General features: G+C 41.4%; 1 protein-coding gene and 1 pseudogene across 4 annotated transcripts; one reads left to right on the top strand and one right to left on the bottom strand.

Annotated features, from left to right (window-relative positions):
- Positions 1-9541: 9541 nt before the first annotated feature.
- Positions 9542-10512, bottom strand: LOC102123434 (cold shock domain-containing protein E1 pseudogene; annotated as a pseudogene).
- A 47071-nt stretch (positions 10513-57583) lies between these two features.
- On the top strand, positions 57584-143539 carry ZNF366 (zinc finger protein 366). 4 transcript variants are annotated; one of them, XR_006698740.2, is made up of 8 exons: positions 57584-57709; positions 104032-105377; positions 108615-108806; positions 117676-117850; positions 120837-121617; positions 128631-128783; positions 128930-128971; positions 131336-133317. XR_006698740.2 is itself a non-coding variant. In XM_073993607.1 (6 exons), the coding sequence occupies exons 3-6, from the start codon at positions 104046-104048 to the stop codon at positions 121370-121372; spliced, it is 2235 nt and encodes a 744-aa protein (XP_073849708.1). In that variant the 5' UTR covers positions 57584-57709; positions 76822-76954; positions 104032-104045; the 3' UTR covers positions 121373-124960. The 4 variants fall into 4 exon arrangements, 2 of the variants coding, with proteins under 2 accessions (XP_073849708.1, XP_005557180.3); XR_006698741.2 differs by lacking the exons at positions 128631-128783; positions 128930-128971; positions 131336-133317 and adding an exon at positions 142373-143539; XM_073993607.1 differs by lacking the exons at positions 128631-128783; positions 128930-128971; positions 131336-133317 and adding an exon at positions 76822-76954 and having other exon boundaries at positions 120837-124960.
- Positions 143540-144179: the final 640 nt, after the last annotated feature.

Raw genomic sequence — 144179 nt, 5'->3', positions numbered from 1 at the left:
GGGGCCAATATTCAACATTCTTAAAGAAAAGAATTTTCAACCCAGAACTCCATATCCAGCCAAACTAAGTTTCAAAAGTGAAGGAGAAATAAAATCCTTCACAGACAAGCAAATGCTTAGAGAATTTGTCACCACCAGGCCTGCCCTATGAGAGACCCTGAAGGAAGCACTAAACATGGAAAGGAAAAACCAGTACCAGCCACTGCAAAAACATGCCAAAATGTAAAGACCATCGAGGCTAGGAAGAAACTGCATCAACTAACGAGCAAAATAACCAGCTAATATCATAATGACAGGACCAAGTTCACACATAACAATATTAGCCTTAAATGTAAATGGACTAAATGGTCCAATTAAAAGACACAGACTGGCAAATTGGATAAAGAGTCAAGACCCATCAGTTTGCTGTATTCAGGAGACCCATCTCACATGCAGAGATACACATAGGCTCAAAATAAAGGGATGGAGGAAGATCTACCAAGCAAATGGAGAACAAAAAAAAAAGCAGGGGTTGCAATCCTAGTCTCTGATGAAACAGACTTTAAACCATCAAAGATCAAAAGAGACAAAGAAGGACATTACATAATGGTAAAGGGATCAATTCAACAGAAAGCTAACTATCCTAAATATATGTGCACCCAATATAGGAGCACCCTGTCTCTAAAGCAAGTCCTTAGAGACTTACGAAGAGACTTAGACTCCCACACAATAATAATGGGAGACTTCAACACCCCACTGTCAATATTAGACAGATCAACAAGACAGAGAGTTAACAAGGATATCCAGGAATTGAACTAAACTCTGCACCAAGTGGACCTAATAGACATCTACAGAACTCTCCACCCCAAATCAACAGAATATACATTCTTCTCAGGACCACATCACACTTATTCCAAAATTGACCACATAATTGGAAGTAAAGCACTCCTCAGCAAATGTACAAGAACAGAAATTATAACAAACTGTCTCTCAGACCATAGTGCAATCAAACTAGAACTCAGAACTAAGAAACTCAATCAAAACCACTCAACTACATGGAAACTGAACAACCCGCTCCTGAATGACTACTGGGTACATAACGAAATGAAGGCAGAAATAAAGATGTTATTTGAAACCAATGAGAACAAAGATACAACATACCAGAATCTCTGGGACACGTTTAAAGCAGTATGTAGAGGGAAATTTATAGCACTAAATGCCCACAAGAGAAAGCACGAAAGACCTAAAATTGACACCCTAACATCACAATTAAAAGAACTAGAGAAGCAAGAGCAAACACATTCAAAAGCTAGCAGAAGGCAAGACATAACTAAGATCAGAGCAGAACTGAAGGAGATAGAGACACAAAAAACCCTCCAAAAAATCAGTGAATCCAGGAGCTGGTTTTTTGAAAAGATCAACAAAATTGATAGACCACTAGCAAGACTAATAAAGAAGAAAAGAGAGAAGAATCAAATAGACACAATAAAAAATGATAAAGGGGATATCACCACCAACCTCACAGAAATACAAACTACCATCAGAGAATACTATAAACACCTCTACGCAAATAAACTAGAAAATCTAGAAGAAATGGTTAATTTCCCAGTCACTTACACTCTCCCAAGACTAAACCAGGAAGACGTTGAATCCCTGAATAGACCAATACCAGGCTCTGAAATTGAGGCAATAATTAATGGCCTACCAACCAAAAAAAGTCCAGGACCAGACGGATTCACAGCTGAATTCTACTAGAAGTACAAGGAGGAGCTGGTACCATTCCTTCTGAAACTATTCCAATCAATAGAAAAAGAGGGAATCCTCCCTAACTCATTTTACGAGGCCAACATCATTCTGATACCAAAGCCTGGCAGAGACACAACAAAAAAAGAGAATTTTAGACCAATATCCCTGATGAACATCGATGCAAAAATCCTCAATAAAATACTGGCAAACCAAATCCAGCAGCACATCAGAAAGCTTATCCACCATGATCAAGTGGGCTTCATCCCTGGGATGCAAGGCTGATTCAACATACACAAATCAATAAACGTAATCCAGCATATAAACAGAACCAAAGACAAAAACCACATGATCATCTCAATAGATGCAGAAAAGGCCTTTGACAAAATTCAACAGCCCTTCATGATAAAAATGCTCAATAAATTCGGTATTGATGGAACATATCTCAAAATAATAAGAGCTATTTATGAGAAACCCACAGCCAATATCATACTGAATGGGCAAAAACTGGAAGCATTCCCTTTGAAAACTGGCACAAGACAGGGATGCCCTCTCTCACCACTCCTATTCAACATAGTGTTGGAAGTTCTGGCTAGGGCAATCAGGCAAGAGAAAGAAATCAAGGGTATTCAGTTAGGAAAAGAAGAAGTCAAATTGTCCCTGTTTGCAGATGACATGATTGTATATTTAGAAAACCCCATTTTCTCAGCCCAAAATCTCCTTAAGCTGATAAGCAACTTCAGCAAAATCTCAGAATACAAAATTAATGTGCAAAAATCACAAGCATTCTTATACACCAGTAACAGACAAACAGAGAGCAAAATCAGGAATGAACTTCCATTCACAATTGCTTCAAAGAGAATAAAATACCTAGGAATCCAACTTACAAGGGATGTAAAGGACCTCTTCAAGGAGAACTACAAACCACTGCTCAGTGAAATAAAAGAGGACACAAACAAATGGAAGAACATACCATGCTCATGGATAGGAAGAATCAATATTGTGAAAATGGCCATACTGCCCAAGGTAATTTATAGATTCAATGCCATCCCCATCAAGCTACCAATGAGTTTCTTCACAGAATTGGAAAAAACTGCTTTAAACTTCATATGGAACCAAAAAAGAGCCCGCATTGCCAAGACAATCCTAAGTCAAAAGAACAAAGCTGGAGGCATCACGCTACCTGACTTCAAACTATAGTACAAGGCTACAGTAACCAAAACAGCATGGTACTGGTACCAAAACAGAGATATAGACCAATGGAACAGAACAGAGTCCTCAGAAATAATACCACACATCTACAGCCATCTGATCTTTGACAAACCCGACAAAAACAAGAAATGGGGAAAGGATTCCCTATTTAATAAATGGTGCTGGGAAAATTGGTTAGCCATAAGTAGAAAGCTGAAACTGGATCCTTTCCTTACTCCTTATACGAAAATTAATTCAAGATGGATTAGAGACTTAAATGTTAGACCTAATACCATAAAAACCCTAGAAGAAAACCTAGGTAATACCATTCAGGACATAGGCATGGGCAAGGACTTCATGTCTAAAACACCAAAAGCAATGGCAACAAAAGCCAAAATTGACCAATGGGATCTAAGTAAACTAAAGAGCTTCTGCACAGCAAAAGAAACTACCATCAGAGTGAACAGGCAACCTACAGAATGGGAGAAAATTTTTGTAATCTACTCATCTGACAAAGGGCTAATATCCAGAACCTACAAAGAACTCAAACAAATTTACAAGAAAAAAACAAACGACCCCATCAAAATGGGCAAAGGATATGAACAGACATTTCGCAAAAGAAGACATGCATACAGCCAACAGGCACATGAAAAAATGCTCGTCATCACTGGCCATGAGAGAAATGCAAATCAAAACCACAATGAGATACCATCTCACACCAGTTGGAATGGCAATCATTAAAAAGTCAGGAAACAACAGGTGCTGGAGAGGATGTGGAGAAATAGGAATACTTTTACACTATTGGTGGGATTATAAACTCGGTCAACCACTGTGGAAAACAGTATGGTGATTCCTCAAGGATCTAGAACTAGAAATATCATATGACCCAGTCATCCCATTACTGGGTATATACCCAAAGGATTATAAATCGTGCTGCTATAAAGACACATGCACACGTATGTTTATTGCAGCACTATTCACAATAGCAAAGACTTGGAATCAACCCAAATGTCCATCAGTGACAGACTGGATTAAGAAAATGTGGCACATATACACCATGGAATACCATGCAGCCATAAAAAAGGATGAGTTCGTGTCCTTTGTAGGGACATGGATGCAGCTGAAAACCATCATTCTCAGCAAACTATCGCAAGAACAGAAAACCAAACACCGCATGTTCTCACTCATAGGTGGGAATTGGACAATGAGATCACTTGGACTCAGGAAGGGGAACATCACACACCGGGGCCTATTATGGGGAGGGGGGAGCAGGGAGGGATTGCATTGGGAATTATACCTGATGTAAATGACGAGTTGATGGGTGCTGACGAGTTGATGGGTGCAGCACACCAACATGGCACAAGTATACATATGTAACAAACCTGTACGTTATGCACATGTACCCTAGAACTTAAAGTATAATAAAAAACAACAACAACAACAACAAAAACATTCATTCAACCCAGTGGGATAGAAGATATTATCCCTATTTAATAGAACAGAAATCGAGAATCGGGGAAGTTAAGAAGCTTGTCCGAGCTCAGACAGCCCAAAAACGGCAACACTGGAGTCAGATTCACATGTGAATGATCCTGAAGCCCCTGCTCCTTCTCTGTCCGGCTCCAGGAAAGGGGCCACATACTCAGTGTAGTAGTAGTGAGCCTGTCTTTGGCGCGGCCTCCTTTGTCTTCATGGTTCAGTTGAGGAAAATGACCTGAGCCTCAAGGTTGCCTAAAATTTGTCTGCCAGTGTGTCTGCCTCTTACTAAAGTTCCTCACAAGAATGTGGGCTCTGATTGGATGCTTCCACGGTTTTGTGTTTTTGTACTTCATAATTTCCTAGCAAAATGTCTCTCTGAAAAATGTCCTCCTTTCAGCATTGAACTACAGGAACAGAGATTTTTCCCTTGTCTGAGCCAGTGGCAGGGTGGTCATACATGTGTGGCTCGGAGACCTAGTTTTAGAATAACTGAGGCCGGTGGTGAGTGTCCAGGACAGAAGAAACCCGGGGTCACTGTTGGCCCCTCTTTCTGCGGGCTGCTCACAGATGCCACCTACCCGTGGCCCCCAGAAACAATGCATTCAGACCCCAAACCACTGTACTGGAACAGCTCTATCCAACTTCCAGTTTTCTAGCTGAGGAAAGTCCTTGAATTTAAAAGCTGGAAGAGACCTTACAAATCTCACTTTGCATGAGAAAACTCAGATAGGATTTTCCTGAGGTCACACAATAAGTGGCTGGGCAGGATTATTGTTTACGACAGAAACTACGGAAGCACTTTATAATTAGGAAAAAAAAATTGCTGAAAGCAAAAAAAGCATATAGCTCTTTATGCTTCACAATTTACTTGGGAGACATATACCGAGAGGGGAGACATATACCGAGAGATGAGACATCGTGTGAACTGTAAACTTCCTACAGGAACACGGGCGTCGGGGACCAAGGAGGCCGCCGAGGTTAGAAAAGACTTCAAGGGGAGGTGAGGGGCTAGCGTGGGCCCCTGGAGGACTAACAGGAGAGCCTGGCAGAGAGAGGGCGACGGCGAGGAAAGGACAGAGAGACCGGGGACCTCACTGGCTGGGCCTAAGGAAGGGGAGGGACCCCGCCGCCCCACCTCACCCCACCCCTGCTCAAATCTCTGGATCCTGGAGCAAAAATGGGAAAAAGCGCCCAGACAGCTCTGCAGCGCGGCTCCTCCGTCTCTCAGCGAGTGTAAGCAAGCCCATGTGCTGGGACGCGGCTAAGGGGATCCGGGCATGCTTGGCGGGCGGCCGGGAGGAGGCGCCCGCCCCTGCCCTGGCAGCCCCTCTGGGCCCCTCCCCGCCGCCCTTCGCTCTGTCCTCCGCCTGGGTCCGTGTTGTGGGCTCCCAGTCACCTCTCCACCCGCCTCCCTCGTCGGTCACCTACTGCTGCTTTAGCCGGGAAAGGCCCAGAACACGCTGCCTTTTCCAGTTAACGTAGGGGTTGGAGGGAAGGAGAGAGCTGGTGCTCCCGTCCTTTTCCCTCGTTTGTCCTGACCTCTGCCCTGCTTGTCTAGGCGAAGGAGGCCCCGGAAAGCGGCACTGCCCGCAGCCCTGCCGGCCTCCGCTCGCGCAGTCCACCCTTAGATCTTACAACTGAAGGTGGCGCTTTCAAATCCCAGTTTCGTTATATATTCGTGCTTCCTATTTACCGAATACCGCGAACTGCTCTTCATGCTGCAAGGGGAGAAAAAGATGCATTCAGCCCTTCAGTTTGTTTATTACAGTAATCATGACGCTGGAAGACCGGGCGTGCAGTATAAAACCCAGGAAGGGAGCGATTAAAAGAATAGAAACAAGAGAAGAAGGCCACACAGCCCAGATCCCAGAATGCAGAGGGGGCATTGCTCTCAGGTTGCTGCCTCGGAAAAGGGCTTTTTGGAGCATTTGTTAAGTGCCACAAAGCCCTACCAGGATTGATAAAAAGCGTTTTCCTCTGAGGTTTTCATGTATTCCTTGAACAAATATTTACCAAGTGCCTAATATGTTACAGACATTGTTCTAATTGACAGACATCTTTGCCCTCATAAGAACTCACATTATCATGGAGGAAAGAGAAAATAAAGCACAAACATAATAAATAAGTGAATTACATCTTGGAAGGTAATTTTTAAAAAACAGAGCAGGCTAACAGCAGGAGTGTGTGGGGATTCCAGTTTTAAAGAGAGTGACCTGCGTGGGCCCCAGGGGGAAACCTGCTAGGCACGAAATAGGCAATCCCAGATAAGCCTGCTGTCTCTGTGAGTTGACGGGCCCTTCCTTGTGCTCATACATGTGCATACAGCTGGAGACCCTTGCAGAGGGTGGCTGTCTTTTAGTGCTTGAATAGGATGGGAGGTGGGGCATCAGTTATTCATATTTTAATAGACCATTGCAGCTGTGACTTCCCCTGCTTCCATTCCTAACCTCTGGAGAGCTGCGAAATGGTGCTGATTTCCAAAAACAGGTAGGAAGGTAAGGGAGGAAAAAAATCCTAAAACAAGGAGTTGTGTGCTTTGGAGGAGCACTGGAGTCCCCCGTTTGGCTCCTGAGATAGCTAATGGAAGATGGATCCAGCTTTAGGGTAGGAACTAGCTATTTATCTATTAGTCAAGGGACATATTTTAACCATCCTGAATTAGATTGTGCAATCAGGTTGGTAAGAATGACAATAATAATTAAAATAGCTGGTGTTTATTGAGTACTTATTAGGTAACAGGTATCATGCATAGGTTTCACAGGTAACCTTTTAGTTTTTTCTTCAACTAGAATGTCATGTAAGCTCCATGAGAGCAGACACTTTATTTTGTTCACTGCTGTGTCAGAATCAATGCCTGGCACTTAGATGGCACTCACTGCAGGAATGAATGAATGATTGCATTCTGGAGAAGAGTTTCAAGGCGCTCTTGCTCTGGGCCTTACAGTGAGATGCTGAGGAGGTTTTAGGCCCTTCCTCTTCTTCAGAGTGCAGCAAACATAACACATACCTCTTTCTTGTTATTGCTGACTGCTCTGTAGATACTCCAGGCATTGTTAGAGGGACAGTTTCTTCTCTTTATTGTGTTTTCCACCCTCCCTATCTCCTTGGTGGGCAGGTGGTTAGAGGAGGGGAAAAGGAGGGTGAGGGGAAAAGAAAACTTTATCTTGCCTTTCATCCATGACTTCATTTACATTTAGTTCTTACAACAACCCATTTGACAGAAGAGGAAACTGAGACTCAGGAAGAGTAAGTAGTTGTCAAGGTCTTGTGGCAAGTTAATGCCAAGGAGCCTCAGCCCCCAGAGCTGTGCTCTTACCCATTATACTGGATGGCAGGGCAAAGAATGCACTATCATTACTTTGCATTTTTTCTGTTGTTTCGCTGACCCCATCTCTAGGGGTAGGACAATGTTTAGGGCAGGTTCCCTACTGTCTAGGGGGATATTTAAAAGCATGCCAAATATTTTGACCATGAATTCAAAGCAAAAGATCACATTATTTTCTGTCTTGGAATTAACAGTGAACTGGCTCAAGTTCATTATTACTAACAGTTGGCTCAGTGGTGAGGAATATTGGGCCATGAAGCTTATTTGGGCACAGGGTGTTTGTTATTGTTCAACTGCTTACCTCCTTTGGGGTTGTCAAGGAATAGGGGTTTGTTAGTGCCTATTACATATTCGGTGCTTAAGCAAGTTACTGAGTGGGGAGGGGCAGGAAGGATTAAAATTGCAGCAGAAGTCCTGCTTAATCTGACTGCACTGATGGCTGGCAGCTACTGAAGAGAATGATAATAAAAAAGACTACTACCAGACCATCCTGGCTAATATGGTGAAACCCTGTCTCTATTAAAAATACAAAAAATTAGCCGGGCGTGGTGCCGGGCGCCTCTAGTCCCGGCTACTCGGGAGACTGAGGCAGATTTGTGTACCCAGGAGTCAGAGGTTGCAGTGAGCTGAGATCGCGCCACTGCACTCCAGCCTGGGCAACAGAGCAAGACTTCATCTCAAACAAACAAACAAACAAACAAACAAAAAAACTACCCAAAACATTTTTGTTTTTTTTTTTTTAAGTGTCTCAAAAATCAGTAAAACTTTATTCACTTCCATTATTTCACCATTAACAGAAAACTGGAGAAAGCAAAAATGTTTTGTGTTTACAAAGACAAACGGCCTCTTTACCCAGAGATCAAAACCTCAAACGACAAGGGGGAAGATAAAAGCGCCCTCCCCACATACCCTGAGCTGACCGTTGTCATCTTAGACAAAGCCTTCAGTCCACTGGCCGGGGACCCTGTCTATGGCCAATTCAAGAAGACGGCCAAGAAATCACACCCATCCATTCCCGTGTTATAAAGTTGAACAGAAGCTACACCAAGGGTCAAGTGTCTGTATTTTACAGGACACACTAACCAGGTGGCTACTTATTAAAAAAAAAACAAGATTCATTTCAGGCACAACATTTTTATTTTTTTTGTTTGTTTTGTTTTTAAATCAGTAAAAGAAACAGGGTCCTAGAAGCTGCATTGATCCAAGCAGCAGCAAGTTTGTGCATTCATTTTTTTTGTTTTTGTTTAAATACGTTTAACTTTTCAGACTGCTGGCACTCCTCATTTGCATGAAATTCTGTACCATACTTACTAATTGTAGTAAAGTTACCCCTCAACTCAAGAATAAAACCTACTCTGGAAGATAATTTTCACTGAAATATAAACAAACTTCTTTAAGTGGATTGTGACAAGATTATAAATGATATAAAAAATAACATTTTAAAATTTGGCCATCAACTTTAAGAAATGGTTTGCCTATACAAATTTGTGTAATTTTTAAAAGATAATGTATTCTACCCTCATATGGTCCTCAGAATTAAAGCATAATGAACAGGAAGAAAAAGAAAAAGAATGCAACTGAGTGCTAAGGCAGAACATCTTGCCAGAAGTAATTAATGAAGGTAGAGTATATAATGAAAAGTGCAGAATTTCATAGGGCCAACAAGATAACAGTCTATATTTTTCACTTACACAGGCGAAGTGGATTTTGCAATTACCAGTTGCGTTAAATGCTCCAAATAAAGCTCCTAAAATTGACACTATAAGACACCTCCTTAAGTTTTCCAGGCTGAACTGTGCATTATTTTAAAATGGTTTTCTTAAATTTATTTTTTTTTAAACATAACCCGAAGAAGGTGTTAAAACTGGTGTAATAGCTCAATAGAATAAGTATTCCAGATTCGGGAGGGATGAAGAGGGAGATATCAAGAACCCTTCACCAGATTCTCCCCAACTTGATCATAATGGATTAAAGATATGTTTTGTGGATGTGGTTAGTCAATGACATCAGCTTGATGGATGTTTCTGCACCAAACCCCATTGAGTTATCTGGTCCCCTTGGCTGATGAAGAACCATTAGGTGAGGAGCACTGGCATCATCCAGAGTGATGTTCTTCAAACGATTGACCAACCAATCAGGTCGAGGAGCTGCAACATATGGGGCCCTCATAGACTTGCCAAACATTACAGGCGCTGCACTTGCCAGTGCGCTGATGAAGAATCACGAGAACTCCACCTCATCTCCTGCCTGTAGCTCAATGCCATCCTGAACTTCTTTCACACGGATAAAGAGCTTCTGGCTATCTCCTACTTCATAGTTAATGAAGCCAAACTGATCTTTCACACATTCCACTGTGGCCCTATGCAGGGGTGTGATGTTGTAAGCCATAGTTTGTGCATTTTGGCCCGGGACACACAATTGGAACTTGATGCTTTCCCCTTTCTGCAGGCAATCCCTATTGTTGGCCATCCCAACGACACCAAATGGATAGACATCACCTTTCATATCGCCCTCCTTCACAATCTCAATCATTCCTCGGTACTCAGTCTGTGTTGGATCAACACTCCTCAGGGGCGAATGACTTTGCCAGAGTAAGTGGTGGGATCAACTTCCTCAGTAATGCCATTCACTGAGTGTGTTTTGTTTACTTTTTCTGCACTGACTTTATTGCCTTTGCCTTTGGACAAGCTATACTCGACCATGACCTCCAGTTCCAAGCTATCAACATCACCAGAGAACTCACTGTAATGGAAAAAGTTTTCCTTATCATGATTGGCTGTTTCAGTAAATCCAACGTTTTAATTGTACATATACCTGAAGTTAATATGTAAACATATAAATTCATATAAATACATATACATATAAATTCATTTGCCAGTTTTTCATGGAAAGCTAAGACCTGTGCTTTGGTTCTAGATCAGCTGATAAGAGTTCTGTATGATCTTTCTGGAAAAAATCATATCCAAAGTGAATACTCTATTATTTCCAGTTTTGGTTTCTTTCAAATGACTCAACAACATAAAGATAGTTTTCATGCAAGCTGACTGTGGATGACTTGCAGATTTTTCATACATTTCCCCCTACATTATTTTATTGTCTTTCTCACATCTAATTTGAGAGTGAAGTTTTTGTGTATGTGTGGTTCAATTTTATGTGTCTTTTCACAGCATTCAAATCAGTTTTTGTAGAAACAGTTTTTTAATTCACATGCTCTAAATTTATCTATTAAATTGTTTGTTGCCCTATGTCCTTACACTATTACTGGTGTAAGGACATAGGGCAACAAACATGGCTGATCCTTGGCAAGCTCATAACTCAAGGGAAGAAGTAGACACAGAGCGGCTTCCTAGCTGAGAGACTTCTTTATGCCATGGGCATGGAGCAGTAAGTTTTCTAGAGGAAATGGAGATCATAAGTAAATTTGGAGAGTCAGCTAAGTGGAGGTTGAATAAGGGAGCTTCTACTACACGTGTACCCGAGACATGTCACTATTCTAGCCCTCCAGAATCTCACAACGTATTGGGAATATGTCCTAGAAATGTGTCCACATATGCCTTACTCATAATCCACAGAGGTCTCCTCCCTTCAATCATTGTTGAGAACCAAGGGGTTCTTATCTTGCCTTATCCCCCAGATCACTTGAGGTGAACACCCCACCCACAGATAGCCACCCATGCCTTGGAGTCTTTATGGAAAAGAAAAGTCAAGTCAATTATATTCCCCTAACAAGGAATTTACACTTAGGAAATAGAGAAACTCAACACATTGGTGATGGGTGCTCGAATGAGAGGTCATGAAGTCAGGTTTGGGTAGCTATAATGGGACCATTGGGGTTTTGAGAAAATGGAAGTACAGATGGACCAGGTAAAGAACAGTGGAAATCTAGATGAAATAGTTATGCAAAGAAATAGGCAATCCATAACAGAGAGGGAAATGAAGTGTGGCTGATCTTCAAGATTCCTGGCTTTCTCCCTTCCTGGATCTTATTTGTTTTGCATTTCCTGAATCTCTCTGAGACCTTGCTATAGTCTTGCCATTTGACATCCCTTTTAACTTGAGTTAGTTTGAATAGGTTTCTGGCCCTTGCAATTTAAAAATATTAGATTAAGAGACAAGGTGAGAACAAGCTAGTGTTAAATTGTATGTTTCTATGCATTAAGAATTCCCAAGAGTTCAGAGAAGAGAAAGATCAGTTGATATCTTAATTTTCTGCTCTTCTATTCCTCTAAACTTAGAAGGTAGGCTCAAATAATCCCTGCCATTAGCTCTGCCCAGCCCATTTCAAACATTGAACACTGCATTTACCCATCCTTGCCCCTTGGCCAGGATGACGGCTCAGCATTCCATCCTTCCCTCTGTTGTTCCCACTCTGATTTCGTATTCTAGACAAGTATCTCCTGTCCCTGCCCTGTCCCCAGTGTCCACCAGTTTTAGTGTACTGGAAGTGAGATTTGCCTTTCTTCCTTCTTCGGAGCTTCCAAAACTGGCCCTACCATTGAAGCTGCTCATGTGGCCAGTTCCAGCTACTGGCTGAGGCCTCTTCCCTGACGCCTTTCTCCCTACACTCCCTCTTTATTATTGGCTATAGAAACCTCTCTTAGTCACCCAAGCTATTTCCCAGGATCTTGCCTTTCCCTGTCCTTGTTCTTTTAATCATTATCATCTCAGAAATTTCACAGACAAGGTGGGATTTGGCTGGGCTTGGAAGGATAAGTGGATGTGGTTTGGCAGAGGGGCAGGAGAAATGCGGTCCAATTATAATGGTTTATACCAACTTCATTCTCATTGGCTTTTAGACTACGACCCTGTTTTTAGTAAGAGCATGATATCATTGTCGTGGGAATGAAGAGCTATCTATTTGCCATTTTGCACAGGGACAAATATATACATTTCTTAGCTGTGATACGAAAATTTTTAAAGTCAGTACTTGCACATAATGCCAAAACTTAATTCCATGAAAGGCCCAAGAAATGTATGAGTCATGTTTCCTGTAGTTGTGAGAAGTTGTGGGTTAAATGGATTAAGGAGCATCAGTAAGAATACTCTCAACCATTCCAGTTAAAAAAGGTAGCTATGCCTGTAATCCCAGCACTTTGGGAGGCCAAGGAGGGTGGATCACAAGATCAGGAGATTGAGACCATCCTGGCTAACACAGTGAAACCCCATCACTACTAAAAACATACAAAAAAATTAGCTGGGCGTGCTGGTGGGTGCCTGTAGTCCCAGCTACTCAGGAGGCTGAGGCAGGAGAATGGTGCGAACCCAGGAGGCGGAGCTTGCAGTGAGCCGAGATTGCACCACTGCACTCCAGCCTGGGAGACAGAGCAAGACTCCGTCTAAAAAAAAAAAAAAGTAGCTATACTCAGCAGAAGACTCACTGATGGTAACATTACAACTGCCACTTTAACTCCTCAGGCTAAAGAAAAAATATCTACTGGTCTACTATGTCATCTGAAAGAGAATATCTAGTAACCTCTCTATATGGTATTCAGAATAAGTGAACTTTTTACGTAATTGAAAGTTATTCCTTTAAGAGGTAAAATCTTTGTTGGAAGTTTATCAGATTTTCTTGCTTTTATCAAACAGAGAATGTTAAACTAAATTAATATTCCTAGGTGGCTCAAGGTCTCCCTAGACATTTTGTAACATCTGTTTGCCACAATTTCCACTGATGAGCAGGCCTAGGGTAGCTATGCTTTGAAGCATGTGACTCTCTTCCCAACTGATTGAATAAAAATGGGCACCTGTTTCAAAAGTAGCCAGTCCACAAGCTGGTCAATGATCGTTGACCTACAGTCTGGCTTAAAAAGTTGAGTTGGACAAATAGGATGCTCAGTAATCTAAGCCAAATATGGAAAGAGGTAAAGATTTGCAAGCTGAGCCTAAACAAAACCTCTGTGACATAAAGTCAGGGCTGAAGAGTCCATGATGGTCTATAAGTAAGCAAAGCTGTGAGAAAGCAGTCACTGTGGTGAAGCAGATAAAGTCAATTGAGGGAAGACTAAGAAGCTGATATGCAGAGATCTCTGTTCTTAAAAGCCAGAAGAATCTAGCTAGAATGAGGGCCCTTCCTTCATTACCATGTGTAGGCGTTCAGCCATCCTGAAGTGTTCAGGGCAGGGTAGCTAACATTGAGCGTCTCCAGTTTGCTCTTCTCTTTGGGCTGGGGCTACTTGTCCTTGGTAGTCTTCCAGGTTCCCGTAAGTCCCCTCTCTTCACTCTTGGGACGTCTATTTTTTCCCAAATCAACATTTCTAGGCTTTGCTCTGGCTCCTCTGTTTTGGCCGGTCAGTTGCCATTTTTCATCACTTTTTTCAGTTCCTCCTGTCCTAGGTCTCCTGAGATTCTGGGTTTTGACATTATCGTGGACTGGCTTCTATAGCCTTTAGAGATCCTGTTGTCTTAGGTGTGTGCTGTTGTCTAGAAAAAGAATCAGTTGCCTCACGTCTTCTGTAACCTTCAAGGTTGAATCTTCCCAAAGTGAACCACTGCTCACTCCCAGAGGCCTTTGGGGCTATTTCAAGTTTGCAGCTGTTCTGGAGAATAGGGGTTACCAGATGTCAGAGAAATACCAATTGACTAATAATGTATTATGTTCTTTTCTTTTCTTTCCTCTTTTTTTTTTTTTTTTTGGCAGCAAAAGCTTGCCTTTCAAGTCCCTTGCTTATTTTAAAATTAGTTTGCCTTCCATGAGCTTAAACTGTTTGAGCTGTGGGGGGTAAATGAGCTAAGATGTTTGTTGTGCTAAATTTCAGGGAAAAGTCAACCTGAATTAAAATTCGACCTCAGGTAATGAACAAAATAAATATTGTTAGATAATTAAGAATTGATAATAGTACTGATTCTACCATGATATAGAAAATACCTGATCACAATATTAACAAACAAAATAGAATGATTAAGAGGGATAATTTTGAACTTTCCAAATGCCAGGTGAGCAAACATACTATTAGTAAATCTCTTACTGCCCATTTTCTTGAGAGATTGGAACACCTGAGCTCTGTCTAGCTTCTGGATTCCTGTGGGCCTTTTATATCTGATTATCTGGAGATGAAACTAAGGGTCATAGCTTGGCCTAATAGCATGAGAAAGTAAAGTGACCCAACATCTTTAAAACACCAATCATTTTCCCCTTCATATGCTTTTAGAAAGAAAACATGGGACAAATTGGCTCCAAGCATAATTCCCACCTCCCCTTTCTCTGCCCCCAGTTTAGAAAAGAAGAAAACCAGCTCTCCCTGCAATGCTGCATCTTCCTGTGTAGCATTATTACCCTGAACTGTAAAAGACTTCCGGGTACCAAATAAAGAATTTAGACATGCATCCCTCCTGAGCGAGAGTCACAGGAAAGTAAAGGAAAAGAAGGTTTGGGAGGAAATATTAAAGATGTGGCACTGTTTCATTCAGGTGAGAAAGTCATGGTGAATTTCTGTGTCTCCATCCATCCATCCATCCATCGATCTGTCGATCCATCCATCCATCCATCCATCCATCCATCCATCCATGCATCCATCCATGCAGCTATGTAGCTTAGGATGAGAATTCAGAAGTAATGTTTGCTGAGGGATGTGTATTAACATGTGTATTTGAAATAATTTAGAAAACTTAATAGAAAACTATGGTTATATGAAAGTAAGCCTGATTTGCTAATTAATTTGACAATGACAGCAGCTTTGCCAATTATGTTATATGGTTGACCTTTTCTGTAAATTGTGTGAGCCAAACATGCAGTTTCATTGTTTTTTTTTTTTAATGAAATATTTAAACAATTTATAAGATGGTAGAAATTTCACTCTTTACATTTATTTAAATGAATGGTAAAGATGTCAGCTTGAAAATGTGGATGGGTATAGAGTTTTCAAAAATTATTTTACCCTGGAAATACTAGAACAAAAGAATTGAGTACCATTGCTGTAAGAAATGGTTAAGGGAGCTATGGTATTTTGCTTGGGGAAGATGAAGAGAGGTGGGACTTGTGGAGGTGGTGGAGATGTGGGGGCTTGTTCTTAAACAATTCAACTAAGCAAGTGTTATAAACACTTTCTTTGTGCAAAGCACTGGACAAGGTGCTGTGGTCACACAGAGATGAGTAGATGCTGATGACATTGCCATGCCCTTAAACTAGGTAAATTTGTATCAAGAAAGATTTATGCTATACATCATTTTGGGAGGAGTAGGTGCTCTAATGAAATAAAAATGGGGTATCATAACTCCAAAAATGTTAATCTTGGGAGTGAACCATCTTCCTCGTAAAGGGGGCTAGTCCAATGATGGGAAACCCTGCATTGGTCTTTTAAAATAAGATCTGGCATATGCAAGAATGTTCACAGAAACACTATGCACATGCTCACAAACCAAACCAACCCAAATGTCCTCTTCAGTAGAATGGCTAGATAAATCACATATTTAAACAACAGGTTACTGTAGAACAATAAAACCAAGAGTCAAGAAACTGCAACTACACACAATATGGATGAATCTCACAAACATAATGTTTAGTAACAAAAATGTTATGTAAGGTCACCTACAAAATATAGAAAATTACCTCAAAAGGCCAAATCTAAGAACTATTGGTGTTCAAGAGGGAGCTGAGCAACAGCAAGGGATAGAAAGCTTATTTAGAGATGTAATAACAGAAAAAAAATTCCCAAAACTTGAGGAAGATATACATATCCAGGTACAAGAAGGTCAAAGAACACCAAACAGATTTGATCCAAATAAGACTAACCCAGGGCATATAATAATCAAATTTTCAAAGATCAAGAACAAATAGAAAATTCTAAAAGCAGCATGAGAAAACAAGTAAATAACATATAAAGAAGTGTCAATTCATCTGGCAATAGACTTCTCAACAGAAACCATACGGTCCAGGAGGGAATCCTGAAAGAAACAACAACAACAACAAAAAAAAGGTCATTTAAGAATACTGTATTCAGCAAAGTATCCTTGAAATATAAAGGAGAGATAGGCTTTCCCAGACAAACAAAAACAGAGAATTCATCACCACCAGACCCATCTTACGAGAAATGCTAAAGGAAGTTCTTTAATCTGAAAGAAGAAAACACTAATATTTAAAAAAAAAACCACAAACATTTGAAAATATAAAACCTACTGGTAAAATTAAGTACATGGACAAACCCAGAATAGTCTAATACTGTAATTTTGGTGTATAATACACTCATAACAGTAGTATGAAGTCCCCCATCAATCTATCAAAAACAATAATACCTATAGAAACATGTTAAGAGACAGGTAACATAAAAATATATAAATTGAGGCTGGATGCAGTGGTGTATGCTTGTAATCCTAGCACTTTGGGAGGCTGAGATAGGAGGGTTGTTTGAGGCCAGGTGTTTGAGACCAGCCTGGTCAACATAATGAAACCATATCTCTATAAAAATTAAAATTAGCCAGGCATCCTGGCACACACCTGTAGTCCTAACTACTCTGGAGATTGAGGCAGGAAGATCACTTGAATTGTCTCAATGTGTATATATATATCTGTTCTATTCTTTGTGATCTAAGACCAGTTGTCATCTCTTTAAAATAACTTATTTCGATGAGATGTTTTTTGTAAGCCTCACAGTAACTACAATGCAAAAACCTATAATAGATTCACTAAAATTAAAAAAGAATAAATTAAAACATACTACCAGAGGCAATTACTTAACCCCAAAGGAAGATGATGAGAAAGGACGAAAGGAGTTACAAAGCAACCAGAAAAGAAGCAACAAAATAGCAGTAGTAAGTCCTTACTTATTAATAATAACACTGAATGTAAGTGAACTCAATTCTCCCATTAAAAGGCATAGAGTGGTTGAATGGATAAAGAAACAAGACCCAACCATATGCTGCCTAAAAGAAGCCCATTTCACCTATAAAGACACACATAAACTGAAAGTAAAGGGGTGGAAAATGATATTCCATGCAACTGGAAACAAACAAAAAAAAGAGCAAGAGTAGTTATATTAGGTAAAAAACTACACATTAAAGGCTGTAAAAAGAGACAAAAGAGGTCATTATATGATGATAAAGAGGTCAATTCACCAAGAGAATATAACAATTATAACTATCTATGCACCCAACACTGGAGCTTCTAAGTATATAAAACAAATATAAATAGAACTAAAGGGAGAGATAGACTGCAATACAATAATGGTAGAAGACTTCTACATCTCACTTTCTGTAATAGATCATCGAGACAGAAAGTTAACAAAGAAACATCAGAGTTAAACTATACACTAGACCAAATAGGCTTAACTAACATGTCCTGGACGTTTCACCCAACTGCTGTGGAATACACATTCTGTTCATCAGCACAGGGACATTCTCCAGAATAGATCATATCTCATGCTACAAAACAAGTCTCAACAAATTCCCAAAGGTAGAAATCATACCAAGTATCTTTTCTGGCCACAATGGAATAAAACTACAAATCAATAACAAGAGGAACATTGAAAATGTCATAAACACATAGAAATTAAACAACATGGTCCTGGACAACAAATGGGTCAATGAAGAAATTAAGAAGGAAATTAAATAATTTCTTGAGGCAAATAAAAACAGAAATACAACATACCAAAATCTATGGGACACAGCAAAAGAAGCGCTTTGAGGGCAGTTTATAGCTATAAATGCTTATATCAATTAAGTAGAAAGACTTCAAATAAACAATCTAATGATGCTCCTTAAGGAACTATAAAAGTAAAAACAAACCAAACTCCGAATTACCAGAAGGAAAGAAATAATAAAGATGAGAACAGAAATAAATGAAAATGAGACCAAAAAAAAAAAAAACCAATACAGAAGAAAAATGAAATGAAAGTTATTGTTTGGACAATATAAACAAAGCTGACAAACCTTTGATTGGACTTTGGTTTTCAAGAAAAAAAGGGAGAAGACCCAAATGAATAACATCAGAAATGAAGAAGAAGACATAACAAACGAGACCACAGAAATACAAAGAATCGCTAGAGACTATCATGAACAACTATATGCTAACAAATCGGAAAACCTGGAAGAAATGGATAAATTCCTGATCACATACAACCTACCAAGATTGAACCATGAAGAAATAGAAAACCTCAATAAATAAGTAATAGGTAATGAGATCAAGCCATAAAAAAAGTTTCCCATCAAAGAAAAGTCGAGGACTGGATGGCTTCACTGCTGAATTCTACCAAGCATTCAAAGAACCAATGCCAAATCTACTCAAACTCTTCAAAAAAATTGATAAAGAAGAAATACTTTCAAACTCACCCTACAAGGCTAGAATTACTTTGATGCCAAAACCAGGCAGGGGCACACACACGAAAAGAAAACTACAAGCCAATATCAGTGATGAACATAGATGCAAAAATTCTCAACAAAGTACTATCAAACTGAATTTAACCACACATTAAAAATATAATTCACCATGATCAAGAGGGATTCATCCCAGGGATGCAAGGATGGTTCACTATAAGCAAATTAATAAACATAATATATCACATTAACAGAACCAAGAGCAAAAGCCACATGATTACTTCAATAGATGCCAGAAAACATTTGATAAAATTCAACATTCCTTTATTAAAAGCCATCATCAAATTGGGTATAGATGGAATATATAACAAATTAACAAAGGCTTATATGACAGACTCACAGCTAACAACATTGTACAGAAAGGGGAAAAATGGAAGGCCTTTCCTTACTTTAAAATCTGGAACAAGAAAAAGATGCCCACTTTCACCTCTTTTATTCTATATAATACTGTAAATCCTGGCCAGAGTAATTAGGCAAGAGAAAGAAATAAAGGGCATTCAAATTGGAATGAAGAAGTCAAATTAGCCTTGTTTGCAGATTACATGATCTTATATTTAGGAAAACCTAAAGACTCTAGTAAAACTGTTAGAATTGATAAATGAATCCAGTAAAGTTTCAAGATGCAAAATCAATATTCAAAAATTGGTGGCATTTATAATACACTGAAAGCAAATAATCTGAAAAAGAAATCAAGAGAGCAACCCAGGCTGGGCGTGGTGGCTCATGCCTGTAATCCCAGCACTTTGGGAGGCTGAGGCAGGTGGATCACAAGGTCAGGAGATCAAGACCATCCTGGCTAACACAGTGAAACCCATCTCTACTAAAAACACAAAAAGATAGCCAGGTGTGGTGGCAGATGCCTGTAGTCTCAGCTATTTGGGAGGCTGAGGCAGGAGAATGGCGTGAATCCAGGAGGTGGAGCTTGTAGTGAGCTGAGATAGCACCACTGCACTCCAGCCTGGGGGACTAAGCGAGACTCTGTCTAGTCTCAAAAAAAAAAAAAAAGATAGAGCAACCCCATTTACAATAAAAGAATACAAAATACCTAGAAATCAATCTAATAAAGAAGCGAAAGATCTATATAAGGAAAACTATAAAACAGTGATGAAAGAAACTAAAGAGGATGCAAAATAATAGATATTCCATGCTCATAAATTAAAGGAATTAATATTGTTAAAATGACAACAGTACCCAAGGCAATTTACAGATTCAATGCAATACCTATCAAAATACCAATGGCATCATTCACAAAAATGAAAAAACATTCCTAAAATTGATATAGAACCACAAAAGACCCCAAAAAGCCAAAATAATCCTGAGCAAAAAGAAAGAAGCTGGAGGCATCACACTCTTTGACTTCAGAATTTATACAAAGCTATAGTAACCAAATCAGAATGGTACTGGCATAAAAACAGACACATAGACCAAGGAACGGAACAGAGAACCCAGATACAAATCCATACGTTTACAGCCAACTCATCTTCAACAAAGGCACCATGAACATGTAATGGGGAAAAGACAGTCTCTTCAATAAATGGTGCTGGGAAAACAGGGTGACTATATGCAGAAGAATGAGACTAGGCCCCTGTCTCTCACCATATATAAAAATCAAATCAAACTGGTTTAAAAACTTAAATCTAAGACCTGAAACTAGTCTGAAAGTACTAGAAGAAAACATTGGGAAAATGCGCCGTTACATTGGTCTGGACAAAATTTTCTTGTGCAAGACCCCAAAACCACAGACAGCCAAAGCAAAAATAGACGAATGCGGTTACATCAAGCTATAAAGCTGCTGCACAGCAAATGAAACAACCAAAAGGGTGATGTGACAACCCACAGAGTAGGAGAAAATATTGGCAAACTACCCATCTGACAAGAAATTAAAAACCAGAGTATATAAGGGATACAAACAACTCAATAGCAAAGAAACAAATAATTCAATTTAAAAATGGGCAAAAGATCTGAATAGACATTTCTCAAAAGAAGACATACAAATGGCCAAGAGATATACAAAAAAATGCTCAATAACACTAATCATTGGAAAAATGCGAATTAAAACTACAATGAGATATCTCACTCCAGTGAAAATGGCTATTATCAAAAAGGCAGGCAATAATGGATGCTGGTGAGGATGCAGAGAAAGGAGAACCCTGTGCACTGTTGGTGGGAATGTAAATTAGCACAGCCACTATGGAGAACAGTATGAAGCATCCTCAAAAAACTGAAAATGGAACCACCATATAATCCAGCAATGTCACTACTAGCTATTTACCCAAAAGAAAGGAAATCAATGTATTAAAAAGACATCTGCATTCCCTATATATTGCAGCACTATTCACGATAGCCAAAATATGGAATCAACCTAAGTGTTCATCAGTGGACTAATGGATAAAGAAAATGTGGCATATATACACAATGAAATATTATTTACCCTTGAAAAAGAATGAAATCCTGCCATCTGCAGCAACATGGATGGAACTGGATGTCATTATGTTAAGTAAAATAAGCCAAGCACAGAAAGACAAAAATCATTCTCACTCTTACATGGGAGCTAAAAAGTGAATCTCATAAAGAGAGAGAGTAGATTGGTGGTTACCAGAGGCTGGGAAGGGTAGACAGGAGGGAGAAATGAAGAGAAGTTGAATAATGGGCACAAATGTATGTTTGATAGAATAAATAAGATCTAGTTTTAGATAGATCAGTAGCTTGACTAGACTTTATAATATCTTTTTCATAAAGACACTTCTATAAAGCAATACAATGTCTGTTGTATATTTCAAAATAGCTAGAAGAGAAGTCAAATGATTCCAGCAGAAAGAAAAGGCAAATATTTAAGGTGATGGATATTCCAAGTACACTGATTTAATCTTTGCCAACCATATGAACGTATTAAATTATCACATGTACCCCCAAACTATGTATATTATGCATCAATAAACATTTTTCAATAAAAAAAAATAGAGCTGACTGGCCGCGAGTGGTGGCTCACGCCTGTAATCCCAGCACTTTGGGAGACCGAGGTGGGTGGATCACAAGGTCAGGAGATTGAGACCACCCTGGCTAACACAGTGAAACCCCATCTCTACTAAAAATACAAAAATTTAGCCAGGCGTGGTGGCGGGTGCCTGTGGTCCCAGCTACCTGGGAGGCTGAGGCAGGAGAATGGCATGAATCTGGGAGATGGAGCTTGCAGTGAGCTGAGATCGTACCACTGCACGCCAGCCTGGGCGACAGAGAGAGACTGTCTCAAAAAAAATTAAAAAATAAAATTAATGGAGCTGACTATGATTTGTCTTTTTATGCACATATGTTACACATCAATAACATTTTTTAAAAATAACAAAATCTCATGGTGTTCTGATGTTAAGTTAGTCCTGGGTTGAAAGGATCATCCTGTTGGTCTGGATGACTGCACATGAAGTAGGAATAAAGACACCTTAGAGGTGGAAAGCAATTTTGAATAGAGTTTAGGATTTTGCAGTGCCCATTCAGAGTTCTGCTACTGCTGCTTCTACCTCATCAATCACAGGCCATGGTCCTCCTCCATCTCCCCACCTCATCACTAGAGCTGTCAGAACTCTGGCTCTTATTCAAGCTGTGAAATGGCACACAATTCCAAACTTATTTACTGGGTCTGAGCCAAGGCCATATCCCATTCCTGCTCATGCATCTCAGTTGGCTCAGCACAAACTTCCATTCCCTTCACTTTCAGTCAGGATCCAGATAAGCCAGGACAGAGCTGGAGCTCCAGTGGCCTGATTAGAAATCTTTCCATCCAAGCTTAATGAGAGAGTGGGGAGTTTCAGCTCCTGACACCCAGTGGGTGGTTTCACAAGTTTTAGAGGGTGACTGTTCAGGTGATTGGCAGCGCAGGCAAAGAGGGAAAAGTCTTTTCTGTGAATGTCACAGGCAGGGTTGCAACGCGGTGTGAGCATGGAGCAGCCTGGCACAAAGCAGTGTTGAGTCCCCTGGCTGGATGCCGGGATGATGTCAGATCCTGGATACTGCCCCATTCAGTCAAAGCCATGCAGCCTGAAATGGCGCATGTCCCCGCGGGTCAGCTGGCCTGGAGAAAACAACACGCCCTCAACGTGACAGTCCCCACATTCTGCAGACTTAAAAGGGAAATCCTTTGGATTCTGCCTGGACTCCTGGGGCTCCGCCCTGGCCTTGCCCTGGGGCTGCAAAGGGGAATAAAATATGGGAAGGATTGTGTGTAGCTGCGATGGATTCTTCAACTGATCAGAGGTGGTTTCCTGCCTGCGAGGAGTTGGTACCCTGAGCTTCTTGTTCCTTGGATCCCTCCTTTCCTCTGCTGCTGATGCCCCCGACACCTTGCCCCCTCCCTATTGCTTTTCCTCACCCCACCTCACTCCCCCGGATGTCTGCTTTTTTATTGTGAATTTCAGCTGCCTGCTTCTTTCACCTCCAGTTACTCAAAGGTTTGCCCCAGTGTTGCTCCCCCTTTAAAAGACTCCATTCCTAGGCCTTCCTGCTCCATTCCTTCATGCCCTTCCCTGGCTTTCTCGGATTTTCATTTTCATTTCCCTTTCTATTTCTACAAAAGTAGGATGCAGAGGAAGGCCAGCAGAGGGCAAAGAGCCCGAGAGCCGGGATCAGGAGACAGGAACGTCCTGGCGTGTGGCTATGGACAAACCAAAGAGACTCTCTGGTCATCCGTGTTCCCCACTGTTGGTGAGGCTGGGTCACCTAGTCCAGAACTCCAGCACCGTGGGGTGTGCCAGTGTTGGTGCTGTGGTGGAAGCAAGGAATGGGACTCTGCCCTGGCTTGGGCCCACCTACCGAGCAATAAAATCTTTACGCCTCCCTCCCTCCTTCTCTCTCTCTCTCTCTATCACACACGCACACACACACACACACACACACACACACACACACACACCCTTACCTGGAGGCTGAATCAGAATGTTTCTTAGCCTTGACTCACTTTAGCAGCTCCTTGCTGTCAGGTGTAACTCCACACCCCATTTTCTTTTTCAAAAGTTTGTGAAATGAAGACATTAATTCAAGGCTGATTTTCTTTTGCTGCCACAGATGTCCACATAATTGTCGGATCCTCATAGTGGTGAAGGTGGTCTGCTGTCCTTATCTCAAGGCAGACAAAGGGAATGGCAGTTAGATCCCGAGAGACACGATAAGACAAAGCGAATCAGAGATGTAGAGAGCAGAGCCTGGCGGAATTCGAAATAGAATTGCACTAGGGAAGAGCACTGGGTTACGTTTGGATTTCTGAGAATCCACTTGACCTGCTTCCTTCTTGGTGCCTTGTGGCTACCACTAAGTTCTGTGCTCAAAGGGACAGTGTTTTTCTGATTAGCCAAACCCTGGTTCTGCTTATATTTGTACCCAGATCCTTATATGATGTGATTAGTTCTCAGTTACCCTCCAGCATCAATTAATTAGGATAAGTATTTCTCACTTTCAGAACTATTTACACAGAAATGGGATTTTGTTTCAAAGTAGAAGGGCAAATGTAAATTGGAATATCTGTGTGAATACTCAAACTCCAAGTTAAAGAGAGTTCAAGTTTACTGTGGACTCAGGACTGCAATATGACCTCAGGATTAACTTTTTGTCAGAATATGCAATATGTTGCTTTCTATGAAGAAGAAGAAGAAGAGGAAGAGGAAGAGGAAGAGGAAGAAGAAGAAGAAGAAGAAAAGAAGAAGAAGAAGAAGAAGAAGAAGAAGAAGAAGAAGAAGAAGAAGAAGAAGAAGAAGAAGAAGAAGAAGAAGGAGGAGGAGGAGGAGGAGGAGGAGGAGGAGGAGGAGGAGGAGGAGGAGGAGGAAGGAAGGAGGAAGGAAGGAAGAAAGAAGAAAGAGGAAGGGGAAGGGGAAGGAGAAGAAGAAGAAGAAGAAGAAGAAGAAGAAGAAGAAGAAGAAGAAGAAGAAGAAGAAGAAGAAGAAGAAGAAGAAGAAGAAGAAGAAGAAGAAGAAACATACATGTTAATGGCTGCTATGTGCTAGGCACTTTACATATATTAATTTATTTGATTCTGATCATAACTCTCTAAAGAGATATTTAATTCCCTTTTCACAAATGAGGCAACTTGAAGAGGATACAGAGCAGCCATAGAGCCAAAGCCAGAGTTGTAACCTACATGCTGAAGCTACTAATTCCATGTGACCTCATCAAACCATAACTCTGCCATCTTCTTTCACCACATTTAATTTCATTTTGTTCCTGGTACTATGCTGGTGCTATGGCTATTATAAAAGAATAAGATGCTCCCTCACTTTGAAAGCTTATTCATTTTAGAGAAATTAGAACCACAGACACAAAAGCATTAGAGCACATTTGGTATATAACTGAGATGGAGGAGGATCTTGAGTTAATGAGTGAATCAGATTCAACTAAGTACAAATAGATGGATGTCAGATGAGGTCCAATTAGGGAATCCACCCTAGAACACATGGAAAGGTTTCATGAAGGGGGTGGCACTAGGTCCTGAAAGATAACGTTGGCAAAGTGAGCAAGGAAAGATTGGCTGGCTGTCTTGGGGCAAGAAATTCAATCCTCTGCAGTGGTTAACCCCAATACATTCATTTCCATGGTAGTTGGTAATAAAGAGATTTAAATTATAGCTGAATTTGGTAAGAAACTATTGTTGTAAGTTATCCTTTATTTTTCTGTTCCTTATTTTCTTTTTCTATGTCCTTCTAAAATTCTGCCTTTCATATGGAGGGTTTTTCTTTTTTTCTGCTTATACAAAACTAAGCAAAGGGGCTGTTCACAGAGAAAGCTTCTCTTCTTTTTGGAATTGCCTGTTTAATCCCTGGAAGCCTCAACTGCATTCCCCTATATCTGTGTTGTTTGAAATTTGTGCCAATAATTGACAGAGGTGTAAATATCCTGGCTCTTTCACCTCTCAGGGAGGATGACTCTGTAGCAGGTGTTCTGGATCCCAGAACTTCCTCAATGGAAATTCACTTCAGTTGCCACAGTCATAGCTGGGTTGATCATCCACTTCTAATCATCTTCCCTGTCTCACTTTCTTATCCCACTTGCCCACTTCTTACCTCCCAAATAAACTACTAGCATTCTAATCCTTGCCTCTGATTCTGCTTCTAGGAGAGCCCAAACTAAGACAAACATATAAATAGATCTATAGTCAGAGAATGAAAAACAAAGGGAAATTGTATATATTTATGAACAAATTATCTTCTCCATATGTGACATAGGTTGCAATATTTGTACTGAATATGGGCTATATTGGGACAATAAACTCAAAATTTCAAATGATTAAAAATAATTTTCCTAGTTGATTTTTTAAATGCTTTGTTATTTTCATTTGCTTATGAAAATAGCTAGTGACTTAAGAATTTTTCAGGATTTCAAATAAAATAATGAAGCCACTAATTAAAATCTCTTCCTCAACTGCCTACCTTGTTCCTACAAGCTATTCTATGTTAGAGAAGTTTTACTTTGCCCATTGATGTTAAGCACCAGCTTAAAATGCATGTCTGCTGTAGTTTTTCTTCATATTATTCCTGGTTTTAGAAAAATTATTGTTTTCATTTAGTCTCTTTTCTCCGAGGTGCTTGACTGGATAGGAAAGATGGATGTAAACAATAATATAAGCTGAATAATTTTCAAATCTATCTGCTTAATTACAAGTATTTGCCCACAGAACTCCAAACAAGGTTTGCTGTGGATAATGCATTTTATGTTTTTGAAAAGAAGTTGCATCTTTATCTGCTAAAGATATGGCCACTTTCATAGGAAGCCTGTATGTCCAGATTTCCAAGATGGCTTGAGATGAGAGCATTGGAGACCAGGAAGACACCGGTCTCAGCTCACATCTCATATTCCAAGACATGTATAAGATTCTCCTCTGACCATAAATTTCTTCTGCTGGCATATTTCAGTTTTAAGTAATTGAATTTCTTTATGGACCATGCCAAAGGCTTATTTTCTTCATATTAGTTTTTATCTGTCTTGTCTCTCTAGTTTCTGAAACTTCATCTAGCTCTCTTCCTCTTTGTTATTTCCTTTAGACTTTTCTAAAAACAGTTTGTACCCAAGAGGATTTCATTATCCCCAGAATACACTTCCCAAGGGAATCTTCTAGTCTATGATCAGCTGTAAATTGCACTCCAATTGTTTCGTGCGTAATCTAGTTTTTCCTTCAGCTAGGCTGTAAGCCCTTGAAGGCAGGAATTGAAGCATCTTTTTGTATTTACCATAAAACAGCACTGAACACGTAGTAAGAATCAATACAGACTGACTTGTTGGTTCACTCGTGCACTCTAGGACAATAAATACAAAATCTGCAGGTCCTTTAAATTTAATTGAGAATTCAGACTAGGAAATTGCACATAGAATGGCACCTCCACCAAGGCTATCTTGCTTATCCAAATAATTTTGCAGCTGTTTACGGCTGTATAGCTTACAAAGCACTTTTAAATGTTATGTTTATTTCATCCTCACAGTAGACATTTGAGGTAGAAAAGGCAGGGATTAGATCTCCATTTCACAGTTGAGAAACCAAGGGTAAGGGATTTGCACATGGTTATGAGGCTGGTATATTGTGGAGCTGGAACTAAGGTCCAAGGCTTTTCAAATCAATTTATTCCTTAAAGATCTTACTACCTATAGTGCTGTGTATTAAACTGGAACTAGGCTCAAAGGAAATTTACTACATATTCCTGAGCATTGTATTCACCCAATTTTATGACCAGCCTTAAAGATGCCCCATAAAGTGCTTTCAGTTAATGCTTACGAGCTTAGGTACTGTGTCAGCCTGCCTGAGCTTCACCACTTAATCTGTGTAAGCTTCAGTTTGTTCAGCTCTAAAATGGAGACGATAAGTATACTTACCTCCTAGGCTCTTTGTTAAGATTGGGCCAGACTATATAGCAAGGATTTAGCATAGTGCATCCATATATATTAGCAATTATCCCATTATTCCTTTGTAATCTTTGGACCTTTTTATCTCTGCCTTGAAAATCATAGCCATTGTTTTGAAACTTCATTGGCTTAACTCTTATATTTTTATATTCTAGTCTACATATAATAAAATGTACCCACCAGCAGTGTGTCAGAGTTTTAGTTGCTCTACATTCTTACCAATACATAGTATTTGCAGCCGCCTTCATTTTCGCCATTTTAGTGGGCATATAGTTGTATCTCATTGTGATTTTAATTTACATTTCTCTGACAATCAGTGATACTGAGCACCTTTTCATGTGCTTATTTGCCATTTGTATGTCTATTTTTGTGAAGTGGCTCCTCAAATCTTCCAATTTTTAATTGATTACCTGACTTCTCATTGAGTTCTAAAAGTTCCTTATATATTCTGATTCTTCATCAAATATATGTATTGTATTAGTCAGGGTTCTCTGGAGGGACAGAACTAATGGAATAGATAAATATATATATAAAGGGGAGTTTGTTAAGTATTAACTGACATGATCACAAGGTCCCACAACAGGCTGTCTGCAGGCTGAGGAGCAAGGAGAACCAGTCCCAGTTCCAAAACTGAAGAACTCTGGAGTCCGATGTTCGAAGGCAGGAAGCACCCAGCATTGGAGAAGGGTTTAGGCTGGGAAGCTGGGCTGTTCTCTGCTTTCACATTCCTCTGCCTGCTTTATATCCTAGCTGTGCTGGCAGCTGATTAGATTGTGCCCACCCAGATTAAGGGTGGCTCTTCCTTTCTCAGCTCACTGACTCAAATGTTAATCTTTTGGCAACACCCTCGCCGACACACTTAGGATCAATACTTTGCATCCTTCAATCCAATCAAGTTGACACTCAGTATTAACCATCACAAGTATTATAAATATTTTCTCCCAGTCTATGATTTCTCTCTTTATTTTCTTAGTGGTATTTTTCAAGGAACATAAAACTTTAATTTTGAAAAAGTCTAATTTATCAAAGTTTTTTTTTTTTTTACGACTTGTTTTTGTTTTTGTTTTGCATTCTAAGAAATCTTCGCCAACTCCAAGGATGCAAGTACTTACTCTTGTGTTTTATCCTAGTTTTATATATTAACTTCTTATATTTAAATGTGTGATCCGTTTTGAGTTAATTTTTGTGTATCATGTGACATAAGGGTTGAGGTCCATTTTTTTGCCTAGTAATATCCAATTATTTCAACACCATTTGTTGGAAAGATTATCCTTTTCTCATTGAATTGCCATGGCATCTTTTTAAAAAATTCTATATACCATTGATGTGTGGGCCTATTTCTGATCTCTCCATTAATCTAAATGCCTGTTGTTCTGCTGATACCAGACTCTTCAGTTTCTTTAGCTTTATAGTAAGTCTTGAAATAAGGCAGTGTAAATTCTTCAACTGTGTTCTTCTTTTTCAAAATTGTTCTGGTTCATCTAGGTACTTTGCATTCACATATAGATATATAATTAGCTCATGTATTTCTTACTACACATACATACAAAAACTTACTTGGAGTTTGATTGGAATTGCATTGAATCTATACATCAATTTGGGGAGAATTCACATCTTAACAATATTGAATCTTCTAATTTGGGTATGGCATAACATTCTATTTATTTAGGTATTTTAAATTTTTTCTCAGCAATATTTTCTAGACTTCAGTATACAGGCATTGTACATATTTTGTTAAATTTATCTCAGTGTTCCATGTTTTTAGAAGCTATTATAGTATTCCATATTTTAGAAGCTATTGCACACTGAATGTTAAAATTTTATTATCAAATTATTCATTGTAGTATATGTAAACACAAATGATTTTGGACTTGAATCATGTAAACTTGTTAAATTCACTTCTTAATTTGTAAATGTCTTAGGATTTTCTATGTACAGAACTAAGTTTTCTCCAATGCATTTTTATGTATGTATTAGTTTGTTTTTTATTGTTGAATATTATTTACTTTTATGAATATGCCCCAATTTTTAAACCATCCACTTGTCAATTGACATCTGGGTTATTTTCAGTTTTGAGGCATTACAAATAAAGCTCCTATGAACATTTTTAACAATTTTTTGTGCGGACATGTGTTTTAATTTCTCTTTGGTAAATATCAAGGAATAGAATGTCTGGATCAGAGTACAGGTGTACATTTACCTTTGTAAGAAAACACCAAAATATTTACTCAGGTGGTCATGCTATTTTACATTACCACTAGCAGAAAACTCAGTGCATTTCTTCACACTGCAAGTGAGAAATAAGGAAGAAACACTGTAAGTAGCCTCAGCTCTCATTTTGATGCTTGCCTTAGTGGTCATTTTCTTCCTTTTAACCATCTTCTGGATGACCGTCTATGCTCTAGCCACCTGCTCCCTCTCAGAGGCTTAAGCACACAAAACAGTTCCTGCCTTATGGCCTCCATGCACGTTTCTTTCTCGGCCCGGGACACCTTCCTGTGGCTCCTGACAGGCCACCTCTTTCTTGTTGATCAGCTCTCAGGTTGTCTATCACTTCCTGCGAGGCCTTTTTTAACCACTCTGTCTAGGTAGCTCCCGCCCCCACCCCAGTGTTCTCTGTTGTTTCTTTCCTTTGTAGCACTCATTACTACTTGGAATTTTATTATTATTTGTTTATTTACTTAGTTTTGACTATCTCTCTAGCTAAACAGTAAGTTCGATGAGAGCAGTTTTATCTACCACATAAATGTAAGTGCCAAGGTTAGAGCAGAGTAGATGCTCAATTAATATTTGCTGATCGAATAAATGAGCATCCCCCTCTTGGGGAACTTCAGAGTCATTGCCCTGCCTTGACCCCCTCCTCTACATGTGATTGCCAGGCTTTGTGCCACCTGACCCTGCCACCCTGGGTGACTCACAATGCACATTCCCATGTTGAAGGCTCTAAAAGGCCCTACAGGAAAAAAATATATATATTTTACTCAGTATTTCTCAAAAGTATTTGATAATCGAATCCTTTCTTTGTGGCTTCTTTATTTGCTTTCTACACAAGAGCATCCTGTAGAATCTTTATTTGGGAAATTTTAGTCAAAGCCAAAGCTAGATCCCAGCTCAATTAAGCAGACTGAGTTGAATGCATAAATGATCAACATCCCTTCCTCCCCTTTCTCCTCTTCAGAAAGGATGAGGTGAAGAATATGGCGAAGAACAGTGCTATGTGTTCCACATACTTGATCAATAAAAATACCTTTTTGTATTTGATGCAGTTCAGTTCTTTTACATTTTGATGTCTCCCTCAAAATGAATTTATCAAATCAGCTGATCAAAGTGTCTTGCCTTCATTTGAATAAATTTTTCAATACAAGTAAAACAAGGTTAAATAGGATTGTAAAACAGGAATTGTGAAGTTTCCTATAATTCTTCTATACTTTGAACATCTTCAAACATTTTCCAGTCTATAAATGTTTAGTACATATAGGACTACTAAAGTTGGTTCCTTCTCCTTTTGGGAGCATATTTTCCTTTAAGTCTTTGAGCACAGTTATAGTAGCAGCTTTAAAGTATCTGCCTGCTAAATTCAACTGTGTTATTTCAGGGTTGGTCTCCCTTGCTTGATTGCCTTTTTCTCTTGAATATGAGTCACATTTTTCTTTTTTGTTTTTTTGTTTTTTGTTTTTTGTTTTTTTTTTGTATGTCTAGCAATTTTTTATTGTATCCTTGACATTTGAACACTACATTAAGGAGATTCTCTATTCTGTTATTAGGTTAGTGCAAACGTAATTGCAGTTTTGCCATTACTTTAAATTACTTTTGCACCAACCTAATATGTTCCTTCAAAGAATATTAACTTTTTTAAAGCAAGCAGAACCAAAGTCTTCAATAGAAGTTCAGTGCTTAGCCTTAATTGGATTGCTTGGAGTCTGCCCCACACATGATAATTCTAGAGTCAGCCAGAAATATGAGCAGTTTATGAGCAGATTTGTGGACTCTTCCTCTCTGATCCTGTTCTTTCTTTCTTTCTTTCTCCTTCCTTCCTTCCTTCCTTCCTTCCTTCCTTCCTTCCTTCCTTCCTTCCTTCCTTCCTTCCTTCCTTCTCTTTCTTTCTTTCTTTCTTTCTTTCTTTCTTTCTTTCTTTCTTTCTTTCTTTCTTTCTTTCTTTCTTTCTTTCTTTCTTTCTTTCTTTCTTTCGTGAGACTGAGTCTCACCCTGTCCCTCAGGCTGCCAGCCTGAAGTTCAGTGGTGTGATCTCAGCTCACCGCAATCTCTGCCTCCCAAGTGCAAGCAATTCTCCCACCTCAGCCTCCCAAGTAGCTGGGACAACAGTTGTATACCACCACACCTAGCTAATTTTTGTATTTTTAGTAGAGATGGGGTTTTACCATTTTGGCCAGGCTGATCTCAAACCCCTGACCTCAAGTGATCTGCTTTCCCTGGCCTCCCAAAGTGCTGGGATTACAGGTATGAGCCACCGTGCCCGAGAACCCCTCACTTTCTAGCTGGTATGATTGTCCTGATCTCTGTCTCCTAATTCTTTAAGCAATAAGATTATGGGTTTCTATGTCCTGCAGAGCGTGGACCAGGTCTGCCTTTAGGCTAAAAGCTATAAAACAAAACAAAAGAAAAAATAGGAAACTCATCTAATGTCACTGGTCTCTTCTAGATTTCAAACCCTCTCTAGTACCTTCCTGCTCTTACTTACTCTCCAATACTTTCAGGTGGTGGTTCTAAAATATTTTGTTCAGAGTTTCTCACTATTATTTGCAGTAGGACCTCCTCAGCCATTACTGGAAGTGGAAACTGTCCTTGTGGGAGATGTCCAGTTCCGACCACAATTGAAAGAAGACCTGAGTGGAGACATAACTTTAGGCTTTCTTGCAAATCATATGACAACTTATGAAAATTCGTGTATAAGTGTGACTCTAGAATAGTTTTTTTTGTCTTTTTATTTATTTATTTTTTAGACGGAGTCTCACTCTGTCACCCAGGCTAGAGTGCAGTGGCTTGGTCTCGGCTCACTGAAAGCTCTGACTCCCGGATTCATGCCATTCTCCTGCCTCAGCCTCCCGAGTAGCTGGGATTACAGGAGCCTGCCACCACGCCCGGCTAATTTTTTTTTTTTTTTTTTTTTTGGTATTTTTTAGTAGAGATGGGGTTTCACTGTGTTAGCCAGGATGATCTCGATCTCCTGACCTCGTGATCCGCCTGCCTCGGCCTCCCAAAGTACTGGGACTACAGGCGTGAGCCACCGCGCCTGGTCTTTTGTGTCATTTTTTAGAGTGTCTTACATCTAAACAAGTTAATTTCCTCTCAGAGGCCATTTGCCAGGGCTCCTTGCCTACACGCAGGAGAATGCTGACAGAATCTTCCCACAGGCTAGGGCTGGGCAAGCAGAGCCGGGCTTCCAGGGCAGAAGTCCTTCAGAACTATTTCCCTGGAGGCAAAAGCAGACCCAGAAGCTGCCTCTTCTATGTGTTGGCCTGGACTCTCTAGTGGCTGCTCAGCTTCCCAGAAAACCTCCCTCTGTAGTCATAGCGAGTTTCACTGCCTGGTCATTAGTTCACCTTGGTGGCAGAGGCATCCAAACCCACTTCAAGTGGCAGGAATTCAAAATAGCTCTCCTGCTCAAAGACATCTTGGATATCGGAGAAGGAAAAAAGAAAAAAAAAAAAAAAGAGAGAGAGAGAGAGAGAAAGCTAATAGAGCTGGTCTTTGGGAATGCATTTTCTTCTTGGAAACCTGCATGCAACTTTACGACTGGTTCTTACGTAAAATGTCATTAGACTGGAAATAACCCACTCGGTATGCCCTCTTGGCGTCATTCCACCCACATTGAACAATGTAACACTTTCCTTTCCCAACCCTCTCCATCTGCTTCTGCTACCAGAATATTGCCTGGCCTCAGAAAGTACACAGAGGGATGGCCTCCCTTCCTGATGTGTTATCCCTAATCCTTCCACTCCCACCACAAAGGAAAGGCCAATCATAATTCACTCTTCAAATGCATGGCCACTCAGAGGAGTCTGAAGAAACTTGGGACTCTACTGGAAAAGAGGAAGGGAGAAGAAATTGTTGCGCAGATAGCCAACTATATCTTCACTTGAATATTTTTAGTAAACCTATTTGTATATTAATATGTTTTCAAATATTTGTTAATAATTGACAACATGGATCATAATGCACTTGTTCTCAAACTTGACTGCGTACGGCAATCATTTGGGGAGTTTGAGAAAATGCTGATGCCTGGGTGCTTCCTCCAGAGGTTCTGGTTTAATTGATCTGGGACACAGCCTGGGCAATGGGATTTTAAAAAGCTCTCAGGTGATTCCAATATATAGAAAAATTTGAGAACCATTGTCATAGTCTGAATGTGTCCCCCAAAAAGCGTGTGTTGGGAACTTAATCCTCAGTGCAATGGTGCTAGGAGGCAGGGCCTCATGAAAGATGTTTAGGTCATGGGCACTCCACCCTCATGAATGGATTAATGTTGATTATAAAAGGGCTTGAGACAGTAAGTTTGATCCACCATGGATAACACAGGAAGAAGGTCTTTACTGGATGCCGGCCCCTTGATCTTTGACTTCCCTGCCTCCAGAACTGTGAGCCAATCAATTTCTGTTTAATATAAATTACCCAGTCTGTGGTATTCTGCAATAGAAGCACAAAATAGACTAAGACGTAGTCCATCACTATTTTACACATACCATCTAGAAAACAGAGCCAGAAAGGTATTTGTGGTTAAAAGCTAATGTCAATAAAGCCAGACCATTCATAAATGATATTTTTTTAATCTACTGTAATTGGTATGATCTGCTATGTGTACGAACAAAGTTAAAACTCCATTTTAGTGTTTGAAATAATCATTTGAGTCTCCTCTCTGTGCCCCCCACATGCTAATCCGTAGAAAACCCTGCCTCCTTCTCTAGGAATCCCCCTCATTCTGACCTTGAAATTGTCCAAGAAAATCTTGGCGCTTACTGAGTACCAAGTGCCAGTTCTGATTCTAATCATGGATAAAAAAATGTGGGATGTGTTCACTCCTCCAGCAGGCCCTTTGTCTTCTCCTGCCATTGCTTCTGTGCCTGCCACATGATGCCATTTCATTAAGACAGATGTACATGTGCTGTCTGCTGCTACCAAGATCCCTCTGCCAGAAGCAGCCAGCAATAGTTTTTTGACTATTATAAAAATAATAAAGCTACACTTCACTAGGTACCCACTGTGTGTTTTTATTCACTCTTGCAAGTCCTTAACTCAAAGGAAAAAAAAATTGTTTTGTTTTGTTAGCTGGTGAGATGAAACTTGAGCTAGAAAAGTTCTCTTTTAAAACTTGCTACTGACTTCTTTACCTGCCTGTAATCTAAGTATGCCCTCTTAATTATACAAACATAAGATGAGTAGGCACTTAATATTCTGGAAGTTTAAATGACATTTATAACTTAAAACAAAACTTTACTTTTTGTTGCAGTACCTCTTTTTATGCAGAATTGGCCCATAGAGACTTAAACGTTTTATAGAGATGGAGGTAAAGAAGGCTTCTGGAATGAGAGAGAGAGAAGATCTCTCCTCTTTTGAAGTTCAATATGGTTTTGACTGAAGTATACCAGCAGGACAAGGCCTTGAGGGCCCTATCAGGGTAACCCACAGCAAGGGAAGGTGGGGAAGGGGCTCTGGCCCCTGCCCAGGGCTCACTAGCAGTCTTGGATGTTCCTGTTTGGAGAGCTGGTTCAGCTCACCATGTGTCTGAGACTAGAACACATCCGCAACTCCCCAGGAATAAGGGGATGAGGTGAGTGTGAGCCAAAATGCTTATCTTGGGAACTCCAACAGGGGGCCTCACCCAGTCCATTAACAACCCTGAATGCAGCAGGGAGAGGGGGCAGCTGCAGTCCCAAACACGCATGCTGGGACACTGTCTAGATGGGCAGCCACTAGCCACACATGGCTTTTGAGCCTCTGAAATGTGGCTATTCTGAATGGAGACATGTGCTCTAAGTGTAAAATGCATATTAGATTTTGAGGACTTACTGTAAAACAGTATCATAAAATTTCTCAATTTTTATGTTTATTACCTGTCAAAATAATATTTTGCACATATTGGGTTAAATACGCTATATTATTAGACTTAATTTCATCTTAATGGGGTTATTAAAAATAATTAAGAATCCCATATGTGGCACGTATTTGTGGCTTGCATTACATTCCTATTGGACAGTGCTGGTCTAGAAGATCCCATTGTCACTGCTGGAGCCATTTGGAAGCAGGTACTATCATTAGGATGTCTTAGTTTCAAGGAGTAACAACCCCAACTCAAAGTGGTATTAATAATAAAGAAATGCATTATCTCACAGCAGTTCGAGGCTGGAAAGCACCTCAAACTTTGTTTTGAACACCATGGCTTGCTGGCATCATTAGACCCAGTGCTTCTCACTTTCCTACTTTGCTGTCATCTGGCCCATGCGAGGTCAATGTGTATCTATCGAAGTCCCAAGTGTCCATCTAATGTCCAGAGAAAACCGGGGCGGGGGCGGGGGGTGCGTTTTCTTATCTCTCTTATTAGAAGTGGAGACATCTTTTTAGATGTCTACTTAGCCAAAATTGGGTCACATAAGTTTTGCTGAACCACTCACTGGCAAAGTCGTTGGATGCTGAATGGCTTGGAGTAATCTACAGTGACAAGTCTGTTGGGGAGGAAAGAACCAAGGCCATGATAGGAGGAAAGAACATTTTGGACCAACTAACCCCTGTGTTCTTGGACAATTTAGCGAAAGATCACAGGTCTCACAAGGACTACTACATATTCTGCTACTGAGACAGGGCTTATTTAGTTTGAAACACAAAAGAGATGTTATTGTGTTTGTATTCACAGGCTATTGTAGCTTAACAAACAAATAACTTTATATAAATAGACAAACAAAGCAAATAAAATCCCATAGTTCAATGTGGCAGAATGGAAAGAGCACTGTATCCAAATACGGCAATCTAGAGACTTGGCTTTGCTAATACCTTGACTACTAATTTGCTGTGGCAGCTGTAAAGCTAAGCTAACTTTTCTGTGCTTCTGCTGGTTAACCTCTAACATGAATGTCCAAAGATTATGAGTCCATATGGCAAAATAATCACATGAATCCTTCATTTATTCTCTAATACAAACATATAATGCATGGTGATAGAAATGGAATATAACACATTTTTAAAATACACGTCTTAGAGAAAACAGGAACATCTCTTTAAAAAATAAAAAAATAGCAAATATTTGGAAAGTTGAAGTTATGGGGCACATAGGGAGTAGGTGCTGTCAAATTTCCTTTGGAAATGAGGGTCAAGAGAACTCTATTCATCATGGGAGACCAAGCTCCTTGAATTAAGCAGGGGGCTGGACAGCACCTCCATCCAGGGAACTGGGACTGACATTTTTCTGCTTGACCACATAGCTATGGCTAGAAACATTCTACTTGTGTAGAAAGGAGCCCACGTAATAAAGAGAACCAGGCTAGCACAGGGCACAGGTGTAATGCGTTACCTGCTTGAACTGAATGACTGGAACTTTCATGTAAGACTATCCTGAAGGTGTGAAGTCCGGAAGGCCAGGCTGAGGCAACCATGGGAAGGAACAGGCATTCAGGAAAGTTGCATGCAGGATGAAATCTCAAATAAAATCTACAAAGCACACAGAAAAATTCATTGCAACACAAATCCCTTATGAGATTCAACGAGTGAGAATTCATACCCAAAGAAATTGGAATGACATATAAATTTCAAATAACTTTAAACTTAACATGCTTAGAATTCTTAAAGAGATTAAGGATGTATTAATAGCATTCTTTCGATATTAAATTGGAGGTTATATGGCAAGAACAAGAAGATATAAAATAAGCTTGTTGAAAATTAAATTTTATTCCTTGAATTAGGAAAAATCACACTCAAAAAATAAACCTTAATACTTAGCATAAACAAGAGACTGGGCAGACCTGAAGGCAGAACAAAAGAATTGGAAGATTACACTGAGAGGGGTCATACAGAACTTAGCCTAGACCTAGCCTAGAAAGAAGAGATAGAATAAAAGAGTTCAGGTAAAAGAAAAATAGACAGAGAAATACAGACCACACATCCAATGGGAGTTCCAGAAGGAATGAATCATAAAAATTGGGCAGAAAAACTACTTAAAAGTATAATAACAGAAAAAAAATTAATTGAAAAAATATAAAAATCCTCAGACTGAAAAATCATCCTGAATGCTTAAGAGGACAAAAATAAATAAAAATAAAATTCACATTTAGATAGAGTGATCTAAAATTAAAATGGATGTTAAACAATTAAAAAGGTGTCTTGATTTTATGAAATTATTTTGAGGCTCAAATGAACAATGGGTGGGAAGGTGCCCTGTGGAGAAGAGCAGGTAATGCTATGATGTGCTGCGGTTAGAGGTGATAATCAGTCATATCTCCCCCCAACTCTAAGTTTGAATCCAGTTGAGAAATAGCCACAAAAGATAGAGAATGAAGATACAAATATCAGCTTTATTATGGATAAGCTAGATTGGAGAACACTATCCACCTTCAACCAAGATGATTCTGATACATAATAATATTTGGGGCTGGCCGCAGCGGCTCACGCCTGTAATCTCAACACTTTGGGAGGCCGAGGTGGGAAGATCACTCGAGGTTAGGCGTTTGAGACCAGCCTGGCCAATATGGTAAAACCCTGTCTCTATTAAAAATACAAAATTTAGCTAGGCGTGGTGGCACGCACCCACACAGGAGGCTGATGCAGGAGAATTGCTTGAACCCAGAAGGTGGAGGCTGCAGTGAGCCAAGATCGCACCACTGCACTCCAGCCTGGACAACAGCATGAGAGACAAAGGGAATCACTTGCTGCATTCCTTTTCTTTTTCTTTTTGGGGACAGGGCCTTGCTCTATCACCCAGGCTGGAGTGCAGTGGTGTGATCTCGACTCACTGCAACCTCTGCCTCCCAGGTTCAAACAATTCTCCTGCCTCAGCCTCCCCAGTAGCTGGGATTACACCTGCCACCACACCTGGCTAATTTTTAAATTTTTTTTTCAGAGAAGGGGTCTCACTATGTTGCCCAGGCTGGTCTCAAACTCCTGGACTCAAGCAATCCTTCTATGTTGGCCTCCCAAAGTGCTGGGATTACAAGTATAAACCACCATGCATGTCCGCTGTACTCATTTTATATTGCTGTGTAATACATATTTTACATTTAATAGCTGAAAACACAGATTTATGATGTCACCATTCCCACACATCAGGAATCTAGACATTGCTTAACTGGATCCTTTGCTTGGGGCCTCACAAGATTGTCTGCAAAGAATTGAGCAGGTCTCCTTCCTTCCTGGAGCTCAGAGTCCTCCCCTAAGCCTGGGGGATGTTGAGCAAGAGTTAGTTCCTTGTGGTTACAGGACTGAGGGTGGAAGTTTCTGGAGACTTCCCACAATTCCCTGCTTTGTGACTCTCAACATATGCAGTTGACATGATGGCAACTTGCTTCTTCAAGGCCAGCAGGAAAGTCTTGCTTCTTCAGTCTGCTATAACTTCTATCACAACATAATTATAGGGTGATAGCCCGACATCTTTGTTGTATAATCTAATCTAATCAAGGGAGTGATAGCCCATCACTTTTGCCATATTCTGTTGGATAGAAGGAAGTCACAGGTTCCTCAACACCTATAGGGAGTGGATTACACAGGGCTTGAACATCAGGCAGCAGGAATTATCAGCAGTCACCCTGAGGTCTGTCCAACACACTCACTGTCCTAATTTATAAAATGGGAATATTTCACAAATGGGAATATTTGTTATGATTATCAAACAAAATAATAATATGAGAAAGGGCTTGACACAAAGAAAATGCTCAGTAATGTGAAATACTCTTTTCTGGCCCAAGAAGAGGGTCAGTGACGATCAGACCACAGGGTAGTAATCTAAGTTTTTAGCCAATGCCTCAGTGCTGAAGCAGATTGTCCAAGGACTGTATTTTTAAAAACACAGAGAGGGTATGTCATCTGCCCAAGGTCCTATAATGATAGAGCACAGACAACACGGAGTCTTTGTCTGACTTCACAGTCAGCACATCACAGTGCCCACCTGCTCCTGTCCAAGGACCTGAGGCCTCTCAGTTCCCCTGTAGCCCTACAATTCATGTCACTCTGGAGGTCCACCCCAGGGCTCTGCTTTTTAAACGAAGTCTGGAATCTCTAGATTTCTTTATGTACCCCTTCCTCAAATTTGAACATACATCCCCAAAATGTGTATCTGTGTTTGATTGTTTATAAATTATACATACAAGCTATCATATTAGTTTATTATAAAACATACCCAAAAGAACTTTTCAAAGGATAGAAAACATGTAATAAATCATGCGTTAAAGTTTTCTGCTAATTGCAATGGCTCTCTTCTTCATGAGCTGATTTTAGTTGGGGTTTCCATTAATGATTGATGGTTTAAATCTATACTTCAAATAACCTTCTTGATGGAGTTCAATACCCTTTGGCCTCAGTGTAGGCTTCTTTGTGGATCTGATTCAATTATCATTATTTTTATTTTGTAATATGATTGAAGGAGTAGGAAAAATGTCCGCTCTGCCATTTTCTTATTCTTTGCAGAATTATTAATTGCATTATTATTAATTGCACTATTATTCTATTTAACTTATTATGCTATTTAACGTGTAATTCTATTTAGTTTGTAATTTAGAGGGCAGGAGTCTTTTAAACTGTTTGTTGGCAATATACAAACTGTATTGTGTCACAATACACTAAACACCAGTGAAGGAGTGATAGTATAATCATCAACCTCTTCACAGTGTGAATTCCCACTTTTCCTTCAGGATAGCTCAAGTTCTGTTTGTGATCCATGACCAGCTTGTATATGCACCAAGTGAGAGTACCAGTGCCATTATGTATACTAAATGTTGATCAATCTAGATTGCTTATGGGGGAGGATGAATAAAAATAACTTTGGAAGTTCTGCAAGCCTATCTTTAGAGACCAGTGAATAGGATTTTTCAGTTGTGAATCCAAGTTAATCAATATTGGAGATTCTGGCATCAATATGAATAGTCATTTTGAAAAGGTATTTATAACACCTTTGCCACCTCTAATGTATAACATTTCCGTATGTCACTTAAGAGATCTTGCCAAGTGAGATAAATGAAGCTTAAGAGAATTCAGTTTTATCTCAGCAGAGGGCGTCCCTTCCTTCAACAAGAGGCTGTCTTAAGCCCTAGAACCTAAGCAAAGAGGTCATGAGAATAATCTCTAAGTCTAAAAGGACTAAATTAAGCTCATCCATTATCCAACCTAATGTCCTCATTTCCTGTGTGAGCTGAAGTCCAGGGAACTGCTCGGAATTCCATGGTTAGCTGATGACTAAAGCAGGACTGGAATTCAGGCCTCCTATCCTCAGCTCAGGGCATTCTCCAATATTCCCCACAGCCCTTTAATGCACATTTCTTAGGAAATATTTATTAGGAAGGCTAGCTCATTTACATTTAATGGAATCACTGATAAATGTGGGTTTTCATCTAGCATCTTATTTCATGATTAATATGTTCTACCTCTTCTATGATTCTTTTTCTCATCTCTTGACTTCTTTTGGATCAACTAAGATATTTTAGTCATTAATCTTTCCCCTTACTATTTTGGAAGATTTACAATAACTATCTATTCTTTTAGTGGCTGGCTTAAAATTATTATCATTTTCTGTTTATTATTTTATTTTTAACCTTTCATTGTTATCCAAATATAATATAACTGTTAATCTCTATCATTGGCCTATACAATTCAGAAAGCTTAGAACACTTCAATCCCATCTATCTACATCCCAATTAATTGGCACTTGTCACAATTTAACATTCTACATAATTTTTAAATTCTATATTTTTATTGTTTTTTCGTCTTCATTTCTTCCTGAATCTCACATTTTCCATCTGGATCATTTTACTTGTCCCTTAAATACATCCTTTAAATTTTTCCAAACCCATTTTTTTTAAAAAAAAGTATTTATCTTTACCATATGTAATATAAATGGATATATAACATAATAATATATTAATAAATAGAATATCTCCTGGGAATAGAAATCTAAGTGAGCAATTATTTTCTGTCAACATGTTGACAATATTATTTTACTGTCTTCTGACTTATTAACTTTAAAAAAATCAGTTGTCAACTTAATTTTATTTCTTTAAAGGTAATATGTCCTTTTCTCTATGGCTGCTTTTATCATATGGTGTGCTTACTGTTCAGTTTCTTTGGTTTTCTATGGTTTCACTATAACGCTTCTGGCAGTGCTATTCTTTACATTTATATTGTGTAAGCTCCATTAGGCTTCTTGAATCTATTGATTGATGTCTTTTATTAATCCTTAATATTCTTGGCTATCATATCTTAAAACATTGCCTTTAGCTTATTCTGTCTGTTTTCTCCTTTGAATACAGCAGAATTATTTTATAGTTTGTGACTAATAATTCCAACAGACATTATTTCCAGTGATTATGGGTCTATTTGTGTTGTCTGTTGTTTCTGCTGGTGTTCTTCAATGAACTCTGTTTCCATGTATGACTGGCTGTTTTTGACAATGTGTTGGACATTGTGTTTTAAAGATTATTTGTACTAATTTTCACAATAATTTGAGGCCTAGCATAACATCATCTTCTTCCAAAGAGGATTTTCCTTTGCCTCTGCCAGACACTTGAGGTGCTACCAGTCTGGGTCTATCTCAAACCAAGTTCAAGGCTTGCAGTTTCCTGGACCACCCAAATGACATAAAGCCAAATCAAAAATTCTTTGCAGGGATTAGCTCACTCATGATTTACCTTACCTGGATCCTTTGGGATCCCAATTTAAAATGGTCATGGTTTATTAAAATCCTGACTTCTGGTGGATCACAGGTCTTGCCTTTTGCCTCGTGGTCTCAGGAATTTGCCAAAAATACATTTCTTTAGGATTAGCAAATGTTCCTAGGGCAAAATCAGATTCAGATGTTGGTCTTACTCTCTTGGTTCTCCTCTTCTAGATTTTGTTTTTGTAATTCCTCAATATATTGTTAATACTTTGATTCTTTTGAGAAGATTTTTAATACTTCATTCAGTTATTTATGTTTCCTTAGTGGGAGGATTGGTCCAAATTTTCTAATCATCAATTGTTGTGAGTAGAAGTTTCAGTTTATGTATTTATTAGAAGAAAGAATATTTTTCATAGTTTTCTATTTCTACTTTATGTTTATGAAATTGTTAGTCACTATAGAGCACTTTATATATACCAAGAATATGTGTGTGTGTGTATGTATATATATACATATATATATGTAACATATCCTACATAACCAAAATTGTTATGTAGCATTTATCAAGTCCCTTTAAAGGACTCAATCTGGTGTAATATGAAATTGTTTATAAGATAATTTTAATTTGTGACTACTTCAGGTGTTTGATATTCAGTATGATAAATGTGTGCTTTACCAACTCATAAAAATATAATGGAAGATTCAGGGATCTGTATGTAACATACATACATAATGTCATATCTCACCAAAGGTGCTTACTCTTCCCACTGAATGAAAGTGTCTTCCCCTTCCCTGGTCTCTTTCAGGTCTTTTCTCTATCCTCATTTTCTCAGTGAAGCCTTTCCTATATATCCTATTTAAAATTGCAAACTCCCCCACCCCATTCCTGCATTTCTTAATCTAATCTTGTTTTTTGCTTTTCTCCATCATACATACTTATATACTAAACATTATATATCCTGGCTGTATCTATCACTGCCTCTCCAATCTTGATAAATCTACTTAACCTCTCAATTCCTCATTTTCCCTAGATGTAAAAGAGTGTGAAGAAAAGCATCCCACTCTTTTTCATCTGAATGTCTCACATTGAGTATGGTGATAGATCACAAAGAGGGTTAAATTTTAATAAGATCATTACCATTATTGTTGCATAATAACCTTTTTTTATATTAATGTGCTGGATTGTAAGAAATGACCAAAAATTCCTCCTATCTATATATGCACACATACAGTCTAATCTCCATTCTTTTAAATCTGGATAGCCTTATGACCTGCTTTGTGGTGGAAATGACTGTATGTTTTAACTGCAGGCTTCAAGAGCCTACGTAACATCCATTCTTACCCTCCTAGAACCCTGAGACATTTATGTGAAAAAGTCTGGGTTAGCTTCCTTGAGAATGAGAGACCACATGAGAAGAGAGGCCCAGCCAACTTCTTGCATCAATTACCGGTGAGTGAGAATGTCTTTGACCATATAATCCCAGTCAAGCCACTAGAAGAATGCAGCCACAAGTGTAACAATAAACAAGACCAGCAGAAGAGCTGCCCAGCAGTCCAAGCCCCAACTGCTGACCCATAGAACCATGAGAAAATAAATAGAAAACTGAAACAAAAAGTATTTGCTAAAGAGCAAAATTGGCTATGTCAGAAAATATTTGAATAGTTATTTGTTCAAGAAGCAAAAGAATAAGAGTTATACTCCCTTTTATAGTAATAAACCCCTACCTAACCAACTTTTCTGCAGATAATAATTTAAAACTTTAGAAAAACAGAAAAATATCTGAAGGGAAATAAAAGCAGGTAGATATTACAGAAGAGTCTATACTTGAAGAAGGAAATACCATGAGTTAAGTTTTATGTTTTTCTTTTTTACAGCTTTTATCCTGAGAGCAGGCTATAGCTGGTGTGACATGGGGGTCACTGAAACTCAGATAGAAACCCACAGTCTTCCTGGCTTGCAGAACCAAATGTCAGAGTTCAAGGCAACCACAGCTTCTTGAAAATGAGAGGGAAATTCCATGAAGGAGATAATCACAGAGAGAGAGAGAGACAGAGAGAGAGAGAGAGAGAACACCCAAATGCTGCCTAGAAATTTCTGGTTGAATCCTATGTCTCACATTTGTGGGACAGAGCTCAGGTCTCTCAGCTGAGGCTAAGAAAACAACTTGGATTTGAGCTGCTGCCCAATTCAGGGCATACAGAATTTGCAATTTGAATTCAGCCGAGATAACTACCTGCCTAGAAAAAGCTGCACAATATTCTTCAGAATAGCATAACAGAATACAGAGTCTCTTCAATATATCATTTATAATAGCCAGAATACTTTCCAAAATTGCTCAACATTTGAAGAAGAAAAATGTGACCCATTCTCAAGAGAAAAAAACAATTTAGAGATAATGCAGGTGATATAATTGGCAGACTAGATTTTAAAGTGGTTATTGTAACTATACTCAAGGACATAAAGAAAAACATACTCCTAATAAATGAAAAGATAAGAAAGCTCAATAAAGAACTAAAAACTACTTTTTTTCTTAAAAGAATCAAATAAAAATTCCAGAATTAAAAATTATAATATCTAAAATAAAAAATTTACTGGTTGGCCTTAACAGTAAAATAGAAATAACAGCAAAAAGTTAGTAAGCTTTAAAATCATTCAATAGAAGTTATTCAATATGCAGAGCAGAGAGGAGACATTGAAAAACAATGAGCAGGTCCTCTGGGAACAGTGGACAATATCAATAGGTCTAATACATATGTAACTGGAGTCAGAGAAGGAGAAGAGAAAAAAATAGGTCAGAAAAGTGTAGGTGAAAATTATTCAAATTTAGAGAAAGGCATGAAGTTAAAAATTTGGGAAGGAGAGCAATCCCCAAGCAGAAGAGGATTAAACACACACCTACACACACACCCCACACACACAGGAACATCAGAGTCAAAGTGCTAAAAACCAGAGTTTGGAAGAATTATCTTGAAAGAACACAAAGGATCTTATTGTAGACTCATTCTACACCAAATAAAATACTACATCCAGAGTTTCATGAACTGTTTTTATTCAGGAAATTTTCAGTGTAGGAGAAATTGTGGCTTTTCACTGGAGAAACAAATCCTGGGTGTCAGAAGCTGATCCACACTGTCAGAGACCAAGGAGGTGGGTGGCTGAGGAGGAGACTAGCAGCCTTTCACTTCCATTTCAGCTGGGGAAGAGCTTCTGGAGGAGACAGGATGCTGTGAGCTCTCTGGAAGACAGTAAGATTTTGACATAAATAACTCTAAAATCAGGGAAAGAGAAGTGAGATCCTCATGGTAAACTTGAGAATGACCCAACCAGAGAATCTAGTGCCTTGGAGCCAAGGGAGTTTTTGAAATGGAATTAGTAGAAAGAAATTTGGGGGGAATGGGGAAGGCCCAGAAGATTTTAATCCTTACAGCATGTATTTCCTTATATGCTTTCCCTCCTTTCTCCCACAATTTAGCATAACCCTATTCAGGGTGGATCACTTTGAAATATAAGGAGGTAGATTCTTTCCCTTCCTTTTCACCAATAGATCAGAGATGTCTGGAGGTAGCTGCCCTGGGGAATGTGTGGCCTCGTTTTGACAATGTGGACCTCATAATTCATAGAGAATGATGTTAATAATTGAAAACAAATAAATAAGAAAACCTCCAAATGTAAACCCAAAGTTTGCTGCTTGTTATAATTACGTTTTTCATACTAGACTGGAAATAAGGCTATTGTGTTTTTGTTTGTAGTATAAGCCTCTTTTTCTCTTTTTATTCCCCCTCCTTTACTTCCCCATCCCTCCATCCCACACCATCTTGTGTTAGGGGCAATATTCCCAAGAGAGGGTAGTAGTCCAAGAAATAGCTGGAGGCTGGTTGCCTGAGGTTGAGGCAAGGGCCTGGTGTGATCCCAGGCTGAGCACCAGTGGGGAATAGTGCAACGCAGCAGCATCATGGCCGGTCTTCCAGGCCGTCTGCAGCTCTTCCTGGAACACAGGCCTTTTCCTGTGTTTGAACTCACCGCCAATGGCTGTCCTACCAAAGGTAAACAGCAGCAGTCTAAGCAAACTACTCTGTTTCCAAAAGAAAGCTTTTAACTTTTCTTCTGGAGGAGGCAGGAGGGGGTTGTTTGAGGACTGGGTGGAGGAGAGAGAGGAGGTTAGACCAGAGGAAACACAAGTGACCCTGGAGCCTTGCCCTGCTGTGTTTCTTTCTTTTCTTTTCTTTTTTTTTCTTTTCACTGCTCTCATTATTTTTGGCTGGCTCCTTTGTGCGTGCTGCCTCTATTCACTGACAGCTGCTTTGAACATCAGTCATATCAGGTCATGTGCCAAGCTGTGCGCCTCTGGTCACATCGCTCTGAGGCCTCCGGTTTTTCAGCTTCAAAGCACCTCACAAGCAGCGACTCGCCTCCTTTGGGGAGGGTGTTAAAAAAAGGGGAAGCCTGGGACAGACTCATGAAATCTCTGGTGTTAACGCTGGAAGCTTCGATCTCATTTGGCAGAGGAAGAAATTAGGACCGAAGAAGAGCGACAGAGGCCTACTTCCAGGGTCTTGTGGTCAGTAAATTGAAGGATTGGGGGTAGAAGCCAGATCTGTTCTTGTCTAGTCTGAAGGTATTCTTCTCACTCTTTGGATTTCAAAACATATTTCTTAAGAAGTCTTAGCCTACCTCAAAAGTGCCTCATTGATGATGACGTTTTGAGAGTGAGATGGGTGAAGGGGTGGGGAAAGGAGGATACTCCATGGACAGAACCATCCTCCTCCAAGTGGAGCCTCTTCTCTTTGGCCTCATTTACTCACATATTCATTCATTCAAAGTTGCTTGTTGAACAAACTTCACATGCCAGGTGGCTTCCAGACACTGGAATACAGCAGTGACCCAGCAAAGTCTGATTCCCACGAAATTTACATTCTCTTGTTTGAATTTATTTCCAACAAGGATTATTTTTTGGTGAAAGAGTTCTGTTGATTTTTTTTTTCTCCTTTAAGGAAAATAACATCTTTTCAACATCTAGCCTTCAGAGTATTAACTGGTATTCATTAAGCACTTGCAACACTAAGTATAGTCATCATCTGAAGCAAATTAGCTGGTGAGCTTCTAACCCATGGTAATGTAAAATCTATAAAGAAAAGACACCTAAAAAGAGAATTTGCCTAGACAGCATCACCTCCACTCACTAAAAAATATGGGAAAGAAATAAACAAGTTGATGGCATAGATGGTGAGTTGAACTCCTGTGGCTTGTAGTCTACAAAGGGACTCAATACATTCACTTTTTTGTTATCCCATACATGATATAGGGTGGTGAAAACATATGTGACTATTTTACAACAGACCCCCTTCACTGGTGGTGTGGTGAAGGTGGATGCAGCAGTTAACAGCCTTAGTTAGTTTCAGAGTCAAACTTTGAGAGCCACCCACCTGTGAATATTCCTACCTGGGATTTTTGGTTTGAAAAGTTAGAGCCAAAATTGTAAACTAGCAGCCTCTCAGCTGCTGAGTTTATCACTTATCTTTTGCTGCATAACAAATTATACCAAAACTTACTGGTTTTAAAATAAATGTTTATTATCTCATAGTTTCTGTGGGGCAGGAATTCAGAAACAGCTTATCTGAGTGGTTTGGCTGAGGAGCTCTGATGAGGTTGCATTCACTGTGGCAGGGGCTGCCATGGTCTAAAAGTGTGCCTGGCCTGGATGCTGGATCCATTGCCAAGACAGTGCACTCAGAAGGCTGTTAGTGGGAGCCCTCAATTTCTCTCCATGTGACCCTCTCCAGAGATTACTTGGGTATCCTCATGACGTGGCTGCTAATTTTCCCCCAAAGCAAGCAATCCAAGAAAGTGTAAAAAAGGAGGGAACCCCAATGCCTTCAATGATTGTGTCTTCTAAGTCCCTTACTGTCACTTCTGCCTTATCCTGCTTTTATGTCCAACTCACACTGAAAGAATGGGTAATTAGATGTCATCTCTCAAAGAAAGGAATATCAAAGAATTTAGAGATGTATTTTAAAACCCTAACACTAGGTCCCCTTCACATATATAATTTATTTTTTTCTTAAGTTATTTTATTTTATTTTGAGAGGGTCTTGCTCTGTTGCCAAGGCTTGAGTGCAGCGGAGCAATCACTGCTCACTGCAGCCTTAACCTCCCAGGCTCAAGCAATCCTCCCACCTCAGCCTCCCAAGTAGCTGGGACTACAGGCATGCACCACTCTGCCCAGCTAATTTTCTAGTTTTTCTTCCGTAGAGACGGGTCTTGCTATGTTGCCCAGGCTGGTTTCAAACTCCTGGCCTCAAGCAATTCGGTGGTCTTGGCCGCCCAAAGTGTTGGGATTACAAGCCTGAGCTACCATGCCCGGCCCAATTCTAAAATTTTTAAATTGTAGATTCCACATAAATATTCAGATTTTTTCTTATTTTTTTTCTTAAAAATCTGGTCACACTAGGCCTACATGCTCACAAAGCACTTTAGATTGAACACGAACTCTTCAATTTGCCATACTCCCCACCAAATCCTCTGTATTAAACATGGCACACTTATTTAACACATGTGTGTTACCTGCTTGCATGATTTAAATAGTTGAGTTTAGCTCTAAGTACTCTCTAGATCTAATGAGACTGGAAGACATGGCAATGGAATTGAAGAAGGAAGAAAGCTGACCCCCGGTGTGAGTTGAATCCCAGAAGATTGGGAAATGAGACAGGTTGTAGGTTTTCTTAGAGCGACAGCAACCTTGCATTATACCTGCATAGGGCTATAGAGATGACAGGGGCAACTGTGGCAATCTGGGCATGAGGCAATAGGTCAAACAGACTTGGCAGATGTTCCTGTGATGGAACCTGACACTGAGTGTGTAGAGTCACCAGGGGAACCAGCCCCCTTTGACAGGACCATGAATGACCCAGCATGGATCAAGGCTTGGTGCTGTCTTCCTAAGACTGCCTGAGCCCTAGGTCTGGGACAACCTAAGGAAGGGTGTGGGATCCATGAAAAATAATGATATAGAACTGTTAGCGAACTTTGTCAAGCAGAGGAACTCTAATCATATTTAATTTAATGTATAAAAATAAAGAAAGTTATTTCCTGTCCCTGGTGTGCCACAAACACATAAATAAGCATTTAGAATGCTTAAAGAGAGCCTACAAGCAGAAGAAAAGTCCCTTACAACCTCTCTGGAGGAGACTGTGAAAAGGTGAGCTTCATTGAATTACAGAAATGAAGACTGCAGAATGATTGGCTTAATAATAAACCCACAGTTGACAGTGCAGTCAAAAGGCTGTTAGTAGGAGACCTCCATTTCTCTCCACGTGGCCCTCTCCCTAGGTTACCTGGGTATCCTCAAGACATGGCTGCTAATATCCCCCCAAAGCAAGCAATCCAAGAGAGAGTAAACAAGGTCATGCCTGTAATCCTAGCACTTTGGGAGGCTGAGGCAGGCAGATTATCTGAGGTCAGGAGTTTGAGACCAGCCTGGCCAACATGATGAAACCCCATCTCTACCAAAAATACAAAAATTGGCTGGGCATGGTGGTGCATGCCTGTAATCCCAGCTACTAGTGGCAGCTGAGGCGGGAGGATCACTTGAACCTGACAGGCAGAGGTTGCCGTAAACTGAGATCGTGCCACTGCATTCCAAGCTGGGCAACAGAGCGAGACTCTGTCTCAAAAAAAAAAAAAAAAAAGAGTAAACAAGGAGGACTTGTTTTACTTTTAATATTACTACAACCACTCCCCAACTAAAAATGCCTGTTTGCTCGTATCAGATATTTGGAGTTCAGACTGCATGTTCCTTGGTTAAGTCCACAAGCCAGTTGTGATATGGTGAAATATATATTTGGCCTTGGTCCCTATTTCCTGGCATACAACTCATAAAATCTTTGGAATCTTCAAAACGATGTGTCTTTTGGTATGCTAATGAGTTGACAAGTGGCTGGCAACCCAAGGTAGCCTCAGGATGGGGGCTGGTCACAGGAAAGACCAAGTTGTAATTACAGAGTTGAGACTCTCAGCCTCACCCCCCAACCTCCAGGAAGGGGAGAGGGGCTGAAAGTTAAACTGATCATCAATGGCCAATGATGTAGCCAATCATGCCTGCATAATGAAGCTTTCATAAAAACCCAAAAGGACTGGGTTCGAGAGCTTCCGGATGGCACGCCCAGAGAGGACATGGAAGTTCTTCCCTATTCCTCCATATTTTGCCCTATCCAACTCTTCATCTGGTGTTCATTGGTACCCTTTGTAATATCCTTAGTAATAAACCAGTAAATGTAAGTAAGTCTGTACCTGAGTTCTGTGAGCTACTCTAGCAAATTAACTGAACCTGAGGAGGGAGTCATGGGCACCCTGATTTGTAGCTGATTAGTCAGAAGTACAGGTGAAACAACCTGGGGCTTTTGACTGGCACCTGAAGTGGAGGAAAGTATCATGGGACTGAATCCTCAACCTGTGGGATCTGATACTGTCTCTAGGTTGACAGTGTGGACACTGAATTGAATTAAAACACCCTACTGGTGTCTGCTGCAGAATTGGTTGATTCCTAGGTGTGTGGGGAAAACTCCCATACATCTGGTGTCAGAAGTGTTCTGTGTTGTGAAAGAATAGCAGGAAAAATGGAGTGTTTTTTCCTATATCCTCAGACCAGTTCTTAAAACCATAATGTGCTGGAACTCTGTTATAACACCAGCAATCTACCAAGTGTAACAGTTTTCTTAGAAATTTCAGCCTGGGTTCTCCACGGAATGCCTAGGGTACATTTTCTCCAACGCTAGTAGTTCAAACACTGAGTTCTACTCCATCCCTCCCACTTACCACTCCTGGGCTAGCTTGGAGGATGCCACTAGCTTTTTGGTAACAGCACTGGGTGTGTGTTAAAGGAAAAGGAGCTCTCCGTTGGGTGAGTGTTGAGAAATTCAGACATGGGACAATGACAGCAAGGCAAGCAGACAGGAGGCTGGGGTGGAATAAAGAGGGGTGGGCACTCAGCTTTGGAGGCTCTGGAAATTGGGGGTGGCAGGGGAATGGTAGATATTGCTGTTTGAAAGTAGGAAGCTTTCATAAGCCAGTTATTCTTAGGCTAGGCATTGCCTATATTCATTCTCCAATAGACTCTGTTCATACAACATCCGAGTGCAGCTCTTAAACTTGGTCGTCCTATGACATCTCCAGGCACCAACATTGAAACCGCCTTTGCAAAAATTATAACTGAGGAAATTATGACAGTGAAAGAGATCAGACCTAATCGACTCCATCTTGCTTCTAACCTTTAAGCTATCCTTGTTCATTCCTGGGCATAGGCTGAACTAACTTTGGGAAGGAATTCAGCTCATGGTTTGACTGAAACAAAATTGATAATAGCCCTTTCCGGAAAAGACCCCCTTCTTGCCTGGGGACCAGTCTGCCTTTACAGGACTAACAAATTAGCTACAAGATTAGAAATTACAGTTTAGAGGTCATGTAGCCTCTGGCTCCAAGAGTCTGAACCTCCCCAGATTGCTCCTGGGGACAACATCACTATTGTCAAGTCTAAGATCAGTGTGTGAGGTATTTTGCAAACTCTGCAGTGGATGGATCAGCTGACACCATCCAGACCAGTAATATGGCTCAACCAGTTCTGCCATCCCACCCAGGAACAGAAGACAGCAAGAAGACCTGACTTCCACCTGCTGTGATTCCATCTCCAACCTGACCAATCAGCACTCCCCACTTCCCAAGCCCCTACCCGCCAAATTATATTTAAAAACACTGATCCCCAAATGCTAAGGGAGACTGATTTGAGTAATAATAAAACTCCGGTCTCCCTCACAGCCGGCTCTGCGTGAATTACTCTTTCTCCACTGCAATTCTTCTGTCTTGATAAATGGGTTCTGTCTAGGCATCAGGCAAGGTGAACCCACTGGGCGGTTACAACATGTCCACCTATGTCTCTTGATAGGCCTTACTGGCAGGATCGAACTTAGCCTAGACTTTACAGCGGCTCATCTGCTTCCACTCTTGCCCGCCTTCATTCTTTGCATAGTGACCAAAATAGTCTTTCTGAAATGCAAACCTGATCATTCTATCCCCTTAGTAAAATCTTTAATGCTTTCCCACCCTTCTCAGGATCAAGGTCACAATTTGAACCCAGACCTGTACGACTGGCCCTTGCATGAGCTGCCCCTCACCATCTTCCCTGACTCATGGTCATTCTTGAGGTCTCAGCTGACATGCCATTTTCGCGAGGAGCCTCCTGACCTTCTTGTCCACATTTGGTACCCTGCTATATGCTCTTGTAACTCCCACACTTAATCTTCAGAGCACTAACCGCCATGGTAACTGTTTAGGTATTCAGGTATGGTTTGTTTGATTTTTTTTAATGTATCTCTCCTCTATGAGGCAATAAAATCCAGAAGCACGTTAACCACACCTAGCATGGGGCTTCCTGGTCCTTAAGACATGCTTATTAAAGAGCTGCCCAATGAACCTTTGTGTCTTTTATATTATAAAACATGTGGTTCTCCAATTTTAGGGAGCAGTCATTAGTTTTTACCATGCGCCATGCAGTGTTAGTTTAGAGAAAAAGGTAGGTTAGCTTTGTGGTTAAAAATCCGGGCTCTGAGCCAGAATTCCCTGGGTTTGAAATCTTACTATTTGTGTGGTATCAAGGAGGTAGTATGATGTCTCCTTTGCTCAGTTTCTTCATCTATAAAAAGGGCAAGGGGACAGTGGACGATAATAGCACCTACTGCATAGGACTGTTGTGATGACTAAGTTGGTTTGAAGTGTGAAGTGTTTAGAAGTGTCTGGCACATGGTAAGTATGTGAAAGATGTTAACCTATTCTTATTTACTCCAAATACTGTAAAAAATAGATGTGTTCTTATCCCCACTTGTCATATGAAAAAAACTGTATGCATAAAATAGACTTGCTTCAATAACCTGTCTAAATGAATCCTTCATATCATCTTTTCATGCTAAATAAAACTTAAAAGGAAGAAAGAAATGAACATTCTCACATTTTTGAGAGTTGGGACTTGGAGGCTTTTGGGGTTTGGCAAGTTGAAGACAATAAATCAAAGAAACAAAGGAAGTTTCAAAGCAGTTTCAGTCCGGGGACTGCACCATCCCTCCTGCACTTTGATATAATAACACTTAGCATGTTCGTGAGAAACCCAGAGCGGGGAGGAGAGACATATTTTCCATCAAATCTGTAGTGGAGATGGGGAGCTGCTGGAGCGTGACTCAGAGCAGCAGGAACTAGCATCTCCAGGTTGCTACAGGAAGTGAGAACAGTGGCTCCTAACCAGTGCCCAAGCGCCTCAGGAACTCTGCCAGTGTCTCCAAAGGCATGGCCATGTCCTCAAATCAAAGTCATTTGATTTCTTTTTTTAAATCTATGCTACGCATCCCCTTTGAGAGGAAGTGGGTGCCAAAGGATACCAAACAGAAAGATTGTGAGTCACTGGAGTGGCCAGTCTTCCTGGAGAGAGATGAGTCCTGCATCAGTCTTCTAAAAAGACATCTGGCAGGGACAGGGATATTCCTGGCAGCTCATTTGTAATGGCTCCAAACTAGAAACAATCCCATGTCTGTCTTAAGTAGAACAGACATATAAATGGTTGTATATTCACAGAATGAAACCCTGTCCAGCAATGAGAGTGAATGAACCACGACTATACTCAACAACAGGGACGAATCCCACGAATATACTATCGAGGCAAAGGAACCAAACGAAGTGCAAGCCAATACCATTTTCATGTAGATTCAAAACCAGGTAATGTGCATCCATGTCAGGTGCTGGGAGTCAGGGCACCGGACAGGAGGTAGTGACAGGAGGGGCTTGGGGGCCTCTGTCCTCTTTCTTAATCTGAGCGCTGGCTACTCAGATATGTTCCTTTTGTGAAGTTCCCTGACTGGTACACTTACGTTTTGTGCACTTTTCTGAATAATATGTTCTATTCCAAACCTTTCTCCATTCTCTCCTACCCTGCTACCTCCATGACCTGAAATCAAGTTAGTTTGGGAGTCAACAGATGACCCCAGAGTCTGTGTCATTGGAAACTGGTGCCATACAAATTAGGACACTTCAGAGGCAGGACGCCATTTTGAGTAGAGCTCCTATTTCTGTGGTGCTGGTTCTGAGGGTTGGGGTCACAGCATTGTCCTCACCTTGGTTTCCCTCCTGTCCTCCTATCTAGTCCCAGGGGTGGGCAGCCCCTCTCTCTATTCAAGTGATCTCTATAATACGCTTTGCAACATGGGGCTTTCCTGAGGGGTGAGAGCCAAGGCCATATGCCATTCCTGCTCATGTGTCTCAGTTGGATCCTTCACTTTCAGTCAGGATCCAGATAGGCCAGGACAGAACTAGAGCTCCAGTGGGCTGATCAGAAATCTCTCCTGCCATACCTAATGGGAGGGTTGGGAATTTCTGCTCCTGACACCCAGTGGGTGGTTTCACAAGTTTTAGAGGGTGACTGCTCAGGTGATTGGCAGCATGGGGAAACAGGGAAAAGCCTTTTCTGTGACTCTCACAGGCAGGGTTGCAACGCAGTGTGAGCATGGAGCAGCTTGACACAAGGCAGCGTTGAGAGTCCCCTGGGAGCTGCAGGGATGATGTCTGATCCCGACTGGATGCTACCCCATTCAGTCAAAGCCACGCAGCCTGAAATGGCACATGTCCCCATCCAGGCTGTCTGGGTGGGTCAGCTGGCCTGGAGACAACAACACGGCCTCAACGTGACAGTCCCCACATTCTGCAGACTTAAAAGGGAAATCCTTTGGATTCTGCCTGGACTCCTGGGGCTCAGCCCTGGCCTTCCCCTTGGGGTTGCAAAGAGGAATAAAAATATGGGAAGGCCTGTGTGTAGCTGCGATGGATTCTTCAAATGATCAGAGGCCGTTTCCTGCCTGTGAGGAGTTGGTACCCTGAGCTTCTTGTTCCTTGGATCTCTCCTTTCCTCTGCTGCTGATGCCCCCAACACCTCGCCCCCTCCCTATTGCTTCTCCTCACCCCACCTCACTCCCCCGGATGTCTGCTTTTTTATTGTGAATTTCAGCTGCCTGCTTCTTTCACCTCCAGTTACTCAAAGGTTTGCCCCAGTGTTGCTCCCCCTTTAAAAGACTCCATTCCTAGGCCTTCCTGCTCCATTCTCTCCTGCGCTTCCCTGGCTTTCTCGGATTTTCATTTTCATTTCCCTTCCCATTTCTACAAAGGCAGGATGCAGAGGAAGGCCAGCAGAGGGCAAAGAGCCCGAGAGCCGGGATCAGGAGACAGGAACGTGTTGGCGTGTGGCTATGGGCAAACCATAGAGACTGTCTCTGGTCATCCATGTTCCCCACTGTTGGTGAGGCTGGGTCACCCAGGCCAGAACTCCAGTGCCGTGGGGTGTGCCAGTGTTGGTGCTGTGGTGGATGCAAAGAATGGGACTCTGCCCTGGCTTGTGCACACCTACGGAGTAACAAAATCTTCATGTCTCTCTCTAATACATGCACACATATTCAGGTAGCTAGGTAGACAGAGAGATAGATAGATATGTAGCTAGATTAGATAGATGATGGATGGATAGATAGATAGATGATAGATAGATAGATAGATAGGTAGATAGATAGATGATAGATAGATAGATAGATAATAGAAAAAATGTGTCAGAATAAAAACAATCCTATAGGCCAATAAGGACTCAGTCAAAATCTTACAGGGTCACTGAATCAGAATCATTCTTCCCCTTAACTTACTTTCATGACTCTCTGCAATCAGGTGTATCTGTCCACCCCGTTTTTTTCACAATTGAGTGAAATGAGGAAGTAGTGTAAGGCTGGTTTTTCTTTTGCTGCCACAAAGGTCTACATAGCTGCTGGTTCCTGTTCACAGTGAAAATGGTCCTAACCAGATGAATGAGGGACACAAGAGACATAACACAAATCAGAGAAGTTAAAACCAAGCTTATTCCTAAATGCAACTAAACCTAAGCAGAGCTCATGCCTGCCTGCTGAAGCCCCAAGTCTTCTACCTTGATAAAGGGTGCGCCCTCCATTTTCTCTGCTCCTGCCTCCCCCATCTTTTTTCAAACACCGTGGCTGATTTATCTAAGCCCTATGCTGCCTCGCAGTATTTTGAAAACAAATTAGAAAGCTCCTTCCAGTTTTCCAGAGGTGATTAAATCCAAGAAGCCTTAGGAATGTAGAGGATAGAATAATATAAACAACAGATCTGAGATAACCATGTCCGGCAGCAGTTGCGGTTAGTTGCTTCTTTTCCTTTTTCGTCCATCAGTGATGGAAGCTGGATTGAGTCCACTGCGTAAAGTTCGGTGGGCATAAATCTGCTATTTGATCCTGGAAAAACTCTGAGGATCTAGAGTCAGTGAGGAATTGCAGCAATGCTGGAGTTTCAAAGGGCCTAGGAAAAGCCAGGAGTCCTGGCTGACCAGCCCCGACACTGTCTTACAGGCTGCAGGTTTACCTCGGTTAGCACAACAGGCCAAGCTCTCCCTTGCTCTAAGTCGACATGACATGATTTGTTCCCTTTCGGCTGTGTCAGTTCTGCAAACCAGATAGCAGAGGCTGCGGGCTCAGGAGAGCCTGCCTGTCTGGAACACCGTTTGTTTGGACAGGCCAGGCCACTAAGGCGTTTCATCTCTTTAAAACTCCCAGGGCAGACAGCATATTTGAGGAATTCCTTTTTTCAAAGATTTTTTTTTTTTTTTTTTACCCCTTCCAATATTTTGTTTAAGAGAAAATGAGATGTCTATCTTCTGTTTCCTTATTTTTTTTCAGGAAAGCAAAGGGTTGTTGACTTCCTCCCTCTCCCCTCCCTTCCTTCCTTCTTCCCGAAGGTACTCATCTGAGAAAAAGAGAACGAAGTATTGTTCCTGTTCTCTTTCTTAAGTCATTCGAAACACTGTCCCTGCGAGTTCTTTAAGTTCCCTGCAATCTGTACACAAGAGAAAGAGGGAGAGAGAGAGGGAGAGAGACAGAGAGAGCAGGGATCAGGTAAAGGAGTGGGGCTGCTGCAGCCATTCAGACCTCAGGAGCTGGTAAGTTACCCATGCAATCATTTCTGCTTCCATTTCAAGGTTCCTGGGTGGATACTGCTGTGGGCATCTTCAACAGAAAATACCTTACTGGGTATAGTCCTTAACCAAAGGATATGAGTGACAGATGGCCCAGAATTTAAGCTAATACTTTTTTTTTTGGTAAGAGAATACTGATGCCTTGCAGAGCTAAGGCTTGCAGAACTAGAAATAGAATTACATTGGGACTAAGGAGGACACTGCATTAAATCTGAATTTTGGCACAGATCATGTGGCTGGGTGAACCAGGAGCCACTGGCATGTGAGATGTGTCCCACTGGAGAATTTGCTTTTCCTCAGTACTGTGTCCTGGGAATCTTATCAGGGTATCTGTCAAGGACTGTGGGTTTGCTCTGGGGTTTTTGTTAACACGTTGCCTGGATTGAGGTGCCCTTCTCCTGTTCTTTTCTTTCCATTCAGCATCCCCCTAAAGGAGGACTGTTAATTGTTGTATGATGGGTATTCTGCATCACTGAAGTAGGAGGGAAAGAGAGAAGGGAATGTCACTTGGAAATAGTTCTGCATGTGGGGAGCTTATGTGTTCAGGTTCCCCATGCGCGTTGAGTGTAAATTTATTATTCTGTCAGTGGAAGATGTCATCGGCCACATGACAGAAGGCAAAGGTTTTGGGGCATATAGCTTTAGTTTTGGAAAACGATATGCAGCTAGAATGGGAGGATTAAGATGGATTGTTTATGTCAGTAGGTGGGAAAAACTAAGTTATAGACGCAATTGAAAAACATTCACCCAGTGCCTGGTTTTCCAAGCACCAAAGAGGGCATAGCAAGCTAGTTAAGCTTATATACACAACTTGTTTTTAAAAGTCTAACTTGCTTCGATTAAATTTGTCATAAAGGATAATGTTACCAGGAACCCATCATCACAAGCCATGAGGGAGCCGAAATCATGTTGTCAAAAATAGGTCAGCAAGGTCACTCTGCGAGACTCGTTATGTTTCCCAATATTGATACTTTAATTCAGAGAGATGTCGAATGGATAAAAGCCAATGGCCATGCATACTTTTAAAAAATATTCACTGCTATGAAATTTACTGATTAAAATCATCTGGGATGTGAAGAATAAGATAAAAATAGCTGGACTCTCATTTTTAAAATTAATTTGGCTAGACTATGCTTTAACCACATTCTAGTAATTAATCTTTATTCAAAATTGAACCATCATCTTACTAAGGATGAGAAAACATGATAGAACTAGACTGTGATGTAGCTTTTGTTCCATTAGTCAGACCTCTTTTTTCTTCTCCTTTTTTTAAGAGACTTTGTTTAGGAGCACCATAAAATGAGCAATATAAAGAGACGTGAATAGTGTTTGCCAGCTTGCGGATGCAAAATTATTCTAATAACAATTGAAAATTTTTTACAGCTACCCTACCACCTCCCCTAACTACTTCATTTTCATAGATCTTCAGATCAAAAGGTAGCTGGAATAGATTGTCGAGGGCATTTTTGCATCATTTATCAGCAACTGTGGCCCCAGAAGAAAATGCAGGTCTGCGATCTTGACTTGCTCCTTTCAGTTTCATTTCTCTTGATAATGTATTGAATTTTGTGCTCAACAAAAACAACATCACAGAACACATTCTAGTTTTGTTTATTGAGTAAAAGCATCAGATGCAACACAATAGGAAACAAATGACAGCAGAGTCATTTGTTAAAGACAAGGAAGGCAATTAAATTAAAGACAAGGAAAGCACAAGATGGGTAGGCCAGTGGCTCAGAAAACAGCCCCAATGCTAGCATTAGTATTCACTGTGGCTTGAGATTAAGAAGCTGAGGATATGCAGTTTTCTTTTAAAGAAAAAAGTGTATTCAATATTTCCATTTAAGTTGTTAAGTCATTGCTGTGAAAATATTTCTTGGATACCGGGGGAAAAGAATTTTGGCTACCCGAAAAATAAAAGCCATCAACTAGTTTAGTCTAAGTCACTACCACTCAATCTATCTTTACTCACTCAACTCCAAGGAGTGAGTTGGCATCTGTGGAAACTTCCAGTGTGTGATTCTTTGGGGGTCATCAGAGGGCTCTTTTGTGATATCATTGGGGGAATTCCAGTTTGAAGTGATCCAGAATTTGAGACACACAATATTTTATTCGTTAATTTCTGCCAAAAGTGTACACATAACTAAATTACAATTTCTTATGCACATTTTAAGTTATGTTAGGATGTGTGTCCTGTAGATCTGTGTGCTGGGATGTGAGTCAAATTAGAGTGAGTAGAGCACAGGCTCTGTTGCTATACTAATTTTGGTTTGAATTTCAGCTTCACTGCCTACTGATTATGGCCCTCAGGGCAGGTATTTAACTGTTCTAAGTCTCAGTGCCCCCAAATGTAAAATTGCGTCAACATAATGGAGTTGTGAGGATTAAATACAACTATTGACATAAAACACTTAACATAATGTTTGGCAAGTAGTAGGAGTCAATCAGCGTCAGTTATATACTTTTTAAGAGTCATATAAAACACTTAAGAGTACTGTATTTTGTTAATACAGAGAATAGAATGAGTCTCCTATAATCTGTGTCATTATTCTTGCTTGATACTATATCAAGGATCTGACAGAGCAGATATTATTCCTCACAGCTTTAGAGTTGGGCACACATTGAGTGAAGATATTCTGAACTCTAAATTCTTATAAAATAAAAGAGTGTAGAGTTTAGTGTATTGACATTCATCTTCACTAGTGGCAGAAATGGCAGATTTAACTTCATTGAATGCAGCTATATTCAACACAGCTCAATGCAGGGGCAAGTTTGTCTTGGGATAAAAGTTTTCAACGTAGATGAACGTGCAAAGAGACTTCAGTTATATTGTAGACATTTTATTCTCCCTTTCACCCACTTCCCCAACTGCTTGAGCTCTGTGTTATTGGTGACCTTTTCCCTGGTTGTGGAGGGCTAGAGACACTTTTTTTGGAGACCATCGTGGTTGTACCATGACTCAGCTAAAGAGAAAAGGACTTAAAGTGACACATTCTCCTCCTGCCCAGGGCTGAGCACACTTGGGGTTCTCTCTCCTCAAACATTCTAATAGTGAGCCACTCGCCTTCACACAGAGAAGTAGAACACTGTATCACCATGGGTGTGCGTGGGTGTGCGCGTGTGTGTGTGCGCACGCACACGTGTGTGTGTGGTGCCTGATTGATCCAACTGCTATTTTTCTTTCACTCTAAACTTTAAGACCTGTATGACCATTAGTTTGTCAAGTAACAATGATACTTTTTCTTAGGTCTTAGTTAAATTTCTCTCCACTTTCCAAAAGCAAAACACACAACAGCAAAAACAACAAAAAAACTACCACCAATAACCAAAGCCATTCAGGTCCTTTTGTTAGACTGAGAGCTTGTGATACAACAGATACGTATTTGGACACTTAACCTTAGGGACAAATCAAAGCTGAGTTGTTCTGCACTAACGTGTAAAAGGTGCCCTCTCATGTGGCTTGGTGGAGTAGAAAAAGACCAGATTGGGAGTCAGAATGCTGCTGTTCTCATCCAATCTCTGCATTTCCTAGATGTATGACTCGACAGGTTTCTTTACTTGCTTGGACCTCAATTTTCTCATCTGTGAAATGACAAAATGGGATAAATAAGTACTTTTCGAGGGGTGTGTGTGTGTGTGTGTGTGTGTGTGTGTATTAGAAGTCACCTGGGGGCTTGTTTACAGTCTCCCCCTGCCCTACCCACTTCATGGGATGATCTATGAGACTCTTGCTGACATGCTGTGATTCTCTAAAACAGATGGTCAATGTCTTGCTCCGTCTTCTTCAGGGTGGCATTAACTGTAAATGCTCGTTTGAAGAGCCATGCTTTCAAATGGAATTCCTATTCAGCACTGGATGTTCTCTCTAGAAGGTAGTTCTGAGTATATCAAATGTTATTTTAGAAGCTATTAGTATTATGAAATAAGGAATGTCCTAGCCGGTTGAGCAATCTGATGATAATGATCAATGTTCTAGAACCATATGTAAATCACAAGATCAATTACTTAGATCTGTAAACATTATAAATCAATATAAATAGCACTTTTTTTTTGAGACAGAGTCAGGCTCTGTCACCCAGGCTGGAGTACAGTGGCACAATCTCAGCTCACTGCAACCTCTGCCTCCCAGGTTCAAGCGATTCTCCTGTCTCAGCCTCCCAAGTAGCTGGAATTACCGCTGCCTGCCACCGCGCCTGGCTGATTTTTTGTATTTTAGTAGAAACGGGGATTCACCATGTTGGTCAGGTTAGTCTTGAACTCCTGATCTCAAGTGATCCACCCGCCTCGGCCTCCCAAAATGCTGGATTACAGACATGAGCTACTGCGCCCTGTTGAATAGCACTTTTTGATTTATCCATTCCTATATTATTTGCATCTTAGAGTGAGCATGTATTTGTTAATCAAGAAAAACACAAATACTAAGCTTTTTCTATTCCCTTTAAAAAATATTAGTAGATTCTATTTCATGAAGTTTTGTTTCTTAGTTTTTTACAATGTGTGCTGAGATGAGCCTATTTTACAAGTTAGATCCTTGTCCTTAATTTAATGGTGATATAGAAAGGCAAAAAGATTGATAATAGTGTTTGAAAAACCAGCATTCACACGTCATATTGTATGCTTCAGTTATAAGGAAAATATAAACCTTATAGAAAAAGTTGTTCTAAGTTTCCTGATTTGGTTTTTACCTAAATCACTCATTTTTTTCTTGTATGATTATATGGATAATGAAGTAAAGCAGTAATGGACACAGATCTCCCTCCGACAGTAACATAGAGGCAACAAATAATTTTAATGTGCACCCTCAGAAACAACTAGCCTAATGATGTCTGTTCTTTTTGACTACTCAAAAACCAAATACATTTACATAAAGCAATGGTATTTACATAAAAGAATAAGAACATTTCTTCATCCAGCATTATGTGTAATATAAGGTTCACAAGAAAGTAAGCACCACGAGAACAAGGACTTTATTTTGTCCACTGTTGTTTGCCCAGGGCCTACAATAGCACAGAGCCTGTCATAGATGCACAATAAATATTTGTTAAATAGATGAGTTCATGAATCAGCGGGCTGTAGAGTGAAAGATGCTATCTTTATACAAGGCCAAATGAAGCTGTTAATTTGTAAAAAAAAAAAAAAAAAGAAAGAAAAAGAAAAAGTTAGTCAAACTTTTTTGGAGTCTAGACAATGCCAAACTGCCAGCTTGATGTATTTATCCCTCACCTGAATTGACTGGAATTATATGGGCTTGTTCTGCTGTTGTGTGCATGGGGCTGCTACATGTGTATTAAAATGTCATCTTGGCAAGCACCCCCAACCATTTGTTCATGGGAAATTAACATTTATCAGATAGATACACAGAAAAGACTGTTGTTGCATTTTATTTTCCATTTATTTTCTGGGCAGATGATGGGTTTGCAAATTGTTTTTGGCGAAAGAGAGCACGGTCATTTGTTTTTCCTTGACTAAAAGAGCTGTAAGCCAGGATCCAGCCTTGTAGGAAATGTTCAGCTCTCTGGTTTGTTATAGGCAAAGGCTGTGAACCCAAGCTAAAGGAATGCCACTTGGGCTGAACTGACAAAACACCATGAGGTAAATTCAGGGAGAGAAATGTGATACCCTTGTTGAGCACAATGCCCTTTCCTTTCTTTAATTCAAGGCAATTGAAGAAAGCCAAAACCACTGGATCGAGGCAGTTTTATACTTACTTGGCAAATTTAAAGTGGCAAATCTACATGCCTAATACCAAAAGTTGGGATTTTGGATGATGCTTTTTACATTTAACAACATTGGGGTTCTAGGTGTCTGTTAATTGGAGTAGAAACCGAAAAGGCTCTTTCTATTAACATTGATAAAATCTGTCTTTAGTGTCAAGTACCAGGGCACACAAAGATAATTCTGGACAATTCTCCTATATTCCTTTGATAGATTATGGCCCCACTCTGACCTCATTCTGTGATGGCCACTGATACTAAATGGGAGAGTGATTTACCAACAGCGGCACTACCACCACCAGTGCCAGCAATTATGGAGCAGTCATTACTAGGTTTGGGGCCTCCTCAGAACTTTAGACACTTCATTTCACTTACCCCATTCTCAAGTACGTGCCTTATTCTCCTCATCTTAGAGGTGAAGAAAGGCAACTACCTTGTTTAACAGATAAACTAGAGAAAGTACGTGATTTGCTCAAGGTCAGTAAATTAATGTTGCTTGTTTTCAGTTTCCTTAGTAAGGAAAAAGTGTCATCTGTAGCTAATAATTTCTTTAAGAAAATGTGTATCCTTTAAGGTAGTAGCCTTCAAACGGGGTCTAAGGACCAACAGCATGACACCACCCAGAAGCTTGTTAGAAATGTGGAATCAATCCCAGCTCCACCGCAGATCTACTGAAGCAGAATCAGCATTTTAATAAGATCTCCAAGTGACCAGTTGCACATTCAAGTTTGAGCAGTACTGCCTTATGGTTCTGAACTGTTGCACACAATTTGATCTGGGAATGTAGGTCCCTATTCCAAGGAGTTACAAAGCCATTTGTTAACTTTGACCTTGTCCAAGACAACATACCTCCCTATTAAATAGTGGTATTACTGGACCAGTCTCCCATCTATTCAGCTGTGAGCAACAGTAGGCATGATTTCTGTGATCTCCCCCATGAAGTTAACTCCATTTCATGGGATCCTAGCACTCTCAGAGAGGAAAGGTTGATGGCATTATTTTCAGGTGCTTTCTGAGCACCAATCATCAGAGTTACCTGGGGCAGATTTCTAGGCCCTTCCCCAGATCTAACAAAGCTGAAGAGGGGACCAAGGCTTTGCTTATTATTCAAGCTACTGGCTCAGGGTAAGAAAGCCCCCGGGGAGGGTAGTGATGAGTATTTAAGGGAGATTACCCTAAAAAATAGTTTAGCTTTTTTCAGTAGCTTGAAAAAAACATTTAAAACAGCAGTGCACGCATGAGGGAACCGCAGAGTTCTTCCAGGAAGAAAAGGTACTCTGCCGGTTTCTTCCTTTGAATGCTTGAGAATGGGGACGAGAAATCTTGCCGTCTGCCCTGTGTCTTCCTCAGGGAGAAAGGGAGGATCCCCTTCTCTAGCATCACAGCCAAGGAGGAGACGCCAGTCCATACGCCTCCCTCTTCCCAGTGAGAAAACTCTGTGGAAAGAATCTTTAGAGTTTCCTTTGCACTGGGGACTCACCGTTCTCTCCTGGAACAGAAATCAAGACGGGACTATTGTTGGAGGGGTGGGGGAAGGAAGCAGCGCCGGAAGAGAGCGAGGGAGAGGACCGGAATCGCCTCTGGTTCGCTGAAGCCCGGACAAAATGGGGCCTCTGCCCGGATGGAGCCCATGGCATCTCTCCCGTTACTGAGGCCCTCTGGCCACCTTCCATGGAAAGTGCAGGGAGATGAGGAATTTCAGGTTTTCAGCGCTGTTTGGTGGAACACCTACCTCCGTAGGGTCCACCACTTGTTTCTTGCTGTTTTTCTAGTTCAGGCATTTTCTTTCCCACAGCACAGTGGAATTTCCTCCTTTCACCCCTACTTCCAGGGAATTTTTTCAGTTGTTTTTTCTCTTTTTTAAGTACAAAGAAGAGTCTTCTAGCATTATCCTAAAAAATGTATATATTGAACATTTTTAGGGTACTGAAGAGTTCTATGCGTAATCTATAAAGGCACGGTTCCTGAAGTGCTAGAATTTGAATTCTTAGGGTGAGGAACATGTGAACAGTTCTGAAAGGTTGCTGGCAGGTATATCCAGAATCTCACCTCCTACCTGGCTTTTCAGAGATCTGGGCAAGGAGGGACTATTCCTGGCATTGTCTTTCTTGACATTCAGGAAACATTCAGTGATGCAGCAGGCAGGCAAGCAGGTGTCTCCTCCAACATGGTCTGCAGCCCTCCTGGCACCCAGTGATTTCATGGCACAATCACCTGTCTCTGACTGGGAGAAGTCTCCAGGGGCAGAGAGTTCTTCTGGTGGCAGCCTAGACCCCAGATCTAAATGGGGATGTTTGTGAAGGAATAGAGACACCAGTTTTGTGGGTAACAAAGTTCTGCTCAAAACTGCATCATTTTGCAGAAGGTAATCCCATTCCATGTGTCTTCACATCCTCCATATGTTCAGACACATCCCACTATTTAGAATGACTGACATTGGCTGTTTTCCCCCTTGAGTCTCCTAGGAGAGAAATTTCAGCATCACATCTTTAATACATGCAGTTGGGAAGGACATTTAATGGTGAGAAAATCCCATTTCAGAAGGATTAGGACATAAAATGCCAAATGTATTTGCTCTTCAAGCAATATGGATATTTTGGGAGGGGTCGTGCTTTGCTGAAGTGCTATCACTATGTACATGGTACATGTACCTTACGCTTGTGTATACATACACACACTGCCGACACAAAATCATTGGGTCTTATAAAAGATTATGAGCCAATGGGTTAGCCCCAAATTGTGTGACTCGAGAATGTAGTATCTGATGTTCAATCTCTTAAACTTCCAAACAGATTTACTGTCCTAATTATATTTTTCTTAGCGATGTTAAAAAGAGTTTGAATATTGTTAACTAGTGGGGGCAGGGAGAAAATGAGAGAAGATTTAAGTGTTACTACAAGCAATTCATAAAGCACTTCATTCACTTACTGTGTGTTGTTTTGAGAATGTGAGTAACGCAGGAAAGAATGCTACTTAGAGTCAGAGAATAGAGGATTGAGTGTACATACTGACACATGAATGGAACTAAAATGCATATGGGAATTTAGTATATCATAAAAATAACATGTATATCAGTGGAGAAAGTTAAATTATGTAATTAACGAGACTGGGACAACGGGGTAGCTATTTGGAAAAAAAAAACTTATATTCCTACTTGATTTTTTAAATTAAAATAAATTCCAGATAGATCAAAGACTTAAAATGTTAAAAATAAAAATATATGTGAACTTAAAATTTTGCTTTAAAAAGTCTTAAATGAAACAAAGTAAACATAAAAACTGTAGAGATTTTTTTTTTTTTTTGAATTGCAGAGTAGGAAGGGCCTTTCTAGTTTTACACAGAAGCCTTAACATTTATCATGCATTTTATTGCATTACAATAAAAAGCTTCTGCAGGGCCAAAACTCAATAAACAAAGTCAAAAGACAAACAAAAAACCGGAGGAAGCATTTGCAACATGTATCACAAAGAGCTTAGTATAAACAGAAAAATGAGCAAACGACATGAAACACATACGTCACATAAAATGAAATATAGTTGGCTTATCAACATGCACAAAATAAAAGATATTTTAATTCATAATAAGAAGATGCAAATTAAAACTATGAGATACCAATTTTTATTTACTTTATCGGCAAAGATGAAACATTTGTTAACCCATTTTTCTCTGGGGTTCTGGAGAGAGCTCTCAGATATTTCTGGTGTAACTGTGAATTAGCAGAACATCTACAGAGAGCAGTTTGTGAATGTCTATCAAAATGTAACATTGACTCCTCTTGAATTTATCCTATATAAATAAGATGCAAAAAGACAGACCTACAATGCAATGTATCTTCCACAGCATTATTTGGACAGAAAATAATTAGAAATAGCACAATTGTCCATCAATAACAGACGAGTTAAATTAGTACAATGGAATATTGTGCAGATCTACCAAATGAGGGAACATAATAGAGTCCAGAAATGGACTCTCGGTATATGTTCCATTGATTTGACAAAGGTGCCAATGAAGGGAAAATAGTCTTTTAAACAAATGATACTGAAACGATTCCATGTCTATAACAAAAGAGAAAATGAACTTTGGCCCTTATCTCACACTATACACATATATTAACTTGGAGTAGATCATAGGCCTGAATATAAGAGTTAGAACTATAACATTTCTATAGGGAAACACAGGAGAAAATCTTTGTAACCTTGGCTTAGGCAAAGATTTCTTAGTTACGACGCAAAACATGAAATACATGAAAACATTGATAAATTGGACTTTATCAAAATTAAAGACTTTTGCTCTTCAAGAAAAAGATACCGTTATATAAAAAAAAAAAAAAGACAAGCAACAAACTAGGAGAAAATATTTGTGAAACGTATATCTGATAAAGGACTTGTTTTAAGAATATCTGATAAAGGGCTTGTTTTATACATATTTTAAAACTCTTAAAATTCATAATAAGGCAAACAACCCAATTTAAAAATGGACACACATTTTGAATAAATACTTAAAAAAGATATAGAAATGGCAAATCAGCACATCGAAGATACACAAAATTGTTAGATTATGAAAATGCAAACTAAAACCATGATGAGCTGTCACTACACACCCAGTAAAATGTCTAAAACCAAAAAGATGGAAAATATGAAGTGTTGGTAAGGACGTGGAGAAACTGAAATTCCCATATGTTGTTGGTAGGAATGTAACAGGGTATTGCCTCTTCGGAAAACAGTTTGGTAGTTTCTTAAATAGTTAAATATATGCTTACCATACAACTCGGTCATTTTACTCCTGGGTAACTACACTCAAAAACGGAAATCACGTGTTCCCATGAAGACTTGTGTGCAATGTTCACTGCAGCATTATTCATAATGCCCCCAACTGGAAACAATCCAAAGGCTCATAAATTAGTGAGTGGATAAGCAAAAGCTGGTTTATCTATGCAGTGGAATACTACTCAACAATAAAAAGGAACTATTGACATATGCAACAATGGATGAATCTAAAAATCATCATACTAAGAGAAAGAAGCCAGACACAATATTATTAAAGGAACCAGACACACAGTACATTTTGAATGATTTTGTTTATAAGAAATTTCTAAAAGCACAAAACTGTAGAGACAGAAAGTAAATGAGTGCTTTCCTGGGACCAGGGGTGGGAGCAAGATCAGCTGCTAATGGACATAATGGAACTTACTGGAGTGATGAAATTATTCCAAAATTGGATTTTTTGACGGTTGCACAACTGTATAAATTTTCTAAAACACATCATACTGCATATTTTAAAACACATAAATTGTATATCATGTAAATTATACCTCAATAAAGCTGTTTAACTTGAAAAAAAAATGAGGCAGCTTTATAAGTTCTGATAAGGGAGCAATCTCCAACCTGTATAGTTAAGTAAAAAGGCCGGGGTACTCTAATTCTACAGAGTGTATCATTTTTGTTAAAAAAAAAAAAGAAGAAAAAAAGTGTATTTTTCATGTGTATAGAATATCTCCAGAAAGATACAATAGACTTGCTGATAGAATTTACCTTTGGATGAGGGAGTAGGATGGCTGGGGGACAGGGATGTAAGGAAACATGTAACTATATTTCCTTTCTGTACCAGGGTGGGGTGGGGTTTTTGAGACCCATGTGAGCCATACCAGCTCTTTTATAGTGGGCAAATGTCTGAGCCTTTGTTTTCTCATCTGTAAAATAAAGCCGATCTTTAAAGATACTTCTGATTTTAAGTACCATGCTCTGAGAATTTCTTTAGGGATGAGCCTGCCGAAATTCCTCTCGTTCTTTCCCTGCCTGCATGTCACCAAATGCCACATGTAAAACCACAACCAAAGGCTTTGTTCCTTTTCATTCAGTTGCCTCTCAGTTTATTGGGGCCATGTTCTCTAGTCACATATGTAAAATATGTCAACCACAGTGAAACGGCAGCCTAGAAAGCTAGGGGCAAACACACAAGACAGTATACAGTATACAGGAGCAGTTACAACCATGTCCTAGGGGCAGCTTCTTGAGATGAAACCCCAGCCACCTTGCTTGCTGGCAGCGTGACCATGGGGAGTTCACCTGTGCGGTTTCTTCATCTGTATTACAGGTATAAAATAGCATCCCCTCTTTGGGTAGGAATTAAGAGTGATAATTCATGTAATTAGTAATATTAAATAAACAGTTAGCCCTTTTAATTATTAATCTGAACTCCCCTACTCATGGGACCAGGAGCTTTCCTGGGAGTCGGGGAAAGAAAGGCATGTCAGTTAACAGGTTGTATATTCATTACCACTGTGAACTGGGAGTCCTGGCAGTGATGAAATGGCTTATTTTTTCATGCAACAACCCAAAGGGAGAGGCAGGAGTAAATTCTGCTCCCCACAAGCCAATATCAATGAGGGAAACTTCTTCAAGAAACTTCTTCCAAGATTCTATCTCCTGGAGTCAGTTTCATCCTGAAAATGTGAAGAAGGCAAGCTGTAAAACTACAAGATTGTGACATTATGCGGGGGGTTGAGCCAGTTAAGTTACAGTGAGTTTCAGTTTACATGATAAATGTGCCTTAAATTACATTTGGATTAAAATATTACTGAATATTAATATGGGGACACTTGCATAACCTCCTTGCCATGGTAGTCATTCGACAAAAATGAGTTGTTGCTTCACATCAAACGAAACCAAGCCAAACACCTCTAATTACCGTGATATGTGCATGCCCCTGTTTCCCAACTTCAGTCTCAGTGCAGAAGCAAGGGTTTTATCTAAATCCAGACAATTATCTGTGAATCCCTGTAACTTCAAGGGTCTCAGTCATGGATAGTAGCCCTCCTGACACACACACACACACACACACACACAAAAATCTCTGACAGCTTTTAAAGGAGCTGAATTTCCCCTGTGTGTATAAGGTGATAGCAGACTCCTTTTCATGATCAGATCACATTTTAGAACCAGATTCTAGAAGGCACAGTTCAGTTTAGTGGTTGCTCTGCTTAATAATTCTTTCGTGTCTGTCTTCTCTTCTTAACTACATCAGAACTGTGTTTGTCAGGAACCGTATTTTAAATGATGTTTGTACTCTCTAGGACAAGAGGCTCTCCAAATTCTTGCTGGTCTCACATTAATTCTTTCAGATCCTTTGAAGAAATAACAGCTCGTATTATCCCTATTTTAGAGATGAGGAAAATACAGCTCAGAGAGAGTAAAGGATTCGGCTGAAGTCATATAGCTCCATGGATCTGAAGGGGAATGTAGAGTTATTGCAAAGAGTCTGTACATAGATGTCAAGTGCTTAATGTTTTTGGACTGACTAAATAAATGTTTAGGAGTATATGGACCTCTGTTTATGTTATAGTATATGTTATGTTATGGTTATGTTACAGTAATTAACGCATTCATTGATTAAATATAAATTTTAAGACTGGGCGTAGTGGCTCATGCCTGTAATCCCAGCACTTTGGGAGGCTGAGGTGGGCGGATCACAAGGTCAGGAGTTTGAGACCGGCCTGGCTAACATGGTGAAACCCCACCTCTACTAAAAATACAAAAAAAAAAAAAAAAAAGCTGGGCCTGGTGGCTGACACCTGTAATCCCAGCTACTTGGGAGGCTGAGGCAGAGGAATTGCTTGGTGGTTGCAGTGAGCTGAGATCATGCCACTGAACTCCAGCCTGGGCAACAGAGCAAGACTCTGCCTCAGGAGAAAAAGAAAAAAAAATGTTAATGTTACTGAATTCAAAATAGCTTTTATTTTGTATTTTTCTAACTTATTAGTAAGGTGCAAAATGGGTTTATTTTTTAAACTTACAAGAGGTCCTTGATCTGAGAAGTCTGGAATCCGCTGAAGTAGACCAAAGCTAGGGCTCACTAACAAATTGCAGAAGGTGTGTTTAGAAGAATCTAGGTCTTCTGGTAGCAAAGAACATTTCTATTCTTCAGTTGCTACCTATAATAGGTTTGCATACTTGATCAAAGTCTAGAAAATGGTGGAAGTATTGATCGTCATTGTTTAATTTCTTCCTTCATCTAACAACTATCTCCCAAAAAACTTCTAATTCTTTCCTTTATTATCTGTGTGACCTTGGGAAATTTGCTTAACTTATTTGTGTCCTAGTTTCCTCATTGACAAGGTAAGGAGAATAGTAGTACTTACCTCAGAGTGTGCTGTGATGGTCACATGAGTTCATGCCTGTGATGTCTTTAGCACATTCTTGTCACATAGGAAATACTCAGCAAATATTATTGTTGCTGAATACTTGAGACTGTTTTTGACACATAGTTGGGGCTCGATAGACATTTTTGGAATGAATTAGTAAATACATGAAAATGTGAGGTAGGAATAAGGGCAGTTCTATATATATAATTTTTTAATTACAATTCCTTGGTCACAGGCAGGCAATTAGGACAGCTGCTTTTGTGCCGAGGCTACATTTGGGGAATATTCATTTCGGTGAGCTCAAGCTAGAGAGCTGATGATGTTTCTGTATTTTCTGGCCCAGCAGACTTTACAGGTTTATCAGCTTTATCTGCTAGATGTATCACAACATGCATTTAAGGGATCAGGTGGGAAGAATTTGGGCTTGGAACTGATGTGAAGTGAAGGCTTTATTCCTCATTAAAAACCATAAGAAAGAACAAGGCCGTTAGACCCTTCAAATGGGAGAAGAGAAGCGATGCTTTCTTACCACAAACCAAAATACTGAGGACCACAGCTGTAAGAAGGTCAAAGGAAGTTAAAATGACCTTTCATAGTAGGCTCAATGTTTAGCCAGCTTAAGATTTTCCTTTCAGATCATCCCAGGGATAGCTATTTGGTTTACTACATGAACAACCTTCTAGCCTTATAGAGACAGTTGTTTTTGCTTTTGTTTTGTTTTTGTGAGGTTTTGAAAGTAGGAAAAAAGAACCTATTGCTTGACTCTAAAAGATGAGCTGTCCTGAGTTTCAGCACTGGCTGACATGGTTGGTTTTTGTTGTTGTTGTTGTTGTTTATTGTTTAACAAAGGTATTTGGCAAATGGGCCAATGAAGAAAAAATCAGTTTCTCAGACTCCACTGCTTTTACCAAGACTAGGTAGTAATCAGATGACAAGTCATAGTGAAGACCCTGTGCTGATGCTACAGACACTAAAGTAAGACCCATTTTCTGCCTTACAGAACTTTCTAGGCATAGTTACAATAAGGGACATTAATATGCTTCCCTGTCACCTATATTCACTGACCCCGTGTCTACCCACTGGGATCAAATGAAACAAATCAAGTTCCTTTAAATGTCAGCTCTTAAGTATTTAAACATAAGCCATCAAGAATCTAGGTCTCCAACACACTTCCTTATTAACATACTAGGGAACTCCAGCCATCTAAGTAAGGTATGGTTTTATGTCTCCTCACCAGTAGGTCACATTGCTTTGCACACTCTCTAATTTGTTCCTCTCCATAATGTTTGGCCCAGAACCCTCCTCCACCACCACCATCCCAGTGGTTTTGGCCAGTACAGAGTGGAGCTGGGCTCTCCAGGGCCAATATTCAGTATTCAGGGTCAGAGCAACTGCTGGAATTCTTCGTCAAAAAGCCCAATGAAGGGACCTGGAGTAAATAAATAAGAAACTTGAAACAAAATGGTTGATTTTCTTTATTATATTTTTAGATCCCCAGCCCTAATCTTGTCTCAGGTCTTCCTCCTTTCTCTGTGGAACCATGAGAATATTTTCTAACCAGTGTTGTTAGAAAAACCAAATATTAGTATACTTGCCGTTTATGAAGTGTCTTTTTCTGGCATCCAGTGTTTTAAATTTATTATTTTATGAAATCTTATAATAACCAGGCAAGTTGGGTTATTAGTATTTTTTATCCCCATTTTCCATAGGAGGAAACTGTGGCTTAGAGGTTAAGTAACTTGCCACAGTTCTAGAATTCAAACCCAGGGCTGCCTAACTCCAAGCTTCTGCTCCTTCTCACACATCACTCAGTGTCTCTGTGATATATTAATAACATACTTGGACATACTTAGTACTTTGGCTGGTCATGCTAGGTGCTCAATAAATGTTAGTTTCCCTTTTTCTCATCATCCTTCCTCTTCTCCCAAATAATCACATGCAACCTAAAAATGAAGAAGAGGGCTTAGAGTGGACACAAGTGTGTGCCAGGTTCCCAAAGTGGTCAGATAACATGAATTCTGCAATGACGTGCCTTTGGCCATGTACACCCCTTCTGTGGGGCTGTGGGCCAGCTCTGCATCTATTAACATGTACTAGGCCAACTCGTTTACTATCAAGGAATGTCTGGCAGTTCTTTCTAACCAATCCCTACCCCATATAGTTTCTCCTTATTTCTTCAAATAATTCTATGCACTCCCTAAACCATTCCATTAAATCCAGTGACTTTTGAGAGCTCCACAGCAGCTCAGAGCTGACCCTGTCTTCTTTGGACTCAGAGTCCACAGGTCAGGGAAAGATGTAGATAGCACATGCCATCAGGGAGAAGAGGGTCTCAGGGCAGATTTCTCTTTGGCTCCTCCTACCATTGCTGGGGTTCTTTGCGCTCCTCTGAAAGCTGCATACTATGTTACGTACAGCAACTATCATGCTCAAGTTCAGTAGTTCTCAACTGGGGGCAGTCCAGTGCCTACAGAGGTATTTGGAAATAGGGAGGGTGCTTTCTGGTTTTCACAATTACTAAGGGGCACTTTTAGCATCTGGTGGCTGGGGGTGGGCAGGGATGCTAAAATTCTGCAATGCACACAACAATCTGGCATGATGAAAAATGGACCCCAGGCCGGGCGTGGTGGCTCATGCCTGTAATCCTAGCATTTTGGGAGGCCAAGGCAGGTGGATCACAAGGTAAGGAGTTTGAGACCAGCCTGGCCAATATGGTGAAACCCCATCTCTACTAAAAATACAAAAAAAAAAAAATTAGCCGGGCATGATGGCGTGTGCCTGTAGTCCCAGCTGCTTGGGAGGCTGAGGCAGAAGAATCACTTGAATCCGGGAGGCGGAGGTTGCAGTGAGCTGAGATTGCACCACTGCACTCCAGCCTGGGTGACAGAGCAAGACTCTGTCTCAAAAAAAAAAAGAAAAAGAAAAATGGACCCCAAATAGCAATGCTGTTGCCCCCATTGAGAAGGCCAGAGCCACCACTGTCTTCTTGCCATTGTCCCTCCATGCCCAGCACAGTGCCCATCCCTTCACAAAAACTAAGTACAAATCTCATGAATGAATGCTCTCCTTGGTACCTTGCCATCTTTCAGCATGTCTCCTCTCCCAAGGGAGCTGTCCTGCTTGCCTATCATTTCTGGAACCGACTTTAAAAGTGAAGGCTTTATTCAGCTCTATCTCATCTGTTTTCCATTCCTTTTTCCTTCCCTTATTCTCAAAATTTTCAAAATTGACCTTCTAAATTGCCCAATTATGATTTACCCTTTGAGTAAAACTCAAAGACGTGGCTTTGTAGGGTAATTTTAGGTAGGAGCTTTTATCTCCACAATAGAAGTAAACACTCCAAAAAGGTATTTACCTTGATGGTCTAATTGACTAGGTTGTTAAATGATTAAGTGATTTGGCCAAAGCAGCAACAGTGGCCCTGTTGACTTCCCTTCTCTGACCCTTGAAGCTACTCTTGAAGCCTGGAACTTGTGGAGGAAGGGAAGGGGTCTTAAAGAGTCAGCAAGGAAGAAGCTCAAGCTCAAGCGCTGACCTCTTCATCATCCCTGCTGAAATGTCAGGAAAGCTGGTACTAAGCAGATCAAGGACTGCAGCTCCCTCCTGACAGATAACCTGCTGAAAGAGAGTCAGAAATGTGTCCCCATGAGATGCCTGTATCCTGATTCCAGTTAAGTGATAGGAGCATGATGCTGCTGCAGTATGGAGCATTATCTGTGGTTGGAAATTTTCAGAGGTCATGGGTTTTACTTTCTGGCTGATTCCCTTGAGAAGACCCTTAGCTTTTTTCTTTTTCATAAATTTCAGAGAGAAGGTTCTCTTCCCATCATGGGAATTCCCAACTCTGCTCCATTCAGGGGCTCTCCCATTTTCTTAAAGGGTATTAGGGAATACTTTTAAAGGTCTTAAAACAAAGTTCATTCTCATTCTTCTCAAATTGAAAACAACTTTCTGAAGGGTAGCAAAGCTCAGGGCTGGTAAGTGTGGGCTGGAAAAAATCATGGAGTGGAGAAATTTGGTAAGAGGGGAAAGAACAAACATTTACTTAGCACTTGCCATGTGCCATGCACATTACCTATTCGGTACATTATTTAATCTTCCTCCAGTTCCACAAAGAAATACATTAGTCTGGATGGACGAGGTTATGCTCCATTAACAAACAACCCCTAAATCTCCCGGCTTTTTAAAAAAGAAAGAAAACAAGAATATATGCCTTACTTGTATTACATATCCGCTATATGAATCCAGATCATCTTACCTTTAGGCCCTAGACTGACAAAATAACTGCTATCTGACATATTTCAGGTTGCTATGGCAGAGAGAGAGAAAATAATATGAAATTGTGGACTATTTCTTTCTTTTTTCTTAATTTCTTTTTTGAGATGGGGTCTTGTGTTGCTCAGGCTGGTCTTGAGCTCCTGGGCTCAAGTGATCCACCCACCTTGGCCTCCCAAAGGGCTGAGATTACAGGCATGAGCCACCATGTCTGGCCAGAATTGTGGGCTATTTCTTAAAGATTACACAAGGAAATGACACATGTCACTTGTGCTCATGTGCTCACATTTTGTTATCCAAAGCAAGTCATTTGCCATGCCCGCCTATAAAGGGATAGAAAAATGCAATACAATCATGTGCCCAAAAGAAGAGCTAGAAATATTTCATGAATAAAGTATTCTTGTCTCTGTTTTATAGCTGAGGAACTGAGGCTTAGGGAAGTTAGGAAGTGATGGAGCTGGCTTTCAAGGCCAAGCGCGTGATGTCAGCTCCTGAGCTCTTTGCTCTCCTATAGTGGGTGCATTTCACAAGCATGTTCCGTACATGGTATCCAACCTCGTCTCCAAATGCAGTTGCTGGGCTAAAGTGTTCTTGGGGCTTACGGGGGTATGGACATGCCCCAGATGTGGACAGGTTAAAGCAAAAGCTAAATCACTGTGGCTCAGCTATTATTTCATTTTACCCACTTCAATTCTCCTTCAAGGGATTCAACACATTCGATGCGAAATCATATGTAAAAGAAGTGGTATCTTTGACCACATGCTAGATTTTTCTTTTTAATCCTAGTCTCAAGTATCATAGATTTCCTTGCTTATTACTTTTATTGGTTAAATAATAAGAGAGCAGTTGCTCTATTCTTACTTTGGTAAGGCTGCTGCCTGGTGGATGTTCATAACCCAGGGAAAAGAATGTCCCCAAATTCCCTCTATTTCTTTCACCCAAAACAGTCTCCAGGAAGGAAAAAAACCTTTGTTCAAAGGAGCAATAAAATAACAAGACTGAAAGACTGATTCCACCAGCCCTTAGAAAATCAAGTCCAGCATTTCTTCCTCCTGGAACCCAGAGGAAGCACCCTGTTATGTAAGTTCTTTGTTTTCTTTCTTTCTTTCAGATAGGGTCTCACTCTGTTGTCACCTAGGCAGGACTACAATGGCGCAGTCTCAGCTCACTTCAACCTCTGCCTCCTGGGTTCAGGCGATTCTTTCCCCTCAGCCTCCCCAGTAGCTGGGACTACAGGCGTGCACAACCACACCTGGCTAATTTTTTTGTATTTTTAGTAGAGATGGGGTTTCACCATGTTGGCCAGGCTGGCCTCGAACTCCTGACCTCAAGTGATTCACCCACCTCAGCTTCCCAAAGCATTGGGATTACAGCTGTGAGCCACCGCACCCAGCACCCTGTTATGTCAGTTCTTCTCAGATGTATCCGTTTCTAATGGGAGGGAAAAGTCTGAAGAAGAAATCCTAAGCAGCCAGCCACAGGTAGAATTTCAGACTTTAACCTCTCCTGGTATTTCGCATTTTGCTCTGTAACATACCCATATTTGTCCACTACTACATAACCCAAAAGACACTCTAACTTAATCTGTGGTTTCCACCACACCTAGGAACTTGAACTTAAGCCTTCCCCATCTTTTAATGTCAATATGCTTACCATCTGAAAGTGGGTCCCTGAGGGAAAGGGACAAGGGTTGCTGTCAGGCTAGGGGCATGGCGGTTGCCCCTTGGTAGCTAGAGTATCCCAGAAGCCAAAGAGGATGAAGGAAAGGAGGAGGAGGGGTGGGGGATTGGAGGGAGAAGAAGAACTGTGAAATGATATCAGAAGACTAGGAATAACCCCAAATATGGCCTAAAAAAGCACATGGAAATGACTTGGAACCAAGTTACTGAAAACATAGTTGTTAGGGGACTATATATATTATTCATTATATTTTTCTGATTCATTAAAGAAGACAAAGTACTTTGTCCAGAGCAAAGCAGGTTTTAGCCTGAGGCAAATTGTTTAACCTTGCTAGGGTCCAATCCATAAAGCAGAGCTCAAGCGCTGCTCAGCCTAATGAGGTGTAAAGTTTGCAAAACTCTTTGAAGGCAGAGAGCTCAATTTGACTATTATGCATTATTGGATAAAATGCCAGTTTAGGAAGGACACTCTCCAGTAGCATTATATGCGCCTTAACTGGTAGCCAACCAGTAGAGCTGGTTGTCGAAGCTTCATGACAGAAAGAACCCAATTGTTGATCACTTAAAATGGAAAATAAGCATCTGGGTGTGGTGGCTTATGCCTGTAATCCCAGCACTTTGGGAAGCTGAGGCGGGTAGATCACCTGAGGTCAGGAGTTTGAGACCAGACTGGCCAACATGGTGAAACCCCATCTCTACTAAAATACAAAAATTATCTGGGTGTGGTGGCACTCGCCTGTAATCCCAGCTACTCAGGAGGCTGAGGCAGGAAAATCGCTTAAACCCGGGATGCAGAGGCTGCAGTGAGCCCAGATCGGGCAACTGCACTCCAGCCTGGGTGACAGAGCAAGACTCCATCTCAAAAAAATAAAGAAATAAGGCAGGCAGTAACAAATGGCATGCACCATTACAGCATTGGCTTGGTTCGGAGACAGATTCCTGAGCTAAAGAAGGCCTCATTTACTGGAATGGAAAAATATAAGGCCAGGAAATTGCTCAGAGGTCTCCTGTCTTTTCCTGTATACATGGGATGCACTAAGTGTTGGCTACTGTTTTGGATCAGAATCTCAGTTTTAGAAATAGCCCAAGTCTGTCCTTGGGAAGGGAGAGAATGTTGTGGTATATTTGCGTGTGGTGGTGTGGGGCAGAGGAGGTACAGAGGATGTTGGGAGGAGCCAGTTAGACCCTCCCTGAATCCAAACTGTTTCCTTGGGCCTCACAGTCATCAGAACTGAGCTGTAAGATTGGGCAGCCAATCTGAGTGCAGGGAGCCTCCAAGTCTCCTGAACTAGCACCGAGGTAGAGCCGAGTTGGTCCCACTGACAGCACAGGCCAATTCTGCATGTTCAAGTCCAATGACTGGTCTCAAGTCTGCCTATTTTTCACGTGCATAGGCTGAGCTTTAGTCTCACAGACAACAGGTATTTGCCAGGCAACAACCTCTCACCAAACATTATTTTAGACAGTAGGAATACATAAGGAAACAAAAGACAAATATTCCTGTGTACAGGGAGTTTGCACTCTAGTGGAGGAAAATGAACAATGAATAAAGTAAGGTACACAGTGTGTTAGAAGATATGGAGAAAAATTAAATCGGGAAGGAGAGAGAATAGGGAGTGCTTGGCAGCCGGAGTTCGGGTGGCCTCACTTCAGACGCAGTATTGAGCTAAAACTTGAAGGAAGCAAAAGAGGCATGTGGGTATCTGGGGGAAGAGCTGTCCAGGCAGAAAGAACAGCAAGTGAAAGGCCCTGCGGTGGGAGAATGGCTGGTGTGTGCCAGGAACAACCAGAGGCTGGAGAGTGGGAGTGGAAGAAGCAAGTGAGCGGGTGGTAGGGCATGAGGTCGTAGGAGTAACAGGGAGAAACTTCATGTAGAGACTTGTAGGCCACTGTGTAGACTGTGGCTTTTACTCTGAAATAGATGGAAAATCACTAGAGGGTTTGGAGCAGGAGAATGACAAGATCTGATTTACATTTTAATAGAACCTGCCTGACTATTGTGTTGAGTAGATAGGAGCCCAAGGCAGAAGAAAGGAGAAGAGTCAGGAGGCTGTTACAGTGATCCTGGAAGGAACCTCTGGTGGCTTGACCAGGGTAGAGGCAGTGGAAGTGGTGAGAAGTGCTTGGATTCTGGACAGATATTGAAAAGGGAGCACATAGGATTTGCTAATTCATATACCAGGGTACTCAGGTGGCCTGTCCAGGAACACATTAGTGAACTGGGAAGAGGTAATAAAGAAAGAAGGGACATAGCTAGAGCAGGCAGGACTCCAGTTGTTCTTCCTTTGTTCCTTTCTTTAACTGAGGGTCTGTTATGGGGCAGGCACAATAGTGACTGTGAACTAACAGGATCCCTGACCTCATGGAGCAAACAGTATGGAGAGAATCAGACATTAAGTGAATAATCACACAACAAATCCATGTAAAATGACACTCTAACTTAATGTGCTGAGTGTCGGTGTTGAAAAATATTATTTCAGCATTTAATCAAGAGAATACAATAATTACTAAATATTTTTAATTTTTTTTACTAAATTTTTGAAATCCAGTGTGCATTTTACATGTACAGCATATCTCTATCCAGGTTAGCTGCATTTGACGTGCTCAAAAGCCACATGTGGCTAATGAGTACTGAATTATACAGCACAGCTCTAAACCATCAAGCCACACACATTTTAAAGTCATGAACAAAGCGCTGGAAATATAGGTCCTTCTCCAGTAATTTTAAAAGTAGGTAATACCTTAAATAGAGCCTCTTGCATTTTAAAATTGAATACTTTGTCATTAATTAGCTGTGTGCATTTGGGGACATCAGCTTACTACCCTTTGCCTCAGTCTGTAATAAGGAAGTGTGATGGGGCTGGGTAATGTGTACCTACCCTTTCAGTCTTAATGATCATTGACTCTGGATAAGGAAGTCCAAATAGTTTTTCCTTCTCTTGTCATCGCTCCTGAAGAGACCTTTCCTTTCAACCTTAACTCTTCTATGGTATCTGAAAGGTGGAATTTGACTAGTTCAATAGTGAACTGACAAAACTCCAAAATGGCCTTCACTCCAAAGCAAAGAGTTGAATTTTTCTAGAGAAATATGAATACTGACTATTTAAATGATTAATGAAACTATTGAGTTTTAGGTATAATATACTATTGTGGCTAAGTTTTAAGAAAAAGTCCCCATGTTTAAGAGATATGTTCTGAAATATTTATAGATGAAATAATATGATGTCATGGATCTGCTTCAAAAGCGTCCCAGTTGGAAGGTGGGGAAGGGAGTGGGGTATAGATGAAATGAGATTGGTAATGAATGGAAACTAAGTATAAGCACAGATATTATCCTGTCTACTTTCACAGTTTGAACTTTTCCATAACAAAAAGCTTTTTTTTAAGTAGATCTTCAGACTTTCTTATATTTTAAACTTTCCTTTAAATACTGTGTATCCTTCATGGTACAGATGAGAAAATCCGCTTGAGGGCCAGGAGCACGTGATTCTTACTTAATTCTCCAGTGGGATGAAGCCCCGGGCCCATCACTCCCATCATAGTTTAAATATCTCTGGCAGTTTTAGCGGTAACACAACTTTATTCTCTCATCCTTCCCCCATACAGTTTAGGATCAATATTTAGAAGTGAAAGGCTGTCTCCACTGTGATTCAAGGAGAACCCCAAACTCTGCCAGAGCCACACAGGTGTCCAGGGAGCATGGCGATATATCATGGGTTTGTACAAAGTACACTGAAAATCTAGAAAGGTGCAGATGCTTGGCTCACAGGCACAAATAATGTTACTTCTTCCTCATATTGTGGAAGCTACATGCCACAGAGACAGGTAGGGGCTATCTGAGAAAGGATCTCAGAGGGAATGTGACCTCAAAGGCCAGGAAGTCAGCATCTGGGACCCACCACAGGGGTGGGTATAGGTCTCTTGTTACCCTGGGTTGCCTGGGCATTATCTAAATGTCTGGCATAATGCTCTAAGTTCAGTGGGAGCTTTCTGGTCTCACCTGTTCACTTTACCCTCTCAAACATCATGATAGAGGATGAAGAAGCTGGACCTCATCTCTGAGTTTCTACCCAAGACATTGTGAGGGGCTGAATGGTAAATGGAGAGCAAGGGACAACATTGCAGGATTGACACCTTCAGGTACCTTTGCCTGACCGGCATGGATCTTCTAGCTTCAACACCACTAGATGCCTGACTTCTCACCATGAATTACAGCATTCACTCATTTTTACTTCCAAAGGAAGACTACTGCTAATTTCTTTAAAACAGTGTCTACAAAGAAAGAGAACAGGACTCAGTCTGGGAATGTTTTCCTTTTGCATTTTCATCAGCCAAAAAAGTATTGAGTTTAGGGTACCAACATACGGTGCAAATGTTAATTTTAAGGGAAATTGGCACACTCAGCATGCTAAACTGTGCTACTTTCTACACATGTGATACTTGGCTTCAGTGGTGGCAATACAGTGCCAGATTTTCTTAAATGTCAGGCATTTTAAGAGATGGTTTCTCAGAATTTAAAATCACACACACACACACACACACACACACACACACACACACACACACACAATAGAAATGCGACTCTGATGTTTCTAAATAAAATAAAATTGACCCCCATAGGAAAACAAGGCAACAGCTCTCTGGAGCCTGTGGTGGACTATGGGTTGACTCTCAAACACCTACACAGTGCTGTTTTAAGCTATAAGCAATATATTGTAATCCCATAGTACATTAACATGATGATAATCTGCAACATAGCATATCCAATCTTTACGGCACATAGATGGTTTCCCTTGAAGGTGCCCCCTGTCTGTTGAAAGAACTCACTTATGGCTGGGCACTGTGACTCAAGCCTGTAATCCCAGCACTTTGGGAGGCCAAGGTGGGTGGATCGGGAGGTTAGGAGATCAAGACCATCCTGGCTAACACGGTGAAACCCCGTCTCTACTAAAAATACAAAAAATTACCCGGGCGTGGTGGCGGGCGCCGGTAGTCCCAGCTACTTGGGAGGCTGAGGCAGGAGAATGGCGTGAACCCGGGAGGCGGAGCTTGCAGTGAGCCAAGATCGCACCACTGCACTCCAGCCCTGGCGACAGAGCAAGACTCCATCTCAAAAAAAACAAAAAACAACAACAACAACAAAAAAACTCACTTATGCTACCTAAATCAGAGAAGCAGGTGAGAATTATCCAGAGGAGTCCCAGCAAACGTCAGCATTTGGTAATCCTTATTGTCAGAATAGTCTAATACTTTAATACATTGAGCTGAGCCTGGAACCCCACACTTCTTCTTACTAAACTTCCCCTTGACTACTTTGGTTTATCAAGTTTATCCTAAGCACAGATCTGACTCTCTCAACTTCATTGGCTCATTACATGATCTTGGGGGATCTTTTCTAGGTCATCACCCACGTCATAGAGAAAACATTCATTTCAAGACTGTTTTGTCTCTACTTATGAGTCCGAGTCCAGATTTCTAGTTATTTTCATACTCCTGGAAAAGCAAGAAACCTAATGGTGTACTTCCCAATGGACTGATGAAACAGTGCAGGGGAGGAGGAAATTGAGAAGGATACAAAGCTTTACAGGGACTAGGATAGAGCCAAAGTCATCCTGCAGGAAGGAATATACGAACTGAGATTCCTGACACGAGGGCTCTAGAACTTTAAAACTCTCATATCTTGCCCATGCCTCTATCATGAATAAACATGTATAAAACCTGAATTAGAGGATATCAGAAATGCTTTCCCATGCTCTAAACATTCTATAATTAAATATCTTCCCCTCAGGGGTTTTGGGGGAACTAAACGTACTAATGGGTATGAAAATTTTTGAAATAATTGAGAGTTATCTCAGTGTAAGTTAGCACAACGTCATGAAATAATTATCTCAATAAACCTAGAATTGTTTCTTTTTCTTATTATAATGTTGGGTCAAATGTAGGAGCTTACTTAATGTCAGGTGGAAAATAAAAGGTGTCATAGAAGACAAAAAGACACATTTATAGAAATGAATAATATAAGTATAAATTAGGTTGACCTTTTGGGAAAACAATTTAGCATTATGTATTAAGACCTGAAAATTAATATACTTTCACTCTGTAATTCTATTTCTAGATAATCTAATCTAAGGAAATGATAGAGACGTAACAAGGACTTATGAACAAAGTTGTCTACTGCAGTGCTATTTGTCTAATGCATAGAGATATGTAGTAAGTGGTGCTGTAAAAGAAAATATATTCATGCATAGTAAAAGAGTTGAAAGAAACAGACCAAAATATTAACACAGTAACTCTTGGTGGTAGCATTATTGATTATTTTAATTTTCTCTCTTAGATATTTCAGCATTCTATTTACAATGGTAATAAATTTATACTATTTAAAAGTCATTAAAAATAAATTGTATAAACTTGTTCACCTTAATCTAATCCTGGTACCAACACATTTTGTCTTTTAATATATCTGATCAGTAGCCAGCTTATCTGAACTGCTTTCAGGGCTTTCTTCTGTTCTTTGCTAACCATGAGGCTGCATGGGCTTTATATTATGGCTATTATTTGCCAACAGCCCTCTGACACCCAGAGAGCTGAGTCACCTGTCCGTTTTAGGGTGTCCACACATGGTGTTCCTTCCGTCTTTCAATATTCCCTGAATTCTTTCTCCACACGAAGTTCACAAGCTGTGAAGTGGCCCAGGGCTCACTTCTTCGGCAATATGATATACAGGAGCTCTTCAAGTGTGGCTTGCTTAATCCTCCCTACGAAGCAGTCTTCACTCACGTTGAATTTTCCATTAATTTCTACAGAATAGTTATTTACTCTGAGAACCCAAAGGTTTTAGAAACTATAGGCGATTCTGCAAAGTCTAGATTGAATTTGCTCATATTTTGTTGTTATTAAAAAGACTCAAATGAATTCTCTCTTTCCAGGTGAGACCCTCAGTAGAAAGGTATTTTGTTATTTATTCATTCCATTATTTATTTATGCGTTCAAATTAGTTCTGTCTTAGGTTCACCTCACCAGTTCTTCAATCAGCATAAATGAAGATGAAAACTTAAAAGGTTCATTTCCCAAATGCCCATTAAATGTTATCTAACATACTCCTTTTATAAGGAAGCTAGAGAAGGTTAGTGATGAAACAGAATCAGCCTGTTACTCCACCAAGACAAGGGGATTGTGGGGAGGGAGGGAGTACAGGAAGGGAGGGATATTGATTGAAATCCACCAGAACCAAGTCATTCCAAACCACTAAAAGTCGAAAAGCTCCAAGGAACAGAAAATAAGTTATGGGAAATCATTTAAAAGAACTCATTCTTTTGCCAAACCTTCCAAGAAAATATTCTTTATGCAGAATCTTCTTCTAGATTCAGTCTGTGGCATCCAGTCTCTCAGAATAGGCCCCTCAGTGTCTTAACTGGCTTTCCCTCAGTACCTCATCAATTTGTCACACAATTCTTATTCAATTTAGATCCAGCTATTTCTGCACACTTTCACATTGATTTGGAAAATGTCCTTCACACTTTGGTTTTAGTCTCTACTCATGAAGTGTCATTTGCATTAGGATGATTTAGTTTCATGAATGGATTTTTCTCATGTATGATTTTGCCTTAGATGAGCCTTGGAACGCGTATACCACATTCCAGCCATTGCTGCAAAACAAGACTTTGTGAGCCTGCTTGCATCTCCTCCTTAAATATATCTGTTTTTTCACCCTTTGTTCACATTCTCAGGTTGAAGTCTTGTTTATATTTGTATGTGTTGTTTTCACAAGTTTTAAACCTGAAATTCAGTCCAATCTCTGTCTCCAGTCTTATACCCTCCAGTCATCTAAGCTGTCTCAGGCAGGTGTGTGTTTACATAGGGAGATTACACATGCTTGTGCACACACACTTGTGCAACTTAAATATGCCAGATATGTCCTGTATATTTTGTCTAAACATCTCTATTACTGGTGATTCCATGATAATTAGGTATCTGGTGTTACTTGAAACTAGCCCCCAGAAAAGTTTTAAAACATTTGTCATTAGTATTGTTCTTCTACATTGCATTTTGGTGGCTGTTGCCCAATTTTCCACTTTAAGTTGTCACTTTTCTGATTGATTTACAGAAGCTTTCAGACATTGAATAACGTTAATTATTTGTCACATGTTGAAAAAAATTTTTGTGGTTTGTCATTTCCTTTTAAATTTTATGTGATTTTTGACATACAGGATTTTCTTATTTTAATTTTTTTAATTTTTAATTTTTTAATTTTTTAAATAAATAGAGACAGGGTCTCCTTATGTTGCTCAGGCTGGTCTCAAACTCCTAGGCTCAAGCCATCCTCCTGCCTCGGACCTCCAAAGTGCTGAGATTACTGGTGTAAGCCACCATGCCCAGCCAGGATTTGTTTTCTTATATAATCAGGTTACTCAACCTTCCTAGTTTCTGACTTTTAGTCAGAGGTTTAAAAAATCATAGGGGTAAGGCAGACTCACTAAAGCCATCTCTACCAATGAGTTGGAGCTTTGGACTTGGAATGAAGCTTTTACAGTGTTTCCTACTGCAATAGTATTGTTGAAACAAATGGGCAAGGGTTAGGTCTGGGATAAAGGGTTGGATTTACACTCATCCTCAGGAGGAAGAGCCCATTTGAAACTAGAACAGAAGTAGAAGGAAAATCTCTTGGAGGAAAGCAGGGAGCGGGGCGGGGATGGTGATCAAACAAGTGTTTATAAGAGTCATTTATGTGACTAGAAATTGGATGACTATTCTGTAACCTTTTCCAAGTTCCTGGGCTTTGGACTGATTTCAGGGGATTTTTAGAGGCCAATGTCTTCCCAGACTTGAGCCATCTGAATGATTCAGTAGACAAAGTCCCCTTGGGGTGGGCAAACCCTTTCAATGGCCAGTTCCCTAGCAGGTGCCACCACTTTACATTTGCAGAATATTCCCCCCCTTTGCAAAAATCTTTCACCTACTCTATCTTGCTTGATTATTACAGCAATCATGTAAAATGAGTAGATTTACTAGGACTTCCTTTTCTTTTCAAGGGGTGAAAATAAATAGAAACTCAAATTTAACTGACTTTCCAAATTCAGCGATTGAGTTAAGCAAGGTGAGGTGTGCAGTTCACTCTAAAGGAGCAGTGTGGACTAATGAAAGGTGTACAGGTAAAGAAATTGGGCACATTTGGGGTGGAATGCCAGTTCAGTCACTTACTCACTCCCTGACTTCAGGCAGGCCAGTTCCCCTCTGCACTTTGATTTCTCATCTATAAAATGGAATAATGGCACCTGTCTTGCAGGATTGATGCAGGGATTAAATAATACAATGCTCCATTTCCTTCCATTATTCTATCTTTGTAGTTGTGTATGTTTTTGTGCGCCACCTTGAAACTTGCATAGAAGGGGTGGTATATCAAGACACTGAATAAATGGGAAAGTGTGAAGGGCCCCCACACAGGGCCTGGTCCTCTTTCACTGCCCAGCTCACAAACTCCTGGGAGCTATGAAGCCCTTGGAGGCTTTCCCCTGAAGGTTTCTTATGTAGTCTCACAATCCTACTCACTCAAATGTCTTTTACCGCCAAAACATTAAGAGTATTGTTGGAATTCAGAAATAGGATTCATTTAAAAAAAAAAAAAAAAAAAAAAAAAAAAGGCCCGGCGCGGTGGCTCAAGCCTGTAATCCCAGCACTTTGGGAGGCCGAGGCGGGCGGATCACAAGGTCAGGAGATCGAGACCACAGTGAAACCCCGTCTCTACTAAAAATACAAAAAATTAGCCAGGCGCGGTGGCGGGCGCCTGTAGTCCCAGCTACTCAGGAGGCTGAGGCAGGAGAATGGCGGGAACCCGGGAGGCGGAGCTTGCAGTGAGCCGAGATCGCGCCACTGCACTCCAGCCTGGGCAACAGCCTGAGACTCCGTCTCAAAAAAAAAAAAAAAAAAAAAAAAAGACCCTCAATTATTTACCCAGAAGGCCATTATATAAGTGGGCTCAACGACTGTTTGCAATAGTTCTTATGTCATGACTAAGAGCAGAAATTGGCAAACTATATTTGACCCTGGGTCAAATCCAGCCCACCACTTTTTTTTGTTTTTTGTTTTTTTTGTAAATAAAGTTTTATTAAAACACAGCCATTTTCACTTGTTTATGTGGTGACTGTGGCTGCTTTCATTGCCACTGGCAGGATTGAGTAGTTGCGACAGAGACTGTGTGCCTCAGAAAGCTGAAAATATTTACTGTCTGATCCCTTATAGTAAAGTGTTGCCAACCCATGGCTAAGAACTGCTACTTCCAGGCTATGTGACCTTAGATAAGTCATTTACATTTGTTGTGCCTCAAATTCCTTATCTAGCAAATAGGGATAATTGTACTGATTAAACCATAGAATCCATATAAAAGACTTGCATGTGGTAAGTCCCCAGTTAATAACAGCTATCATTATTATTACTAGAATTGTTGATTTGCAGTGAAGCTCTTTGGGTAAAACACTAACCCAGGAACAGAAACCTATTTGGTCATGCTCAGTTTCAAAGGTCTCTCCTGCAGACATCAATAGCAGCTAGAATGGTCATCCTTCCTTGTCACAAAAATGTTTTCTTAAGATCAGCCATTTCAATGTTATTAGCTCAACTTCCAGGACATTAAAAGCATACCCTGCCATTCCTCCACACTTAATGTAGATGTTTGAATCAGTGCCACTGGATATTTTCCAATAGTCTGTGTACCCTCTCTGGGAGAGAAGGAATTGAATGAGGCATTTTGTTGAAATTAAATGTCAAGAGTACCAGCTGCTTCTTTCTAAAAATATGAGCTAGATATTCCAAAAGGTGTGAACCATCAATCAAAGTACAAGGGAAGATTTTGCATTTAGTTGTTTGTTGTTAGAAATTTTTTTTAATGTTGTAAAGAAAACCAACCTTTTGATAAATGGCATTGAAAGCCATTAAGGGAGTTGAAAAACCAGCAGTTCCACTTTGTCTCCTCTATATGGTGGGAAATGCTTTCTCAATGTAAAGAAATCGTATCCAGCAGTCCAACCAGCATATGGAGGTGATTTCCAAGACAGAAGTGAAAAAAAAAAAAATCCCACAGCCCAACCTTTCAGAAGTATCATAGTCATGCAGAGAGAAAACGTCCTGCCCTCTTCCTCATTGTTAAACTTTGTGGGCTAGAAGAGCCATCCCTATGGGGGTAGCATATCTCCAACTCAGCTTCTCATCTAGTGGCTGGGGAGGGTCTTGATGTGGGATGGAGAGAAGTCTTCCACTCAGGACTCACATGCATACAAATGGTGCACCTGTGAGCACTCCCCACTGCCACCAGGGGAGAGCACAACCTGTTCAGGACCTTTCCTTTGTGATTACCTGGACCCCAGATGGCCATTGCCTGGGCTATGCCTCATCAACTCAATCTTGACATACAGAAAAATTTTCTCCACACCTCCAACACCCTATCATTAGTATCCTGGGTGGGTGGTGGAAAGGGAGGGATGACTGCAAGTCATAGGGCTTCTTCCATCAGAATGTCTCCTCTGCCATGCTCACCCACTCACCATGACCGTTCACACTTCCCTTATTGTAGAGACTTGTCGTTTACATTGAACAGAGATTCACTGAGCACTCCCTACAGTACTTTTCAGCCTAGGATGGCCATGAGAATCACCTACAATACAAAGCTCTTAAAAAACATTGATGCCTGACCCCCACCAAGAGATCCTGAGGTGATTTTGGTCTGGGAAGGAGCCTAGGTTTGCATTTTTTAAGGGAGGTGGGCATTGTATGTTTAAAACTTCCCAAGTGATTCTCGTCTGCTGACCTACCACGTGCCAGCCATTCTTCTACAGGCATACAACAGTGAACACAGGCCAGGTACCTGGTCTCATGAAACTTAGAATCTAGTGGGGCAAGTCAGATGATAAACATATGAATGGCCAAGATATTTTTTATGGTGCTACCAGGAAAATAAAACTTGAGGCTGAGAAAGAGAGAGCCAGGGATGCAGAGATTTGTAACTTTAGAGTGGTCAGGGCATCATTGTTATGGAGTCATACTTTGCTTCTTTGCATGTGATGAGCTCAGTGCTACAACAGGGCTGCACTCAGATCCTGCTCCTTGTTCATGATGGCAAGTGTCACTGCATTCCCCAAGCCCAGATTTTACAGGCTGATGGACAATGAGAGCCTCTGATTGGGCAGATCAGCCCAAATCAACCACTGTTGCTGGAAGCCACCTTAGAGGGCATGGCTTACCCTCAGTGATTTGGTTCCAGAATGCTACAGCCCTCTTTGTCTTTTACCTACTACTAATCAATAGCAGAACTTCTTTGACTACCTCACTCCAACGTGCTATCCTATTATCAGTATCATCTATTGAATACAATTTTCTGACTTGTATATTGATAGTACTACAAGCAGATCAAAACTCGCTTATTCTGTACAGGCCCTCTGCAAGATAATGGTCTCATTGAATGAATTTCTAAGGTAGGCGTTATTAGCTGAGTTTCATAAATGTGGAAACCAAGCCTCTGAAAGGTTAAGAGAATTTAGTGCGGCTTACCTCTGTACTCCTTTTAGCTTCCTTCCGGCTCAGACAATCTGTGGTCCTATGATCTTTAGTGAGTGGTAGCAAGCCTCTGAGGGAAGGCATTTCATCGTACACATCTTTCTTTGCAGAAGACCCCCTTCTCTCCCACCCACCATAGGCCTTGCTTGTGGTGGGCAGCATATATATCAGAGACCAGTCCATGAAGGCAGCTTGATGCTCATCTTGAGTCCCTGAGCCCTGTAGGAAGGTCTTCAGGCTGCAGACTTCAGGATTGCTGCTCATAAGCTCTTGTATGTCAGAGCAAAGATGGTAACTCTGGCTTTTCTTCTCAAGACTCCAGGGTGAAGTTCTCAGTAAGCAACTTTGAGCCTCTTCAAAGAAGCTCCCAAAGCATCTCGCAGGCTTTTGTAAAGGCTTCTGTGGGTCTTTGCCCCAAGATCTGTCCCCTGGACAGAAAAAATTCACCAGAAAAATTCTTTTATGCTACCCCTCCTTTCTTTCTAATTAAATTTTTAAAAATTGAGATTAAAATGCCAAATAAAGAGTCATTGTAATTCCTAGACTAGGAATTGTTATTTAATAAGGCAGACTTAGAATTCCAAGTAGTAAGTGGATTATGTGGTTAAAGATGTGGAGGATTCCATACAGAGAAGGAAATTCCAGTAAGGTTACTAAGGGAACTATATCTTGGAAGGGATCCCCCTATTTTGTAATGTAATGCACACACAAAGAATTGGCAACTTGGATTACTTTACATGGCTTGTGTGTGTGTGTGTGTGTGTGTGTGTGCACGTGCATGAGTGTATGTTTGAGACAAAAAGAAAGCAAGGTTATGAATGTGATGAAATCTCATTAAAAAAATTAATGTAGAAAACTGAGAAATTACAGTAACCTTCCTTTCTGAATTTGGACTTTCCCTCCCTTACTCTGATATCCTTTTTGATTTTCACAGTTTAAGTCCCAAAAGAGAGATACAAACCTGTCCAAGATATAAGTCTTGTGATTATTTCAATTTAGTTGAAGAATATTTAAACCCTCACAGGTTTAATCAACAGTGTCATTTCCCCCCTTCTCCTGTCCTTTCTCCTTTGTGTGCAGTGGAGAACCACAGCCCTCCAAGGAGACTTTCGGGATGGCTTAGCTGCCCCAGCTCAGTGCCGGAGCCTGAGAGCTCCGAGCCTTTTAATTGACCTTTGTGGTGCTTCTGAGACAGTGTCTGTCAGAAACTCCTGATCTCATCTTCTTGAGGCCAAAGACACAGATTGAAGGGGTTAAACGTTGATCTCCAGTACCAACAAATGCTCTTTAAACAATGTGCAAATTCAACATAGTGCTCACAGCAATAAATAAGCCATAATGATAATGTTTGCTGCTGCAAATTTCTCCACGTGGCAAATTAATTCATTCTGATTCTGAACTGGCAACCAATGGCAATATTAATTTACCAGATGGAGATACAACCTAAATTCACATGTGCTCTTCAAGCCACAGACAAATCTCTGTTCAAAAGCAGATACAGCAATGCATAGTAAGAGGATCACAACCAAGCAAGGGACATCTACTAAGTATCTTCATGGTGATCAGTAAAGTGCAATGTGCAATGACAGAAGAGAGTATGAATCCTAGGCTGCAGGGAGCTTAAGCACTGGTTAAGCACTAAATCTAAACACAAAATAATCAAGAGTGCAATATAGGGGGAAAAACATACATTTAACCCGGGGATTAGTGGGTTTAATGTCATAGGATTTGAAACAAGAGACAGATAACTGAGTAGGGAGCAAAGGTTTCTGGGAAGAAGCTGAACTTAAGTTCAGCCTGGAAGAATGGAATGGATTAATGAAAAGAACATTCCTGGATGGCCAATCAATCTAAACAAAGGCAACGCAACGAGGAAGGTATTATTATATCCCTTGTAGATAACAGTGAAAGTCTGATCTGACTGCAGTTGGCAGGATTTTAGAGAGAAGGGGAACAGAGTTGAACTTGATCATGGAGAACTTTGACAGTCAGGTAGAAGAGTTGACATTTGATTTGCTCTGTATATCAGATAAAGATTGTGTTTAGCTACAGGCCACAGAACTCTGAATACATTTGCTTAACCAAGTAAAGGATTCATTTTCTCAAATAACAAGAAGACCAGCACCAAGTGGGCACAGGAGCTCCACACTGACAATCTCCCCCTACCTCTTGACCACACATGGTAGGAGGCATTGTTGCTTCATGGTTCCAATAAGGCTGCTCCTCCTCCAGTCTCATATCCACATTCCAAGCAGTTTTATCTACTATTTATTGTAAAAAAAAAAAAAAAAAAAAAAAAAAAAAAAAAAAAACCAGAACAAAATCCTCTTAAGACTAGCAAATTATAGCAATTTTAAAATTCGTCACTTAAAAATGTTAAGTACCAGTCATTGTATAAGATAGTGACGATGCAGAAAGGTTTAGGAAATGGTCCCTGGCTTCAAGGAGATCCCAGTGTTGTGGGAGGTTAGATTATGCAATATCCCATGAGGAAGCTCCCTCGAGGGTGTGGGCACAGTCTGTGGGAGCTGAGAGGAAGGGGGACTGATTCTGTCTGAGGGCTGGGGCATGCTTTGTACTTTGTGGTTCTACAGTGGTACAAATAGGATTGGACTTTTCATTTACCCTGAAAGCAGCTTTTAAGCAACTCAACTACATTAGGGACCTGGGGAAGGACTTTACATTGTCAAAATCTAAAGGGCTCACCCTTGACATGCCACAGTGCCTTCTCAGCATTGGAGAAGAAGCCAGGGAGAAACTCGGAGAGCTGGAATGGAGAAACTGGATTAATCATATTTGCAGTGTGTAATTCTGTAATTACTGCGAATGTTTCCAACTGATTCTTCTTTATTTCAAGGCTAACTGAAGTTCATTTTTGGACTTACACTTACTGGCTTTCTTAATGCAGTTAATTGAAGGTCAGTCTAATTTTGCAAGTCCCCAAATTCTTCCTCTGTTCTACAGAACATACTGGTAGGGAAGGCTGTGGCACTGGTTGGGAAAGGGGAAACTTTTTCTGTCAACCTTCACATCCAAAGATAGTCCTTCATCCTTTTCATGTTGTTTTAACTGACATTTTAATGAGTAGGAAAAACAAACAAACAAACAAAAACACAAAAAAACAAGAGAAAAGAACATTTTGACATTTTGAAAGAAAATAGTTTCTGATGTTAGTCAAGGAAATGTAGTTCTGCTTTTTGTTCTCTCATGTTCAGTAAATCAACCAACCAGTTCAATATTCTTCTAGTAGCTCCTAAAACATTTTGCGCCACATCTGGTTGTCAGTTCCTTCCACTAGATGGTGAGTTCCTTGAACCTAGTGTTCGGTTTATGAGACACTGTCCTCCTGGCACCCAGCATAGTGCAGACACAGAAGAGACACTTGAAGCAGTTTGCTGAGTGAATACCTGCAGGGAGGTTCCTCACAGTCTGAGTCTTTATTGTGGTCTGTATTTGTTTTCCTGATGATACAAGCCTGTGTCATAAAGCTGTATGCCCAAAGTATAAGCCAGGGTGAAGTCCGACAGAAGCATCCAAAGAACTTAGGCAGAGACTGAGGTTGGAGGATCACTTGAGGCCAGGAGTTCAAGACCAGCCTGGGCAACAAAGTGAGACCCCATCTCAATTTTTTTTAAGATCCTGGGCAGAAAAATCAAGAAGCCCATTAAAATGCCTCAAGGGAATTTTTCAGAGCTCAAAAGGAAGGGAATCCCAAGTCTAATTTTGTCTGAGTGTTTGCTGTTTGAAAACCAATATGAATTTTTACATTTTTAATGCAAGTATTTGAATAGCTAAGTCATCTACAGTGTATAGAAGTATAAGTTGCAAAAGTATACCATTGAAAATTTCCTTTCTACTCAGGGCACTGAACAGCTGCAGAGTCACCCACCTATAGACTATGATGGGAACAGCCCCTCCATAAATTGGTAACTCAGCTGCTTCACTCCCAAGCCTTCCTCCTTCAGCCATACAGTCCTTTTCCCCAGAGACAGTAGATAATATCAGATTCTTCTATTTCCTTCTAGAGGTAGGCTATCTGTACATGTACACAAGGAGATAAGTGCATGTATTTTATAAGTATGTATATTTTATAAGAATGATTTTAGTGAGCAGAATCAATAGAAAAAAATCAATATGAAGCAGATGAATGAGAAGACTTGGAACTATAAAAATGTCAAGTGGGGAGAAAAGGTATCCAGATGCAGAGTGATCATTCATCAGAAGGCAGAAATATAGCAAGAAATCTATCTACATAAAATAAAAAGAAACAGTGAACAGTGGGGTCACAGACCCATCTGCCCCTGAGGATGGGCTTTTCCACAAAGCGAATGAGCGTTTGCATGGAGAGTCATGGGGAATCTGCAGCTATTGAGTCAGTGAGGGAAATCATGGTGGCCTGCCCTTCCAGGACACACTGTGTTTGCGGGAATGTGGGCATGTTTTGCTCTGGTGGCATACTCACTCAGAGACTCATTGGCATTTGCCCACCGTCACCTTGGGCATTTTCAGAACCCTCCCATACCCCTTTATGCTATTTCAGTGAAACAGGACATTCTATCTTTCATATCAAAGAAACACGCCACTCATTGGCCAAGGAGCCTGAGCCAGGATGAAGCAGGGGCCATCCATTCTGAGGAGCACTACCCCAGTCCCTGCTATGCTGTGGCTAAAGCACCTTCCTCATGGGAGATGTTCTTAGCAGTTAATTTATGTGAGGTTGACTTGGGATAAACTGGGACAGGACAAGTCAACCAGTTAGTCCTGTCTTCTGGAAATAGCAAAATTTTGCTTGGGATCAGGGAGCAAGAGAAAGCTAGGACATGGTTATTTGTCAAGTAAATTTTCAAGTAATGATGAGATTTGAACCATACATGAGGCACTAGGCAAGTTTCTGACTTTCTAACCAGATTATATTAGAAATATAGGACATCTACCCACACAGAAAGGTGACAGGCAGCACAGGATCCTGCCAATGAGTGGAACATCCAACAATTGTGATAGGCTTCAGAGAAGTGAGGGGTTTGCTTCTGGCTCTTGTGGAAAGGAAGGTTTCACCTAGAAGTCTCCATAAAGACTCCACTAGAGAAGGTTCTCTCCTTCTCCTGCCCTGCAGAATCTTGCAACAATATGGTGGATACAGCCAATGAAATGTTAAAGAAAGAATGTAGCTGGCTGCTCAGGTAGGCTGCATGGGAGAGCAGCATCCGGTGGGGCCATGGCAACTTAGGATTTGGCGGGCAAGTGTGGAGAATATTACAATAAACAACTTCCATGTTGTCAGAGAACTCAGTTCATCAAGCTTAGGGGAAATGATGCACCACAGTGACCTATCAATACCTATCTTCCGATTTACAAGAAGTAGAAGTATATTTTCTAATGGCCAGAATGATCTTGTCCACTGATACTACTTTATTATTATTATTATTTATTTTTTAAATCGGGGTCTTGCTGTGTTGCCCAGGTTAGAATGCAGTGGCATGATCATGGCTCACTGCAGCCTTGAAATCCTGGGCTCAAGCAATCTTCCCACCTCAGCCTCCTGAGTAGCTAGGAATGCAGGCCCATACCACCGTACCTGGCTAAGTTTGTTGTTGTTGTTGTTGTTGTTTGCAGAGACAGTGATCTCAAACTCCTGGCCTCAAGCAATCCTCTGGCCTCAGCCTCCCTAGCGGCTAGGATTACAGCCGTGAGCCACTGTGCCAGGCTCCAGATGATTTTGCATTTCAAAGAATGTTAGGGCAATTATAGAAGATTGTTTACTGAACGTGCAATCAGGGCAAAAGACTACCTTGAAGGATAACTTAATGCATCATCCCTGCCCCCACAATATTCTTGCTGAATAGACTACACACACAAAAAAATGCTGCTATCTGCCATATTCAAAGTCTCCCCTTTGAATAGAGCAGGAATTAAGATTATTAAATTCTCATAACCCCGGTCCCCTCTGTATATATTATATGAATATCATTGGACACATTCCACAAATATGAATTGATTATTGGGTGGGGTCTGGTCACCTTGACTATTGCTGGATGTTTTCCAAATATCCTCATACACACTTTTAATAACAGTGTGCAGAATAGCATTTTTGTATATTTCTTTTATATTTTTAAACTTATTTTTAATTTAAATTCAGTAAAATTCATTCCTTTGGTTCTTTAAATTTTGACAAATACAGAGTTGTGTAATTACCACCAGAAGCAAAATACAAAATATTTCTATCAACTTCTCCCCACCTAATATTTCCTTGAGTTATACTTTTAAAATAGGTTCTTTCCATAGATGGCTAACCTCATCAATTATGCGTTGATTCTCAGCACTTTTGCTTGCAGACTGTAAAATTTTCTGGTACTATCTACCAATTCTGGAGCCCACCAGACTGAATATGCTGTCATTTTCAGAGGTGGACAAAAAGAAGGTTTCTAACATGCATATGTATTTTTTGTGTAGCTAGGAGTAACTTTATCAAATTTATTTGTCTGTGAACATGAACAAACAACATATATTCTAAAGATATTCCCTCCAAAGAAAGTTGGAGAAAAATTCTAACATTCTACTTAGAGCACCATCTATTAGAGATATACTAGCTCTGAGGTTGGAGAAGAGAACTGCTAAGTCATATCTCCAATTCATTTCCTTCCTTTAAATGGGTCACGAGGACAGAGATAACCCCAACATGCTGGCAGCTGTTCCAAGCTCAAATGATTATATTCACTCCTGCTTTCCAGAAACTAGGTCTAGGTATTCAGCACTTAAAAGAAAAACTTCTCTTTCCCATATGAAACCCACATCCATTTTAACCTATGCAAGTTAGTAGCTGGATCTGTTGTTGATAATTTTTTTACTAAGAGCTTCTTATCAATGTATACATTTAAGATATACAAATGGTAAACATGCAAGTTAATTATGGACTATTTAAACAATACACAATTGTTTATATTATGTCTTTATATTATGAACATATTATATTATGTCTTGGTTGTATTTAGGAACTTTCAAAAAATTGATTTTGTGAGTTCAGTTGGCTATTTCACATGTGAACAAGTTTCATCAACAATTCATGTTTTCTGGCCACCTAGAGGACTTGGCCCACATCATGGGCTGACAGATTATTTTTATAACAAAATGAGAGGAATTGGGGTTTATAAATTAAATGGGGGCCAGAAGGGCATCTGGAAGGGTCCTGGGGCCTGCTCCAGCATCAGGTTACCTCTTTTTGGTTCTACCACTGACCCAGAGAGTGACGAGGCAGAACATTCACTTTTTTGACCACATACTGCTCCATCTGCCAGCTGTCTTTCGAGACCCTTCTATTCCTGCCAATCACAGGAATGCCAGACTGAATCATTACTTGCCAAACATCTACAAATGAAGAACTCAGCAGTATAAGTTCACATATATTAAGATAATTATGCTGAAACGTTAGAACATTACAAGACTTAAAAATCCCTCTTCAGAGGAGCCTCCCTAGGAGATCCTTTGTATGAACACAGAAGACAACTGCCAGTTCATGTCTCTCCTCCTCTGCCTTCCTGTGGTCCTCCCCACCCCCTACCCTTTGTTTCTCTTCACACTGCTGTTTATTCTCACCAATTTCCTTGACTCTCACCTTTTCCCTGCTTCCACCTCTGTTGAGAACAGAGCTCTGGGGTACATCACATAAGTAAACTGCCACTCTCATATTACAAGGGAAGTCAGGGCCTCCAAGAGTAAAATGTAACATTTTCCAATGAAAATGGGAGAGCTTCAAGGAATGAAGAGTTCATTTTCTCTCTTTCATGGAAGAGTGACTATTCTTTTGTGAATTTCAGGACCAACAGAAGTCAGTGTGGTGGAGGAGAGATAAAGAGATTTGCCCCTGGCATGCTGGCTCACTGTGACTCTTTCAACAACATTTACTGGAATGACCTTTGATTTGAATGAGAACCACAAAATACCAGTAATTTTATCTGGGGAATATTTATATTTTGGTGCAGTAGGTGAATTCCCAATTAAAGACCATTATTAACAGCATATTTCCCCCCAAACTAAATGTGGTTTTGTCTTGGTTAGGCCTTGGATTTCTCTCATTGGTCCTTATGGGTCAAAGAGGAGATTTTGGTTTTGGTTTTAAAATTCATTCATTCCCTATTTCCCTATTTCTTCGTAACGAACTCCTATGGATAATAGCAGTTAAGGAAGCTATCTGAGTCCCAGATTCCTTTAACACAGATTAACCCAATAGGTTCCTTTTTAAACTATTTGTTTCTTGATTTATAGCCTATTGGGTTTGGGTGATGCATTGTAGAAAGCCAGGGACCTTAGAACAATGTCTGACCATAACAATGAAAATGTATGATTATTTCAAAATCTTCTCCCTCTTATTAGTACAAAGAATGGGCTGCTATTAATTTCCCAAACATTTTTTTAGGTGGAAGAGTGCAGGGTGACCACCCACTCTTGCTTTACATTTCCCTTTCTCAATCCAGGAATCTTTCTTTCTACCCATGACTGCCCTTTGGACTTTTCAGGAATCTGTTTTCTGGCTGGGTTGCAGAATTTGGTGGCACTTTGATAATGGCTCTCCAGTGTTAGTGTAGCCAGGATTTAGGGCTTACCCTGAATCTGAGAGTTAGTTCAGACAATAGTGCCCTTGAATGAGGAGGGTAAGCAACAGCTCATATAAAGCCTGTGTATCAAGTTCTTTTCATAATAACTACCTAATAACTTATAGATGTGCTGATGATTTCATTAGGGACATACTGAAAGTCATCCACAGTCTAAATAATGCAAGATAAAATTATACATTTTAAAACTTCATGGGGAGACTTTAAAAACAAGAACCACCCATTTCTTCTTTCATCCCAAAGCAGTTGATTGGGCATCTACTTTGAGCCACGCACCATCCCGGGAACTGAAGATGCAGCAGTGACTAAAACAGACCCAGTCCCTGTCTTCACAGTCTAGCAGGAATTGTAAGAGCTGGTTTGCTAATGTTGACCCAGCACTATTCTAGTGTCTGAGACTTTGGGTTTGACAAACAGGTCCTCCTGTCCCTAGGAAGGTGACCTCTGATGTTAGACGTGGGGCATTGTTTCAGTTTCTCACACACTGGCTGAAATAGCTCATGAGATCAGCCTTTGCTTCAAATCCTCATACATCAAGGCAGACTATTATTAACATAAGCTTGAAAACATCTCCGTAATAGCAAAAACAGCCATAGAGAAGGGATGGGGAGGTATTCTTTAACTGTATGGTTTATTGCCACATGGTATGAATAACTCACCCTAGCCTTATCCATGGCCTTCTTGAGTGTGGCTCACCTTCGCTGCTGTGACAAGACCAACTCAGGATAAATGGGTAAAGTCTTGGTTAACTTGCAAGGCAGAGGCCCAGATGCCATCAGTGGTGATCAAGAGCTTCAGCTTAGAAAACAGACATGATGTCAGACAGCATCAAACCGCTGATCACAACCCAGTCCCCCTCTCCTGTCCACTCTTTCTCACTCCTTAAGGGCAGCATACTGTCTAGTGTTTAACATACTTTCTCACACACATTGTAAATTTCCAACTACCCTGTGGGGATATCCTAACTTCCATTTCATGAATGAGAAAATCAAACCTCAAAAGTAACTTACTCAGTCTCCCACAGCTGCTAGCACAAAGCCCACATTCAAACCTAGACCTTCAGGCTCCAAACCAGCACTTTTTCCATTATCCCACACCCAGCGGCTTTTACATTTTCAGTTCTTCTTTCTTTTTGCATGTTGTTTCAACTCTTCCTGGTGGGGAACTGTCTTACAACCTGCTAGTTTTCTCCAGGGCCTCTGGAGGCAGCCATGGATCAATGACTTAGCAGGGCTTGCCCCACCTCCTCATGTTTTGGGTCTCCTAACCAGATTGCCATCCCCAAGCTTCTCCTGCCTCCTGCATAAGAGTCCTGTCAGTTTTATGGGTGCCTGTGGGTCTACTGTAACAAATAGAGGCGAGCATGTGGGTGGTACATATTGCGGTTTTCTATGAATCTATTAATATTTTTGCGGAGGACACCCTGAATTTTAACTTGACTGATTTCAAAATAAATTACCTCCTCAGGGAGATATCCTTCCCGGCTTTTCCCTTCAACACTCCCCTTCCCCAGGATGGATTTGTTTGCTAGATTTTGTTGTTGTTGTTGTTGTTGTTGTTGTTGTTTTACCATCTAGGGCTTCTCCTTATCACCTGGTGCTGGTGCTCAAAGGCAGGGATATTAATAGCTAGAAGCAGCCACAGCTGATTTCTGTCTCAGGCAGGCCAAGGGGAAATCAGATCTACTTCTCCTTGACCTCTGTAGGGACTGGTGATGATCCTTAAGGTCCTTATGCATCTGTATTCAGAAAGGGACTGCTGTTTTAAATGTCTGTAAAAATTTCCCTGGATAGATCCTACTTTTTTTTTTTTTTTTTTAGACAGAGTCTTGCTCTGTCGCCCAGACTAGAGTGCAGTGGTGCAATCTCGGCTCACTGCAACCTCCGACTCCTGGGTTCAAGCGATTGTCCTGACTCAGCCTCCCAAGTGGCGGGGATTACAGGCGCCCACCACTGCACCTGGCTAATTTTTGAATTTTTAATAGAGATGAGTTTCACCATCTTGGCCAGGCTGGTCTCAAACTCCTGACCTCGTGATCCACCTGCCTCGGCCTCCCAAAGTACTGGGATTACAGGCTTGAGCCATCACACCCGGCTGAGATCCTACTTTTTAAAAAACTTTCTGGGTTTCTGATTTTATTCTAGTGTGCACAGACTACTATTTTAAGAGTGGGAGAATCATTATATATACACACAGAAACTGGGGGAAATTAATATTATGAGATTAAAATATATAAAAAATTAAAATGTATGCACCTAAAGTCTCTGCATTTGGGGACATAATTGTGTCATTTATGTTTAAAAAAAAAAACACATCATCTCTGTTCAACATTTTTTTTTTTGCTTTACCAGGACAATGGTGATAAAAATTCAAATGCTGAAAATAACTATGCTTTTGAGATTAACATTATATTAGGAGTATATTACAACTCCTAATGTATTAAAAGGAAACAATTAGTTGATTATGTCATAACTAAAAACAAAAATATTAAACAAAGGCAATAATAACATGCATAGACTGAAATACCTTCCGTTTCAAAATTAGTGATAACATTCCTTTCCAAGTCAGTAGCTTTCCAGTATAAGCTACAGCCCGTTGTATAAAGATACAACACGTCATTAGCCACGTACTTAAGAAGAAGTACCTTCTTAATAATAAAATACACAGGAAACTCAGTGCATTTTGGCCCAGGTTCTGACATGTTTCTTTTTCACTAATTCTCAACCCAAGCTCTCTAGTATGTACTAGGAATTATTGCCTCTTTTAATCAGAGCAGAACTTTAAAAGAGAACCAGTTTGCTTCTCGATGGACTCTTCAACGGTTTGCCATAGGTACTTGTAGTCTGGAAGAGACTTTTTCAATCTGAGCAGCCTTTCTACTAAAAGAAATTTATCTCCCAAGAGGTTATAAAATCAACTATGTTCCAAATGAAATAATAAGGAAAGGATCTGCCGTTTTCCCCTCCAATTCAGCAGGACACATTTAGTCTTGTTGAAAGTCAATTATTTTTATGGATGCAACAAATTCCTGGGCCTGGGCCACACCCTCTATAACTCTATGTGAATCTAGAGATCAGGACCTTCTGGATTGCAAGCTAAGAGATGATTTAGTAAACAAGAAAAACCATCAAAGAACCTCTATTTCCCCATCCTCCTGCTGGTCCTTTCTGATAGCAGCAGCACGACTCTCATTTCACCCATCCACACCCCTCCGGGTCTCATAAAGCTAGACATTTCATTCTCCCACTGCCCTCGTCACTTCCTATAATTGCCTGGCCCTTGAGGCAGCAGTAGAAGAAGATCTAGCACTGCAGTAAGAATCTTTTAAGACACAGGTTGGGCCTCCCATTTGCTGAACACACAAGCTCTTGCTCATAATTACTAAGCCCCAAACCCACGGTTAGAAAGATAAGCCAGGGCTATCTTTTCACTCACATAAACACAAAGCAAGTATTAAATATTATTTTTTAGTTATCTGTCCAGTTTCACAAACAGCTTTAAATAGTGCCCAGATAGTTATATAATAAGGCACATATTTTTTCCTCATTGGATTGTCTGTGTATAGACTAGGTAACCAAACAAAAAAAAGGCTCATTTTTGTTTTAATTGCACTGCAGCTCTCAAGCCTCCCAAAAAGACACACATGCTATTTAAGAATTTAAGAATATCTGGATCATTGTAAAAGCTGTATCTGACTCACCAAGGATCATAGAAAATCACTGAAAACTGTTGGCCCTCTCACCCCTGGGACCTTCACCCCATATTGCCTTGTTTGTAGACAATCCCGGGGGCTAGAGCCCTGAGTTAGTCTAAGACTCTATATCAGCCCTGTCTCCACTGGCCCTACATCAGACCTTACACCTGGCCAAGCCAACTGGCTCCATGGGAGCCTCTGATGAGCAAAAGGGATAATCCCATTCAAACTCAGAGGACTTGGGTAGAACTGACCCTCACTGGAAATGTGGAGTTGCACTTGGTTCATTCTGTCAGTATCCATATGAAGAAGACAGAAAACTGGCAGGGTCAGACGCAGTGGCTCAAGCCTGTAATCTCAGAACTGTGGGAGGCTGAGACGGGTGGATCACTTGAGGTTGGCAGTTCAAGACCAGCCTGGCCAACAAACCCCGTCTCTACTAAGAATGCAAAAATTAACAGGCCATGGTGGTGCACGCCTGTAATCTCAGCTACTCGGGAGGCTGAGGCACAAGAATCACTTGAACCCAGGAGGCAGAGGTTGCAGTAAGCTGAGATTGTGCCACTGCACTGCACTTCAGCCTGGGCGACACAGCCAGACTCCATCTCCAAAAAAAAAAGAAAAAAGAAAGAAAAAAAACTGGCAAGGAGACATGTGAAAAACACAGCCCCTTGTTCAGACTCTGTCTCACCACCAGCTCTTTCAGACAGGCCTATGTATGTCATCAGGACACAGTAACTGGTTGTGTCAGCAGGGGAAGTGTCAGGCACCACAGGAGTCACCAAGCCTGCCCTTTATTTTGACACCTATCTGAAAGGAGAGACCCATGTGTGGCTTTATTTCACATAATAAAGGAATATTTCATTCTAGCTTGCTTCAGGTTTAAGACTGTAATGTGTGCATTGCCAGGATGACTTTATAACATTGAGCTACTCGATATGCTTTCTAAAATCATGTTTATGTCATTAACTGAGTAGCACACCTTACTCAGAGTGGATATTCAGAAATGATTAGATCTGAGTTAAGCATTAACATCCCTTCTCCCATGAGGCTTTGAATATCCTCATTTCCAGCAGCAAAGGTCCAAGCAAGGGAGTAGCAGTGAAAATTGGTTTCCTCACACACACAAAAAAAAAGACCCTAAAAGTCACTTTCCAATCACCATTAGTAGATGCAATTACATCTCAGATTGAAAAGCTGCAGCAGAATGGGTCTGGTGCTCACTCCTTCAGTGAGTACCTGTGTAACCTGAGAATGTCATTTCATTTGTCTGGACTTTGGCACCCTGATCTTAAATGGGGACAATGACCAGATGAGTTCTCAGGTTTCTTCCCAAACTAGTCCACTTCCCTTCCTACCATCACCCCTTTTGGTTTTGTGGCTGGATTTACACTGGAGCCCAGTTCCATTCAGCCCTAGGGTCACCCCAAGAGGCCAGTGCTACCCATATTGATAACTGGATTTTCAAGGAGAAAGAAAAGCGATATTTTGAACAGCCCTAGGATAAATGAGGGTTCATATTAAGCAAGTATTACTCTTCATAAATTAGTACTGATAAATAGCCAGAACCCTTAAGGGAAAAGAGGATTTAAAACAAAACCAAATCAAAACACACAAGTTTATTTCTCTTTAAAGGAAAATTGCCAAGGATGCAGAAGGAAATGAAGATGATCAAAGATGAGGATGTGCATTTCAACTTGGCTGTGAGGAAGACGCCCTCCTTTCCCCACTGCCTGCAGCCAGTGGTTTCTCGGGGAAAGGCTCCCCAAAGACACCCCTTCCCAGAAGCTCTCCGAGGGCCATTTTCCCAGTTTCGGTATGAACCTCCTCCAGGAGACCTAGATGGGTTCCCCGGGGTCTTCGAAGGAGCGGGGTCTAGGAAACGGAAGAGCATGCCCACAAAGATGCCCTATAACCACCCTGCAGAAGAAGCCACCCTCGCCCTCCACTCCGAGGAGAACAAAAACCACGGCCTTCCCAACCTCCCTTTGCTGTTCCCGCAGCCCCCGCGCCCCAAGTATGACTCTCAGATGATTGACCTGTGCAACGTGGGCTTCCAATTCTACCGCAGCGTGGAACACTTGGGGGGCAAGACCGTCAAGCAGGAGCCCATTAAGCCCAGCGCCGTGTGGCCCCAGCCGACGCCGACTCCATTCCTGCCCACGCCCTACCCCTACTACCCCAAAGTCCACCCGGGCCTCATGTTCCCCTTCTTCGTGCCGTCGTCCTCGCCCTTCCCCTTCAGCCGGCACACCTTCCTGCCCAAGCGGCCCCCGGAACCTCTGCTGCCCCGGAAAGCCGAGCCCCAGGAGAGCGAGGAGACCAAGCAGAAGGTGGAGAGGGTGGACGTGAACGTGCAGATCGATGACAGCTACTACGTGGACGTGGGCGGCGCGCAGAAGCGCTGGCAGTGCCCCACCTGCGAGAAGTCGTACACCTCCAAGTACAACCTGGTCACCCACATCCTGGGCCACAGTGGGATCAAGCCGCACGCGTGCACGCACTGCGGGAAGCTCTTCAAGCAGCTCAGCCACCTGCACACGCACATGCTGACCCATCAGGGCACGCGGCCCCACAAGTGCCAGGTGTGCCACAAGGCCTTCACCCAGACCAGCCACCTGAAACGCCACATGATGCAGCACAGTGAGGTGAAGCCGCACAACTGCCGCGTGTGCGGCCGCGGCTTTGCCTACCCCAGCGAGCTCAAGGCCCACGAAGCTAAGCACGCCAGTGGGCGCGAGAACATCTGTGTGGAGTGCGGCCTTGACTTCCCCACCCTGGCCCAACTGAAGAGACACCTCACCACGCACCGAGGCCCCATCCAGTACAACTGCTCCGAGTGCGACAAGACCTTCCAGTACCCGAGCCAGCTGCAGAACCACATGATGAAGCACAAGGACATCCGGCCCTACATCTGCTCCGAGTGCGGCATGGAGTTCGTGCAGCCGCACCACCTCAAGCAGCACTCCCTCACCCACAAGGTACCGCGGGGCCCCTGGTGGGGTGGGCGGGGCCTTGGGAAGAGGAGTGGGGCCATGAGCAGAACCCTGGGGAGCAGGACGCCTGTGCCGCTCTGCATCTGAACCCGAGGAGCTGGGCAACCCCGGATAAGCCGTCCCTTGGCTAAGCCCTGAGGTCCTTCCTCATTTTTAAATAGGAAAGAACGATTCTCAACCAAACCCTTTCCCCCACCAGCCTTCTAGACTCTAAGGTAGGCCTAGAAATAAATAATGCAGACGTTTGCAGAGGAGGATGAGGAAGGATGCTCCCTAGCCTCCAAGAATCTTGCAGATTCTGCTTCTAGAAACTTCATCCAAGGCACTAGAATGAGTGTGTCATCAGACCCTAAATCAGCTCTGTGCCTGGGATGTGCCAGGGAGCACCTTCTGGAGAATTCTCTTGGTCTCGTACTGTTGAAGCAGTGGAAAACAACTTTTTGCATTGTTTTCTCCCTCAACTGTGAGACCCGCTTCACATGCAAGCTCTCCAAGGGAAGCAGAGCTTGGCCAAGGCTGGCAGGGCCTATGCCTCCCTGTGTTGAACCCGTTCCTAGTTGGGTGAAGGGCCCTGTGGTTTATATTGTAGGAGGCATGAGAAAGCATCCTTCTCTGGTTTTGTTTGATCTTCTCCATGCTCAGGTCTTCAAGGGGAAATACAGACCCAAGAGTCTAAGTTCAGCCCAGTTTGCAAACATAGCCCTAGAGTCATTCAGGCTGAACTAAAACAAGGCCCTAGTGGTGTCCCTGAAATCTTACCCCAGCTAAACTATGGAAACTGCTTTGAGCCTCCAAGAGGGAGTTTTGCCCCCACTGACTCCTACTCTCACACCCTTAACCTCAAGTGGTTTTCTTGGCAGGAAAGATTTCTAGCAAGCCAGAACTTCTAAAGCATTCTTTAATTCTGAAAGGTCAGCAGAGGACTTTGCCCAGTCAAGATAATGTTTCTGCTGTGCTATAATAGGTTTCACTTGTTAGGTTAGGACAACACACAGGGCATTTTCTGGCTCTGCAGCTGAGATGAAATGTGTGGCTGCCTTGTGGGCTCTGCACAAACAAGTCCTGCCCTACAAAAGGCACCTGTAGATACCATCCAAAGGGGAATCACCTGCCAAGTGCAGGAACCATCAACAAAGGACCCAGACTGGGATTCAGTTGCAAGGGGGACCATTCACTAACTTCAGGGGCTCCTTTATATGTGGGAAAGGAATCAAAAGTGCATTTTAGAGTTTATAAAGATCCTGTAAGATGGTAGAAAATGAAGTCAAAATGGGAGAAACAGCCTGGTGTCTGAAATAAGTTTCATTTGAATTAGAAAACAAAATATATTTTAATGAGAGGTGTAAGCAAACAGTGAGAGGTAGTATTTGTTGAACACTTGCTATATGACAGGTGTTTCACTCTTTATTCAATCCTCATTTACTTCTCAACAACTCTAAGAGCTACTCCCCATCTGCAGTTGAAGACACTGAGGCATGGCAGGTCACTCAGGAATCTCTGGCACAGGCATCTGTGCCTTGGCCACTCTATGGTGAGCACTTCCTCTTTTCCACCTGCTTCTCTGTTCACACCGCTGACCACCTGACAGGCTCCGACTTTGTGATTCCACTGATCTTATCAGAGAACTAACAGCTTCCTTTGTTGCTTCAAAGTTGTGTCCAGGCTCCTGCTCATTTGCATTCGAGGCCAGCCCACAGGTGAATCTTACTTTGGACACAGAATTCTCTTTAAAGAATTCTGAAAACAGTGATAAGAAAATTCTCCTTGGTTTCAGGACAAATGGATCAGAGCCAAGCCCAGAAAAAATCTTGAGAGAAGAAAGATGCTAAAATAAAATTTAAAATCCATTAAGAAAATGTTTTTCATAAATTTTATAATTTTAAACTCAGTATTTAAATATGCACTACATTTTAAAAATTCATCTCCTTAGGCAGAATCAAAGTTTAATTTCCAAAGGAGGTTGATTTCTAGGTCTCCTTATTAATATAAATGCGTACTCATGTAACATCATCTGGACTAGACAGTGCTTGAGTTAGAAAGAACCCCAGGGTTCTCATGACCTACCACTTCATCTTGAGATGAGAAGCCTTCATTAAAAAAGGCCACAGAACTCATCTAAGGTTTTACAGTCAGGGAATAGCCAGGCAGAGACCTGAATCCACCCTTTAGTACCATGGGCCCACCAGAACTGCAGAGTGATTCTTTCTTACCTTGACTCAAAGTAAAGAAATGGAAACATAGACAGAGTCAGAGATGAGCTTAGAATCCCTCCTTCCCTCCTTCAGCCACTATGACTATCAGGCAATATGGATTTCATCAGGTACCGTTGTTAACTAAGCAACTTGTTCCAATCCTATGGTAACCTTCAGTTTAGTGCCCTGGTTCTCTAAATTTTTCTTCCCAAAAGTCATTCTGGGTCAAGACCTCTTGCAAAGGCCTTTGCGGGGAAGTAATGGATAGTCAGGATTAGTGAATGCCCGGCTTAAGCTGTGAGTCCCTGGAAATGCTCTCAATTAAGGGCCTTGGTTCAAACACACCTTCATGCACAGAAAGGAAACAAGAAAGCCTCCTGTCTTGTTCCTTAATGCAGAAAGCTATCTCTTGCCAAACTTCTTTATAAGAAGGAGCTGGCTTAGGGGAGGCTCCATAACCATGTCATTGTGGAGGTCAGTGTGGCCTGTGGGAACCCAGGGGACCAGCTTGAGAGGGTGATTATCAAGTTGTAATTTACTGAAGTGTGGATATAAGATGTTCTGGGATTTTCAAGTCCATTAATGAGAACCCAAGAGAACACTGGTTTCCATAGAGTAAATAATAATATCATTTTGGAAGATTTTATTTTGTCATTATCATGAAAGCTGGATTATAGACTCGTATTGCATATCAGCCCACAGTGCTCTTAACAAAAGCCTGTTAATCCTCAAGAACTATCACTAGAGACTTAACCCCAGCAGCAGCTGGAACAACGAAAGCAATAGCTTTCTTTTCCTCTAACAGTCTGGCTAGTTTATGGTTTTCAGAAGGGGAAAAAAAGGATTATATAATCAACACTTTTCAAGAAAATAGCAATTTAACAAGGCTGAAGCTACACCATTTGAAACTCAACATCTATCACCAAGCTCTTTGTGGATTGATGTAGCAGAGAGGAAAATGAAGTCTATGATCCTGATGAAAGCATGCTACCTGTCAATCACCACTTTTCTGAATCTTCCCTCCCTGCAGGGTGTGAAGGAGCACAAGTGTGGAATTTGTGGGCGGGAGTTCACCCTGCTGGCCAACATGAAGCGACACGTGCTGATCCATACCAACATCCGCGCCTACCAGTGTCACCTCTGCTACAAGAGCTTCGTGCAGAAGCAGACCCTCAAGGCACACATGATCGTCCACTCTGATGTGAAGCCTTTCAAATGCAAGGTGGGCAGTGGGACTTGAGAGGAACCAGAGAGTTGCGCAAATGCCTGATAGGAAAGGGTCCCCAGGGAGCCTTCTACTCTATTTCATCAGTGGGGCTACGGGGGCTCAGAATAGGTCCGTGGCCAACCCCAGGTCCCATCTGCCACTCTGCGCCTCTGCACATCCCACTTATGTCATGCCAGGCTGGAGGTCCCTAAGGAGCCTGCCCTGTTTGTCTTACTATGGCATCAGTGCCCAGGGGTGGAGCCAGGCACGAAGGAAAGGTCTGAGCGTGGAAGGCCCTTTTGAAGAAGGAGGCTGTTAAGGGCTGCAGGTGATGTGGAGAGCCTTTGTTTTAGAGAGGAGAAAGCAAGTTTAGCCTTCTGCTTACAAGGCAATGAACAGGACATAGAAAGGAGTCAGAGAAGCTTCTAGCACAGCTTCCCCCCGGCTGCTGCCTCCACTCCTCTCCTTGCCTCTTGACACTTGGGCTGAGCCATATGTATACTTTGAGGGCAGGCCTCCCAGAGAGGATGAGAGGGACTTCAAAGCTAGCCCCTCAGAGGCCCTCAGAAATGCTTGCTGGGGCTGTGGAATAACTGTGAGCACAGTCACTTCAAGTGCCTTTCACCTACTGCTAAGTGCCATGTAGCACAGGGATGGAGCATCTTAGTTAAAATATCTGTTAGACTAATTTGGTTGGGTTTGTATTTCATCAGCTGAGAAAATGTGTGAGCTGGAGATTGGTAAAGCCCAAGGCGCTGATGGGCATTACTCAGAAATGCTCCGGCTCCCCGAGGCTGTCCCCACCCCACAAGAGTGTTTCCTCTCTCTACTTCTAAAATGAGGAGAGAGCATTGGCCATGACTGGGTTTAATCCGAGTGATGTACTGGCCAAGTGTCATCCGGTCATGAAGAAGGCTGAGGGGGAAGAAGAGGGAAATTACCACATTCCGATATCATTAGAGCCCTTCTGTTTGAAATGGAGGTTTTCTCTCTGTGCTACTGGGTGCCTAATCGGGTTCAAATGGTACTCCACTGATCCACACTCCTGAAGTGGGGTTCCCTGCTTCCGGGGGCTGTTCCTGCTTTAATACCTCTGCAGTGTGGCCCCACTTGAAGGAATCCCCTGTGAAGCTGACTTCTTTCCTGTGTTGGCAACTCTTGGAAGGGGTGAGGGGTCAGACACCAGAGCTTCCCTAGACCTGTGTGGGCATTGTCCAGAGGTGGGAGAGGGAGGCTTCTCCCTCCGGCCCTTTTCCTGCCACCCACTTCTGTTTCCCCTCCTTTTCTTCATGTTCCCAGTGGTTTGAAAGTCAATTTACATCCGTCTAAAGCGAGAGTCAGCTTCGTGCAGGACAGGCCACATATTTTTCAGGACTCAGTGCAAAATGGAAATGCAAGACTCCTTGTACAAACATTACTGGGAGTTTCAAGATGATGAAAGCAGAGCATTAAGCCAAACTCAGGAGCTTTCTGACTATGGGACCCTGTGTGATATGCCCATGAAGTGAGGCCTTGGCTGCATGCAGCGATGGACTCCATAGCCTCCTCTTCTCTCTCTCTTTGGGGACTTCTTTCATTTCCTTCCCACTTCATTGAGCCCCTAGAGCACTTCACATTTCACAGAGCTATTTCTTCTTGTAAAGGGTTTGCTGTCTCCTACAATGGAGTTACAAGCAGGTCTCTTTGCCATTCTTCATTCCTTATGTTGAGTTTACTCTTGGGCTTCAAGCATTAACTGAATTTTTTATCTTATCAACTGATGGTGGTGGAGCAAAGTTGTTAAAATATGAAGGGAGCCATTAGCATAGTTTATAATCCCCTGAAAATTCACATCTGTCCAGTCAACCATCTCCTACCTCCACCTCGTCAATTCTGGTCCAGTGGTAGTGGTAAAACCAGGCAGAAAATCTTCCTGAAATATAGGGTTATGTCAGCAGGCAAAACGAATGTAGGCTGTGTGTGGCTTGAGGATAGAGAGGCATTCTGCTTCTCTACTCTCAGGGGCTTGGAGGACTTCTTGGACAGGTAGTATCTGAGGATCTGGAGGGTTCTCTCTAGTGTCAGTACACAAGAGACTGCAAGGTGCTATGTAACCTGGGCCCTTGATGCAATGAGCAATCCCAGCTTGATGTTTAGAGCTTCCCTTCACGAACGATGGCTCCTTCCTCCTCCACTCCAATGATGATGCATCTACATGGTCCAAAGGGTGTCAGATGGTCAGCTTTACAGTTCAGAAACTGTTTTATCCATTTCTTGAGGTTAGATTAGGCTCCATGTCTGGTCCACACCATCAGAACCCATAAGCGAGTGGTTCATAACGTAGAATGACAGCTTTGAAACAATGCTCCCCTTATATTTTACAATGGGAGAGATGAGCCTGGCGCAGGAATTGGACTGGTCATTTGCAAAGGTTGCTTCTTCCTATTGGTAAGTCCTCTCAGGAGACCACACTAGAGGTCAGGAGGCTCCCTAGAGAGTGTTGTCTATCATCAGACAAAAAGAATTGGATGTGAAAGGGCGTTCTTGTCAAACAATGGAGAAGGTGGGCCTTCTCCATTCTTAGCCATTTGTGAAACAAGAACAAGTGTCAGCCACCTTGACTCACAGCCCTCTGTCTCCGAGACAGTCCTCAAAGCATACAGTCAGGGCCTTCCTCTCCCTGTCCCCATCTCCTGTCAGTGTCACCCTGCTGGGTGCAGTCTTTGTACCATTGCCCTTCTTCATTTCAACAGACTTGCAGAGCATGTCTGGATTTACAGATTATGTCACAAGGCTCTTTGCATTTGTAAACTAGCTCCGGGTCACACTGTGGGGTGAGCCATCTCAAGATGCTATCCAGTGGTTCTTGCTTCCCAAACTGTGCTGTGCTAGATTCTTGGAAATTCGGCCTTGGGTGAAGGTTGTTGGGGATTTGGGAGTTGACAGAGGGATGAAGGGCCATTTGCCCGTTGCAATGCTGTTCACAGTCATCTGAGAGACATGGCTGGCTGGCTGCTCCGTGGTGTTGGAGGACAAGCCCAAGCAACTGAACTTGTGTTTTGTTGCCGTAACAGGGAAGAGCCATCCACTTCCTGTCTCGTGATTGACATGGCTGGGCAGAGAGGCAGTCTTCACTCTCTCCTTTACCCAAAAACTCACAGCAAGGAAGAGGCTTTTAGCAACCGATTCTAATTTTTTGGGATTCTCACCATTAAAATTCCTTCTTAACATACATCCTTCCTCCTGTCTCAATGTGAACTGATCTTCTCCAGGCCTGTGCTCAGTGGAAACAGCTGTCCCTCACAAGCAGAAATGTTCACTCACTGTGGGATTAGGCATTAACAATAGGATGGAAAATTAGAGGAGAGGAAAGGTTTCCATTCCATGTTTCTTTTCTTTTTTTCGTTATAAAAAAGTTACTGCCCTTCTGGGCTCTTTTGCTATTGGCTGGACTTCTGGACTCGTGCTTCTTGGAGCCAGCTGGAGTTTTTCCAGAGACCTGCGCCTGTAGACTTAAGCCACGTTTCAGAAATATGCTTCCCAGATTCTGGGTAAGCACACAGGGGTTGATTTGGATCCTATCCTTGTGGTGGCCAAACTCCATCACAGCAAAGAACCAGCTGCCGTCTTTGGGAAACCTGTCCAGGAAAAGCAGCCGTCCAGAATTTCCGGGACAAATTCTCTTTTGAGATGGGTGAAGCCGGGAGCTGCCTGAGTTATGAATCACCAGGTCATCTGAAACCTTGTCTGTAGCATCAGACTGAAGGCCAGAGGGCAGAGCTGTCAGAATAGGGATGAGGTCTCCCCGCGGAGGGGCCCACCACTGTCATCAAACTCGCTCCATTTTCCCCTCACTTTCTTTGACGCTCCAAGAAGGAAGAAACCAGATGCGGGGCTTTGAGGGGCCCAGTGCTTGGGGTCAGAGTTTTCAGGCTGGCATGGAGGGGGTTAAGGCAGTGACCAGATAGCAGCCTTTGGCAGCAAAGCCCTCCTCAGCAGAAGGAAGGATATAGCTGTATGAACTGCCTGCTTAACAATGCCTCACATGTCCCCAGGGACCCGCCTGCAAATAGATTTCATCTTGCTTTCTCTTGTACTTTTCAAAGCTTCCTGTTTTCTCACGGTCCTTTTGGACAGTTTACAGTCTCTCTCTCCCTCCCTCCCTCTCTCTCCCTTTGAGGAAAGGAACACCCTTCTTATTAAAAGAGAGAGAGGGAGAAGAATGTGCGGGAAGGGCAGTTTCACGGAGGCCATTCTCCTCAGCTGCAGGCCACAGCTCTCTGACCTCTTCTTTCTGAATAGGAAAACACAGGCTTCCTGGTGCATCTCAGTTCTGAAGCTCACGCCAGGCTGGCTGGGGCGAGGTAGTGTGCTGCTTCTGGCCCCAGCCCAGGGGCTGCCCGCACTATCACCCTGTCTCTGACCACGGCCGACTTCTCCATGGCTGTCAGCATGGCCACTGGGGTTCATGGCAACTGCCCAAGGTGCCTCCAGGACCTGGACCAGGGAGGAGAAGGGTGCCAGGAGGCTGGGATGAGGAGGCCCGGAGCACACGGGCATCCGCCAGCTGTTCAAAGGGCAGACTAAGAATGGGGGAGCCAAATAACTCGGCCCTCTCCCAGCCCTGAACCTTGGATGGAGCTTCTCTTTCCATCAGTTCCCAGACCTGGGGCAGGCACAACCGCTTACATTTCTACTACACTTCAAGCAGCCTAGTGGGTATTTAGTCAGCGGATTCCTTATTTGGCTCTTCCTTTAATATTCCCCTCATCTTCAAAGACCTTTCCATTTCTGGAATGTAAAAGAATCTACTATATACACAATAATGATAGTAAAAAGAGCTAATATTTATTGAGCTCTTACTATTTGCCAAGCCCTTCTTGTGAATTATCTCACTTGATCCTCACAACAACCTTCAGAGGAAACGATGATTATTATCAACATTATACAGAAGAGAAAATGGAGCAAGCTCTCTGTCCTTCTGGGTCTGCACCTCTGCTCTCTACTCTGACATCTCAAAGCCTAATAACCCATGCGACCCATGTTTAAAGGGCACTTTAAAATATTTGTTTCCATTTTTTATTAAATTTTGAGGTCCATCTCCACCTCAAAAAGTGGGTGGATGGAGAAGCTGAGATTTCACGTTGAAACACACTGACGGTGCTCCTTGCAGCGACCGAGAGGTCAAGCGGGGGCACTCTGGTGGAGAAGCGCACCTGCGCAATGAGATCAGAGTCCTCCCCACTTCAGTGGCTTCCTGAACCAACATCCACTCCTATTTTCATCTCCACAGACCTTGGCAGAGATGATTCAGCAAGTCCTGCTTGGGCACACTTTTAGCTTCACATTGCATGATTTAAGGAGGCCTTGACTTCAATGGCTGCTTTTCTCTGGAGAAGAAGCTAGAGATTTGGTGGTCCCTCCCATCCATTGCTCCTCCCTCTGGTCTAACTCCCCTCCCCTACTGTGACAATTCTGCCTAGGGCTTACATCTCAGACTCCACCCAAAAGTGCCGTGATTCACTGGCCCCATCCTCTTTCTCTGGCCTCTCTTTACTAACAGTGTCTGAGAGGTTTCTCTCTTGAGTTTCACAGACATAAAATACCTCCATACACTTGGGTGTTTTCACATGAGGACAATCTTCTGAGAAAGATGAGGTGGCCAAGTGTTCTGGATAAGAACCAAAAGGCTTGGTGGAGAGTCAGAGGCTGAGAGGAAGAAGCTAAGTACCTACCGCCCAGATGAGAGTGGAGCCCGAGTATCTCAGATCCTGGGTTAATTGACTCTATCCTGCCACTGAAGAGTTTGGTTTGAAAATAAATAGGTTTTGTGGAAAAAGGATGAGAGCTGGTGATGGCTGCTTTTTAGAATTTTGCATGAAGTAATGCTATTTCCCTGACTTGTTTATTTCCCCAATCAAAGACTTAGGCATTCATGAAGTGTACTATATGTGTAGTCCTGTGCTTGATACTGAGTTGGCTACAAAGAAAAGGAAGTCAGCTTATTGGAGACTACCTGGGATGCTGTTTAGAGCTCAGACACCGTTTTACTAGGTGCACACCTCTGTGCATGGAGTTGGGGAAGGGAAATAGATGGGACACTGGGGCAGGTGAATTGCAAGGTCTGTAATACCCCAAGGTCCCAGAAGGTGTGCCAGCAACAAGAATTTGATTGAAGTGTCTGAAAATGTCTCATGAAGAGACTTTATCTTTGTGTACAACAAAGTGCACTTTACACATTTTTCATGGTTAGGCTAAAATTCCATCCCCTTTACAAAACCTTCTCAGACCAGTTCAGCCTCTAAGGCTTCAGCAACCACAGATAATAACTGAAAGAAGAATTTCTCTCATCATGCGAGCCAAGTGCAGAAGGTGCTTGTCACTTCTTTTCAATGGACTCTTTCTGGCCTATAGGACCTCGAGACCCCGTTCATGCCTGGACTGGTATACTAGCCTAATTGATCTTCTGGCCTTCAGTTTCTCTCCCCCTACATGCCTTGTCCTTAACCACTCATGGCTTTTCATTTGATCTGTTCTTCCGTGGCTGTGTTTCCCACCCCTTTCCTCACTCAGCAGATGCTTACTGAGGAACTATGATGTGTCACACCAATACTAGGCAGATAATAAATAAAAAAGCAGACAAAGCTTCAACGCGTGTTGCAGTCTCCTGAGTGAAAATATATATGAACCAAATACTGGTTATGCTCAGCAACTGTAACAGCAACTTCACTCCAAATAACCAGGAACCATCCAACAATCCAAATAAGGTATGCTTTTTCTAAAAATGACCCATGACTGGAAATTCTTAATGTAGAATCTCTAGCTTCAAAGCTTCTTTTTGGCCTAGCATGGTGGCTTACCCCTGTAATCCCAGCACTTTGGGAGGCTGAGGCAGATGGATCACTTGAGGTCAGGAGTTTGGGACTGGCCTGGCCAACATGGCCAGAGAAACCCCATCTCTACTAAAGACACAAAAATTAGCCAGGCACCTGTAGTCCCAGCTACTTGGGAGGCTGAGGCACGAGAATCTCTTGAACCTGGGAGGTGGAGGCTGCAGTGAGCCAAGATGGTACCACTGCACTCCAGCCTGGGCAACAGAGCGAGACTCTGTCTCAGGAAAAAAAAAAAAAAAAAAAAAGAGAGAGCTTTCAGCCATGATGGTGGAGAAGTGGGCAAATTAAGCTAATAAGCATAACTCTAATAGAACTTTTACACATATGCATGACTGAGCCACAGATTGATACATCTTAATAAATTATCTCAATTGAGAATAAAAGAGTCATCTATCCTGCATATTGCTTCTCTTGCGAAAGTTGGAATTAGACCAGTTCTGTCATCCTTTTCTCCTCTTAGGTCACCATTTTCAAATGAATGTGGCATGCAGATGCTGTATCTGGATGCTGAGCTTGGAACCCCACCCAGTAGGCCAAATTCATTCATGCTAGTAAGAGAGAGCAAAAGCGGGGAAAGTACTTACAATTCTCAAACATGAATCATTCAAGAATACAGAGCCAGCCATTCATTGTCCATACATGGACCCAGCATTCTTCTAGGCTAAACTCCCCAAATCATCATTGGAGAGGTCTATCTACTCTTTCAAGACGAGCTCAACACTCATCTTCCGTAGCCAACTAATGAAATTGTTGCCTTCATCAATAAAAATTTAATCCAGAATCCCCAACATTGGTCCTAAAAATATATCTCAGTTAGGAAGGAAAACTGGTGTAAGCTCAGAGGATGCCTCACCCTGAGGGTCTCTGTGGCCTCTCTCACTACATAGTGCTGCCCCAGCTCCACTGGCCTCTGAGGTTGGAGAGGGAAGGAGAATTCTTCTCTCTTAACATTCTTGTCCAATCACAGACACAAAATCACTGTTTGCATTCCTCCTACCACAGCCTGAAATGTTCCTGTTCTAGTAAGGCTTGGGGACAACAAAAGCTCCCCCAAAGCAGTCTGCTTCTGGGTTCCTCTTTCTGCATATACAAAATCACCTGTGAGAAGAAAGTTCTGCTCTTCTTCCAAAAGCAGTTGGAGAACCAGTTGTCCTTCATGTATTTGCAGTTCGATTGAAATAGAATGATGAGAAAGAGTAAAACATGTTTACTTTTTGTACACTCTCACTACTTCAAATTTCTACCCAGAGAAAAGACACATTCCTTCCTGAGATGATTTCTCATTTTTTTAACTTTGAAATCCATACCAGTAATTAGAAAATAAAGCAATTTAAAAAGCATTGTGTGATACATCATATATAATAATACAGTGTATTCTTTTATTCTCTTCTGCCTGATACAGAAGAGTTGTGCTGGGAGACACACAATGTGGTCTGGTGGTTGACCATGTGGCCTCTGGCATCTGATGGCCTGAGTTCATTAACCCAGCTTCAGCACCCACTACTTGTGTGCCTTGGCCAAGTGACGTAAGTCCTCAGATTGTGCATCTGTAAAATGGGGATGGTAACAGCAACCATCTCATATGATTGGTGTGAGAATTAAATAAGATATTCCATGGTAGACTTAGAACAATGCCTTCCATATTGCAACTGCTGCATAAATATTAAACACATAATCACATTCTTATTATTAAAGGAGGAACACTTGTAGCCACTGCTTTTCAGATCAGCTCTTCTCCTTTTCCAAAGCTTTTATTCAAAAGAAGTTTTACAAGCTTTGATATTTTTACTTTGTATTTAAAGGTTTCTAAACTCCAGGAACAAATCTCATGAATCTACCCCCACTTGCTCCACCTTTGAGGCTCCTTCCTGATTTCCTTATGGACATTTTCCTTGCAAGTAGATTAAAATGTCAAGGTCCAAACAAAGTAGAAGCGGTATCTGTGCTCCAGGGGCCTGGATGGGGCTTCACTCAGGCAGAGTAACCTGTGTTCTCATTCCCATCTTTGACAGCTTTGTGGGAAGGAGTTCAACCGGATGCACAACCTGATGGGCCACATGCACCTGCACTCGGACAGCAAACCCTTCAAGTGCCTCTATTGCCCAAGCAAATTCACCCTGAAGGGGAACCTGACACGCCACATGAAAGTCAAGCACGGAGTCATGGAGCGGGGCCTTCATTCCCAAGGTAATCACTCTTCTGGGAAGCCCCGCGAGTCAGTCCAGTGGACAGCAAATGGGAGCTGAGTTCATTTTATGGGGCATTACCTTGAGGGTTACTCTTGTCAAGACCACAGCAGAGTAGCAGGAGTAGCCTTCTAATGTTACTAGAAAAAAATCTCATGCTAATTTCTGAAGGTAGTAAGTACAAGTGAATTAGAGTAAATAGGACTGTCATCATGATGCCAGTTGGTACCATTATTGGTTCCTTTGTTCCAGACACTACATCAGGTGCCTTGTCGCTAATATTCATGGCAACTCCAGGCTGGAAGAACTTCTATTATTTCTATTTTACAGTGGGGCAATGAAGGCTTCAAGAGATCAGTTTGCCCAAAGTTGCTCTGCTGAAAAGTGGCAGAGTCAAGATTTGAACCTAGGCCTTTCTGACTCTGCAGACTTTATTGTACCCACTTCATGGCATTGCTGTGAATGGGAATGCAATTTTTCTTTCCTTTTTAGAAAACAGATGTGCAAGCCCTACTGTTAGCAGAACTATGTTGGTAGCAGGCTAGGTGTTTCCTACTTGTTCATGACCAGACACACCCAGGGACAATTTTCCTGCTTGGTAGGTAGGGCTGATTGGCCCATATGCAGAGCCGGGGTTTACACCTCCCCCACTGAGTCCTCACTGAACTAATGAAAAGTTCTTACCACCTTTACCTTCTCAGTCCCAGGGCCCTTGGGAGTGAAGAGTTTATGTTCCAGATCTACTGAATTCAGCCGGGTTGCTCCTTAATTGTCTAATCAACCAGTCCTTCAATAAACAGGCAATAAATGCCCCTGTGTCCAAAGCAGTGAACTACACGCAGCAGCAGATACTAGGGGAAGGAGACCATCTGCCCTCTAGGATGTCTGTGCATGGGGAGAGAAGACAATTTTATGTGTAATTTACAAAATCATCTTAACAGCTTTTTGGTCACTAGTATCATCAAAGCACAGGGTGAGACTCCTTAGGGACATTATTGCTTGGCCCTACAATGCCATGAAAGAGACTGTGTTATTCTTATTTTGTATAAGAGGAGACCAAGGCCTAGAGATGTTAGATAAACTGCTCAAGGTCAAACAGCAAGTCTGAAGACAAAACTGGGATTCCAACTTAATTTCTGAATCAAGCCAGTGCTCACTACCCTAGGCAGAAACATGGGGTGATTTGTTTGTGTGCTGTTTCACTCACCTCCTTACAAAAGAGATGGTCAAGTGGGTGAGCATATTCATAAATAGATACACATATGCACACACAGTGTGAAACAAAATGGTTGTAACTTTCAGGTTTTTCACAGTACCCACTGAGTTTCTAGTAACTCCTGGATCACAGGGAGCTGTGGTCACAAAACAAGAGCTGGAATTTGTTCAAAAGCCCTGAAAAAAAAAATGTAGTTAAAACAAAAACAATTTTGTTTTTCCTGCAAACGTTTTTCTCTTGAATTATTCACTGAATCTCTAGTTGCCTGAGCCACTTCCCCAAGCTAGGCCTGGATTTTTCCAGAAGAAGTGAGGTTTGCTCTGTCATCAGGATGGGAGACATACAAGTCAATGAGGAGACCACACTCCATCTGAAAGCACGAACTGGTTGCCATGACTTACCCCACACTGCTGCTCAAATCCTAAAAGGCACCTAACAGCTCTGTTGTTCTGGAAAAATAACTATCAGAGGGTTGCTTTGAAAAATTTTAACAGACTTTCAACAATCTTAGTGTTTTCATCTACAAAGGGTATTAGCTTTTATTTTTCACTCTAGCTTTTGAAATCGCTCAAAAATCATTAAAAAGATCTTTCCTGTCCCCTGACAAGATTAAAGATACAGACAGTTTCATTGCCTGACAGCATCAAAAAGTGAACACAATTGAACATCATCGCCCCTACCCTTCTTTTTTGCACCCCGCTCCCAGAAGCCTGGTCTAGCTGCACCCCAGGACCCCTCCCTTGCTGTTGCTCGTCCTCAGTGTCCAGCCTGTCCCTGGAGGACTGCCTATTGACTCATCAAAGGTCAAGGTCTTAAAGATAGGATCAAATGAAACTGCCATGCTGAAAAGCCCATCCCTACAGCCCTGCAAACTGAAGCCCAAAGTGAGGCTTCCGTGAATCACTGTGCCCAACAGCAGGGACACTGGTGGTCAGACACAGGAGCTGTGTGAGCTCCTCAGAGGACCTCTTCATGCCACCCCTACCCTGTCTATGAGTAGGCTGTTGGCATAGGGGCCACAGTCCTGGCGTGGTGTCTGCTGCCCCAAATGGGATATCTTTGTTTTGTTCAAGATGAAAATGCCTTTATTATTGATTTACTTTTTTTATGATAAAACGTATGCTCATGGTAAAAAATAAAACAATAGTACATTAAAAGTGAAAAGAGAATGTTTGTTAATTTTAAGATTTTGACATACTTCTTCAAGGCATTTTTTGATAGAGATGGCTAGCTAGATAAAATCAGGTCTGCACTATAAATAAACACACACACACAAACTTACATATATATTTTGTTTTTACTTAAAATACATAGCAAATATCTTTTCGTGATCATTAGTAGGTCTCCACATCACCTATGCATGGTTCACTATATGGATATATCATTATTTATTTAACCAAACCTCTATTATTAAATACAAAAATTTTTCACAGTTTGACTGTGATAAAAAATATGGTGATATGCATCCATACACGTGTTTTGTGCACCTGCCTGCCTATTTTTTCAGTTTAAATTCTCAGTAGTATAATTGCTAAGTCAAAGCTTATTTTTAAAGCTTTCGGTGGATGTTGCCAAATTCACCTTAAAGGGATTAAACCAATGTGGACACTGCCTGTGACAAGCCTCCCATGACCACATCCTTACTGGGAATGATCTATTTGTAAAATACGCAATCAGAATACATTAAACGGCCCTGGGCTGCTCCCCTTCCTCAAGGTTCCGTTGCCCCAGCATTTCCTCAGGTGCATGAATTCTTACTCTGCTCTTGTAGGTCTGGGAAGGGGGAGAATCGCCCTGGCACAGACAGCCGGTGTCCTGAGGAGTCTGGAGCAGGAGGAGCCCTTTGACCTCTCTCAGAAGCACCGGGCCAAGGTGCCCATGTTCCAGTCAGACGGGGAGAGTGCCCAGGGCAGCCACTGCCATGAGGAGGAAGAGGAGGATAACTGCTACGAGGTGGAACCCTACAGCCCTGGCCTGGCACCCCAGAGCCAGCAGCTCTGCACACCCGAGGATCTGTCCACCAAGCCGGAGCATGCACCGGAGGTGCTGGAGGAAACCTGCAAGGAGGAGAAGGAGGATGCATCCAAGGAAGAATGGGAGGAGAGCAGCAAGGGCGACCTTGGGGCAGAGGGTGGCCAGGAGAGAGACTATGCAGGCAGAGATGAGTGTCTCAGCCTCAGGGCTTTTCAGAGTACCCGGCGGGGTCCCTCTTTTTCTGATTACTTATACTTCAAGCACAGAGATGAGAGTTTGAAAGAATTACTGGAGAGGAAAATGGAAAAACAAGCAGTGCTTTTAGGTATCTAAGTGGACAGTTTTAAAATTACATTTGGAAAATGAGAACGAGGCAGTTCAAATATAGCTTTCTGCATGAACTGTCATTTTCTGGAGACTGGCAAATAGTACCAATCTCTACAAATGGCTTAGACTAAATAAGCAGGGATGTAGGTAATGGAAAGCCTTCTCAGGTCATTCACGGGGCCCTTGATACCCTTCACACATGTGCAGGGTCTTCTTCAGTGGCGTTTGATGCATCGCCAGTATAATAAACTGTGAGTATTCTTCTAGATATCTAATCGTAAGCTGATGCTGAGGTGCTTTTAGAAATTCTACTTTCCTCTGATTTATATGCAATACATGGTAAATTTCTAATTGCAAAAATATGGTGCTTGAGGTGTCACCTTATTAATAACTAGGTGAATCCGTGAAGGTTATAATATTTTCCAGATAGATGAAAATATTAGTAGTTGTATATATTAAAATAGCCTTTATTCTATAACCAAACATGTCAGAAATGGCACAGGAGGATGAAATGCTGAAGAGAATGCTCTCGAGTAGTTGCTGCAGATATAAGGTAAAATTTCAGGAGAAGAATAATTTTGACTAAGGGAAACTGGTGACCTAGAATACTTAGATTTTCTTGTTCTATGTTGGCTGTCTTCATCAGATTGAGCATTTGGAGCATTTTTTTTTCAGATGATCTGATGATGTTCAGGGTCCTGGTTCCTCAGACAAACCCCCACTTCTGAAGCAGAGCTCCCTCCTGGAGACCATTGCTGTCTTGCTCTGAGGCCTCATGCCGCATAAGACAGAGGCAGGGGCCGGGCGCAGTGGCTCACGCCTGTAATCCCAGCACTTTGGGAGGCCGAGGCAGGCAGATCACTTGAGGTCAGGAGTTTGAGACCAACCTGGCCAACGTGGTGAAACCCCATCTCTACTAAAAATACAAAATTTAGTCAGGCGTGATGGCGGATGCCTGTAGTTCCAGCTACTCAGGAGGTTGAGGCAGGAGAATCGCTTGAACCCAGGAGGTGGAGGTTGCAGTGAGCTGAGATCATGCCACCGCACTACAGCCTGGGTGACAGAGTGAGTCTCTGCCTCAAAAAAAAAAAAAAAAAAAAAAAAAAAAAAGGACAGATGCAGGAAGAGTTGTCACCAGTGACCAGGGGGTTTCTCCTCAGAGCTAGAGCTGGGGGGTGACCTCAGAGAATTCTCCCAGAAATCTAACCTCTGACTTATTTGGGTTACTAGAATAGTTGACAGCTAATCATAAGTAAAGAAAACTCTGGACTATGTTCTCAGTGCTGGCTGTACATTGGAATCATCTGGGGTGACCTTTGAAAAAAAGACACCAAACCAAGGCCTCACCCATTAAGATTCTGATTTAATTGATCTGGAGTGGAGCCCCAGGACTGGAATTTTCCAGATTGCTCCAGGCAATTCTTATGTGCAATTTCCGAGATTGAGAAGATTGAGGGGACTAAAATAGAACTCACCATTTCTGTGGCTTCCAGGACACTTCCCAGAGACTTCATAAGTATTTCTGTTCCTAGCCTCAGACTCTTTAAGGTTGAGAACAGGAGACCTCACAATCATACTGCTGACTTAGGCCTTCTTACCTGTCTGTAAGAGCCATATGAGTGGACACACACTCTCTCTATATAGGCACACACTTTTGACATTATACTAGAAGATGATGCCTGTGATGTTTATGGTCACTTACTATGTTGAAAAATGCATGGCTGGCCTATGGTGACCCATTATCTCTTCCCAGACTCTTGAACCATGATGCCAGTGAGTGGAAATGACTCTACTGGGTGGGATGGGCCCAGCAGGTCGGCCTTACTTAGGCACTGGCACTGAGAAAAGCAATACTGACCGGGTGTCATGTACGTGTGACTGCCCATAGCAATAACCCTCTGGTACTGTGTCTGTTTATGTAAAAACCTCTTGTTTGGTAGTTTTGACTCTTATTTGTAGAGCTAGGTACTGGTTATTATTGTGCTTCATCCTATCCCAGACTTCCCAATACATTCCTTTAGAAGACATGTCCATCTCCAACTGTTGGAGGCTGGCCTTTTCTGTAGGCCAAGGTTTGCTTCATTAGCCCCACCTGGTTGTCATCACTCACCTGTGTGTTGTGTCCATCTCTGACCCATTTCCCCTGCCATCTTGCCTAAAGCTTCTCCTGTCAGACTCCCCACCACCATGAAGTGCTAAGAGTACTGTGTCCTGAGGTAAGGGCACCTGCAACGGAGATGGTGAAGAGAAGACTGTGGGTTTTTGTGGTTACAAGCACAACTCTGGGTCAAAAACCCATTCCAAGTCCTCAGAGGGGCAAGTCTCTTCCACTCATTATTAATATAGCTCATCAGTGCCTCTGATGAAATTGCCCAGGAGGCTGGCAGACTGGCCTGGGAGGCTTCTAGCTCTTAGGGTTCAGTTACACATTTATTCACACTGTGGCCATGTGTTGAGGACCTACTACGTGCTGTGTTTGACCACATGTCCTGCAGAATGCCATTTGGTTCTGAGTATGCCTGGCTGGAATGGGAACCAGGAAATTCTAGAGTAACAGGCTCTATTCCTTTCCAACCAAAACAAACCACATGGGAATGTTTGAGGGACCAGTTAATGTTGAGATGGAGAGAGTATGGTCTAGAATGGTGGTTTTCAGATTGTGTTTTGAGGAGCCGGAGGTCATCTTTAGGCCTCTGAAGAGTGGTAGGAAGAGGAGAAACTCTCAACTCCCACACCCACCTCACTCCAAGCAGCTCAAGTTCCATCTGATTTATATGTTAGCATTCTAAATAAAATTTTATTTGGAGGGAGTAAAAAGGTCTAGGAGAAATAAAAACAATTTGTTATGGAGTGTATTCCAGTGCCTGTTTTCAGTTGTTGACTCTGGGCATAAGACACTTAATTAGATCTAACCTAATGGTTAATACAGAATTAACCTTCTGAGCACCAAGGCTAAAACCTTGGTTTTGTATGCTGTTGAGTGACCAACATCCTGGTTTGCCTAGGATGATCCTGGTTTAGACCTGTTGTCCCAGGATAATTATTCAAGTGCCACCTTAATTCTCAAAAGTATTCCAGTATAGGTGAGAAATTACATGAACACCTTATGCATGAGCACAGAGTTAAGGGAAGGGTTGGCCAACCTTGCCTAATGAGCTGATGAACCAGAAGGCAAGCCTTGAAGGAGAGTCCATGTGGGCCATCTCAGAGAACTAAGGGATGAAGCCTTCCAAGATTACCAGCATTCCAAAACCAGAATATCACATTGTAAGACTCGGAAAATAGGTCACTACCAAATGCTTTCCAGCCTTTTGACCACTGTCACTTTGAACCAATCAATGGACCAGCCAAGTGGCATATTTTTCTTTTATTCTTTTTATTCTTTCCTATGATTAACCCTCATGTTGCCTTTCAATTCCTCTTTCTCTCTCTTTTTAAAAATTTGACTCCCCATTGGCCATGAGACTAAGGCTGACCTTTCATGAACCCACGAGAGTAACTGGTATATTTGTATATGAGTAGTTGCATGAGAAAGCTCAATGTGCATACTGTATTTATTAAGCCCTGAAGGCATTTAATAAAATATTAACATGGTGTTTTGAATTATGATCTTTGTCTGCTTTGCTGGAACAAAATATAACAGAGCTAACATTTGAAATCCTTCTCATATTTGGACAACATTACATCAAATGTTGATTTTGTACAGAACCCTAGCTTGCTATTTAAAAACTAAAACTCTAAGTATATAGCAGCCCAAGTTGTGAATATTGCTTTCTGCTTCACTGAAAAAGCAGTTTACCTGAAAAGAACATGTAACCTATATTTTGTTAATTTAAGCAAATAAAGACATGTTGAAAAAACTGAGTTAATTATTTGCAGATACCTGAAATTTTGCAAGGTAGCTGCCATTGTCAACATATCACTCCTGCCATTATACCCTTGGCCAGGGTGGTTCCCAGTGCTTGGCTCCTCAGCCCCAGGAATACAAGTGTGTTTGATTCTCCCTCCCTCAGGGCTTCAGAAAGAGATGAATGAATTCCAATCCATCTGCAGGAAGGTGACATCTTCCTCATCCTGTTGCCCTTTCCTATTCAGAAAAAAATTATTCTGGAAGGATGTCACAGGCAAGTGGGAGGTGAAGGCAGGATTGTCTCATTCTGCCTCACACTCTTTGTAAAATGAAGTTCAACAAAAAGGCAGTAGATGCTATAAGCAAAAGCTCAAATTCTGCTCCCAGGTGGCCTGTGTTCAAAGTGTTCAAAGCCCAGCTTTCCCACTTCCAATCTTTGGGACCTGAGACCAGTTCATGAACCACTTGTGCCTCATTTCCTTATCTGTAAGATGGGACTAGGAACTCTACCTTTTTCACTGGGTTGTTGAAATGACTTAAAACATGCAAGACACTTGGAATGTGCTGGGCTCATGGTGATGCTCTGTTAAGAATTAGGCACTGCAAGGCTGGGCACGGTGGCTCACGCCTGTAATCCCCGCACTCTGGGAGGCCTAGGTGGGCAGATCACAAGGTCAAGAGATCGAGGCCAGCCTGGCCAACATGGTGAAACCTTGTCTCTACTAAAAATACAAAAATTAGCTGGGCGTGGTGGTGCGTGCCTGTAGTCCCAACTACTCGGAAGGCTGAGGCAGGAGAATTGCTTGAACCTGGGAGGCGGAGGTTGCAGTGAGCTGAGATCGCACCACTGCACTCCAGCCTGGCAACAGAGCAAGACTCCATCTAAAAAAAAAAAAAAAAAAAAAAAAAAAAAATTAGGCACTGCGATTGTCAACAATGTGGCCAGAAGACTGAGCACTCAGCTTCCCATCCTCAACAGAAACCTCACAAAGTTGTGTCAGCACAGGGGACTGTCCATTCCTGGGGAGCTTCCCTTTAAAACAGCAAAACTGCAGCACATATTGAACACTGTGATAGGCCAAGCACTGTGCCAGGTGGTTTACATACTCGCAAACATTATCCCTATTTTACTAAGAAGGAAATGGAAGTCCAGGAGAGTGAAATAACTTGCCCCAAATTACCTAGTTGGCAACTTACTCCTTTGTCTGTAGCAGGTAAAGCATATAGCCTATAGCATGTTGGGTTCTCCGGAAGCAGATGCTGAGACAAATTTGGATGGAAGCTACTTATCAAGGATGAATACCAGTAGGAAGAGGGAAGAGGAAAGAAAGGTTGAGCAGAGGGAGAAAGCAACCTGCAGTGCAGCCCTAACAAAGCCTCAGCTACTGTGGTGGGGCAAATGTTGCCCATCAGAGTTATGCCAATTTGAACAGAAATGTCCATTCCTCTACACCCCTGCCTGGTTCAGTCACCAGATGTGGGCTTCCCCAGAAAAGGTGTGACTCTCTGCAGCTGGGCCAGACCCTGAGGGAGCTGGCAGCTGGAGGCTGTCTGCCAACTGCACTCTCATAACTCGGATGCAAGTACTTCCTTGAAGAGAGACTGCTCATCTCTGCCTCACCCCAGTCCACTTATTAATGCACATTCATGAAGCATCTCCTGCAGGTTCCAGTGGGCTTCTCTTCCTGATTGAATTAGAAGAGAAGGTGAGCACAAATTTCAGCCCCTACAGCTGCAATGAGTCTAGGGACCAAAAGTGATACTCATTTTCTCTTTCTCCTTTACCCAGTCTAGACTCTCCTCACCATCAGATACCACCTCTGGCAGTCTTGGTGGCTTTCCTAGTGATTTCATCCAGGTTCTCATCTGCAAGAGGTCTGAGCCCTTGTCACCATGCTACTATGGACTGAATGTTTGTGTCCCTCCAAAATTCATATTTTGAAACCATAATCCCCAATGTGATGGTGTTTGGAGATAGGGTCTTTGGGAGGCAATTAGGTTTGGATTAAGTTATGTATGGGGCCCTCATGATGTGATTAGTGCCCTTAGAGGAAGAGGAGGAGACTAGGCCTTCTCTCTCTCTCCCATGTGAGAAGGTAGCAATGCAGCTGTCTGCAAACCAGGAACAAAGCCCTTACCAGACATTGATTCTGCCTGCACCTTGATCTGCACTTCCCAACCTCCAGAACTGTGAGAAATAGATGTTTTTTCTTTTAGCCGCAGAATGAGGTTGCTGTGCCTGTTCATTTAACATCACAAGTAGGCCAGGAAGTACCAAATGAGCCTAAGTAGGTCGTTAGGTTCCACACTATACTTCCTGGCCCACTCTGTAACAACAGCCCTACTTCCTCCTGATGATCAGGTCAATCACCTCTGCCAAGATGGTGACTCCTCTCCTTGTCTTCTGCACCCTGGAGGCAAGGAACAAAAGTGTCTGCAGCTGTAGCTTACAATTTAATGATACTCTTGCTATGTTCCAAGGTGAAAGTGTACCATCTTTGAGGATGGAAGTTTCTAACCTTGCAGAGCCCAGAGTTATGTGATAAGAAGTACAACACCCCCCCACCGCCCCGGGCAACCCGCCAATCACCCCAGAGTGTTATTGGGATTGATGGCAAGTGGGACCACTCCCACTTCCACTCCTGGTCCCTGGACCTATGCAGTCTTTCTATTGGTACTTAGCACCATATAAAAGTATTTGATTCAATTATATACCAGAGGGTGGCACCCCATCCTTCCAGAGTATTTCCTCCAAGAAGCACCGTAGGGAGCTAGCCACTTCTGGGTGGTGCATATTTGATATGATCAGTAGATCCTGTGGCCAGGGCTCATTTCTAAACCTCAGTTACTATAAGCTGAAGGTCATGGCTTGATGCGATGTTATATAGGATTCTGTGCCAACATAGCAAGCATTCCATAACCCCATCCCTTGCATAGTAGTGCTGGCTAAGTTCCCACGAGCAGGAAAGCAAACATATACTCAGAGTGTGTGTCTATGCCTGTAATAAGGAACCACTGGCCCCTCAGGATGAAACGAGCTCATTGGAGACAACATCTTACCAAGTGACTGACTGGTTTTCTTGAGCAACAGTGTCATATTAGAAGCCCATCACCAGTCCTCATGGCTGGCATGTTGGATATTTAGCAGTGGTAGCAGCTAGATCAACCTTTGTAAATGCAGTTCTTGCTGCTGGACCTGTGTGTAATCTCTACCAGTGTGGCTACTTTGTTCATGTGTTCTTTGCTCCAGCACTGGGGTGGCTAAAGTCAACTGGTGAGGTCATTTTTGTCTGCTGGGTTATTTAATGTCTATTCCATGGTAGATGCTATCTAATGATGTGTATTAACATGTGATATAAAGATTTTCCTACTTTGTGTTCACTCTCATATGTCTATCCACATACTCTACCCTAGACTGAGAATAATAGTGAATGCCTACTTTAAGTAAGATGGTGAAGAATTGCCTTTCTGAGGAAGTGAAATTTAATTTGAGAACTGAAGTAGAGAAGAAACAGGCCAGGGAAAGAGGGAAGAGCATTCCAGATGGAGCAGACGGCAGATGCAAAGGTCCTGTGAGATACGTATATGTGTGTGTGTGTATATATATATACGTGTGTGTTTGTGTGTGTATGTGTATATATATATATATAGTGGCCGGTTTAACAATTCATTGTATTAAGCATTTTGGCAAATAATTTTGTTTCTTCTTCTAGGAAACTGGTATCAACCTTGTGTCAACTGAGGGGATAGATAAGGTAAAATCTATTCATCATCTTCGACCTGCACAGACTGTTGCTGTGTCATTTATCATTGCTGAAGGATAGCTTCCCTTCCAACCTGCGGCAAGTCTAGTGAAGAAAACAGTTTCACTTGGAATGGCAGGTTACCCAACTCAGGACAATATTTAAAATTCTCAGCAGTGGTTTTCCAAGAGTGTCTACATACAGGATTGAGTCGATTACCTCTTTTCACCCCTTAAGACAGTGTGGTAGAGCACAGCAGGACAGGGTGAGTGCTGCAAGGTGAGGCTAACATAGAAAGCCATTGAGAAAGGAGGTGAAATAATGAGATTCAGTTTTTTTGAAAGTTCATTCTGACTATAGTGTATAGGGTTGGAAGAAAGCCAGGATGATGCTGGAACACCATCAAAAGGCAGTTTCCATAATCTCTGAGAGATAATACTGGCCTAGATTAAGGAGGTAGCAAATAATTTAGAAATGAATGGTTCAAAATCTGGCGTGGAGGTCCAATGGACTTGTTATACTGAAGGTAAATTGTAATAAGATGCATATTTTTCTAAGTTCAAAATAAAATGCCACTTGATATAAAGTCCATCTCCTCACAATGACTGAAGGGATCAATTAGATTTTGATGCTGTCATAAAAACCATGCTTTTCATTTAGTTGGCAGGAGGGCATATTTACTGAGTAATGTATGTAAAACTAAGTCCATCTGGTTTCTCTCAGTTTTGCCTACATTACAACTGGTGAAGAAGTAAATAGTCCAGACTGAGGAAGGCAATGAGGCTTCTCAGATGCAGATTCTGGGAAGAAATGACAGAATAACAATGCCAAATGAACACGGAGTTGGAAGATCAGAAAAGTAACAGAAAGGCTAGAATTTCAAGACCATCATGTGAGGCTGCAGAGTCCTTTTCATCTCCATAGACCTTGAGGACATCTTTGATGCAGCCAATAAAATAATACACCCATGAACATGAACTTGCACAAAGAGTTAACCATCTCTATTGTTTTTATTCACTAAATGGAGTCCAAACACATTTCCATTTTTAAAATGCAGCTCTCAAAGGATGACAGTCCAGTTATCTGGAAAATTTTATCTAGTGATCATCTTAGTTAGCAATGGTGTAGAAAAAAATGAGATATTGTCACATTTTAAGTCCCAAAGTTAACTGGCCCATGGCACCACTGATAGCACCTTAAGAAGAAACAAGAAAACAAAAACATGTGGAAGGAATTTGTTCCTGCCCTTAAGGAACACACTGTTCTTAGCTGGCCTGCTGAAGCTGGCAGGAACATGGCTAATGATTTCTGAAATCTCCTTTCTCCAAATCTCCAAGGCCTTAAAGCTAAAAATCTCTGTCCTGTGAAAACCCAGGTGTGAACACAGCCTGGTTCCCTGAAGCTCTGTAGCATTTCTTTTTCTTTTTTTCTTTTTTCTTTCTTTTTTTTTTTTTTGAACATCAGAGCTGAGCCAAGAGTAACTTCCATTCCCGTTAAAAACTCACTCTGCAAGTGGAGGAAGACATGCTCATTTGATAGCTGGGGAGTGACCCTTATGGGGTCCCTGGGGACCCAGTATCAGTGGCGCTCACTGTTTCCTCTTCCCTGGATGCAACAATATATTAAGGGAGAAAACAAAAAAAGAGGAGGTTGGCTCTTTTCATGATTTTCCTTTTTAATTTTTGTTGAAAATGGAACAGTGTTCTCTTGATCCTTCAAACAAATGGAGGGGAAGTGGAAGCCCAAAAGGTTCTCTTACGTTCCCCAGAGAGGGTGGCTGTGTTTGTAGTGTGATGTGGGAAAGTCCTTGTGTATCTACTGCATTGTCATGGGGTACCAATGTGATTTGCAGTAGGAAGTGTGGGATGAATAGAATTTTTATGTAAGAGAAAGTGATGGAGCCACATTCTTTGAATCAAAGATCTCCATTTGCCCTTCATCTCTAAGACGTGCTTCCCCTGATGCCACCCCTTATCTTTATTAGCCGATGAGAAAAAAACCTAAGAGTGCTCTCTGAGCCTGACCCAAACAACGAGTCCAAGCAGAACTCCTTGCTACTCAGAATGCACTTGGGCAATGAAAGTGAGAGAGGGAGGGTACTTGGCAGGACATGCCAGAGGTCACACAGGCAATGTGAAGGGGAGGCGGAGGGCTGTTACAATTTCTGGCATCATACCTAAAGAATCATTTTAAATGGACATTTGAAATACACCGTGTGACTCTTTTCACAGAGTGGATCTTAATAAACAAATGGTCTTTGGAGGAAAATGGATAGATATATTAAGAGACATCAAAAAGGATTACAAAGATAGTGCTTTCAGTTTAGAAATTCATCATATTAAGCATGCTGGCAAATGGTTTTGTTTCTTCTTCTAGAATGTAGCAGTAAAGAAACTGGTCTCTCCTGTGTCAAATGAGGCAAGATCTATTCATCATTCTGGACTTGCAGAAACAATTGCTGTGTCATTTATCATTGCTGAAGGACAGCTTCCCTTCCAAACTGTGGCAAGTCTAGCGAAGAAAACAGCTTCACTTGGAGTGGCGAGTTATTCAAGTCAGAATAATATTTCAAATCTTCAGCAGTGGTTTTACAAGACTGTATACATACGGCATGGAGTCAATTGCCTCTTCTCCCTCCTTAAAAACCAATTGAAAATAAAAGAAATATAAAATCCCCAGTAACGGCAAAGTCCTTACAGAAAAAAAAAAAACAGCAAAAATCAAAGCAAAGTTATGCAGAGCCTCAGAAAGTGATAATTACAACGTTAGCCTCCCCAAGGACATTCAAAAAACATTCGTCAGGTATACTGATGCATCTCTCTGAAGCACACTGTTAACAGGGTCTAATCCCCTTAGAAGTCACTCTAAGCCCCTCTCTGAAGACACAGGTGATTTTGTGGATTTCAAATGGCTTTATTTCCAAAAGCTCCATATGCCTCCATGCTATTAATCTCCTTACCTTCCTGCAGGGATAGTTTACTTTTGATCTCAGGTTTATCTACTCAAACGCTTTGCCTTATTCAGACTGTTAGCTCTCTGAGCAAAGGGCCTGGCTACTACTACACCATCTTCAGCAAGGTTTTAAATATACTTGTGATTGGATACAGCCGCTATCTCTTCTTCTCTTTAGAATTCCATCAGACCAAGATTGATACATGAATTTATCAGGAGAAGCCTTCAAGAGGGCCTCTACAAAATGCCTCTGTTTTAAAAGATGCATTTTTCACTATGGTTAATTAAAACTCTTTGAGGAAGAGAGGAGCTTCCAGAATGATAATATAACGATGCCTTTTCCACTATGGTTAATTAAAACTAATTAAAACTCTTCCAGAATGATAATGTAACAATGCCAGTGAAACTTCTCCCCCAGGGAGACATCTATTAAACAGGTAGAAGACAATCATTCAAAAATCTCTGGTGATTGGCCAAAGGGCTTACAACAGTTTAAGGAATATTTATTCAACAAATCTACAGAAACTCTGTAGTATCAATGAGAGGCCATGGCAATCAAGCTAGGATCTTCACCCTTCCACCTCCCCAGCTTCCAGATGGCTTATCCAGTGGGCCTGGCAGCCAGGTGGCAACTCCCACCTCCCCAGCCTATACAGACAGATCTCTCCTGGGTGGGTATCCAGGCAACAGTTCCCCCCACCCTCAGCTGCTGCTCAGTGGGGAGGAGCTGAGTGGAGAAGCTGATGAGGAGTGTAGTCCCTCTTTCCTCGCATTTCTGTGTTTTGGTGGAGCTGTTCTAGTGGGCTCGGCTGTGCACTGTGGAAGACCTACACTGAAAGAGGTAGCAGAGCATGGCGGTGATGGTTGTACAACATTGTGAATACAATTAATCCGTTCATAGGTTTTACAACATCATCTTTATTATTGTAGAAATACAGGCTGGGTGCGGTGGCTCACGCCTGTAATCCTAGCACTTTGGGAGGCCAAGGCGGGCAGATGGCCTGAGCTCAGGAGTTCGGGACCAGCCTGAGCAACATGGTGAAACCCCTTCTCTACCAAAAATACCAAAAAAAAAATTTAGCCGGGCGTGGCTGTGTTCTCCTGTAGTCCCAGCTACTCGGGAGGCTGAGGCAGGAGAATTGCTTGAACCTGGGAGGCCAAGGTTGCAATGAGCCAAGATCGCGCACTGCACTCCAGTCTGTGTGACAGAGCAAGATGCGGTCTCCAAAGAAAAAAAGAAAAAAGAAATATATACATAAAATAAAATTTATCATTTTAAGTATATAATTCAATGCAGTAAGTATATTCTTAATGTTGTGCACTCACCCCCACTATTTATTACCAGAAAATTTTCATTATCCCAAACAGAAACTCTGCACCCATTAAACAATAATTCCTACTATCTCTTTTCCCCAGCCCCTGGTAATCTCTATTCTACTTTCTGACTCTGAATTTGACTACTCAGGTACTCTATATAAGTGGAATTACACAGTATGTGTCCTTTATGTTAGGTTTATTTTACTAGCATAATGTTTTCAAAGTTCATGCATGTTATAGCACATGTCAGAATTTCCTTCATTTTTAAGGTTGAATAATATTTCATTATATATATTCATACTACATTTTGTTTATCCATTTATCCATCAGTGAATGTTTGGGTTGTTTCTACCTTTTGGCTGTTGTGAATAATGCTCCTATGAACATTGGGGTACAAATATTTGTTTGAGTCTCAGTTTTCAGTTCTTTCCATTTTGATTTTCAGTGTATACTGTCTTGATTCATTTTCTGCTGCTATGAAAGAATACCACAGACTGAGTAATTTATAAATAATACAAGTTTGCTTGGCTTATGGTTCTGGAGACTGGGAAGTCCAAGATTGAGGGACTAGCATCTGGTGAGGGCTTTGTTGCTGCATCATACCATGGCAGAAGGCATCACACCATGGCAGAAGGCATCACATGGGTGAGAGAGAGAAAGGGGCCAAACTCATCCTTTTATCAGGAACTCACTCCCAAGATAATGGCATTAATCCATGTATGAGGGCAGAGTCTTCAGGACCTGACCACCTATTAAAGGTTCCACCTCTGAGCAATGTTGCAGTGGGGATTAAGATTCCAACCCATGAACTTTGAGGCACACCTTCACACCATAGCACATACCTAGAAGTGGAATTGCTGGGTCATGTGGTAATATTCTATGTTTAACTTTTTGTGGTACTGCCAAACTGTTTTCTACAGACATTGCACCGTTTTAAATTCCCTCCAGCAATGCACAAAGGTTCCATTATCCCCACATCCTCATTCAACACTTGTTATTTTTCATGTTTTAATAATAGCCATCCCAATGGGTGTGAAGTGTATCTCACTGTGGTCATAATTTTTTTTTTTTTTTTTTTTTGAGACGGAGTCTCGCTCTGTCGCCCAGGCTGGAGTGCAGTGGCCGGATCTCAGCTCACTGCAAGCTCCGCCTCCCGGGTTTACGCCATTCTCCTGCCTCAGCCTCCCGAGTAGCTGGGACTACAGGCGCCCGCCACCTCGCCGGGCTAGTTTTTTGTATTTTTTAGTAGAGACGGGGTTTCACCGTGTTAGCCAGGATGGTCTCGATCTCCTGCCCTCGTGATCCGCCCGTCTTGGCCTCCCAAAGTGCTGGGATTACAGGCTTGAGCCACCGCACCCGGCTGGTCATAATTTTTTAATTAAAGCACTTGAATTCCTTTATATATTCAGCTGTTAATGCTGGGATCCATATTTACTTTCATAATCTCCCTTCTTTTCACATGAATATAAAAATAGAAAATAAAAGATGAACTGTACCTGTTCCTTGTAAATAGAAACTGGATGCCCAGTGAATTATATGGGGTTTATTCGTACAGCTGTGCTGTTGTTCTGTACTTCTTATTCTTCAAACAACAAGGAGCCTATCTGGGTTTCGAATAGAAGCTTTGTCTTAGTCCATTTTGTGTTGCTATAAAGGAATATCTGAGGCTAGGTAATTTACAAAGAAAAGAGGTTTATTTGGCTCATGGTTCTGCAGGTTGTTCAAGAAGCATGGTGCCAGCATCTGCTCTAGTGAAGGTCATAAGCTGCTTCCACTCACGGTGGAAGGTGAAGGGGAGCCAGCATGTGCAGACACCCCATGGCAAGAGAGGAGGCAAGAGAGAAAGGAGGTGCAGACTCTTTTCAATAACCAGCTCTCTCAGGAACTAACAGAGGGAGAATTCACACCTCTCTGCCCAGGGCGGGTGGGCACTAGTCCATTCATGAGGGAGCCCAACCTCTGCCATGGCCCAAACACCTACCATTAGGCCCTACCTCCAACATTGGGAATCAATTTCAACATGAGAATTTAAGGGAAAGAACATCCAAACTATATGAAGTCTTTATTCCAGTTAGGGCATTTTCTTCTGCTTTACCATTCCATTTTCTGTTTCCACCCTGCATCCTATTTTCCCTTTATCCTGAGTTGCAAGGTGACCTAATAGCGAACTGTGCCCTTGGTTGACCTCCATAAAATTTGCATCACAAATATTGTGGGTTAATCTTTCCTAGGACTTGTCTGTGAATAGTAGACAAGCACTGCATCCCCTTTGTGGGGGTGGAGGTGGCGATGTGCAGGCACAGGGAAGTAGCGGAACACGTATCCAACCAGGATTCAAGTTCCTGGGTCTACCCCTTTGTCGAAGTTTGCACATTTTAAACTGTAAAAGCTTCAGAAAGCAAGCAAGCAAAAACCCCAAAAAACCTCTATGGGGCTTTTGTTTGTTTAGAGAGAAAGAACCAATGTGGCTAAGTACTCACATGAGGCATTTAGTGATAAAAGCCTATACTTAGCCACTGAAGATACGCTATAGTCATCATATGCAAAGCCTTGATACTTTGTCTGAAAGTTAAAAATTTGTCTGTAGTATTTGCCGACCAAGACTTTTCCCTTTGAAATCAAAACAAGAGGACCCACAGCTTCATTTACTCATTCAATGAATGTTCACTGGGCACCTGCTACATGACAGGCACTGTGCTGGGGAGGCTCTGGAGACCCCAGAATAAGCATTACAGATGCAGTCACTGTCCTAAATGAACTTAACAGTTTTGTGAGGCCATTATCAGTCCGTCAATCTGACTACCCTAATAAGCAACAATACATAAGCTATACAGAAAGCTCCCAAATTATAAGCAGAATGATTAAATTCCTTTCAAGGCAATGATCTAGAATTCTACTTATGTAAATTAGGTGTAATATTAACATCTATTACAATTATTACTTAAATTCATACCATAGGTTGAGGTTGTCAATCTAGACACCTCTCCCCTACCCCAACTTTTAAATGTCTTCCCTGGCAGCAGAAATTCCTTTTCTGATGCTTTCCATGGTAACACTGGAGAAGGACTTGAGTGCTAAGTATTCTAAGAACCATGAAACATGATTCCTGACCACAAGCAGTTTATTTCAATTCATGTAAGCAATAAAGTATAACATTTCTCTTGGCATAAGGTACATGGTTTAAGAAGGAATTTTAAAAGTCAGGTCTTACATTTATATTCAACTTTAAAATGTCCAAATCCCTCACACCTTTAGCTTTGATCCTTAGGGAGCTCATAAAAGCCCATTGACTTGTACAGTTATTTGTATGAAGACACAGAATGATTTATTTGAGACCTCATCCCCTGGGCCTTCACCCCCCGGCAAGCTTATGGAGAGTCAACACTAGAATACATGTTTCTCAATAGCAGCCGCAGATCTTTCCATCCTACCATGTTCAAACTTGCATTCCAGAAAGAATCACATTTCCCCTTAAATTACTCCTGGCCACCGTGGGCCCAGGAAACAGCAGAGCTGAAGGGTTCTAGTGAAAGAACCTGGCTTTGACTTCAAGACAGACTCCTTGTGAATCCTGGCTCTGCCACCTGTTAGCTGTGGAACCAGGGTTATGTGCACTTTACTTACTCTTTTTGAGCCAGTTACCTCCCCTACAATAATTCAGGGTGGTGGTGACAAGCACAGGCTGTGGACTAGGGAATACCTGGGCTCTGGTCCTGGCTCTGTCTTACACTAGCTGTGTAGCCCTGGGGAAATTATTCCTTCCATCTAAGCTTCAGTTTCTTCATCTGAAAAATTGGGACTCATATAGTATGAACCTCATAGAATTGTGAGACGTAAATGGGATAATGCCTGTAAATACCTGAAGAAAAATAAGCACCCAATACATGTTAGCTCTTATTACACCTACTCCAGTGACTACACAGGCATGTGCCTAGTGTGGGGCCTGACACACAGCTGACCCACAAACCATCACGTCAGTTTCCCTCCTCTGTGTCCCTAGGCTGACCAAACACAAATGTGAGATCATTAATATTACTCCAGGTGTGATGGCATAATGTTAGGGAGAATTCTTTTACATCTGTCTTCTCATTTTACTCTATTCCCCAAGATTCCCCATACAAGCAGATCACTCTTGCTAGTGACAGACACACACACCTCTCCCCACCACGTAACCCAATCAGCTGCAGGGAGACAGATTCTTGGCCTAAGCAGACTAGCATTTGCATTCTCTTCCTGTGAACTCCATCAGAGGGCATCTGGAGGGAAAGTACCTCTCCAGCTGTGACAGACAGTCAAGAAGAATGACAGAACCAGGTGCACTTACTGACATTTCTAACACCGGCCCCAAATGACAGCACATTCATGCCGACTTATGAGAAACTCTTGGATTTATGTTGCTTCCAGCACATTTAGCAGGGATAGCTTCTAACTTTTAGAGGAAGAACAAATCTAACAAGCAGGGCTCAAAGACTTTTAAGGTTTTTATTACACAAGACAAACACTTGGATTTTACTCCAGGCCTGTAGTGTGGCATAGAGAGTGGTGTTTTTAAAACTACAGGTCATGACCCATTAGTAGATTGTAAAATTAAGTGAGTTGATTCCAGCATTTTTACAAAATGGAATAGACTAGAATAGGAACTATCAGAAAGTATTATGCATAATAAGGCTAAGTGCTTTTGGTGAGGCTTTTTTAAAAGATATACGTAGATGGGTGGATGGTTGGATGGATTATATTGTCAATGTGTTTCATACTGTTAGCCATGGTCAAAATAGACTGGAAGTCACTGAAACACTAGATGTACATAAAAACATATGTGCATTTTATCAAAACAAAGAAAACCACTCTGGATTAAAGAAGTACATGAAGATAGTGGAAAACTCACATCATTCAGCCAATGCCCTCTAATCGTAATAGTATAATTTTACTTCATCACAAAAAAAATTGTGTCTATATGTGAGAGAAAAATGAAAAGATAGAGGGAGTTCACCCAAGAATGTATTCCTATCCTCAGTGACCTCAGGGCAGTTTCTCCCCTGCAACTGGAGCTGTGTCGTTGAGGGAGAAAAACCAACTGATTGGATTTAGCTCTCCTGAGTCCCAGCTGGTGGGGACAATTGATCTTCAACTTCTGAAGGGTGAAGACCAAGTCTTTCATTTCTTTTTGGCCCTCACACTATGTTTTATCACATTAGGTGTTTGAGAACTTTTTATTGACCTAAGAGTCTATGTAGGACACAGTAATGGACTTGTTGAAATAGTTCTGTTTTACTGTTTTTAATAACACACTCATAAAGTTTTTAGCTATTTTCTCTGAGTTTACATAAAGTGCTCCTTGTCTGATGAGTACAGTAGGGGCTCCAGGCAGCTTACAGTAGGTAGAGGTTCCAGTACTTGAGTGAGAACTAGGGGTAGGTAGATGATGCATAAAAGATCAGGCAACTCCTGTAGATACTGAGTGAGAAGCCTGGATATCAGCAATTCCAATTCTACAGATTTGTTCTGTGTTTTTATATGTATGTGCACAAAAAGGTGATCGTACACATAGGTACCTTGAAGCATGCTTTTAAACACTAAAATAATCTAAATGTCCATCCATAGGGGATTGTCTAAATAAATTGTTGTACCTACCTCCATACAGTGGAATACTATATAGTTGTGAAAAAGAATAAGGAAGCTCTTTAGGTACTGATATGGGACAGTTTCTAATAGGATTAAAAATAAAATGGTTATATTTTTAAAAAATAATAACTGTGACTCTACAGTATCATCGCAGCTTCAGAAGCTCTCATATGGCCAGCTGAGGACCTCCTTGAAACTGCATCCCAGCTCAACTTCTACCTTTGCCCAAACCTATTTCTTTCTCTTCTGTTCCACAGGTCCGGAGGCATAAAGAATCACCCCAAAACTTAGTTGCTTAGGGAATCACCCCAAAACTTAATTGCTTAAGGAATCACCCCAAAACTTAGTTGCTTAAAACAACAATACGCATTAAAATCTCATGCGTCAGGAATTGGGGAGTGGCTTATCTGTGTTGATCCGGCGTGTGGTCTCTAATGAGGTTGTGGTCAAGGTGTCAGCTGGGTCTGTTTCCCCCACCCCAGGCAGAAACTGGTGGGAAGTGCCCTTAGTTAAGCTGACTGTGCTTATCATGCCTGAGGGATGGATGGGTAGTGAGAACACCAATGAAGCTGCAACTAAGCCATTTTGGAAAAGGAGCATGCCTTCAGTTCTAACAGCCTGCAGAGGAGGAAATTCTGTTACCCAGATCAATCTCCCCTCTGGCCATGGCTTCAGTCTGCTTTCTTTTATTGTGTCTACCGTGGGCATGGAGAACATGTGCTCATCTTTATTTCCCCATTATCCTTTTTAGACTTAGTCGGTGATGAACTCCTTTCTCTAATAAGGTTAAATTATCTCATTCCTATTATATCTCTTTTCCTCATTCTTTTCATTCTTTTCATTATTTTTTCTACTTGCATGGGTAAAACTGGAAATATAGCCTGGAAATCTGAATTGTACTCCCTTTAAATAATTTTTGTATATTATATTATTGGAGTCGGAGTGTGTGTCCTGTCCTCCTCACAAACACCTTTTTCACAGTTCTCTGCATCTTTTTCAGCACAACTTAATCATCAGTGGAGTAAACTAATCTAATTGTGAGGAGGTGGGTTGAGGATTCTTGCCTCTCTATAGCCATTAGACCACATCTCCTTCAACCTTGAAGCTACCCCAAAATAAATACAAAATCTAACTGAATCTGCCTTAATTAAGCCCCCTAGTCCCTTCTCCCAACAACATTGTCAACCCTGAGATCATCCAAATAGATGTTTAGGAGTGGCTGCTGGTCTTGGCATACTGCATGATAAGCCAAACCTTTGACTTTCCAGCGTCTACTCATTAAGGGGAACAGCCCCTGATAAGATTCTAGAGCTCTTCATTTTTACTTTGCTTCAGGTTAAGAGAATGGAGGGTGTTTCTTTTTAGGGGATTAGTTGTTCTTATTGGTCTGCCCAGTGCTTTTAACACAGGTGTCATACCTCAGAGAGTTACTTACATAAAAGAGAAAGCTCTCATCTCCCAGCTCCACTTATGGCAAAATGGCCTTTCTTTAGTCCTGCCTTTTCTACTGTCTTCTTGTGCTGTTCTCGAATTCCTGGACCACGGATCTGGCCTCCCTCATTTTGACTCTTAGATACACTCTCTTAAATGTTGTTTCACCTTCAGCTTCCTTTATGTCTAAGTACCCCCAGAAAGTGACCTTACCTAGTAAATGCCAGAGCCTGGGATCCACTCCATGGCTGCTTGCTTGGCCATTGTCAGATCTTATGACTTCATTAAAGGCAGTTGAAAGGAAAGGAAAATTGGATCATGAGCAAGTTTCACATTTCCAGATTAGCTGTCTCGAAAAATAAAAGGGCATCCCGATGACAGATTCCAGAACAATCTCCTCATGGGAATCACCATTTATCTTAGCAGCTGTGGTTTCTCAAGAGTGACCAAAGTCCAAGCCTTTCTGGGGTTGATGACACCTGTGTATGACATTTAGGACTTCTTTTGTTCCCTGCCTCAGTCTCAAATACAGTGCCTAAAGGTCAGAAGGCTTTACAAAATAATCTCCCAGTTCAACTGTAATTCTAATTTGCTGGGCAGGGGAGAGCTCCAGGATAGCATGAGAAAACTCACTAACAGGAATATTTCTCAAGGAATCTTGCTTTTCCTATTACCATGTTACTCCCTTAATCTCATTCTTCCAACCCCTATTATCACCTCTTAGGATTTTGTCTTTGAATTAATGATTCTAAGAATTACTTTTACTCTTCCAACATCTATATGCCCACTAATTTTCCAGGTGGAAGATGTGTTTTGTGGAGCTTATCCATAGTGAGAATAAGGAGATGACACAGTCAATTCAGAACTGTGTCACCTGTTTGACAATATCTGAAAAGGAGAGCCCAGCCTAAGCCTGCTACCACCCATCTATGTGCTCACATGGGAACAAGTGATAAAGTCAAGAGAAATTTACATCTGTCTCTATTCTAGATAGGAAATTTAAGAACTAGGCACCATTTTTTTATCCTTCTTGTTGAAGATTCTGTCTTTAAAAGAAGACAGTTGTGAGATGTGAGTGGTAGCTACATGGCTGGCATACCATGGCTTAGGATAAGTTCCTGGCAAAGATTGAGAGCCACTTACGAAGGCTTGAAGGAATTAATTTAAAAAGAAAAATAAATGGAAACCCTAAAATCATAAGGAAGAAGAAAAAGTCTAAGGAAAACTATAAAGATATGAAACAAAGATGCAACAGAATATTGAGTGCTGGGTGGTCAGCATCCATATGGGAGAGATTATTAATGTTATTGAGGGGACAATTAACAATTTTCAAGACGAAATAGTGGGAAAGTTTCAGGGATAATATTTGTGATTCCCAATGGCTATACAATAAGCCCCAAATGTGATTGATTGATTGCTAAAGTAATTTAATAGGTTAATATGAGGCAAATGCTTTTGTTGATACTCCTTTCTAAAAGATTTGGGGCCACAAGGCAATAGAATTTTAGTGGTATTGTTAAAATGGCACAGATATTGCCAGTATTCTGGGACTTCTACCACTTGGATACTGTGGGAAGTCTCATCCTGCTGAAAGCAGAACATCTCATAAATTTCTAATATCCTTTGCTAATAACATCTTTTCTCAGGAGCAGCTGGATCAATAAAGGAAATACGGCCAACTCTTAACTCTGAGCAAAAAGGTAGAACTTATTAGTAAAGTGGAAATGAGGTGAACCTTGGGAGATAGTAGCTACAGTGGATATCGGTTGTTCTTCAGCATTCTATCATGTATTCACCCCACTACAGGTAATTGCACCCAATTTCCTCTGGGGGCATTACCTCCTCCCCATTGCATGTAGCCTTATTGGACATGCAAATCAGAATTCCCTAGCCTCCCCTAGCCAAGAGCTAGGCATCTGACCTATGCTGGGCCAATCAGACTCACCATCTCTCTTAAGATTTTTAATCTGAAGTATATGAAAGGTCTTCAAAATGTTCATGGAAATGCATATTATGAAAAAAAATTCAGTGAATTTCAATTTTGTGTACCAAAATAAATTTGTACTAACTTGTTATAACATATCTGAATAGGGTCTGGTCTGAGTCATTTGAAGGATAAGACTTCAATTTGAAAAGAAGACATATCAGAGCAACATGAAATCTGCTAAAAATGAAGAAAGAACAAACATCAAATTTATGATGAAGCTTGGGTGGCAGAATGGTGAAATCATCGATGCTTTACAAAAAGTTTAAGGGCTCAATGTTTCAAAGAAATCAGCAGTTTACAGATGGATAGCTCGTTTTAAGAAGGGATGGGACAGTGTTGAAGATGAAACCAGCAGCAGCAGACCATCCACAACAATTTGCAAAAAAAAAAAAAAAAAAAAAAATCTTGTTCTTCCCATAATTGAAGAGGGCCAACAATTAAGTGCCCTAATTGAAGAGGGCTGACAATTAATAGCTGAAATAATGGCCAACACCACAAACATCTCAATTGGTTCAGCTTATACATGTGACTGAAGAATTAAAATTGAGCAAACTTTCCATTCAATGAGTGCCAAAACTGTTGTGCACAAATCAGCTGAAACAAGAGCAGAGCTCTCAATGGAAATTTTAAACAAGTGGGATCAAGATCCTGAAGCATTTCTTTGATGAACTGTAACAGAAAATGAAACGTGGCTTTACCAGTACAATCCTGAAGACAAAGCACAATCAGAGCAATGGCTACCAAGAGTGGACCAGTCAAGAACAAAGGTCATGGAAACAGTGTTTTGGGATGCTCAACTCACTTAGCTTGTTGACTTTCTGGAGAGCCATATAACAACAGCATCTGCTTACTATGAGAGTGTTCAAGAAAGCCAAAGCTTTAGCAGAAAATAAAAATAAAAATAAAAATAAAATAAAATAAAAAAAAACCACACCTGGGAAAGCTTCACTGGAGAGTCCTTCTTTACCACAATAATGCTCCTGCTCATTCATCTCATCAAACATGGGCAATTTTGTGAAAGTTTTGATGGAAAATCTTTAGGCATCCACCTTACAGTCCTGATTTGGCTCTTTCTGACTTCTCTTTGTTTCCTTACCTTTAAAAAAAAAATTAAAGGGCACTCATTTTTGTTCAGTTAAAAATATAAATTAGACTTCATTGACATGGTCAAATTTCCAGGGCCCTCAGTTCTTTAGGGATGGACTAAATGGCTAGTATCATGGCTTACAAAAGTGTCTTGACCTTCTTGGAGCTTATGTTGAGACATAAAGTTTATATTTTTTAATTTTTATCTTTTAATTTTATTTTTCCACAAACTTTTGAAATCCTCTTTTATTAGCACCAGGACAGATTAATTCCTGCTGAATAAACTCCTGGAACCACCCTGATTCTGACTGTTGTATAGCCTGATTCTGACCATCAGCTTTAAGCTTCTTGATAATCCTCCCAACAAATTCCTTTTTTGTTTGCTGTAGCCATAGCCTGTTTCTGCTGCTACTAACCTAAGAACCTTATTGAATGATATCTATACACTCTCCATTGTGTCCAGAAGAAAACAGAAGGCAGAATGAGGCATCTCTCTGAGATTTCAAATATTCAAGGGAGAGATAGCTCTGTTAATACAGCTGGAGCCTTTATATAAAAGGAGAGGTGGCCTAAGAGTCTATAAAAAATGTGAAGATAATATTTTTAAAAAATGATCTTGGGGTAAAGGAAAAGAGACAGGAAGGTAAGGAAGCAAATGAGTAGCTAAGGCCACTTCAGTGGAATCAGATTGTAAAAGATCACACACACACACAAGATCAGAGAATAGTACCTGACCAGGAGAAAAAAAGAAAGATTGGTGGAGAGCAGTCAAAATCATAGCCAGAAGGCTAAAGCCAAGAAAAAAGAATCAAACTTATGAAAAAA

The sequence above is a fragment of the Macaca fascicularis genome, chromosome 6 (assembly GCF_037993035.2).
Source record: "Macaca fascicularis isolate 582-1 chromosome 6, T2T-MFA8v1.1".
Lineage (NCBI taxonomy): Eukaryota > Metazoa > Chordata > Mammalia > Primates > Cercopithecidae > Macaca > Macaca fascicularis.
The sequence above is the reverse complement of the archived record's forward strand: the minus strand, read 5'-3'. Positions and strand labels throughout refer to the sequence as shown.

What these genes read in the sequence shown, in the direction of transcription:
- ZNF366 (XM_005557123.5), top strand. Translation starts at nt 104,046, where the DNA reads ATGCAGAAGGAAATGAAGATGATCAAAGATGAGGATGTGCATTTCAAC. An exon ending in TGAAGCCTTTCAAATGCAAG is followed by an intron (nt 108,807 to 117,675) that starts GTGGGCAGTGGG and finishes CATCTTTGACAG; the next exon opens with CTTTGTGGGAAGGAGTTCAA. An exon ending in GCGGGGCCTTCATTCCCAAG is followed by an intron (nt 117,851 to 120,836) that starts GTAATCACTCTT and finishes CTGCTCTTGTAG; the next exon opens with GTCTGGGAAGGGGGAGAATC.